At 44.5% G+C, this 141,346-nt stretch overlaps 9 protein-coding genes and 1 long non-coding RNA gene across 23 annotated transcripts in view; 7 read left to right on the forward strand and 3 right to left on the reverse strand.

The window, feature by feature from the left end:
- gal3st1a (galactose-3-O-sulfotransferase 1a) overlaps positions 1-220 on the forward strand; it is a 6,661-nt gene extending 6,441 nt beyond the window's left edge. For both annotated transcript variants that reach the window (XM_064353610.1, XM_064353609.1), the window contains exon 3: positions 1-220. This exon is cut by the window's left edge and continues 1,802 nt beyond it. The gene's annotated coding sequence lies outside the window, so the exon portion shown is untranslated.
- A 1,066-nt stretch (positions 221-1,286) lies between these two features.
- On the forward strand, positions 1,287-14,718 carry lztr1 (leucine zipper like post translational regulator 1). Its single transcript, XM_064297508.1, has 21 exons — positions 1,287-1,871; positions 1,996-2,058; positions 2,142-2,198; positions 2,314-2,393; positions 2,498-2,606; positions 3,046-3,129; positions 3,248-3,305; positions 3,624-3,763; positions 3,999-4,200; positions 4,637-4,681; positions 5,719-5,829; positions 6,110-6,229; positions 6,333-6,401; positions 9,872-10,061; positions 10,431-10,600; positions 10,723-10,879; positions 10,990-11,116; positions 11,268-11,417; positions 12,163-12,268; positions 12,803-12,883; positions 13,596-14,718. The coding sequence occupies exons 1-21, from the start codon at positions 1,702-1,704 to the stop codon at positions 13,710-13,712; spliced, it is 2,406 nt and encodes an 801-aa protein (XP_064153578.1). The 5' UTR covers positions 1,287-1,701; the 3' UTR covers positions 13,713-14,718.
- Positions 14,719-18,599: 3,881 nt separating this feature from the next.
- Positions 18,600-20,061, forward strand: cldn26 (claudin 26). Its single transcript, XM_064353611.1, has one exon. It carries the CDS (start codon positions 18,896-18,898, stop codon positions 19,547-19,549), a length of 654 nt encoding a protein of 217 aa, XP_064209681.1. The 5' UTR covers positions 18,600-18,895; the 3' UTR covers positions 19,550-20,061.
- Positions 20,062-33,282: 13,221 nt separating this feature from the next.
- On the forward strand, positions 33,283-51,115 carry LOC135264773 (apoptosis-inducing factor 3). Its single transcript, XM_064353612.1, has 19 exons — positions 33,283-33,407; positions 36,413-36,629; positions 38,649-38,758; positions 39,748-39,857; positions 39,970-40,014; positions 40,252-40,348; positions 40,760-40,872; positions 41,307-41,393; positions 41,632-41,723; positions 41,909-42,039; positions 42,863-42,978; positions 45,643-45,714; positions 46,053-46,116; positions 46,222-46,298; positions 46,846-46,963; positions 47,111-47,209; positions 47,734-47,809; positions 49,371-49,475; positions 51,006-51,115. Exons 1-19 carry the CDS (start codon positions 33,377-33,379, stop codon positions 51,046-51,048), a joined length of 1,803 nt encoding a protein of 600 aa, XP_064209682.1. The 5' UTR covers positions 33,283-33,376; the 3' UTR covers positions 51,049-51,115.
- Positions 38,760-48,928, reverse strand: LOC135264778 (uncharacterized). Of its 5 annotated transcripts, XR_010332801.1 has the most exons (6): positions 47,701-47,790; positions 46,216-47,616; positions 42,856-42,945; positions 41,958-42,258; positions 40,228-40,378; positions 38,760-39,965 (listed from the first exon to the last, which is right to left on the reverse strand). It is a non-coding gene; the product is annotated as an uncharacterized LOC135264778 (long non-coding RNA). The 5 variants fall into 5 exon arrangements; XR_010332800.1 differs by lacking the exons at positions 38,760-39,965; positions 40,228-40,378 and adding an exon at positions 47,994-48,928 and having other exon boundaries at positions 41,536-42,258; positions 47,701-47,847; XR_010332798.1 differs by lacking the exons at positions 38,760-39,965; positions 40,228-40,378 and having other exon boundaries at positions 41,536-42,258; positions 46,216-46,319; positions 46,724-47,616.
- Positions 49,863-69,205, reverse strand: si:dkey-98f17.5 (uncharacterized protein LOC569123 homolog). Of its 4 annotated transcripts, none has more exons than XR_010332797.1 (13): positions 69,049-69,205; positions 66,888-66,999; positions 65,907-66,000; positions 64,687-64,741; positions 61,617-61,757; positions 60,523-60,683; positions 60,119-60,217; positions 58,475-58,620; positions 57,917-58,088; positions 57,262-57,374; positions 57,077-57,164; positions 56,341-56,464; positions 49,863-50,263 (listed from the first exon to the last, which is right to left on the reverse strand). XR_010332797.1 is itself a non-coding variant. In XM_064353621.1 (12 exons), exons 1-12 carry the CDS (start codon positions 69,161-69,163, stop codon positions 56,411-56,413), a joined length of 1,350 nt encoding a protein of 449 aa, XP_064209691.1. In that variant the 5' UTR covers positions 69,164-69,205; the 3' UTR covers positions 53,572-56,410. The 4 variants fall into 4 exon arrangements, 2 of the variants coding, with proteins under 2 accessions (XP_064209691.1, XP_064209692.1); XR_010332796.1 differs by having other exon boundaries at positions 49,863-50,278; XM_064353621.1 differs by lacking the exon at positions 49,863-50,263 and having other exon boundaries at positions 53,572-56,464.
- slc2a11b (solute carrier family 2 member 11b) lies at positions 67,099-83,178 on the forward strand. 3 transcript variants are annotated; one of them, XM_064353620.1, is made up of 13 exons: positions 67,099-67,750; positions 71,739-71,795; positions 73,714-73,812; positions 74,808-74,968; positions 76,497-76,621; positions 76,885-77,014; positions 77,642-77,790; positions 79,163-79,350; positions 79,895-80,005; positions 80,332-80,433; positions 80,792-80,867; positions 81,364-81,491; positions 81,750-83,178. In XM_064353620.1, the coding sequence occupies exons 2-13, from the start codon at positions 71,748-71,750 to the stop codon at positions 81,951-81,953; spliced, it is 1,521 nt and encodes a 506-aa protein (XP_064209690.1). In that variant the 5' UTR covers positions 67,099-67,750; positions 71,739-71,747; the 3' UTR covers positions 81,954-83,178. The 3 variants fall into 3 exon arrangements, with proteins under 3 accessions (XP_064209690.1, XP_064209689.1, XP_064209688.1); XM_064353619.1 differs by having other exon boundaries at positions 67,099-67,723; XM_064353618.1 differs by lacking the exons at positions 67,099-67,750; positions 71,739-71,795 and adding an exon at positions 71,965-72,306.
- Positions 83,179-83,974: 796 nt separating this feature from the next.
- On the forward strand, positions 83,975-87,923 carry gstt2 (glutathione S-transferase theta 2). The gene is made up of 5 exons (XM_064353623.1): positions 83,975-84,198; positions 84,815-84,902; positions 85,591-85,741; positions 86,253-86,429; positions 86,602-87,923. The coding sequence occupies exons 1-5, from the start codon at positions 84,075-84,077 to the stop codon at positions 86,746-86,748; spliced, it is 687 nt and encodes a 228-aa protein (XP_064209693.1). The 5' UTR covers positions 83,975-84,074; the 3' UTR covers positions 86,749-87,923.
- Positions 87,298-98,855, reverse strand: chek2 (checkpoint kinase 2). 4 transcript variants are annotated; one of them, XM_064353616.1, is made up of 15 exons: positions 98,426-98,550; positions 97,572-97,813; positions 96,653-96,777; positions 96,306-96,438; positions 96,106-96,196; positions 95,893-95,989; positions 95,699-95,752; positions 94,767-94,831; positions 93,549-93,648; positions 93,238-93,324; positions 92,785-92,948; positions 91,378-91,493; positions 90,893-90,978; positions 87,992-88,051; positions 87,298-87,519 (listed from the first exon to the last, which is right to left on the reverse strand). In XM_064353616.1, the coding sequence occupies exons 2-15, from the start codon at positions 97,807-97,809 to the stop codon at positions 87,430-87,432; spliced, it is 1,506 nt and encodes a 501-aa protein (XP_064209686.1). In that variant the 5' UTR covers positions 97,810-97,813; positions 98,426-98,550; the 3' UTR covers positions 87,298-87,429. The 4 variants fall into 4 exon arrangements, with proteins under 4 accessions (XP_064209686.1, XP_064209687.1, XP_064209685.1 ...); XM_064353617.1 differs by lacking the exons at positions 87,298-87,519; positions 98,426-98,550 and adding exons at positions 87,635-87,753; positions 98,592-98,855 and having other exon boundaries at positions 87,933-88,051; XM_064353615.1 differs by lacking the exon at positions 87,298-87,519 and adding an exon at positions 87,635-87,753 and having other exon boundaries at positions 87,933-88,051; positions 90,893-90,973; positions 91,373-91,493; positions 98,426-98,556.
- On the forward strand, positions 98,733-102,349 carry hscb (HscB mitochondrial iron-sulfur cluster cochaperone). The gene is made up of 7 exons (XM_064297509.1): positions 98,733-98,764; positions 98,856-98,894; positions 99,661-99,757; positions 100,873-100,962; positions 101,317-101,461; positions 101,774-101,821; positions 102,028-102,349. The coding sequence occupies exons 1-7, from the start codon at positions 98,733-98,735 to the stop codon at positions 102,123-102,125; spliced, it is 549 nt and encodes a 182-aa protein (XP_064153579.1). The 3' UTR covers positions 102,126-102,349.
- The last annotated feature ends 38,997 nt before the right edge of the window (positions 102,350-141,346 follow it).

A 141,346-nucleotide genomic window follows, 5' to 3' on the forward strand; every position in this document is an offset into this window, starting at 1 on the left:
GATCATTTTTCCTGACCATGAGTTGCCCACTAATCTGTGTGAACAAGTCATGCAGGTCCACCTCTGATACTAAGCAACAAATGTTACCGTTCATAATGAGAATTCACATGCCCCTGATCTGTACTTTCAAAATGAAGGTGCATTTGTGCAAACTGAGCTACTGTGTTGTATTGTTTCAAAAAATCAAAAAGCAAATAAAGAGCATTATTTTGAAGGAGAACGTGTGATTCTTTGTCATTGTTGAACATACTGTATTTCAAGAGAGCTGTCACAAGGAGAATTTGAGAAACCTGGAGTTTCAAGTATAAATATGACAATGGGAATAATATGCAAATAACCATATAAAAATGGTTTCTGTGGTTGGTCAGTAAGGTCTGGTGTAGAAAATAGTGTTACCCCGCACAGTAAAATACTAGTAATATATAACAATGAAGGATAGGTTGTAGTGCATTAAATAAATAAATAAATGCAATTCCGTTTCAACAATGTACTCACTGAATCAGTAGATTGAAGTCACACCCCCTTTTGCCAGTGCTTGAACACTAGAGGGCAGCTCTGAGTAAAATTAACGCAGGGAGAACACTTCCAGGAATTAATAAACGTGGTTTCATCATGAAATAATCTCGCTTGTAAGAATTATGAGTATCTTCATCCCAAACACATACCATTGTTTGGGATATAACTTTAAATACATTTTTGAAAGTTTCTCAAAAGAGATCAAACAATATAATTTTAAATGCACTCTAAAATAGTCTGTGTTTGCGGGAAACCACTCTTCCCGTGCCTATCTGTGACACTTCATGTGAAGCAAAATTTGTGCTTTTCGGTTCCCTTGGAAATAATAATCTTGCCTGGGTGCAAATAAAGTACTAGGCGTGCGCCGCCTAATGGTTTTAATAAATTTCGGAATAGATGTGACAGTGCTGCATTGCACTAAATGTTTCATACCAAATATTCTTTCTATCACTAGCTTTGGTTCATATGCATGTTCGTGTGAAGGAAGCTTCAAAAAGCATATATTCTTGTTTTCCTGACTTTGTAATATAAAGCGTTGAAAGCTAACAGGCTCGTATCATGTCCAATGCCTATCAAAGGCGAGTGCGGGTTAGCTGCGATTAGCAAAACAACCTGTTCAGTCGGAGCAGCGATTGGTTTTGGTTGTAATCCCACAATACAACGCGCTAAACCAATCTTCTTGTTCATGGGAAATGACGTTCTATTTGTACCAAACGAGCTAAAGAACCATTCACAACAACAGACAGTGAACTACAATATCCAGTAACCGTTGGATGACGGGGCGTGTGTGAGGGCAGTGATGGTTTTGTTTTGGCTGAATCGAGCTGCGCAGACTTTTCTTCTACCTGTTTGTAGTATTCACAATCATTAGCGATGTAGATAGTCTGTCCTATAAGTGCTTTTTATTTTTTATTGTAGTTAAAATTTGTAAAATGGGTTTGATATCTGGCTGCTGTAGTTTCTGGTAACTGGTTTCAAACCAACAATTAACTAGCTTGCTTGCTAGCAAGCTAGCGATAGCTAGTTGGCTAAGTTAGCTTACTCTGCCCTAGCTGCCCACACAATTTTGTTTGTTAGACAAGTAAATTAGCTAGCAAGCTTGCTAATTTGCCGACGTTTTCCGTCTTGGCATAGCGTAGCAGAGATATTTATTGTGCATTCCGTATCTTGTTATGCTGCACTTGAATGTCATGGTTTCCGAGAACCATGTCTTGTAAATCCAAAGTTGCCCCGAGTGTTGACTTTGACCACAGCTGTTCGGACAGCGTTGAATACCTAACACTAAACTTTGGTCCTTTCGAAACTGTCCATCGCTGGAGACGACTTCCACCGTGTGACGAATTTGTGGGTGCAAGGTAAAGAGCTAACGCTAACTTGATTGAGTCGTTGTTATAAATGGCTAACCTCTTCGATCTGTGACCTAAATGATGCTCGCTATTGCTGCCACAGAAAACCTGACCCTGTCGTTTAATATTGCAGACGCAGTAAGCACACAGTCGTGGCATATAGGGATGCGATTTATGTGTTCGGGGGAGACAATGGGTGAGTATTTTTCGGGTTCTGTCTTTTTCCTCTGCTCTTCTGTTGGATGGGCATTAATTCGTGTTCGCCGTTGATTCACGCAGGAAGAACATGCTGAATGATTTGCTGCGTTTCGACGTGAAAGACTGCTCTTGGTGCAGGTATGTAATTCTTATTGCAATGACACTGTCCTGATCGTACTCTTAAAGCGGTATGGTACTGTGTGTGCAAACTCGGACCTCACCGTATCTTCTGCCGCATTTGCTTTCCTGTCAGAGCTTTTACAACCGGCACACCCCCTGCACCAAGGTACCACCATTCTGCTGTGGTCTATGGGAGTAGCATGTTCGTTTTTGGTGAGTCTCACACTTTTTTTGTTTTAGAAGTATCCCCTGATATTTTGATTCTCGTTTTCCTTCCCTTCAGCCAGGGTTAGAACTAATATGTTTTGCTCCTCCAGGCGGCTACACAGGGGACATCTACTCCAACTCCAATCTGAAGAACAAAAACGACTTGTTTGAGTACAAATTTGCCACAGGCCAGTGGGCTGAGTGGAAAGTGGAGGGCAGGTACTGTACACAGCATTACTGCACCCAGCAGAAATACCACTTACATTACGTCACATTACAGGCATTTAGCAGACGCTCTTATCCAGAGCGATTTACAAAGTATTTTACATAGCCCTTCTAATCATTGCAAACTTTAGAGCATTTTATGTTTCTTTATATTACATTAGAGGCATTTAGGAGACATAACTTTTATACATAGCATTTACATTGCATCCATTTATACAGCGTAATAAATACTGCAGGCAGGTTAAGTACATTGTTACTTGTGACCTTTAGGTTACATGACCAGTTCCTTACATGTTATACTACACTAATCAACATGAACACTTTGCTCAATAGCATTATAGAAATGTCCATTCTATATCCATCACCTCTGGATGCACAGTCCAGCCTGTCTACTGCAGTTGTTTCTTGAAAATAAATGTACTGTTTGTTCTAGGTTGCCGGTTGCCAGATCAGCACATGGGGCCACAGTCTACAACGATAAGCTCTGGATTTTTGCCGGATATGATGGAAATGCCAGGTGAGTTTCCTAAAAAAAATAAAACTAAAGTCTGCTACAGCTGAAATTCGGATGAACTGCTCAGTGAATGTAGATTTAACAGTGGCTTGTGAGAGGTGACTAATTTGTCCTCCCCCAGGTTAAATGACATGTGGACCATCAGTCTTCAGGATCGGGAGCAAGCGTGCTGGGAGGAGGTTTGACTTCATTATTCATTTTTTTCTAAAAGACGAGGTGAAGTAGCTGCTTGTCTCAGATATGCAGTTACATGATGTGTGTATGTAATAGTTCAAATGCTTATATAACAGCAATATGCATCGTTCTGGGTCAGTGGCCTTGGTTGAAAAGCAGGCCTGCTCTGATTGTGGATTTGCATTGTGTCCATGTAGGTTTGTGCAGCGGGGTTATATAGTTGTCCATGGAAAAAGACCCAGATTTCCTGTATGAGAAGATGTGGCTGTGATGATGAGGGGGGGCATTGTAACTCTGTTTTTCCGTTCCCCCGCCCCCCACAGATTGAGCAGAGCGGGGAGATCCCACCGTCCTGCTGTAACTTCCCCGTGGCTGTATGTCGGGACAAGATGTTCGTGTTCTCCGGACAGAGCGGCGCCAAGATCACCAACAACCTCTTCCAGTTTGAGTTCAAGGGCAACATGTAAGCACAGCACGGGAGCTGAACACTGCCCGCCTATGGCAACTGAACACCGCCTGCCAAGGGCAGCTGAGCATCACCGGCCATATGTTGCAATGTGCTTTTGGGTTCCTTTAATGACATGTAATACGTGAAATATTCTGTTATTTTTTTCAGTGGGGAAGGGCATCTGCTAGCCGTCATTTGAAAACTCCTGCATGAGGGTCTTTATTTTGTACTATCCCCCCCCCCCCCCCAGGTGGACCCGCATCCCTACGGAGCACCTCCTCCGAGGCTCCCCCCCGCCACCCCAGAGGCGCTACGGGCACACCATGGTGGCGTTTGACCGCCACCTCTATGTTTTCGGAGGGGCGGCCGACAACACCCTGCCCAACGAGCTGCACTGCTACGACGTGGACTCCCAGACCTGGGAGGTGATCCAGCCCAGCCTGGACAGCGAGGTACGCGGGCGGGGCCGCGCGAGCAAGGCGCTATACTGGGCCCGGTGTCATTCTCGACAGCTCCCTCTACGGCAGCGTCACGTATGATAGCGGTGGCGGGAAGTCGCGTTAAAAGGGCATCAGATAAAATTGGGCTGGCTTGGAATCTTAGCTGGTTGACATTTCCTGTCCCTGTTGTTACACTGTGTTTGTCACATGTTTGAGCGTGGATACGTTACCCCTTCGGGGCATTTGATACTGATACATCGCCCCCAAGTTGACATTTGGTTTGCGCCATAATTCCTCATTTGGGCATTAAAGGGGGTTGGGAGCGATGGGGAGCTGTTTTTTTCTTCACTGGTTCACAGGGATTGGCTGCTGGGCAGGTTGGGGGCGTGGTTTGAGTGTTTGATTGACGTGTATCTGTTTTTAAGTACTGCTGCTCTCTGCCTTCCAGGATCCCCTTGGCAACGAGATGACTTCATCTCAAGGGTTTATCCTGGTAAAAGAACTTTAATCAACTAGAAACTGACTTTCAAATTCTTTCCTTTTTTTTTTGCTGTCTGCTTGGTGTGTTTTAAAATTAATACCGGAGTCATTTACTGTAACCTTTTGTTGATATTATGAAGTCAATTAGCAGTTGCGTTTCTCCTGCTAACTTTCGGTAAATCATCAATATACTTTCACAAGCACAAACACGGCAAAAAAATTAAGCAGCGAGCAACTTTATTAATCATTAGAAACTTATTCATAGGCAAGTCTGAAACACCTGCTGCAGTTACAAGCTATAAACACTGCAGACATAACAGATGAAGCTTTATGTCCCCCTCTAGTCCAACATGGCCCCTCACAGATGGTGTCTGGTTTGTGAACGTAAATGCAGATTCTCTATGGCATTTCACTGGAGTACTGAAAGTCTATACTATAATAATGCCAAACTACAGCTAGCAGGTGCACATACATTTACTCCCCAAACATTCTGAGTTAATTCATGGATACCTAGTCCCTCACTTGCCTGACATTACCAGGGATGGGTATTGTTTAGATTTAGCCGATACCAATGCTAAAATGCTACTGGCGCCTGAACTGATACTTTTAAAAATGTTTTATTTGATCGCCGGTTTTGGTACCTCACCCTATACACTGCTGATCCCGCCCCCACGCCCCACTCACTCACTCACTTTGCCTTTTTGTTTTTGCCGGAGTGCGAAGGTGTGAGACCGAAGAGGAGTGAAGAATTTCGGTGTCCCCTTCCGCCTGCGCCCGCCCCCCCCCCCCCCCTCGCTCTCACCATCAGTTTTTACTTTTCCTTGCAGTCGTGTTGAAGTGACGGACGGCTAGCTGCCTCTGTGACTTACCGTGACTGGAGCGTAGCCACCTTGGTGATGGACAGTGACGGACAGTGACTGACGGCTAGCCACCATGGTGGTGGACAGTGACGGATGGCTAGCCGCCTCGGTGACGGACGGTGATTGACAGCTAGCCGCGGCGGCGACTTCCCCCGTTGAGCTCCTCCTGTGCGTCTCTCTCTCCCCCCAGATGCCCAGCGGGCGGCTCTTCCACGCCGCGGCGGTGATCCACGACGCCATGTACATCTTCGGCGGGACCGTGGACAACAATGTGCGAAGCGGGGAAATGTACCGCTTCCAGGTGAGCTGCCGCACTTCACACAGGCACAGTACAGTGCATTTAACGTATAAATGAGAATTAATAAAACAAGAAAGTTGTTTTTTTCTCTCATCTCAAGGTAACTTGTAAAACGGATCACATAACTAAACTTTGTAGAGTTTGACCGCAAAGTGCACTGCACTATGCCAAGTGACCAAACGAGCCTTTAACCTTGACCATTGTATGAGTGAAATGTAATGGATGTAAGATAAATAGATTTAATGCTGTACGTATTTTTGATGGGTCTGTATTTTCCCTGTAGTTTTCGTGCTACCCGAAATGTACGCTCCATGAAGACTACGGCAAACTGTGGGAGAACCGGCAGTTCTGTGACGTGGAGTTCATCCTGGGGGAGGTGAGTCTGTCTGGAATTCGGTGTTTTGTACGGTGCATGCATCCTACTTACGCAGTAGTGTCTGTATGGAACATGCCCCAAAAATCCTTGCTTTACCTCTTTGCTTCGTTGCTGTCGTCTTCTCGTCAAGCGCTCGCCTCTGCTGTACTGCCTGCCTGCTGCAAAAAGATCTCTGCATCGTCGGGAGCGGCAGAAGCAGGTCAGCAGAGTGCTGCTTCAAAAACCATGTTCACTGCTTCATAAACTGCCTCTAATGCTTCATAAACCATCTCTACTGCTTCATACTCTGCCTCTAGTGCTTCAAACACTGTTCACTGCTTCATAACGCCTGCTCGCTTCATAAACATCACTGCTTCATGTTACACTGCTTCTATGCTTCATAACATCTCTGTACTGCTTCAAACACTGCTGCTACCTGCTGTTCAAACCTTCTCTACTGCTTCATACACCACTGCCTCTACTGCTTCATAAACCATCTCTACTGCTTCATACTGCCTCTACTGCTTCAAACCACTGCTTCTCTACTGCTTCATACTCATGCTCTATGCTCTACTGCTACTTCATAACTGCCTCTACTGACTTGCCACGTAAACCATCTCTACTGCTTCATACTCTGCCTCTACTGCTTCATACACCACTGCTCTACTGCTTTCATACTACATGCCTCTACTGCTTCATAAACTCTCTCTACTGCTTCATACCCATGCCTCTACTGCTTCATACACCATCTCTACTGCTTCATACACTGCTCTACTGCTTCATAACCATCCTACTGCTTCATACACTGCCTCTACTGCTTCATAAACCTCTACTGCTTCATAAACCATGCTCTACGCTTACCTGCTCTACTTAACCATCCTCTACTGCTTCATAACCTGCTCTACTGCTTCATAACTCTACTGCTTCATACACGCTCTACTGCTTCATAAACCATTCTCTACTGCTTCATACACTGCCTCTACTGCTTCAATACAACTGCTCTCACTGCTCATAACATCTCACTTCTCAACACTGCTTCTACTGCTTCATAAACCATCTCTACTTACTGCCCTTCATACAATGCTCTCTTGCTTCATACCCATGCCTCTACTGCTCATAACCTCTATGCTTCATACACTGCCTCTACTGCTTCATAAACCATCTCTACTGCTTCATACACCACTGCCTCTACTGCTTCATAAACCATCTCTACTGCTTCATACTCTGCCTCTACTGCTTCAAACACTTTCTCTACTGCTTCATACACTGCCTCTACTGCTTCATAAACCATCTCTACTGCTTCAAACACTTTCTCTACTGCTTCATACACTGCCTCTACTGCTTCATAAACCATCTCGACTGCTTCATACTCTACCTCTACTGCTTCATACTCTGCCTCTACTGCTTCATACACCACTGCCTCTTCTGCTTCATACTCTGACTCTACTGCTTCATACACTGCCTCTACTGCTTCATAAACCATCTCGACTGCTTCATACTCTACCTCTACTGCTTCAAACACTGCCTCTACTGCTTCATAAACCATCTCTACTGCTTCATACACTGCCTCTACTGCTTCATAAACCATCCCTACTGCTTCATACACTGCCTCCGATGCTTCATAAACCATCTCTACTGCTTCATACTCTGCCTCTACTGCTTCAAACACTTTCTCTACTGCTTCATACACTGCCTCTACTGCTTCATAAACCATCTCTACTGCTTCATACACTGCCTCTACTGCTTCATACATTGCCTCTACTGCTTTGTTACGTCCCTCTTAGGGTCTAGGGGTAGGAGGCAGTACGTAACATATATATATAAAAATAAAGTGTCCGGGTGAAAAGGTGTTGTGCACGTGAGGTATAAATAATCAGGGCAGACAAAGTTGCAGGTGATTTTAAAGGTGTTATTATTATTATTATAAGTGCAAGTGAGGTGATATTTACATTTGTACAATTACACAAAACAAGACACAACTAGGTCACAAGGCCAAGGGACATGGATGTAGCCAAAGTAATGAAATAAACAAAACCAAACAGCGCTAGAACAAAATATAATCTAACTATCTAAGAAAAATAAGACACTCTAGCTACTCTTACAAACCAAAAATACATAGTTGGCAACCACCCCTTTACTAATGTGTCTATACAAGTTTTCTTCCTGCGTGTGGCACCAATGTATAGAGGCCTCTGTCTTACCTGCCCAGGGCCTTAACCACACACAGACAACCACACATACACAAGCAGGGAAAAACGTTTACGCGCACACTCACAGGTCTCCAATCTCTACAACACACAGCACAAACAACAGAGTCACAACAAGAGAGACCACGAGCTGCAGGAGCCACGTAGCTTTTATATTCCAGAGGAGGGATGTGATTGGTGGAGGCGGGACCAGGTTAATGATGATTGACAGCGGGGACAGCGAATGGAATGATGAATGGCTCTCCTGCAGTATTACAGAGGGGGAAGAAAACACACACGACGTGGAACGTAACACTTCATACACCACTGCCTCTACCTCTACTGCTTCATAAACCATCTCTACTGCTTCATACACCACTGCCTCTTCTGCTTCATACTCTGACTCTACTGCTTCATACTCTGCCTCTACTGCTTCATACACTGCCTCTGCTCATAAACCATCTCTACTGCTTCATACACTGCCTCTACTGCTTCATAAACCATCTCTACTGCTTCATACACTGCCTCTGCTGCTTCATACACTGCCTCTACTGCTTCATAAACCATCTCTACTGCTTCATACACCACTGCCTCTACTGCTTCATAAACCATCTCTACTGCTTCATACACTGCCTCTACTGCTTCATAAACCATCTCTACTGCTTCATACTCTGCCTCTACTGCTTCATAACCTCTACTGCTTCATACTCTGCTCTACTGCTTCATAAACCATCTCTACTGCTTCATACACTGCCTCTACTGCTTCATACATTGCCTCTACTGCTTCATACACCACTGCCTCTACTGCTTCATAAACCATCTCTACTGCTTCATACTCTGCCTCTACTGCTTCATACACTGCCTCTACTGCTTCATAAACCATCTCTACTGCTTCATACTCTGCCTCTACTGCTTCAAACACTTTCTCTACTGCTTCATACACTGCCTCTACTGCTTCATAAACCATCTCTACTGCTTCATACACTGCCTCTACTGCTTCATACACTGCCTCTACTGCTTCATAAACCATCTCTACTGCTTCATACTCTGCCTCTACTGCTTCATACACCACTGCCTCTACTGCTTCATACTCTGACTCTACTGCTTCATACACTTTCTCTACTGCTTCAAACACTTTCTCTACTGCTTCATACTCTGCCTCTACTGCTTCAAAATTCTTTTTAATGTTCTATCTTTACTGCTTCATATTACATCTCTAATGCTTCATACACACAACTGCTCACGCTTCAAACTTTCTATGCTCATAACATGCTCACTGCTTCATAAACTCTCTACTGCTACACTGCCTCTACTGCTTCATAAACCATCTCTACTGCTTCATACACCACTGCCTCTACTGCTTCATACTTTGCCTCTACTGCTTCATACACTGCCTCTACTGCTTCAAACACTTTCTCTACTGCTTCAAATGTAACTGACCTCAGCAGTGGCGTTCAGTGTTGTGAGGTGATGATGTGACGCCTCCCGTCCAATCCCTGTGCAGAGGAGCAGGCCGGAGGGCGGCGAGGAGAGCGAGGAGGGCGCGACGGGCGGTCAGAAGGAGGTTCCCGCGGCGACCAGGCCCTCGGGGTCCCAGCCCATGCTGGAGGTCAGCATTCGCGAGGCGGAGGCCCAGCCCTTCGAGGTGCTGATGCAGTTTCTGTACACGGACAAGATCCAGTACCCCCGCAAAGGTCAGACCCCCGCTTCGCCCTTTTTTTAAAAATTTGCTTTCTTTAAATTTGGCCATAGTAATGTGGAATATGGCCGGCTTGCTGGTTGGTTGAACCCATTGTTCTAGGATTGCACGATTTAGCAGTGACCTCGCCCTATGACACACCACAGGGCGTGCAGATTTAGTTGTAACTCAACGCTTAATCGGTTAATGCAGTAATGTGTCCTATCTGGTTTCTCAGACATGAATTGCTTGCTGATATTTACAGTGAAAAGTGAAACCACCACAATTATATTCAGGCTTTTCTATGGGTAACGGTGAATATCCCAGGATTAGAGTCCTCGGGGAGTGTTGATGAATGCCGCTGCGTGTCTGCGTTGGGGCGCAGGTCACGTTCAGGATGTCCTCCTGATCATGGACGTCTATAAGCTTGCCCTGAGTTTCAAGCTGTCCCGCCTGGAGCAGCTGTGCGTGCAGTACATCGAGGCGTCGGTGGACCTGCAGAACGTTCTGAGCGTGTGTGAGAACGCCAGTAAGCTCCAGCTAGACCAGCTCAAGGTAACACCCCCTGCCCCCCCCCCCCCCTTCCCCAATGAGAAAGCATAGCAGATTGCCCATTTTCCATTTATCCAAAGCTTTTCACACAAACCTTCACGCGCGTCCATCTCTTCGTTCCCTAGGAGCACTGCCTTAACTTCGTGGTGAAGGAGACGCACTTTAACCAGGTGATCATGACCAAGGAGTTTGAGCACCTCTCCACCCCGCTCATCGTGGAAATCGTCCGCCGGAAACAGCAGCCGCCACCGAGGGTGTACTCGGACCAGCCCGTCGACATTGGTAGGCCCGACGCTCTAGCGCCACCTTGTGGCAGTGTGCCCATTGAGCCTTTTCGCTTCCTGTTGCTAAGGGACCCCCCGAGTTCAATCCCCCTCCTCTCTGCCCCTCAGGAACGTCCCTGGTGCAGGATATGAAGGCCTATCTGGAAGGGGCGGGGCTGGAGTTCTGTGACATCACCCTGCTTTTGGACGGACACCCTCGGCCCGCCCACAAAGCCATCCTAGCTGCCCGCTCCAGGTAAGATAGAAATGGGGACCTCCTGGATCTCTGCTTGCTGACTGACATCTTTATTAGAACTCATCCTCTCTCTCCCTCTTCCTCTTTTTTTCTCTATCCTCCCCCTCTCCCTCCCTCTCTCTCTCTCTCTCTCTCTCTCTCTCCCCCACAGCTACTTCGAGGCCATGTTCCGCTCCTTCATGCCCGAGGACGGCCAGGTGAACATCTCCATCGGGGAGATGGTGCCCAGCAAGCAGGCCTTCGAGTCGATGCTACGCTACATCTACTACGGGGACGTCAACATGCCCCCGGAGGACTCTCTGTATCCCCCCTAAAGCAGGCCCTAAAGCTGCCACCCTGAATAGCTGCCTGCCTTCTGCATGTCCTGTGTGCCACACTGTGTCTGTCACAGTCTGTACTCCATGATGGTGGCACGTGCGATGCCGTTCAGTAAAACCCCAGGTTTAGCTGGTATTTTCAAAGGCATACTATGCAGGATTTTTAGCCTCGCTGTGGCCCTGTGTTTACAAGCAAGCAGTCTCATCGTCTGTCCTCAATCACAGCCACTCGCCTCTGTTCTTTTATTTTATGTCTGTTTTTATACCGTGTTTTATTTTATGTCTGTTTTTAAATGGCCGTCACCATCAAGGACAAGCAATGCCACTGTTGACTGGTTTTCGAATGAGCTCAGTCACTGTGCTTGAACCTTCTTCACCTCCACGAGGGGCAATAACTAGCTGGCTACAAACGCTCCTCTGAAATCTGATCCCCCCCGCACCGGCTCTGCAGCCACACCCACCCCTCCCCACACAGAAAAGAGCGTCACGCCCAGAAATATCCCGAACACTTTTTAGAAGAAGAAATGCATGCAAAGGAGCTTGAACTCGCCAAATGTGTGCAAAGATGGAGATGGCCATTGCATTCTACATATGACCGAGTGTGGTTATTTTATAATATTTTCAAAGTAAAAGTCCTGCATAGTGTGCCTTTAACTTTACTTATTATCGATTGGTTGGTTGGTTTAGTTCAGTTTTTGTGGGTTTCAGCTTCCTTGACTCTTGACCCAGTTACCTGTTTGCAGCTCCGTATTACTACGGCTTCTCCAACAACAGGCTGCAGGCCTACTGCAAGCAGAACCTGGAGATGAACGTTACCGTGGAGAACGTCCTGCAGGTACGCCATTGCCGTTTTCACACCTGAGCTCCTAGAGAGAGTCCGCGTGCAGCCATACAGCCGGCGACGAAGTCCATCCGTCCATTCGTCCATCCATTATCTAGCCTGCTTATTCCTGGTCAGGATTGGGGTGTGGGGGGCTTGGGGCTAGAGCCTATCCCAGCATGCATTGGGTGAATAATGTCTTGCTTAAAGTACCTAATGTCACCCTAATATAAAATGCTTTATAGCAGTAGTAACCAACCCTGTTCCTGGAAATCTACCATCCTGTAGGTGTTCATTTCAACCCTAATTCGGCACACCTGACTCTACCAATTAGCAGCTCAGTGCAGCCATTTAGCTGTTGAAAGAGGTGTGCTTTGTTCGGGTTCCAGTGAAAACCTACAGGAAGGTAGATCTCTGGGAACAGGGTTGGGCGCCACCTCTGAATAGCGTGTGTGAGGTTCAGGGTTGGGATCAGTGCAGTTCTGTGTTGAGAGGGAATTGCGGGTTTCTCTGTGTATTTGGCTCATTTTGATTGGCGCCTGGTTGCAGATCCTGGAAGCCGCAGATAAGACCCAGGCCCTGGACATGAAGAAGCACTGCCTGCACATAATCGTCCATCAGTTCATCAAGGTGGGTGGGCTGCTGTCTGGGGCCCTGTCCGTCTGCTGGCCCCTGCGGCACGGCTGAACGTCCCCCGGGGGGGGGGTGGGGGGGTGGGGCACGTGCGCTCAGACATGATAGGACCGGGCCCCCCCTCCCCCTTTCCCCGCTCCCCCAGGGACTCTGTACCCTGAGCCGACCAGAGGGGGATGCGTTTCCCCCTTGAGCTTGGTTCCTTCTGAGGTTTTTTCCCATCTGCCACTGGGAGTTTTTCCTTGCCACTGTTGCTTTAGGCCTGCTCCTGTTGGGGGTCTAGGCCAGGGTTGTCTGTGAAGCGTATTGTGACAACTGTCTGTGAAATGCGCTATATAAATTAATTTTGATTGATTATTGATTGATGGTCTGTGGAGAGGCCTAACTTGCAAAAGTCACGTAAACAGACTTTCTTAGTCACGAGCTCTTCTGTGCCTACACAACACACACACACACACACACATCGTGCACTCGGTCGGTCCAGCTACCAATCAGGGCTTTGGCCTGTTTGAATGCTCCCATTGACTTGGTGCCGCTGTATTTATACGGTAACTGCATGCTGTTCAGTACCGGCCTACGTTTTTTTTGGTGTCCATTTCCATTTTTGGCTTTGGGTTGGGTTGGGTTGGTTTGGATTTGTGTTGCTGGCTGCTTGTTTATGGTTTTTGTTTCTCCCCTCCCCTCCCCTCCCTCCCCCCCCCTTCCCAAGGTGTCCAAGCTCCCCAACCTGAAGTCGCTGAGCCAGCTGCTGCTGCTGGACATCATCGAGTCGCTAGCCGCCCACATTTCGGACAAACAGTGCGCCGAGATGGGTGCCGATATTTAGCAGGTGTCTCCGCCGCCCCCAACCCCCCCACGTCCTCCACAGTCACTCCTCCGGGGCCCCCCCCCCCCACCCCCCATTCCCGGCGCACGCTCCACAACGTTAGCGCCTCCGCAGACCGCCGCGCCGGTGCATGAACGACGCCCCGCCCACTTCCTCCGCCCGCTTCCTCCGCGTTCGCTTGATGTTTGCGCCGATTCTTCATCCACCCGTTTGAACTTTTTGGTCGTATTTTCGTTTTTTTGCTGCCACACGACGTTGGGTATACTGTATGGGTACGTACCACAATGCTAAGACGGCTACACGCTCTCATTTGTCACTTTTACGTTCTGTTACGTTCTGACTCCGTCTGTGACGTTACGGGCGTCTTCAGGTGTACACTACAACAAAAGCAGTCTTAAAATGAGAGCAGGCGTCAGGTTTTTTCTTTTTTTTTTTGTGTTTCCTTATCAGGAATAAAATATCACGTAATTCAAGACTATTTATTTCATGGACCGGATCTTTTTTCTCTGGTGGGAAGACCGATCGCTTGTTTGTGAAAGATGAGAGTCTGGGTTGGCCTTTAATGAGACAAAATCACATTGCAGTGTCTTACGTTTAGATGCGTGTTTTTAACAAACAGTCACTCCTGGACCTATTGCGTTCATGCCAATTATCATTGAAGATGCAAACCTCAAGTGTACCCTGTTACATATCTCATGACCGTGTTCCTTATTTCCTGTCGTCAGGGTTACTGTATCTGCCTTGTCGAGCTTTGACAGTACGGAAAGCTGTTATATATATCGGCATATTGACCTGTCTTTTTTTTTTTTTTCGTCTCGCAAACCTTGTGTCATTGTGATAAAGTAATACAGGTCGACATTAAAGCCTCCGTTTTACGTGCTTTCGCGAGTTGTGTATGACCGTATGTTTGTGTTTGTTTGTGTACACCATACTGTGATGAATGTATGATTACGTTAGCCACTTGTATTACAGTATATGCCTTAATAAATTAGGAATATGGAATTCATAGAGCTGTTCTTGTGTGTTTAATGGCCAATGCGCACACACACACACACACACACATTCACTAAGCCATCTGTGGTTCAATTTTGTGTGTGCAAGTTTCAAATAATCATTATAAAGGCAAACATTCCTCACTCGTGTGTTGTCAGCCATTCAGTGTGTTTGTAGTCATGCGGAAAGTTCCAGTAAACGCGTGGCAATGACACGGATATCTTGGTTCCCGTGCTCAGCTGCTAACGCTCAGCAGGGATTCTTCATAAAGAGAGAGAGAGGATGTCATAACCTCAGCGCTTTAACATTAAATGCTATGTTCCTGCAGTTTAACGGACAGATGCGTCACAGGAACTCAATTGTCCAGCTATGCGGATCTCCTGAGCTGAACCTGGAAGGGCACACAGAGTGTGGGCAGTATCTCGGTAGCTTGATGATCTCTGCGTATACAGCACACTGCAGCGCGGTGCGTACCGTACCGTACCGTACCGTAAAGGCCCGGGCAGGGCAGGGATGCCGAAGCGTGATGCTGCACACCTGCGGCTCGATGCGGGCCTTCATCGGCAGAGCTGGGCGGGCAGGCGGAGCCGATCTCTCGCTCTGGCTCCAAGCCGGGCCTCGCCTCCCGCCGGCGGCGGCGGCGGCGGCGGCGTTGGCCGCCCCGCGCCTGACCCGAAACGCAAGAGCATGAGCGAAGCCTCGCGCCGGGCCCCGGCACAAAGGCCCCCATTCTCCTCGCCTCAGACGGGACCGTAAGCCGACGCCAGCACCTGCAACTGGACCCCTCCAGTGCCCGGGCAGAGCACCGCCGTGCCCTGTGTGAGAGGGGAGGGGGGAGGGGGGCGGGCGGGTCGGCTTGCCCTCACCGCCCTTCCCTCCAAGGTGGCAGTGTAGTGTAATGGCTAAGGAAGTTGGTCTTGTAAGCCTAAAGGTCGCAGGTTCGATTCCCTGGTAGGACGCTGCCGTCGTACCCTTGAGCGAGGTACCCAACCTGCATTGCTCCAGTATATATCCAGCTCTATAATTGGATACGATGTAAGTCGCTCTGGATGAGAGTGTCTAATGCTCTAAATGCCCGTAAAACTAAACTAAAACTAAACTCCACTATACCCTAGTCCGCTTCGCCACGAGTTGGTGTTGAGTGTGTTGGTCCGAAGGGCTCTGTACGGTTGGAACGGAGCAGGGGGGAGCCGGAGGAAGAGACCGGGACGCAGAGAGAGGGTCCCTCGCGTTGGGGCTTTTTGGCCCGGGCCGCCTCGTCGAAAAACGACGGAATCTGAAGCCGGATACGCTTCAGGCCTCCTCCTCCTCCCGCTCAGCTTGACGCGGCCCTTTCTTTATCGTCCGGTGGCCCCTGCCACAGTTTCCACGATTTAAATCGGCCACGTTGGTAATTTTGTACCTGGCCACAAAGTTTATTTCCCGGACTGAATTACCTACTGTTTTTTCTTTTTGGGGGGGGGGGGGGTGGGTGAAGAGTAGGTAATCGAGGTCCTCTGGTAATACCAGTCCCGTGTGAATAATCATCATAGGAATTTAAGAACATTATTTTCTGGGTACTTTTCTTCGCATGTGGAATAACAATGGACTCTTTTGGACTTTTGTGTTTGGAAGCCGTGTCTAGTTGTCTATTGCCGTGAAACGTGCTACGGATTTTTTTTTGTAGCTACAATATCTAATTTCTGGGACGCGGTTTGTAATTGGGGTGGGGTTATTGTTTTTTTTCTTTTTGTTATCCCGTCAGATGTGTCCGGCTGAAATTACCCACATAATAAGTGAAAGATACATTACAGGTCCTCTGTGGATAAAACTTATCCCAGCGGAATAGGGCTTATAAAAATTATCTTCTAAATAGGCTGCTGCTGTATGCAAAAGCTACTCTCGTGCTAGTTCTTTTAACAATATTTAAGATGAATGTATTTAAGCGCAATGACAAGAATGTTCTAGATGGGTAAGCCTTGGGTTTACCTGTATAAAAATGGCATGCATTACATATTCAGAAAAAAAAAATTCCACAATGTACCATGGCACACGTTACATAATCCGCATGGTACCTTGCTCAAGTGCTGCTTTGTTCGTTTGAAGCACATGCACCACATGCCTGACGCAACCAGCTGACCCAATCCACAGTGATCCCACTGCTGCAGAGAACACCGCTTTGTCAATATTATCAGATTCTCTAATCAGCGATTGAGCTCGCCACTTCCTTCCTGAGAGATATGCTATCTGAGTCGAGCTGAAAGTGGGGGTCCCACCGGTCTGAACAGGATACCTAATGGCTCTGGTATCCGAGTGATTGTAAACCCTGATTGAAGGAGACTCCAGAGTCACATGGGATAATGGCGGACCCTATATTAAAACAAAATTAGCAGCCTCTTTCACCGGCCTCAGTTTGCTCAGATATTGGCCAGATAAGGGTTCACAATGTGGCCTTCAAGAAGGAAGAAGGGATCAATGTCAGTTGAAGCACAAGGGTAGAGTTTCCACGGAAACACTTGTTAGAAGTAAAATCATTTTGTTTTAGGAAATCACAGATAATACAAACGAAAAAAAAAACAAAACAAATGATGCTACCTTAATTAAATTAATTAAAACTATATTCCTTTATGTAAAGGACAAAATCAATGTTGGGGGCAACTGCTACCTCCAAGGTTCATTCCAGGCAATAGACTGCTTTTCTGCAGACTTTCATTAAAGCGAGAGAGAGCATACATTCCCTATTCTGAGTCAAGGGGCTAATAAAACCCCTGATAAGGTTTAGGACAGTGTTAACCACCCCCCTGTTCCTGGAGATCTACCATCCTGTAGGTTTTCGTTTCAACCCTAATTTTGCACCATCCTACTCTACTAATTAGCAGCTCGACAAAAATCTCTAGCTGTTAAATGATGTGCGCTTTGTTAGGGTTGGTGTGAAAACCTACAGGATGGTATATCTCCAAGAACAGAATAGGTTTTTGCTTAAATTTTTGCAATGGCTAAATGGTATCACAAAATACTTACTTAAACTAATTTGTCAAAAGTCAAGCGTGATCTTTGAACTGTGGTTACGGTGCAATCAAGGCTAAATGGGGTTATAGTTTGGGCCACAGTACATCGCCTCTATATATCATTAGTCATGACAATTAATTAAGAACAAAGTCAGGGCCAGGTTTGGTGAAGTATTCTGAACTCCTGGTAAGAATTAAATAAATAAAAATGTGAATTCTGAATAATTCACCTTGTAGTAAATCACAGTTTTAGCCCGAGAGTTATGAACAACAAAAATGTACTTTTAAACCATTTTATATACCATGATTTTTTTTGTTGTGTGAACTGCGTACAAACCGCGCTCTGAGTCCAGTTAAGCGGACTACGCACTATGTGTGTGGCAGGTCGGTTTAATCGCTTGCGGTCGGCGATGTAGATCCAGGAACCAGGTGGAGAAACCTCGTCACGTGTCGCGGTCTTTGTGTCTAGAATTGCTCCTCGCACAGACTGCCTATTCACGACGGGGTCACCTGAGACGCTTTGACAAATCGACCGATTTCCTCGAGTTTCTTTTCTGAACCAGAAAACGTGCAACCCAAGCCCAATCTCTTGGAGGGGGGGGCCTTATCGGGTACATCGGCAAAAATGGAAATCCATTGTGAATAATTAGCCACACAAGAGATGCCGGTGTGGCCCGCCTACATGGACGTCACCTTATTGGCCGCTTCCGTGAAATTTCACCGAGGGCTTTGTCCGCCCAACCAACCTCCCCCCGCCCCCTTTTTTTCCCTTTTTTTTCCAGCGTGTTCCTCGAAACTTGATTTGCTCACATTTCATCTCCCCCCCCCCCCCCTTCTTACCACACACCCCCCCCCCCCCCCACCCCCATTGCCAGGTTCTTGTGTTCGCACTCACCCTGAATACCCCGGCTGGATGTATCTGGTTTCACCTGAAAGGCTGGCCATTGTTCGCCGAGATGGTATTTATCGGCGTGACGAAACAGTGCGTCTGTTGTAGTACGCGATCGGGCCCGGGGGCTAGCCGTCGCTTTAAGAGTGCTGACGAGGAGGGCTGGACCGAGCCGACGCTGAGCCGAGCGGAACCAAGCTTCGCCGCCGCTCCTTCGACATTCTCTTAGCGGAGGGAGAGAGGGAGAGAGTTTGAGAGAGAGAGAGCGAGAGAGTTTGAGAGAGAGAGAGAGACGGAGGAAGACGAGGGAGAGGATGGTGCTGCTGACCGTTACGTGGGTGCAGAGGGTGGCGCTCTTCCTCTCGTTCGCGGGCCTGGTCATCACCTTCGTCACCACCCTGGTGCCCCTGTGGAAGTGCCTCAACACGGACCTGAACGAGATGGAGAATTGGTACGAGGGCCTGTGGCACACCTGCATCTTCCAGGACGAGCAGGGCCTGCAGTGCAAGGCGCTGGACTCCTTCCTGGCGCTGCCCACCGACCTGCTGGTGTCCCGCGTCCTCATGCTCGTCTCCGTGGGGACGGGGCTGCTGAGCGTCACCATCGCGTTTTTCGGGCTGGAGGGCGTGGACCTGTGGCCGGGCCGGCACGCCCTGAAGAGGGGCCTCCTCATCGTCGGGGGGCTGCTGTCCCTGGTGTCCGGCGTCACCACCCTGCTGCCCATCTCCATGGTGGCCTACGTGACGGTGGTGGAGTTCTGGGACGAGACGGTGCCCGAGATCGTGCCCCGCTGGGAGTTCGGCGAGGCCCTCTTCTCCGGCTGGTTCTCCGGCCTCTTCCTGTTCGTCGGCGGGACCTTCCTGCTGGTCTCCGTCTGCATGACGGACCGCAGCCACAGGCACACCAGCCTGCCCAGCTCCCTGGAGTCGGGGAGGAAACCGCAGTACCTGAAGACGGTGATTTTATAAGGTTCCTCCTTGAAGTGTCCTTGAAAACGCTCGCTTGAAATGGGTCTGTAAAATTCAGGAGTCTCGGTCTGCGCGTCGAGTGGCCGATGGCTTGGGGACTGTTGTGAAATATTTGAAGTCGCTTTTTAAAAAAATATTTCAAAGCCATATGTGTGTGTCCTTACAATGCTGAACTTCGGATTTGTTCGAGTGTGTCTTATTGTAAAAAAAAGAGTGCAATGAAAGCTTTTTGAAATCTTAAACCCACCCTAGGAAGCAAATGATGGTTATTTTTGTTTTAGTAACTTTGTGTCCTTTGTTGCATGTAAATCCAGTCAACTGGCCTGGAGCATATCATGTACCTGTAATTGCATTTTCACCATTTCTACTGATTTAAAAGCAATGATCCAATCTTCTGTTCTCTCTTTCTCTATTTCTAATACAACTGAAACAAAAATAAACCTGACGTGCACATTTGATGTTTCACAGTGAGCAAATTATGAATAAAATTTTTGATTATTTAAATATTGTAATTACGTTGTCAGAATTGTTCATTCAGTTGCGTCTGTAATTTTTCTTGTGAGGGTTGCAATTGCTACGGAAAGGGGGCAATTATTCACTTAGACACCTCTATTTTTTTTTGCCTAGTCAGATTTGAATCTCTTTGCCAATAGCTGGTGAATTGATTCTCTGTACTGAGGTAATCTGATGCTTGTTGAATACGAAGTTATTTAAACCCGTAGAATAGGTCTCCTCTTCACTTGCAGATTTCTGTGAAGCCGTTGTATGCGTTTAAGCTGCTCCACAGAAATCCCTTTTAAGACCAAAAGCGATACAAGAAATTATTTGCATTCATCCTGTTGTGGCTGGATAGAGTTCTATTGAACTATGCACCGAAGAGCCCAATGATTATCATGCATTCATTTAATTTCAAATAATAGACTTCACAGTCCATGGGATGTTGCACGACTTGGGACATTTTCATTTAGCTGTTGCACTCACTGACATAATAAAATGGATTTGTGCATTTAGCAGTGCGTTGCACATGCAGGTATAAGACTGTAATTATGCAGATCGCTCCACACACAGCTGACATTTCAGGCTGTCTGGCAAAAATGCCCTCCTCACACGTACTGTCGTAATCCAATGAGAAAATTTATAAACCCTCTGTGGTCGGTATCGCGTCACGGTGAATGCTATGCGCTGTATTGGCGGTTATTTTTTTATAACCGCGAATTATGTGCCACTGATCATCGAGCGGTAATTAGATTTATTTGCGCGTAAGTGCGATAACACTTTAAATAGAGAAATCTGCACTTGCGTGCTTCACCTGAGAATGTTACATATTTTTGGACTTGTTCTGTTCGGCATTTGCTACGAATACACCATAATTAAATTGAAAGGAGTTAGCAGGCTTTTCTTGCTGTCTATCCCTAAGTAAATGCAAGGCCTCATTCATCAGGCTTTGGTTTGGCTAATGTAGCCCAACCTGTCAAACTGAGAAACTATATCCTCTCACTACAGTAAAACAAAAGTTCTCATTATTTAAAACCGCTTTTTTGTTGACCTGCTTGTCTCTGAGTATCTGCTTATCTCAGCTTAAATGTGGTTTGGAAATCGTGCTTAAATAGACCCATCTATTTCTTTAAATTGTATAGCCTGCAATATAAATCATATAGCCTAAAGGTGACATTTTCCAGAAATCACAATAAGCTTTTGTTTTTCAATAAAAAAATTAATTATATAATATAGGCTTGCTGATGATAAGTACTGTCAGCAGCACAGTAGAACCCAGCCCAACTAAATAAGAATTTAAAAAATGGTTAAATTAATTATATCAGAAAGATAAATCCAATCTAAACGGACACTCCCATGGTCTGTCATTGTGCTGGCAGAGAGAAGGCAGACACTTTTATTAAATAATTAATTCTGGGCCATAATTCCTCTTTGTTCCATTGCACTCGGGGGTGGGGGTTGAGTGGGTGGAGGGGGGGTCGGCGGCGGTTGAGGGGGGGGCAGACCTGGGCCTGGTTTGGAAGAAAACGGGTTCCTTAATGCACATTTTGGCTCGGTGACACCGATGCAGAGATGTGACCCGACAGGAAAGGAAAGACTTGCTAATGTTTGAACAAACGGGGGGGACGACAGGCCTACCAGAGCGATGGAATGAGCAAATTTCCTCTCTCCCACCTCACAGGTCACACCTGTCCACAAAAACTTCAGTCTTTCCACACCCACCGTTGAGATGTCACTCTTCACATTCTTTCCTAACGTTTTTAACCCTTTAAGATGTAAGATCACAAACACGTAATTAGAATACTCTTAACTGAACATTCCAACGCTGATGCGACAGTGACCACTGGCAACTGAAAGCAATGGAGTTCTAGAACACTGACTAAGATTGCTTGGAGAAAACATTCCAAAAAACCGACTCTTCAAAGGGTCAAACAGTTGGGTTAGCTTAAAGCATTCAGTTGAACCAAGAATATTTATTAAATGAAACTGAGAAGCTAACGTACGGATTAATTACTGGTGTTGGCTGCCTTCCTCCACCTGTCCTGGGAGAGAGGTGATCGGCCGTCTGACTGGCCCTTTCAGCCACATATTCATAGGCCTGCTGTTTCCCCCTCTTCGAACTGCCAAGCAGCTCATCTCAGCCATCTGAAGCACAGTGTAATTCTCATTATGGCCAGCAGGCGGCGCATTGCGCTGAGACACACTTTGGGAGTTCCTGTACACGGGATGGAGTTCTAGTGAAGCGGTCTGGCTTGTCATGAATTCAGGGGCATTTTAATTGCTTTTTTTAAATTTAAATTTTCAAACGGTGTACAAGACAGCAATGTTTTATGTGGTGCCTAACAAGGAACTACTATAGAACTCTATTTACTGTATTGCATTTAATTCACGGTGCAGAGTGGTAAGACTCCGAGAATTGAGGTGAAGCTGTATTTTCAGTTGACCAACAGAGTTCTGCAGTTGCAGGTAGCCAATTCCACCACTAGAGGGCCAGTGAAGAAAAAAAAGACAAGTTGTGGAAGTGTGGCCAGAGATGGGAAGAACTGCAAGATTAACAGGCTGTGGATGTGAGGATCTGATGATGGATGGGTCCAGGGTCATAAATTAGATATAGCTGTGATTAGAATACACCACTGTGGAAACATTTTCACAGAGAAAAGAGACATGGGCTGATTTTCTGAGATTCAAAAACTGAGACTTTTCATTCATTTAAGACATAATCAATATTACAAAAAAAAAAAAAAAACATGCAGATAAAGGTGTTGTCTTAGGCTGACTTTCTCTCATAGAAAACCATGTTATTTTTAGGTCAAACGTGAACTCCAAAATTCAAGAACTATATATTTAAATTGTGGACTTTCATATAGAGAGATGTTAGTTAAAATAATGGACATGCCTAACAATATGAAGTAACAAATAAGAGGTAGGCCATCCTCCAAAAAATTATTACAATTTTATTTAAGCTCCTCTGAAGTTCACCTTCAGAGGAGCTTAAATAAAATTGTAATAATTTTTTTTTCTTCACTTTTTGGAAATGAGACTTATGTATTTTTCTATTTTCCGCTGAAACATATTTTTTGTCATACGTTTCTGAAAAAGGATTTCTATTCATTTATTTTACCGTTGTTTTCACATTAACATGATTTCTGATTCATCTGAATAAAAAAATGACATTTAAAATTTTTTTTGCATTTTTTAAGACATAAGACCATTGTTTTAAATATGCATAATAAAAATGTAACAACTTCAAATACAACAGTTCATATTTACTTGATGATTTTAACCAATTACCTTTTGTTTCTATGGAGATCCTTTCACAGTAACAAACTCTCCAGTCTCTAGTCAAATAATTGCATCTCTTCAGAATAAAACAAATCACAAAACTCATTCAAATCTTTGGGGTTAAGGGCAACTAGCATAACCACTCCAACGCAATAATTTCTGTTTACGGTCACCTCTGGTAGGGATTTTTATTTTCTCAGAGCCTATAAATTTCAACATTTATACACTGCAAACTTGCCAATCTGTACTTGTGAAATGAGTAAGATCTTGCTGGGGGTCAGTTAAGTCAAGGATGAATCTTGACTCTGCGTCCTTAACATTTCACTGTTGTTTAGGATGCACAATCTCTGCTGTAAACAAAGATCTTCTTACTATTTAAAAAGAAAAAAAAATATTTTCACATGAATCAGAAAATTTAAGAAGCATAAGCATTTTAAACAGGTTTGCACTGCAAGTGGCAACACATAACCAATGCATGAATATTATAAATAAACATTCAACACAGAATATCATTGAGTCTCAAAGCAAGTATTGCATAAGCATCACCTTAGCAGCACTCAGAGAATACCAAAAACTGAGACTGCAAATCAGTGACACTGGTTCGCGCTTCTACCTGACTTAATGTGCATCCAGCTATGGACATACACAAAAAATAACTGCCAAGAACAATGCTGAGTGCTTTCATTTAAAAAAAAAAATGTTTGACAGAATGAATTGATGTTTTAATGGAACATGGGCCTAAATCAGTTCATCTCTCATAATTTATGACCCTGGATGCACACTTCAAAACTGCTTATACCATGATCCTGATTTCACTTAAGGACTCTAAACAGAAATGTACATTTTTTGGTGCATAGCGTACCCCCCCCCCCCGAGGGCCCCCATACAAAAATTCTGGAGCGGGTGGGATTGGAGGGGAACACAGTATTAAGCAGTCAGCAGCCTGGGCAGCACATTAAAAGAGAAGCACCATCAGAAACTGCCTTCATGCAAAGTCAGAAGATCTAAAGCAGCTTCCGATCTAATGAGAATGCTCCTGGCAAACACGGAGAATTATACGGAGACGCCTCACAGCAATTACTCTGATGCCAGTTTCTCACTTTCTGTAGTTCGGCCTTTGTTTCGAATTCAAAGAAAGGAACAGCGAGTTGAATTCAAAAAGGGTGAAATACGGAGACAGAATTTTGCGTCAGAGTAATTATTAAAGAAACTCAGCCGGATTATAATTTAAAATGACTATACAACAGTAAAACAAACAAGCAAAAAACATGTCAGCTTTCTTCTCTTAACTGCCACATATTCAATTTCCTTTAACATAATATCAATACTTTGATATTATATTTCAGACGGAGAGTCTTTTTTGCACTCGAAATAAGCCAAGCAAAATGTAATGTATGGCTATTTTATCTTATCTTATTTTATGTCGTTATAGTACTGTAGTGTGATGTAACCAAATTCTGCAAATCTCAAAACCCAACACCAATTTCCCAGAGAAGCCCATTTCTGCAGCACTGCTGAGTCTTCCCCCTAGTGTTGTGTGTTGAGAGCGCTGGAATAATTTGAATAGGGGGAAATATACCAAGCTTTCTGACTTATCCACACCGCAGAAGGCACAGGGCTGACCCACATACCCACAACTCTGTAGTTCTGCACCCCCCCCCTCAAATCCATCCATCCCTCCCTCTTCCCCCCCAAATCTCTCTCCCTCCTGCCGCACACTGCCCCCCTGCAGTGCCGAGCGGGACTGGGGACAGTGCTGCAGCTGGGCTGCAGGGAGAGACGCAGACTTGTCTGCAGTTTGTCTGCAGTGAGAGCAGGGCTGGCTGCGCAGTCGCTCCAGTGCAGGCAGGCTGGATGCGCAGCCACTACAAACAGGCAGGTGGGCGGGCTATGCAGCCGGTGCAGCCAGTGTGGGGGGGGGAGGCAGGGGGAGTGGGAGGGAGGAGGTGGGGGGGGGGCAGGGTCTGAACTGGAAAATGAGTCCTCCGGCATGTGGAGGCGAGGCTGAAAGGAGAGGGAGGGAGAGAGAGAGAGAGAGAGAGAGAGAGGGAGAGAGAGAGAGAGAGAGAGAGAGAGAGAGAGAGGGAGAGAGAGAGCAAGCAAGGAAGAGAGAGAGAGAAAGAGTAGTAGTAGAGAGCAAGTGAGAGAGTGAGAGAGAGAAAGAGAGGGAGAGGTTGTACGAGAGAGCAAGAGAGAGAGAGTGGGAGAGAGCAAGCGAGAGAGAGAGAGAGAGGGGTTGTAGGAGAGAGCAAGTGAGAGAGTGCATGAGAGAGAGAGAGCAAGCGAGAGAGAGAGAGAGAGAGAGAGGGAGCGCTGTGTGAATTCTTGCTGTGTTAGCATCCCCCCAGCAACTCCATCAATACTGCATGCAGCTGGGAAACTGGCAAGGGTCCCTACCGCAACGCTGATACCGGGCAGCACTGAGCGCGCTCCAGCACCGCCTCCTCAGCCACTGCTGCTGCTTGTTGTTTTTGGATTTTTTTTGTTGTTGTTGTTTTTGTTTTTGTTTTTGTGTGTTTTTTCCCCCCCTCTCTTCCTTTTGGAGGCTGCGTCCCTGTCAGCAGCTATGCAGCTCCTGCTGTTTCCTTAACGAGGACAACAGAGCCGATCGGAGGGAGCAGCAGCAGCGGGACGGAGAGGCGCGGGGAACCGGAATACTCAGCCAGGGGAAGCGGTCCCGGCAAAAAGGGGGAGGGAATCCGTGGAGCAGGGGAGGGGGGGGGGCGGGGGGGGAAAATCTGTGCTAGTATGCTATCGATCTCAGCGGGACTGGGTGACCACTGGAAAGCTTGACTGGATCCCTGTGCACCTGCTCCTAAACGACACGGGTAAGCTGCCTCTCTCTCTCTCTCGCTCTCTCATTCCTTAACATGCTGTGTTTTTTAAAAAGAAATTGCTGTGTATTTGAAGTAACAAGAAGCAGGCAGTTGATTTTATGGGTCCTGTGTTTTCTGTAGTGCAGTGCCATACTCACGCACAACTGTACGAAAGTTATTGGCTCTCACAAGAGTTCGGATCAGTACCTTCATACTAATAGAGCTCTGAAGCAGCATAAACACACACACACTTTTTTAGGCACAGTTTCTTAACTACCTTTTATAATATTTAAAATGTATGTTTATTGGGATCTAATGTAACTTAAAAATCGACACCTTGTATTTGCGATTCATTTCCCAATAAATCCATTGATCGGATAGTTTTCCTGTTAAAAGACCCACTGATTTAATGCGAGTTGATGCCTTTCAGTGAAACGTCACTCAATTTTCCGTGACATCAGCTCGCTCCCAATCATCCAATCCAGCCGTTTTACAGGTAGAAAGCACTGGGAAGTGCGACTTTCCGTTTCCTAGATTACCAAGACAAAGCGAGATCAAAGAACTGTTTTCCAATACAGGCACAGAGTACTTTAAAAGGACATTATCTGCAGTTTACCCTGCATTCCTGGTCAGACTGAATGATATATAACTTTGTGGATGTACACACCTGCACATGTAACGTGGGCCACGTGATATTCCTATATGTCCTATCAAGTGCGTCATGGTTTTACAACTGAATTCCACAGCAGGTGCACGCACCTGACCTCCAGTGACCCATAGAAAAAGTTGACGTTTGCGACTTTAATTTCTTGAAGACTAGACGACCTCGGCTGTGTGTTCAAATCGTAAATTAGATCAGGGTCATGGGTCACTTCACTGCTGAGACTCCTTTCCTCATATTTTGTATGTATAAGCCAATATGGCAAAAAAAATAAAACGTTTACACACATAAGAAACAGGTTGCGTAACATGCTTATTGATCGAACCACAAATGTGCCAAGAAACAATAGCAAATTAGTTAACTTTCTCTCCCTCAATTGTATATTTTATGATATATCTTTATAGCTAGCTGCAGTTAGATATAGTTATATCAATTGATATTCATAATTGCCAGCATAGAAATGACAAATGAAAAGATTCAATTGATTTCAACAGTTTTGAGACACGTAGTGACTCACCTGTCGTTAAAATCGTAAACAAGCCAGAAAACACATAAAACCGAACACATTTTCTTCACATTTTTGAGCTTCTTACATTGGCAATCTGATTAGCAGTAATCCAATGTTTATAATAGGTTTGCTCTGTAAGATTGGAAAGCGTTGCAAAATAAAGGAAAGTCACTTAAAAGCCTCATGCAGTCACATAAAATATGACAACTGTTTATATTGAATAGCCTTTTCTCTTGTTTTCATAGATTATATTGTTCATAGATAATATTTAGAAGCCATGCCTCTACCGGTCAAGATTAAAGTAAAGTAGAAAGTAGAGAAAAACTTAAGAGAGAAAAAGTACAGAAAACATCTAATGAAACAAATTCCACTAAACACTGAGGTATGAAGCTAAAAACACAGAAAGAAGAAATTTAATAAAAACTGTGCAACTCAAATGCTGAAACGTAACAGTTGGGCAATGGGACATCTTTGGTTTAAAAAAAAATAAGGACCTACTTAGCAGAGATATTCTTCATATCTCTACATGAAACTTGTTACAGGAGGCATGAGCCTCATTATTTATCGTGCAACAGGAGAGATAAGTGTAGAGCAGAATCTGCTCATCAGAGCTAATCCCAAGGGTAAACTCTGATGTGAAAGTTAAGTCTTGTCTAAACGCAGTTACAACATCCGTTGACTGAGCTGTCTTTTTAAAAAAGTCTGTTTCGCAAGCAGCCATACGATACACTCTCAGGAACCCTTGCCCAGGTTAATCAGTGTTTCAGAGACCCGAAAAAGAAATAGGTGCAAAGTGAACTGTCAAATCATCGGATCCTATCTGTTGGCTTGTCATGAATAATGGTGCCCTTATCGGTTACGGTTCAAAGCAATGGGTGACTGACAGGCTAGCCAATGGTTAACTTTCCTAAAGAACGGCTGTTGGAGGATATGATAGGTCAATACATTGCTTGTGTGAATGCGCATTCCTGCGATAAGGATCAGCCACTCCTAAGTGTGCCCACAGTTTAGGGGAAAGCGATCCAGCTGGCACTGTCCATAGATGACACTGTGCTTAAATGTGATGAATATGGGAAATCATGCGTTGTGCAATATTGCCACTATATTATACCCCGGTGAACTGTCTCTATTTCACAGAGCTCCTGCTTTTTTAAAAAAAAGAGGCCCTATATCTAGATCTTAGGATGTCCTGAACTAATAAATAAAACAAAAAAGCTGCAGATTCTTGCAGGCAACTGCAGGTCTATCAGAGGCAATAAACAGGCTGGAACAGGCATGTGACTGTATGTGGATCGAGAGTCATGTCAGATTGCTATGATTCCAGGAGGTAGTGGAATTTCCCTATCCCCCTTGGGAATGATGGACATTACTCCAGGTCTAGATGTGTCAAATACTTTCTTGGAGATGAGCAGTAGACAAGTGCTGTTTGTTAAAGAGGTTTGTGATTTCAAGAATAGACTCAACCATCATATATTTCTGTGGATGACAGGGATTCACTTAATACATGATGTTTATTTAATAAGGAAAAAATAACAGTTTGCTCCAAAGGACATGTATTCATATCAATGTTCACAAGACTATTATTGGGGAATTTTGGATCATTACAACAGCTACTCTCTAGGAAGCTGGCAGGTAGAAGGGTCTAACTTAAATAAAACTTATTTAAAGGTATTTATTTATTTATTTTTATTTAATTTTCCTTTGGATTTAATTCCCCGTTCCATAAGCATGACTGTGGCCTGTCAAAACCTCAATATGATTTTGTCATAGATCTTTTTGTATTTGAATGGCATTTAATATTGATTTGGGTAAATTATACATTTTGTCAACCTCATAGTTTTTTAATAGGTTATTACCATGCTTAAATAATACTCAAATCTTTGTTCATAATGCACAGTTACATTCACAATACCCATGTCTAGGTAAAGAAGGTCACCGGGCTCACTTGCGCTAAGTGAACACGGGAAGGGCTACAACAGCAGAATCACTTCGAGCGGTAAATTCGTCCCTTATTCCGGGGGAAAGCTTCAGATCCGGGGGGAGGTTAGAGAAAGTGACAGGGCTGTTTAGGGGAAAGATTATCAGCCCTGCTTGGGGGACAGCCCCAATGCTAGGAACCCAAAATCTGCTTATATCCCGCCCCAGACCAAATCTACTTAACCTACTTTAGGGGTAGAAAATGCCCCAGCTCGCAGGAGCCGCTCGAAGGCAGCTTTTGTGATCCAACGTGGCGTTCGTTAAAATTTCATCTGCACCATATGACTAGAATGTGGTCTCACCCGAAGATGAATGGCAGTAAATAAGTAGCAGTGTTGGGCCCTTGTCATAGATGTGTTCACCAGGGCCCATTATTAGACAACTGTGAAAACAGGCTGAGGATAAATGTACAGTCAGATGGCAGGCAGCTTTGCTGCAGCTATTTTTTGAACATCAGACACCTCAATATGAAAATATGGAGAGAAAGGATGGATTTGTGGTTGCTATGGAGATTTTCATACAGAGCCTAGTTCTAAAAAAAAAGACAAAAAAAAAAAAAAAAAACCAAAAACCCAGAAAAACCAAAAAACACAAAGGAAACCATGCCCTGTCTTCACTTGAAGCCAGCTTCCATTTATTTAAAAAAAATTATTTTCCACATTTTCTCAGTTGGCATGTTCCATTGTAAGCTGTCTTTTAATTCTTTCTTTTAGCAGCAGGGACTTCGGTGTTGAGTGAACTCTCTACATTGTTAAGGTTTATTTATAATAAAACCTTTGATTGTCAAACTGGACTCTGAAAGGCTCTGGCTGTGATTTTTATTTTTGAATTTCCACTTGTTGCTGTGCTTAATATTCATACAGAGAGCAGCTATTGTGGTGACAAGGTTCAGAACACCAAAACCATTCTATGTCCCTAAGCTGGGCTGTACATTTCAGCTAAATTGCACAGCAGATTTTGTGTCAGGCAGATTACAAAGGACAACAATTTGAGAGAAACTCATGCTGTCTACTGCATGAATTTACTGAACCTTCAAAAAGAGATTTTTTTTTTCTTCTCACGGGGCAGCAGGAACGCTGTTGACCATGCCTTCAATGAGCTGTAGAACGCATTTCACTCCAAGGGCACTTGACTGTGCTCTGAATATCAATTACCTCTTTTTTTGTTTCCTTTTTAACGAGAGGATGGTTCGCAAATGAGTCGTCACGCTGCGAGTTTTACACACCTGAAACGCCGCAGTCCCCCGTGGCATTGTGCTGGACGATCTGGCCGGAAAAAAAAAAAATCTCAAACTAGCCGCTCGTATCAGCCGTGGAATTACGGAGCGAACGCGCGTGGGTGAAATACCGTGAGGGCTCGAGGGAGCAGTGTAGCGCAGCAACACAACAAGGGTGTTATTGAGGCCCCAAGACCGCAGTTTTCACAGCGACAAGGAAGTCAATGGGTGCCTTAATAATGTTAATGTTTAACTGTTTGCACGACTAGTGTAAGATGAATTTCCATTAATTAACATTAATGAGAGTTGATCGTGTGACTTGCGTTAGTTTCTGGGTTTGTTGCTCATATGGTTAGCATCGCTACTTCAGCTAAACTGATGAATGGTTGCAATTGTTTATTATTATTATTATTATTATTATTATTATTATTATTATTATTATTATTATTATCTTTTTAATTATTATTTTTTTATTTTATTTTAATTAATATTATTATTTTTTTCAGAACTTAATTTCCATACATTTTTTACACAGACACATGCGCGAAAACACACACGCACGCACACACACATTGGACCGTACCCCCATTTTTGAATGGCACTCTAACCCCCTCTCATTTAAGAGCCAATGTACTCCAGGCTAACCCCCGTAAATTCTTGTGCTCAAGCAAAGTTGCACTTAGACAACTCACTGGCTCTAAAATAGTGGGAAGGAAATTTAAAGAAAGCTGTGAATTCTGCAAGCCAGGTGACATTGCCAAGTCTTGCCTCAGAGGACAAGAAGATGCTTTTGGCAAATATATTGAAAACATCTCAATACTGAGCACTAATACCAAGAGCCTTGATGAAAGATAAGTTGGACTGCCTCTCTCTCGCTCTCTCTCTCTCCCTCTCCCCCCTCTCTCTTTCAGTTCTGATTTAAATTGGATTAGACAAAAAAAGTGATTCTTTTCACTGATCAGCCACAGGGTAGAGATGCAAATTTAGTACCTTTGAGGAGAGCCACTTACTGCTGTATTCATAAAAGCACTTCCTGAGTTTGTGAAAGGCACAGTTTTGAATGATTTCCCTTTAAAAAAGCCTTATATGAAAATGGGTGTGTGGGTCGTGGGGGTCTAAGCAATGAACAACATCACTTCTGGCCCTGAACGTAATCACAAGATTGATTTCTGAACTGTCGTTTGCCACAAATCCAGACTGTCCTGTGGCCAGCCTTGCGCATTCATCTTCTGCCTGAACAGGAGCCAAAATATTATTGCAGGTGAAAAACTGAGTAAATTAGTTTTCGTGCGCTGCATACTTTCCCGGTGAATTATATGTTTGCTTTGGGAACTGAAGCAAACATTTTGCCAAGTTTGCCAGGGACTGCACTCTGCACCGCAATGTATAAGTCTCTCTCTCTTGGTTACAGCAGGAATGTAACTGCAGATGATAAATAAGTACTGCAGAGCAAGGTGCTGTAGCTGAGCGGGCCTTTTACATGTCTTTGCTGGTATGAGAATTAACAGTAGCTCTAGATAGCTCCCAACATTGCAGTCGGTTAAGACGCGTGAAACGCGTGTGATTTTAAATTCTGTTGTGTGTGTTGCGTTGTGTATACTATGAGTGTAAGAATCAGATTGCAATGAAGAAGCCTGAATTCACAGGAATAATTTGTTTCAGTTCATCATAGTCTCTTCTTGAGGTATCTGCTTTAACTGGACACATGCAGTGGTCGTGAGGCGGATGTGTATAAAGTCTAGTTATATACTGTGGCCTGTAACTAAAGATAATTAAAATATTATTAGGGATGAATTATGCATCCTGTATTTTGCATTTGTGTATGAATCCAGTTTGAGAATTCAGGACGTGTGTTTTGTCCTAGCTGATATCTAACTTCAGTTTGGGAATGTAGGATGTGTGTTCGGTGCTAGCTCATATCTGCCTCCAGTTTGACGATGAAAGATGGTGTTTGGAAGTTCTCGGTTGCACTGAAAATGTTTTAAATTGTTAATTCAGCTGCAACAGAGCGAGTGAATCCACTTGAGATCACACACACTCTGTCTGAGTCGACTTAACTTTGAACATTTCACTGTGAATGAGTCAGACAGGAGAGGCTGGGAATCACTGATGCTGCTGATAGCGGTACCTATACTTTCAGAAGAGTTCCATTCAAGACTCCTCCGTGTCTCCATAGAGGAACCCTATCTAGTTCACGCATTCTTTATTGGGCAAGATGTTTAAATTTGGAAACTTTCACACCTACCGTACACAGTAAAATGTTCATTGTTAAATTAACACTTACAGAGTACATACGGCCCCAGTTGGACTCATGTACCCCGAGTTGAATTAACAGATTGGGCATTTTACGGTGTCGAGGGTTCCATGAAGAACTAAATAAAAGGAAATATAAACCCAGTTTACTGGGGTCAAAACCCAGTTAATGCTTGCTCTGATTCCAGGAAATAGAAACCCAGTTTTCTGATGTCCAAACCCAGTTCACACTCACTCTGATTCCAGGAAATAGAAACCCAGTTTTCTGATGTCCAAACCCAGTTCACACTCACTCTGATTCCAGGAAATAGAAACCCAGTTTTCTGATGTCCAAACCCAGTTCACACTCGCTCTGATTCCAGGCAATGAGGAGCAGCTGATGTCTGCGATGGCCCGCCTGGACTTGCAGACCTGGACACCACCCCGCAAGCGCTACTGTTGCCTGAGTAACCGACGGCCCGCCAGGAGAGTCTGACCCGCCCCCCTGCCCCCCCTCCTCTTCCTCCTCCCCCCCTTTCCCTCTCCCCCCTCCCCCGCCCCACCCCCGTCCTCCCCCGTCCTCCACCCCGTGTCTCCAGGGCGTCCTTCAGCAGCCTCCTGGCGCAACTCCGGGCCCATCATGGGAGGATGCCTCTCCAAACCCAAACCAGGTGATCGGGCCCCCGCCCCCCAAATCCCCTAATAATCGCCGCCTGTTCGCCGCCCGTATGTGGGTCACACGCCGCTCTCCGACGGCCCTCTGTAGAGTGGCAGGTTTGCCGGGGGCGGGGGAGGGGAAGAATTTTAATGCCCTCGGTTGTGCCGCGTCAAGAGGATTATAAAGTAAAATGTGAGTCGGGTCTCAAAACGCGGTACAATGTATCACTGTTCGGTTCCTGCCTCGGGGAAATAGGAAAGGTGGGTGGCAGGGGTGTGGGTGGGGGGCTGGGGGGGGGGGGTGGTGCATGCGGAAACATGACTTCATCCGTTACATATGCTGCTTCTGGCGGCATCGGCTTCCGAGGGGGCGGGACGGGCGGTTTCGAGCGCCGTAAATCTGCGTCTAAGTGGGGCCGCCCCTTACCATTCGCAACCTGGACCTTCCCCCCAATCGGGGAAACGGCAGAACGGAACATAAAGCAGTGGCTTTTCAGTCAGGAGTTCTAAAAATGTGTGGACAATGCGAAAGTAATCGAATGAGATTTATCTGCAAAATGCTCACATAATGATGATGTCGACTGCTGGAGTCGGCCATTAAGGGAGGTCATGCTTGATAAGCACTGTATAAAATAAACGCATATGTGCAGTTACCTATAACAGCGGCAACGGCTTTTTGATTTATGATATACTGGTACAGAACTAATACTAATACGATAGTTGAGATATAGTTTTCTCAGCAATAATAACACGTGGAAACCACCGTGGATTATGAATCACAGACAGGCACGGAGTGATGCTCTGCTCTCGTGTGTTGGAATCGGCAACGGGGGCAGAGGTCTCTGTGCATAATTTATATAACACTTCACAAACATCTCATATTCCTCCTCTACTGCCAAACAAGAGGAATACAGATACAGATTTAGGCTAATATGCGTCCACGGGAGAGGGGGGTGGTGAAAACCTGAGGCGGGGGAGAGAATGGAAGAATTTATCCGTCTAGCTTACGAGACAAATGAACAAGCAAGGACGCCTCAAACGTGCCCTTATGATATACGATCAAATTATTATTCTTTAGCCACCTGGGACACCGTACAAATTGAAAAAGTGATTTACAGGCTCATAAGCATGTGCGGAATGACAAAATATCAGCGGGAGGAATGATCGATCGAGAGTGATACATAACAATAACTGCCTATAATTGTGTATATTGGATAACTGGATAACTGCATACTGTTTTATTAAGCAGAACACATCTTGTGCCATTTCAACCCCTGATGGATTTATTCACCACTGCAAGGCACATAATTTGGTTAAGTGCACAGTGTCACAGAGGCCTCAAGCTCATGCAGTTATGCTGCGTTGAATGTACTCCTTGAATTTGCGGCTTATCGATGAATGCATTTCACGAGCATATATTTAAAATTCAGAAAAGAGCTATTTGCATAAGGTCATGCTATTGCCAAAAAGCTTTGTAATTTATACTTTAAAAATGTACATTTGCAGGCTATATGTTTCCATCGGTATGATTAATTTAGCAGTATAAATAATTAAGCAGCCATTAAAATTAAGGTCAGTGCTGTTGACTAAGTGAAACGAAGAGATCAACTCAAAAAGTCAACAGTTCCCAGTTTACAGTTCATTAACGCTGAGAGATGTTTGAAGTGACGAACAGCCATTCCAAATCCACACCGACTCTTATTCCAGAACTACTGGTAGCTAAAAAAAAATACAATAAGCTCCCAAGAGCGAGTATTTATTCTGATTCAAGGGATTAGTGTGCCCGTCATATTTGGCAAATTACATAAAAGTGTAATCATAGCTAATATAGCTGAGGTTTGGTGGGCTGAAATAACATACTGAATTAAATGAACCCCTAAACTGATCAGTCTAACTCAGATGTGGCACAGCAATATTGGAAAGAAGATGTTTTAGATCATTGGTAATCACTATACATAACCTCTTGGATCACTGTTTGGATGTGTGCATGTGAGTATGATGGCAGGCATTGTATGTTTCTCAAAAATACGTACAGTAGTAGGTACCTGCTGAAGATACTCTGATAAAAAATATACACAAGCTTATTTTTCTATAATTTCTGTGCAATAGCATGTAGCAAAGTCTTATTAGGGCTTATACCTGTTGCATTTAATTCTGATAGCATTAGTCCATTGATTTTACGCTAAAGGTCATCACTGTATATAGCGTGTCAAACAGCAAATAACACGTCACTGCGCATAATGTCAAGCAAGCCCGGTGATTGGGGGCTGACTGCTTTCTTTCCCTGCGATTGCAGTCGCTCTTATGATTTTCCATTGATTTTAATTAAGAGTCGCTCAGCGGGACAGAATTCCAGACGGCTTACAGTCTAAGAACCGGACGGTCAGCACATTTTTCCGGCCGAAGAGATAAAGCTGGCTCTGTGTTGGCCATGGTAAAAAAAAAGAAAAGAAAAAAAAAGTGTTTCACATTTGCCTTCTCTCATGGAGGAATATCACCGAAATTAAGACATTTTAAAACAAAATGGAGTCTCCTTCAAAGGTCATTCATTCATGTTGCTGTGAAGGAGCTTTACTACATGCAAGCGGCCCGCCATTTTGGAATGCCATTTAATCTGTACTGTACAGATATTGAGGTTAACATAGCAGGACTTGAATAATGATGCCATTTACGCCCAGTGCTCTGATGATTAATCATTTAAGTGATAACATCTTCATAAAACTGTAGATTATTGGAATATTGATTTCCATATATCATGCGCTTAAACAAGAAGTCATATTTTACCATATTATTAGACTGTGTTATTCACAGAGTCTCATGACTGAAGTAAAAAGATACCTGTAAAAATATTAATAATTTCACAGCCAGGACAAAAAAATAAAACAAAATAAATAATATAAAATAAAATGTTAATAATTATTATTATAATTAAGGGGGCCAATTGCTAGCCCTTCATTTATTGTATTGAATGAACCGCTTGAATTGCTCATCGTGTCCTGCGTGTCTGTTGGCCTTCCAGTGGAGGTTAAAGTGGAGCTCACGCTGCTGGAGAAAGAGCGGGAAACGGACGCCATGTCGCCCAACGGCAAGGTCAGCCCCTTCTCGGAGTGCCGGCCCAACGGGGCGCTGGGCCACTGCTCGGACGAGGACTCCTCCGCCGCGCTGCGCCCGTACCAGAAGTCCCGCGACTACGTGGAGGCCTCCGTGTGCCACGTCAAGGACCTGGAGAACGGACAGTAAGACCCACGCTGCTTTGCTGCACGGCGAAGTCCGATCGCTAGAGAGCTGCTGCTCCGCGGAGTCAGACCGCTAGAGAGCTGCTGCTCTCCGCTGCTTTCTGAATATTACTGAGTTTATGAATGAGTCCTACGGCCACATCTCGGCCTGTTGACCTTCACAGGGTCCCAAGCTCTAATTCATTGATCAATGAATGTGATCAATAAATATTTAGTTATTGATAACCAGCGGTGGTTGTCGTGCTGAAAATTGACGGGCCAAAAGATTTTCAATTTAAACTGATAGTTGGTCTCACCCTGTTTCCGTTAATTTTCCTTGATTAACTAGCATGCTAACGAGTTGACTAATCAATTGGCAAGTGAATTAATCGGTGTATTGATAATGAAGGAAAATGACTGAAAAGAAGTTGAGACCAATTAAATCAATTTAAGGGCAAGTTTTATGTCTCATCAATTTTCAGGTCACCAACCATCACTGTTGATAACTAACTATTAGCTATCATATTGTACATTTATTTCAAGGTGCTGTGTGTGGAAGTTTTTGTATGTCATTTAATCAATGATATCTCTTCAACACAACTGAAAATGATTTCATCATGGGTGCAAAAAATATTGCAAAGTTTACTCTGGATATATTGCAGTACTCAACATGCAAGTCTAATTATAGCCTCCTGGCAAAGACCCAGAAAAGACAAAATTGCCACGTTTTGGGAAAAATAAAATTTGTTACAATTTTCAAGATATGTTATTCATTAGCTCTTTCAAAAGTGTGACCCATGTTGAAGGACCGCTTGGTGCATCAAACCCTGCGGAAATTCAACACCTCCCGTCAAGTTACTGTTTGCCGTTCTTCAAAACAAAAGCCGAGGGTCTTGGATGCTCAGGGGTTAAACACACACCCCACACAACGCTGTTTACCGTAGGGCAGAAGGAGTACGCTTCAGTATGTTTGTCCTGCAGGCATGGCTCGACTGAGAGTAATAACGTGTGCTCTCTTCACAGTGGATGCTTATCAGGTGTCGGAATAGGTTTTTTTTTTTTAAACGTTTGTCACAAACAGAGCTTTCGAAAGCCCATTAATTCCACTCTCACTTTCATTGTGAGGTTCAAATATTAACTTATATCCTCAGAAATTCACCAAACACACCCCAGACCAGACCCCCCCCTCCCCCACCTCCCCTCACCCCCTCCTTCCCCATTCCAGAAGAACTTTTTGAAGTTCTTATTTCAGAGCCTTTTCATTCATAAGAGGTTGTGACCCTGCACAATCCCACTCCAAAAAGGTCAACAAGCTATTGGGCAATGGAGTCCAACCCATTGGGCAATGCAGTCAGCTGAGCAGCAGCACAATGAAGAGGTGCTCAGTTCTAACATCTCGTGAGCCCAGATTTCGGTTGGGCGCTCTGTAAGGGCCTGTAGTTACCGGGGCAGCAGTGGGTCATGAAAGCTACCAGAGGTAAAGGAATTAAAAATAAAAAAAAACTGATTCTAGATATTGAATAAAGCACATTGTGGCTGTTCAATCACTCGTTTGTTCCTCTTGCATCCCGGGTGCTGTTTAATTCAGCTGCAGTACGGCTGAATCAGGGCAAACACAGTTAATCGGTATGGTGGGCGGTGTATATTTGAATACATTATTCTGAAGCTCCAGGGGAACTGAACCGCATTTGCGTGTGTGTGTGTGTATGTGTGTCGCATGTGTATGTTTCTGTGTGTGTGTCTGTGTGCATATGTATGTGTGTGTGTATGTGTGCGTGCATGCATATGTGTTTTTTGTGTGTCTGTGTGTGTTCATGTATGTATGTGTGTATGCATGTATATGCACCTGTCTGTGTGTGTGTGTGTGTGTGGGCATATGTGTGTATGCACGTGTGTGTGTGTGTGTGTGTGTGTGTGTGTGTGTGTGTCTGTGTGTGTGTGTGTGTGTGTGTGTGTGTGTGTGTGTGTGTGTGTGTGTGTGTGTGTGTGTGTGTCTGTGTGTGTGTGTGTGTGTGTGTGTGCGCTGTTGTCACCCGGCAGGATGCGCGAAGTTGACCTGGGTGCCGGCAGGGCCCTCCTGATAAAGGAACACGGGGAGTTCTGTGCGATCGGACACAAGTGCCCGCACTACGGTGCACCACTGGTCAAAGGTGAGCGCTCACTATTACACCACAGTTTATTACACACTAATGGGCGTGTCGTCAGGATGCTTCCACACACACACAATAAGGGTCAGCACTTAGAAGGAACATAATCATTGCAAAACACAGTACTGTGTGATTTGGGGCGACATAGCTCAGGAGGTAAGACCGATTGTATGGCAGTCGGAGGGTTGCTGGTTCAAACCCCGCCCGGGGGCGTGTCGAAGTGTCCTTGAGCAAGACACCTAACCCCTAACTGCTCTGGCGAATGAGAGGCATCAATTGTAAAGCGCTTTGGATAAAAGCGCTATATAAATGCAGTCCATTTACCATTTGTCTAATCATGATGATGACAATGAAGATTATTATTAGGAGTAGTGGTAGTAGTAGTAGTAGCAGCAGTAGTAGTAATAGTTGCATTTTAGCAGTAGTTGCCACAGTAGCAGCAGTACACTGCATTGGATTCATTCCAAGCAGACACACTTGTCCAGAGTCACCTACATTACGAGGTCCCGGAAGTGTGTGTGAGCAACAGCGCCACAGAGCTAGCAACATTTCTCAGACCGGCGAGGGTTGTCATAGTCACTGTATTAATCGCAGTAGTTAGTTATTGCTCACCATCCTTACCCAAGGTGCAATGCAGTACAGTGCATGTGTTAATTACAATGTCCATTACGTTTGTGTTTGTACACAAAAAAGCATATAAGACACGCTACACAATACATCAAAACACATTTCAGATGATGGCAATGCAGATCGGATGAAGATGAGGTGGTAAATAATGTAATATAACCTGAGGCAGACGCTGGGTGTGATTCTTGTAGGATGCTGTCCCAGTGAGGGGTGTGATTCTTGTAGGATGCTGTCCCAGTGAGGGGTGTGATTCTTGTAGGATGCTGTCCCAGTGAGGGGTGTGATTCTTGTAGGATGCTGTCCCAGTAAGGGGTGTGATTCTTGTAGGATGCTGTCCCAGTGAGCTCCGCGTCCCTCTTTTGCAGGCGTGTTATCAAAGGGCCACGTGCGCTGTCCCTGGCACGGAGCCTGTTTCAACATCGCCACGGGGGACATCGAGGACTTCCCCGGCCTGGACAGCCTCCCCACCTTCCAGGTGACCTCCTGCGTCCGCGACCGTGACCGTAGGCCCGTGCCCGCCGCGTAGTCCTCCGTGGGCCTTACGGAAGTCTACACACGTCTGACATGTGTGTTTCTGCTTGCTCTAGGTCAGAGTGGAGAAGGACAAGGTGATCATTCGGGCCAACAAGCAGGTAATACGCGATGTCCTTCTGACTCCCAAACTGAAATGCCTGCTTAGGAACACAGGCAGACAGACAGACAGACAGACAGACAGCTTTTATTGCCCAGTTATGTAGGCAATAATAATTTTGCGGCTCAGGTCAACACCTTGCAAACATACACACAAAAAGTCACAGAATAAGAGGCAACTAAAAGTGATGGAATTTTAGCCAGAGCTCTCACACCTTTTCTTCCACGCCCTTCCCCAGGCTCTTCAGTCGCAGAAGAGGACAAAGTCCATGTCCAGGTGTTCTGCGGTCATTAACTCCAGCACGAGCTTCAGCCACGTGCTCATCATCGGGGCAGGTGAGGCCTGGATCGCGCTCAGTGTTCACACTGGAAGGGGGGGGGGGGTATGGGGGGTGGGGGTGGTGAACAGTCTCCCCCCAGCCTGTGTTCACGTTGGAGGTCAACAGTTTGAACAGTTTTTTTTAAGCCTTTACTCTGAATTCACCAGAATTGTGGTGCGTTTTCTTTTTAAGTGGCACTCTGCACTGTAGATCTCTCTCAGATCTTCAGAAAAGTTTTGTTTACATTCCCACAAAAAGACAAAAAAAAATGTATAATAAAATTCAATCACATATGCCTAAGTCTGCAGTGTGCAGGTATTTCTGCAACAGAACAAACCACAAAAAATAAAAACGAAATAAGTTGTTGTTGTTGTAGTTCTTATTCTTCTTCTTCTTACTATTATTATTCTCCTCCTCTTCCTCCCAGGTCCTGCTGGACTGGTGTGCGCAGAGACGCTGAGACAGGAGGGTTTCACCGACAGAATCGTCATGTGCACCATGGACAGACACCTGCCCTATGACAGACCTAAACTGAGTAAGGTTTGTACAGAGACCCAGTCCACACCACAGGAGCGACCGAAGGGTAAAACTCTCACTCCTCGCCGTCACCCCCACTGAGGCACGCTTTCAAATCTCCTTCGAGTCTCTGTTACAGACCTGAGCCTCTACAGCTCTGATAATGATAATCTAGAGGCCTCCTAATGGAGGTTAAGACTCCTATGCCAAGAGAGCCTTGGCTTTGAGGCAGTAGTTATTCCACCAATTCACAAACCTCCTGAAGCGCACATTTACATAGTGCATAAGATGATATGCAGAATGTGATAACCTTCCTCTGCTTTTTGTCATTTTGATCCGTGAGATATTTCCCAGAAGACCTATATACACACGCAGTAAAATAACGAAAGTGGCATTCTGGCACGCTGTTTTCCCGACGATGGCGTCTAACGCTCCTCTCAAAAACGCTCTGCTCGCAGTCCCTCGAAAGCACGGCTGAGCAGCTGAGGCTGCGCTCGGCGGAGTTCTTCCAGACGCACAACGTCGAGCTGCTGATGGAGAAAGAGGTGAGGGGGCGAGCGGGGGGCCCTGTGGGCCTAGCCTTAGGACAACGGCCACTTTTTAACCCTTATAGATATGCAATTAGCATGTCCTGAACTGAACATTCCAATGCTGATGTAACAATCGATACTGGTGGTGGAGTTCTAGAACACCGACTTGGAATTTTGGGGAAAAAAAAAAACATTCCAAGAACCTACTCTTCAAATGGTTAAACGGTCCTCTTTTTTGGCGTTCTGTTCACAGGTTGTCTCGGTGGACGTGAGGACGAAAACCGTCATGTTCCAAGACGGACTGAAGATGGAGTACAGGAAGCTTCTCATTGCAACGGGAAGCACGTAAGGAGGATGTGACAGTTATTTTAATCTCCTCTGTTACCAAATCTGCATATCTTTATTCTGGGAAACTATGCACATTTCAGGTACTCACAAAAAACAACACTTGACAGCTCAACTGAGGGTGATGAGGGGAAATACTGAGAAATTTCATGCTTAAATAACACTAACCCTTTTCTTCTGTCAAGACCCAAGCCTTTGAGCTACAAAGGCAAGGATGTGGAAAACGTGTTTTACCTCAGAACGCCCGAGGACGCCAACAGCATCGCCAGACTCGCCAACAACAAGAACGCGGTGATCGTGGGAACTTCGTTCATCGGTGAGTGTCACGGCAACCGTTCGTACGTTCCGTTCTTTTCAGTCCGCAGTCTCCGGGCTGAGAGAATGTAAGACCGTAAGAATGCACAATGATGAGAATGGGGCATCTACCCAAATCTAGGCCCACCATTTACATACAAACGAGTGCTGTGTTGGATACCCCAAGGGTCTCTGCCTCTGCTGCATGACCAGGAAAGCTGTTCTGTGCATTGGCATCTATCTGTGTAAAAAAAAAAAACAACACTTCCTGACATCCACAGGGAATTTTTATCTGTACATACACTTGTTCTGGCAGAACTGAAAAAATCTCTTTAGATCCCCCCTTACTGTCCCTTTGCTCACCCTGTCTATATCCTCCTAAGGTTTCAGCACTATACTGAAACCTACACTGCGTTAAAAAAAGTATATATGTATGTATTAAAAGCCCGTAATTTCTACATAGTGAAACCAAAATGTATAAAAAATATCCTTTAATAAAAGATGAGAATGTGCACTTTAACCACCATTGTTTGGTTACGAAACTAAAACTGTGGAGTACAGAACATCTGAAAAAAAAGGCTTTGTCCCAAACATGTGGCCCCCCCACCCCCACAGGCAGTGGTGAACGCCCCCCTAATTTCCCCCAAAGCGCTTGTGAACGCCCCCCTTATCTCCCCCAAAGCGCTTGTGAACGCCCCCCTTATCTCCCCCAAAGCGCCTGTGAACACCCTCTTATTTTCCCCAAAGCGCTTGTGAACTCCCCCCTTATCTCCCCCAAAGTGCTTGTGAACACCCTCTTATTTCCCCTGAGCTCAGGTGAACGCCCCCCCTTATTTACCCCACAGGTATGGAGGTGGCCGCCGCGCTCACGGACAAAGCCCACTCCGTCTCCGTCATCGGGATCGACGCCATCCCCTTCCGGAAGTCTCTGGGGGAGAAAGTGGGGAAGACCATGATGAAGGTAAAAACAAAAAAAAAAGAAAAAATTAATGAGATTTCTGGGAAGCCGGCCCAGTGAGGGCTCCTCGGCCAATCACACGCCCTGTTAGTTTTCATTTATATGGCAGAGAGGCTCACTGAGACAGCAATGGTGAGTGGGCAGAATAGAAAATACAGCAGTGCTTACCAAGAATAAAGCATATGGTGCAGTAAACAGAGCTACAGTATGAGGCATTAAATGATTAAAAAAAATACTTGAAATCCTTACAAAATTGCATAGTTTACTGTAAGTGACAGAACACGGCATTAAAGTTATGGAATACACGCTATCGCTAGAGCTAGTTTTATAGAAACGAGCCCATTAAAAATGTATATTATTAACAGACTGTATACAATTACGGTAATGCAATGCAATTGCTTCAGAACAATGCACGCTGCAACCTTGTGAATATTTATTTCTCGTTGTAAGAAAGTGCTGTAGACAATATCATCATTATTAATAATAATAAATACAGAGCATCGGTGACATTACTGAGAGCGTGCACCTGTTCCGTCCTGCCACTGCAGCCAGACAGCAGAAAGCTGTTCTCTGTGTGACAGCAAAGGGCTGAACAGAGCTCATCCGAACAGTGACGGTTGAATTGACCGCAGTGCTTCACTGGAGGTCTCCTGAAGAGGGGGGGGGGGGGGGTACAGCCAAGGCTCTCGACCCATTATAAGCAGCTGCTTGTCAGGTGCAAGATCGCTGATTCGTGTCCTTTTTTTCATCCGCGACTTCACATTCTCTCTGTCCCAATGACAAACGATCCCGGAGCATGGAGGTTAATTTTCGGCACGGTGACCCGCTGTGGGCATCGGGCAACCGTGTGGGCCGGGATCAGGGCACGCTGGCACCAGATAAAGATAATGTGGGCAGCTTTGTGCCCATGCCAGAACAACACAAAGGCAAAAAGAAAAAAAAAAAAGTGGAAAAAACAACAAAAATCCTCACGGAACAAGTTAGACGGTGGCATTTGTAGTAGTGGGCGTTACCCGCCGGACATTTGTCAACTTCAGCCTTGACATTAAAAGGGAAACGGGAGGTTTTCGCCGATTGAGCTGCTGACAGTTGCAAACGGTCCGAGCTGAAATGTCGTTGCTCGACTGTCGGAACTCTTGGCGTCTTTGTTGGGTGCTAGGCAACCACATCCACTGAAATGAGGGAGTAAAAAATTGGCGATGCTGAGGTAGATTTCTGACTGGACAGGCATAGCTGTGTTATGGCAATCACCCTAATCCAAATGGCCTCTTTAAGGCATTTGGCAACATCTACTGTTCTCCTTACCTCAGTGCAAACTGAGACTGTATTGATAATGGTAAGTCAAAGCATAGCCCTACTGCGCACCCTGCAGTGCCCTCCTTGTGTAAATTGTACAGCCATTTAATTCAGGTAACCGTACCAGAACTGAACATCTGGTGCTACTGGCTAGCTAAGTGCAGGTAAAAACAACAGTGATTAGAAACGTGGATTAAAGTGTTAAGTGTTAAACTAACAGGGAATATTTTTAAGATATAAAATGTGCATGGATGAGCTGAGCATCCATTTGAAATTTTCCAGTTTCTCTGGATCTTACGCAGGGATTAACATTACACAGATGTATATGTGCTGGTTTGTGTATCAACTAGTCTTCATTTTCTCAACAGCTGGACATTTAGAATTTAAGAATTTAAGATGAAATCATTTGTTAGGCTAAATAAAAACTGGGATTGAACAATGGACCGTCATCGCACACCCCTGATTTTGGGTTGTATGGTAGTGTTCTCCCTTTTTCAGAGAAGAGTTATTTTTCTCCAACTCAGCTTGTCATCAATTACATTTTACGCACTTGTTTAATAATGAATTGAGGGTAATTTGGGTCACTTCTGCCTCCTGTGTGATTTAGAAATGCGTATTTCCATTCAACTGAATCGGCTGACTGTAGAAGAGAAACAAATGAAGGGAAAGTGAAAGGAACACCCTGTCAGCAGAAAAGCACCTTGCACAAACACATTTCTCTCTTAAGAATACGTATAGCTAGCTGGTAGCAGTAAAGAGCTATTCGTTTCTGGTCCACCATCAATTATCAATTAACTGTAAAATCAAAACTGAACACCGCTAGAATACAAACATCATCCTGACTGATTCAGCGAATACAAATGACACGAGATGCCAGCGGGTCCGGCCCGCGTCAGCACTTTTATGAAACATGGTGCGTTAGGTTTGAATATCACACAAAACAATTCACTACTCGGTGTCAGAAAGTGAAGAATATGAACTGAAGTTGCTGTTCTCTCAGTCTACACCACCCGGCCTCTCAGAATGTTGCCACGTTTCCCTCCCATCCAAGCGATTAAAGGATTATCCTTATTATTGACAGTGTTTAGAACTAGACATGGAAAACTCAGAGAAGGGGCTTACGGAATACCAAACTATACCTCCTATTTGCTTCAGTAACACAGTCTTGCCATGTTCCCTCTTAAATGTTTACCATTTTAACACTTCTGCAAGTTTTGAGATTGTAAGACTCTATTGAGCAACCACTTTAGATACGTCAGACGTGCAGGTTTTACATGTCCACAGGCGTTTCAGGTTTGTGAAATTAATTAAAAAGCCGTCTTGTGAGAAATTCACTGAAATCCCACCTTGGCTTGTCGTCTGCCTTTTCAGATGTTCGAGAACAACCGGGTGAAGTTCTACATGCAGAACGAGGTTTCCGAAATGCGTGGCCATCATGGACAGGTATCCAGAAAGTGAGAGACAAAGCCTTGCGTGACGTAGGGCTGCCTTCAAACCTCAGCAGTGAGAACGTAGAGTCCGAGGCGAACCGCTTTGTCCCGGAGGTGGAGATAACGCGCCTCACGGTGAAACCAAAACAAATGCGCCCCCCCCCCCCCCCCATGCGCCCGCAGCACCAAGCCCCCCCGCGGGGATAATTAATGGGGCATGCTGTGCTTTTGGAAAGGGTTGTTCACTGATTAGGCTTTCGATAATAGTGCTTTCGCTACAGCAACATCACTACATTTACCGTGCTATTGGCCCAAGTGTCACTCTCTCTCCATCTCTGGTTCTTCCTGCAGTTAAAAGAGGTGGTTCTGAAAAGTGGGAAGGTCTTAAGGGCTGATGTGTGCGTCATCGGTACAGGTGAGTCCATTTCGGCCGAACCATGTAAAAATAAAAGCGTTTTTGAGAGTTGCAAAGCATTTTAAAAGGGTAATGCCGGGAATTAATGTCTACTGTTACCTGCAGGCTCTGGCCCCGCCACGTCCTTTTTAAGGCAGAGCGGGATACACGTGGACTCCAAGGGTTTCATCCCAGTCAGCAAGGTATCCACTGTTATGCATGTTCTGCAACATATACCCCATATAGCATCAACAGTCACGGTTAAATAAAAATCTAAAATCAGAATCAAACTGATTTGTACTGCACATTTCGCAAAAACGTTTCGTTTTTGTGACGATACGCTTCACAACAGATCTTGGCTAATCAGTTATTGAAGTGCTTAATTATTAACGGGATTATTTCACTTAAATGAGTGCAATGAGGGCAGAGGTGTCACCTCGGTTCAGTATGTTATAGCCTGTTGCTAGCCAGTGCACTGACCTCTCCCACTGCGTTAGCCTGATTACATTATATTAGATTACAGGCATTTAGGCATCAGATGCTCTTATCTTATGGATAAGATAAGAGCATCTGATGCCTAGAGTATATATAAGATATATAAGATACTGAAGCAATGCAGGTTAAGTACCTTGCTCAAGGGTCGTGTCTTATCCCGGGAGTCAAACCTGTGACCTTCAGCTTACAAGACCAGTTCCTTACCCATTACACTACACTGTCCCCCCCCACAAATGGGATCTGTGTGACCCTCAGACGATGCAGACGAACGCAGAGGGAGTCTTCGCCGGAGGAGACGCGGTCGCCTTTCCCCTCTCTGGCCGCAGCAATAAGAAGGTGAACATCTCGCACTGGCAGATGGCCCACGTGCACGGTAAGCACCCGCCTCCTTTGTGACATCACAAACGAACTACAACTCCCAGGGGGCTTCAAACAAACTCCAACTCCTAGTGGGCCACAAAAAAACTCCAACTCCCAGGGGGCCAGAGTGTCAGGGTCTCCCTGTTGTTGTTGTCCACAGGAAGAGTGGCTGCCCTCAACATGATGGGCACAACCACCGAGATCAAGACGGTGCCTTACTTCTGGACGGCCATGTTTGGGAAAAGCATACGATACGCAGGTAAGCTGAAGGATTGTCTCTAGATTTACACCCAAGAAAGGACGCAATTCCCACCCTGTTAACAACGTGTTACTATGTCAACCACTCAAGGGAACATCTTAGCCAATAAGAGCCCTATGCCCATGGTGTTTAGTCTTTTCTATGGTGGCCATCTAGTGGCAACCCTCCCAGTCTTCTGTTCTGTCTTCTCATTTTATTTGAGATCAGGCACAGGGACATGGATTGAGTAAATCTGAATTCTTTATTAAATGGATGGATTTTAAAAATGTTTTTGGTTCATCTCTAACAGTAAAGATAAACTGTACATTTGCCATATGAATTCTTTGGTGGGAAGCAAGGTTTGTTTGTTCAAATCTTCTAGCCAGTCAATGTAGAAAAAAGGAATGAATTCAGCTACTGCCATCTAGCTGTGGAAAGACAACAAGCCAGGCAGAATGAGATTTCATCTGAAAGTGTATATGGGTATGGTAGTACATATATAATTGACATACCTTATCAAAAGTGGTTTGATCTCCCTTTGCCAGGTCATGGAGAGGGATTCGATGACGTGATTATCCAAGGGGATCTGGACGAGCTGAAGTTTGTGGCCTTTTACACCAAGTGAGTTTAAATTCATGGGTCTGCCACACGACCCATTCCTTCAAACAGATACCATCATGCTGCTTAAGCCTAAAGAAATCACCACTCAATGGACAGAATCTGGCAACCGCACTTGGTAGCTATATTAATTATTCCATCAAACAAAGAACAAAAAACCAGGTAGCATACCTATACCACTCCTTACCATATTGTGAACTGTTTGCAGTGATTACGGGGAGCACTATATTACAGATATCCAGCAAGCTGAACGACTGTCTGGCAATGTCTCTCAAGGACATTAGGAGAATACATTTCCCTTTGTAATCACTGCCAGGGGAACCTTTCATCGTACTCGCCCAGCTATGAAAATGGCCGCTCGTCCTTTTAACGATTTCAGAGAGGAAACCGTGGGCTGATCTTTAGGTGGGGCATATGGAGAGAGTTTCCGGCAAACGTCCGAGGAGATAACAAGAGCCTGACTTTTGACCTTCTCCCGCGAGGTCCTCGCCACTAAGGGAGCGAGGAAACCGAGGGAGTGCGTGCTCACACTTGACTGTGAGGATACAGTTTCATCCCCACAATGCCTCACAAAACAGAGCCCCATCCTGTGTGATAAGAACACACACAGGGAACGGATGCACCGAACCAAGACAAAGCGCATCACTTAAATGTAAAGGAGACAGACACGTCGCTTCCTACTTAGTTCATACACGATAAGGGGGGTGGGTGGGCAGCTTAATGGATGTCCGCATTCATAATTTAGGTAGTTAGAGATTCGTATCATGCCCGTCCTCTCGTACAGAAGCACTAATCCCTCGATAGTTCCGCACGTCTTCCGCACTCCGAGTCGTACCTCGTTGGGGCTTGCAGGAAGAGAGAGAGACACGCAGAGATAGTCATTTATGAGGGATTTGAGCTGAGTCATTGTCCTCAATCACTGCTCTCCCCTGATCTCCTGCTTTGCAGGGGGAGGAACTAGATACTGTACCAGTACAGCGGATGCATTCCTGCCTGTGTTCTTTCTTTCTTTGCTCCAGTTCCTTATTAAATGCAAGGGAGAGAAAAATGGACAGCACTAATGAGAATGCTATAAACTATCGCTTTATTACATTAATGTATGAAGACACGATATGCATAATGCTTCGGCATAAACCTTCTTTAGTGAATGTGCTGAATGTGCCAAAAAAATGATTAAAATAATGAGAAGATCTGAACCCACATTCATCACTAAAATAGATCAGCCATATACCATGTGACACTCACCGACAACATGGGAACAATTGGCATAATTAGGCTGATTAGGTGTACATACCGCATTTTCAAAATTGCTGTTTCAATGATCTATTTTTCTATTTGTATATTATAATTAGGTGTCAGTGAATATCCCGTGCTCTAAGCTATGTCAGCTTATTGTATGCAAAACAAATAAATGTTTTGGTGTATCCTGATGAAAATAAAAAGTTAAGCTGACACACTTGTTAATTGAAAGGATAAGCAAGTGCCTACTGTTTTCAAGACTGCCAGGACTTGTAAAAACTGTGCGCTCTCTCATTAGTTTTGCTTCAATCTCTTTGAACTACAGGAGCGAGGAGGTGATCGCTGTGGCGAGCATGAACTATGACCCCATTGTGTCTCGAGTGGCGGAGGTCTTTGGGTCCGGAAAGTTGATTAAGAAGCGTGACGTGGAGTAAGTGCGTTTCCTAGTTCTCAGTAAAGCTGACCTTCAAACTAGCAGTAACAATGCAGGCGTTATGCATGTTTATTTATTTATTTTTTTTAAGTTTGTGCCGTCAGTTCCAACGTGCGATGCAAAAATGTATTGGGAAATGTCGGCAGGAGATTTGTGACGTAGCAGAAACAAGGAAAGCTTCTATGAAAATTTCGGTCAATCCAAGTTTCCTCCAGGGGTATTTTATAAATGTTTTTTTAACATTTTCTCCACAATTTGTAATGCCCCATCTGTATATATACAGACACAGTCCCTAAGCATTTGGACAGTGACACAATTTTTGTTGTTTTGGCCCTGTACTCCAGCACATGGGATTTGAAATGAAAGACGATGAGGTTAAAAGTGTGAGGTTGACGTAGACCATCAGCTTTAATTTGAGGGTATTTGTGTCCACATTTGGTGAGACGTGTAGGAATTACAGCCCTTTTTATTACACATGTAAAAGTGATGCTTTTTCTCAGTACCGATAACTGTGCTTATTCTCTATTGTACACACACAAAAAGAAGGCTGCTAACAGGGCTTGGCAAGTACAGCAACGCCAGAGCTTCCCTGTACAAAATATCGAAGCCGCGCTTGTCGTATAATGGCTTCTTTGTGGCAGTGGAGATTCAGAGTGCATCTTCTCGCTGGCCCTGTGCCGAAGCTTTGTGTCAGGAGAACAGCAGCCTCCCATAATGGTCCTGTTCTCCCGGCTACGGTTCTGACTCACGGCTGTTAGCAACAGGCCGTTAGCAACAGCCTCTCTCTGACAGACTCAGCGCTGTTGGGTGGAGAGAGAGACAGAGAGAGACAGAGAGAGAGAGAGAGAGAGAGAGAGAGAGAGGAAACTGTCTCAGCCCTCATCTTCTAGAACACCAGAAGTCAACATCTTACGTAAAAATGAACGCAATTACTTTTTTAAAAAAATGCTATTGTCATTTTGCCATTCAGACCATAAGACCAGTCTCTGGGAAATGGCCTCTTTTTCTTATAAATGTCATTTCGCATTTTCTAATAGGAGATTGAAATTGATTTTTTTTTCAGGAAGTCAGCAAGTGTTTGAAAATGAACCTCATTTTTTTGGAAGTGAATTATATCAAAGATTGATATGTCCATCAAAAAAATTCAAAATCTTCTCACAGAGATGCCCTAGGGTCCTAGGAGTGTTGCTGAAATTGTTCCAATACTAAAGTAATTAAAAAAGTAAATTTAAGTAAAAGTTGTTGAATCATGATCTTTTCAAAAAAAGAAAGAAATGAATAAAAACTACCGATGGCTTTGTATTGAACAATCACTCCTGGTCGATTTTTCGAATCCTTATCCTAATCTTTTTTTTGTTTTAAAATATTGCATAATTAAATTCATCTTTTTAATTTGCAGTGATGTAATATTCTGTGTCCTGCTACAGTCCTTATTACGTGTTTTAAGTTTAAAAAAAAAGTATTTTTAAACAGGATTTTGTTTCTATTTTTGTTCCTGTTATAATTTTGTTTCTCTTGAACTGGTAGGACTGGGGACATGTCGTGGCTGATTGAGAAAGGCACACAGTGAGCATCTCGGCCTGCTTCTGCAGCTCCAAAAGCATGCTGGGAGAAAAAAAAAAAAAAAAAAGACTAAACGAGGAACTCGTGGTGCTGTCATGACAACCAACTTTGGGAGCGCGGGGACGTTTGGAAAGAGGCCATGCCTGGATCTGTTTGGGACCCTTAGGCCTATGTCAAGTTATGCAGAGAGCGCTCGCTGTGACAGACTTGTACATATTGTAATAAAATTTACGTGTACATGAGCCATAACAGTTTTAACAACCAGCTCAAACAACGGTAGAGCAGACGTAGTGGACTACTGCTCCTGACTATTTCAGACTCAACTAAAAAAAAAAGCAATACGGTCCAGTCAATATGCAGTGCATGAAGCATCTACCTGTACACATTGTCTATAGGGGTGTATAGGGGTATTGCCATTTTTGTACATGTAACTTTGTAAATAGCTATGACGAACACTGTCGCTATACAGGTCTGTACAGTTTAATGCAGATCTTCAAAATCACACATTGCTTGGTTACATCCAGGGACAAATGGAAACTGGACTTGTATTGAGGCTTTTGTTCAAACGTGTATTGCCACTGACATTTTTCTAGATCCGAAACTGGAAGAAGCAAAGTTGTAGAAGCCATACTAAAATGAAGCTTTGGCTTAGCAAAAGTACAAGAAAAGTACAGGAGATTCGCAACATTTCTTCAAAAGCCATGCAAGATGTTACTGCGATAACCCTTAAAAACAAATGCAAGTAAACGGCAGTTATAGTTGCTACTTAATGCTCCACCTCAACTGATTTGTATGCTCTGAGATGCAAGCATATTGCCTCTTTAATTAAAAAGAATACAGAGTACCTCTTGCTATGAGTAACTTTGGCAGACCTGCTCGTAGATTGCACAAATAAAAAAAAAAATCCTCTTTCTGAATGAATGCAACAAGCAGAATAATGTAGGCTTGTGTTTTCTAACAATCATTGAAATTATTTTCTAGATGGCATGCAATAATTGCTGAATGCCATTTATTATTATTTTATTTTTTTGCTTGGTACGGCTTCTAATAGACAGTCTTTGTTACTAACTCAGGGAGCTGAGCTTTTTGGGGTGGGGAGTGGCGAGTGGGGAGGGGGGGAATCAGGATTTGGTCCTGTTGCAAAAAATAAAATTTTACTGCATTTAACGTTCCTACCAGAAATCTGTTCACAGTGCATTGTAATGGTCTGTCTTTATGAAGAATTCTTTCATTAGAACAGTGAACTAATCATGTAAGGATATTCATATTTTTGCTCAAATGGATAACAAAAACATCACTGCAAAGTGCATACGTTGTACCAAAAGTTGCACCGTAGCTAGATTTTGTTGTGTTTTTATAAACAAAAAAATGCCCGTTTTTGTCTTATTGCTGCTGCCTGACATGGTTACATGAAAACTATTTAATAACGAAAATATTTGGACGTAATAAATGACTGGCAAAAAGCCGTTTCCTGGAATGAAAACTACCAGAGTTAAATATTAGATGCAATGTTGTGATACATTTCAATAAAATGCATAAAAACAAGAAGAAAATTACTGGCTTTAATTCTTTATATTCATATTCATAACTGCCACTGGGAGAATCTTTGCGCCTAATAAAATATGCGCACCAGTTGATTTCAGGTCCAGAAATGTGGTGTGCAAATGCTTGCGGCAGTGGTGTCAACGGCTCCTTATGCTTTATAAACTGTGATCAACAACCAATGAAATTGGACGCATTATTACATAATCGACAGTTATTACAGACGGATTTTGTAAGTAAAAGGGGATTTTTTTTTCAGGGTCAGAATACATGTGATCCACCGACGGGGTTAGAACAATTTCACTCCATCAAACAATCGAGTCACAAAGAAATCTAAATTATCTACCGCCAGAGCTTGTTAATACGTTCTGCCGGTGCAGCTGGCAGGAAAGTCAAATTATTCGGGAATAAAATACGATGGAGCAGCCGCTATTTTTAAACACGTGTTACATAGCAACATGAAAGTAAACTAGAATTTGAGTGCGCGGCGTAATTACGGCTCACCGGAAAAAAGAAGGTACTGGAGAGCAATGAAATTTGAAATTGGGTAGCGTAGGCTACTGCTGCCATACGACCGCACTTCAATCTGCCTGCGGGAAAGTGCATGATTTCACGATGAATCATAAAATAACGGCCATATCCCCTCTGCGTTACACCCCCGGAGGAGCGGGTAACATTATTACCATCCGGTTTCAATTTTATGAATCACAGCGGTTACATTAAAATGCAAAAGGGAGGTAGTTAATGGTATAACAGGTGGTTAACAACCCAGTAGCCAATATATATGAATAGGAAAATTAATATAAATCCAGCATTGGTAAAGGTGTCTAACAACTCACTTTAAAATCCCGACTGCTTGTCCCGACTGCTGTGGAAATGTTGACGGTGATTAAATATCCTTGTTAAAACGTGTAAATATTGTGCTACACGATACATGACAACAAGGTGAAAGAAACAGCGTGTACAACATTAAAAACTGTGCCAGGAGGAGTTATCATAAAATTTTTATTAAGAGCCTGAAAGTTCACGAGGAACACCAAATGACATTGCTTTGACAAGGAGTACAAACACTTGAAGGGCTCTGTTCAGCCAGGTTCTGTAGGAAGACTTTACAGCTTAAGAAGAGGTTACATAGAACAAAGTATAAAGTGCTTCTTTTTTTTTTTTAATAAAAAAAGGAATTATACTTCTGATGAGAAAAATAGATTTGCACAATTTCTTTTTCAAAAATGAAAAGCTTAAAAACAGTTTGACAGAGTCAGAACAGGCATCATATCTGCAAAAATACCTGCATAATCTTGCAGTCAGAGATGGTTAAAAACACAGAGATTGGTGTAAAATACCACTACATGCACAGCTACACAGATTATTTTCACTGAGTCTGCATCCAGAGTAGCAATTAGTTAAGCTAAGAGTATTACAGCCATTAACTGTATTAAAAGTCTTCCTTGGCAGGAGTTTTCTTCATAAAGGAGAACAAAACAAGCTTCTGGAGGCTGTTTTGCTATGGCATATCAACCCCAAAAATTACTTAACTGAAGGCACCATCCACGTTTTACAACCAGCTTCATGGTGTATCAAAGAGAACCCTAAACACTATGCAGGATACACAGTCCATAATGTAGGAGTGCACGACGTCACAGTACATTAGAAATATAAACCTCATTTCCATTTTTCACAGCATATAAGTCAACACATCAAACACAATATATACGTACACTACACATTTTTATCAGGATGAAAAAAACACTGACTATTGAGAGGGCACTCACTGTGTGGGGCCTATTTCCATCTTGCTGCAGTACGAGGATGATGCTTTTCAGCAATGCGAGACCCATCTTCATTCTACAAAATGTCACTGTAGCTCCCTCCCGTACTCAAAACCTACGAGACTGGAGCTGACGGCTAGACTATCGTTCAAGAGAACAGCCAGAGAACTGGACGCCACAACATTTTTGGACGTACATGAGGAGTACCGACGGGACCCGTGTCAGTTACAATCATTTTAAACAGGATATATATCAAGTGCTATGTAGTGCCCATTTCACCAGTGTGTAGGTCTGCAACCCACAAAGCATGCATCGAGGGCCTGGCAGCTGCTATCCAATCACAATGCGCCGACGGGTCATGTGATGATGTGATTCTCACGGCCAGACTCAACATAGGCAATATGTTAACCACTGCACACGCTACTAAATTTACAATAACTGCGATTAAATGAAATTAAAGTGCCTCTCAAACATACGAGGTCATTTTAATATACGACACTAACTTACTCTGCAACATTACTCTGTCCTATTAATAAAATCTCCCTTAAGCCTATGGCAGTGTGTCTACTTCCATTTGTGGTCAGGGCACCTGACACAGCAAGCACCATTCTAGAGCGCTATTCTCTTTCATTCTGCCACACTGGCTAACACTAGCCTGCCACAAAACAGACCGTTACTAAATATACTCATGTCAGAAACAGGTAGATGGATTTCTAGAAGTAAAACACTGAAGCACAAACAACCTTTTTAAGACTAAATGCCATTAGCTACCTAGGTATGTGATTGCTTGCTAGACAACATAAGGTCATATTAGCACAACTGCTTATGTAATATTATATCTATCCAGGCAGTCGTGAAGTGCTGACTCATTCAGACCAGAAAAATAAAATTAAATAAAATCAATACTGCAATATTGATGGTAAAAGGGAAATATTGAAAATGTCCTGAGCATACATCACGCATTGCAGCCCCACTGATTCTGGAGCCTGCGGGGCAGAAATAACTCCCCTGGGCCCAATGGCTGGGCCCGGAATGTTCTTTCTGCTGAGGAAATGGCGTCCTGGCCCTGAACGAATACCGCGCGCGACGTGTACCCCGCCCCTGAACCCCGAACCCCGAACTTCTGTGCTGCAGACCCCTTCGCCGCTAAAATAGCACCCGGCTTAAATACAAATCACGAAAGGACTTCACAAACGCAAAACACAGTCAAAGGGTTACGGATGCACCTGGATGGCGAGCACACATTACTGGAACAATGGGCGGCGATGGCAGGAGATCATGGAGTCGCTGGAAGAAATATTTGAGGAGCATCTAAAAAGCCACCAGTTTACGCTACATCTCAATGTTTTAATTAAAATATAGATAAAATATAACCCTCATCTCTCCTCATCTTGAGTCAAACAGTGTGATGATGGCAGTGAAATGACTTTACTTTTTGCCAGTCGCCGGTGGCTTACCAAGTGAAATTTGCTTGCCATGTGAAATGGACTTTTGTATGTTGCTTTGATGAAAGCATCCACAAAATGAAATGTACTGTAAATTGTAAAGTGGTTTTAAGATATATTAACAGCTCCTTACTGTGTTTCATGATTTAAAAAAAAAAAAAAAAAAAACAGAAAAAAGTTAGCTGCTGATTTATCATCATTGATAACCCACCACAAAGACTTTCATCTCCATATTTCACTGACGTATATAAGGCACTTAGGTGTCCCCCCCCCCCCCACCCCCACCGCTGTGAAACAATCCCAGGTAAACTGTGATCTTTGTAAGAAAACAAAAGTAAAAAGGAGAATCGAGACATACCATCAGGAGTTAAGTCACAATATGACGGTTGTCTTTACAATCAATCCAGTAGAGTCCAGTAGAGCAGAAGCTTTCCAAAGAATGCCCTCTGACCGTATGACCACATACACTGTGTGACCAAAAGCATCTGTATTTGGCCATACAGTGTACCAGCACATACCAGCGAACAGGTAAAGTTTCCTAACCCATAAACAGAAGCAGGCACTGGTCAGTTCGGCCGCGAGAGACTCCTCCGTGTGATTGGCCGGTCAGCTCTCAGAAGTCGTACTCAGCCGCGCACTGTTGGAGGTATTCTTCGTACAGTTCCCCCTGCGGAAGTGAGAGAGAGAGAGAGAGAGAAAGAGAGAGAGAGAGAGAGATGGGAGGGGAAAAAGAAAAGACCCACGAATGAAAAACAGAAACACATCAGGAGGCACTGCACAGATGTGCTCTAAACCTGCAGCAGACTGAATCACTGTAATCATCATCATTACACGTCATCACAGTGGCCATCGGTATAATGCACTGTACACTCCTGTTCCTCAATGAGAACCAGGGCCTACTGAGAAGCTCCGGAGGCAGGAACAGAGCCATAATAACCAGACCTGCGTCAACAACACATTTATAATACTCTTTATAAGGGAGAGGGAGATTCTCTGGTGGCTACAGCATACGTAAGGCCCACAGGTCCTGGAGGGTCGCACACGCTACACATCCAAGGTTTTTGGATCAAAAGTTTGATCTGAAGCCTAAGAGTCTGAAAGGAAAACCACTTAGAACCTCCATCAGATAGGCGCCATTAAGTCTAACGATGGAGGAAAAACCAGGACATCTCCGGCACTCTAGGACCACAGGGTTGCCTAACCCGGGTCTGGAGGGCTACAGATTTTCCAGTTGATGAGTCGAGGCCGGTCTGCTAACAGCCTGGGCGGTCAGCCTTACCTTTCTGGGTCTGACCACGTCCTGGATGTAGTCGTTGAACTTCGCCAGGCTCCTCTTCTCCTTCTTGGTGAGGGTTCTGTTGCCCCGGCTGAGGAAGGAACCAGACCAGACAGACCGATCAGTTTCCAAAAGACATTACTGATCAGGCGAAAACCTCCAGTGCACGCGAACACAACCCAGCGTACCTTGCGAAATATTTGGCGAGAAATACCAAGAGGTAGCAGAAGGCTCCGAAAAAGATCACGAACAAAATTTGGCTGTCTTCCGGTATCCACTCCCAGACGATCACCACCGCCGCCTGCTGGGACACAAGAACACCGTTTAGAGAGTACCCAACGCGCATAGCACGGCACGACCCAGAAGTCATTCATGAAAAGAGCAATTAATCGTACTGCACTCAATGGACACAGCATAAGAGTCCAACTCAACCTTTGAGATCCAGTCATATTAGCCAAAAAAGTGGCACCAGATGCGCTTCAGCAACCGATGACAGGAAGAGCATAGAGCTCCGAGCTTTTGAGGTCATGACCTCATTTAGCAGCGTGGTCGTTGAATTTTTGTCCTGTTCATTAAACGTGTGGATCGGCTCAAAAGCTCGGCGTCCTTCAGTCACCTCATTCTTTTTAAAATACACCCAAGTGAGTATCCCTTTAATTCTGATCCAAGAGGCCTAATTAAACAGACAGCAAGTTCTCTCGTCTCATTTGCATGTGCTTTCTTTGCTGCAGTACAGCCAGCAGAACACATTTGACTGATCCGGGCAGCGAGGGCACCAGGTGTGAGGCTAGTCGCACTTCCAAACACGCCGAACGGAGGCGAGTCATTTTCTCCGGAACGTACCGCAGACAGAGAGAAGGCCCGGGCCAGCCCCTCCCCCACCAGCCCCTCCAGCTCCTCCTGAGCGAGGGCGTTCACCACGAAGCTGAGGATGATGAGGGTGGGCAGCAGGACGCCCAGCGTGCCGAAGAGGAAGGAGCGCATGCGGGCCGTCCTATTGTAGCTCACGTCCACCCTGCCGGGACGAGAGAGAGAACGAGAGCGTGTGTGAGAGAGAGAGAGAGAGAGGGGAGTGGGTGTGTGTGTGTGAGAGAGAGAGAGAGAGAGAGAGAGAGGGGAGTGGGTGTGTGTGAGAGAGAGAGAGATGGAGAGAGCGGGGAGTGTGTGTGAGAGAGAGAGAGAGAGAGAGAGAGAGAGAGGGGAGTGGGTGTGTGTGAGAGAGAGAGATAGAGAGAGAGAGAGAGAGAGAGAGAGAGAGACAATAGCCCCGCCCCACCCCAACCTGCCCCGCCCTGTCCTGCCCCATTCGACCCCAACCCACCCCGCCCTGTCCTGCCCCAACCCACCCCAACCCGCCCTGCTCCAACCCGCCCTGCTCCACCCCGCCCCACGCCATCCCACCTGTCCTGGGCCAGTTTGCTGCTGACGGTGGAGCAGATGAGGTCGCAGTCCTTCTCCAGCTGGTCCAGGGTTTTCTGGACGGCCTGGTTGATGGTCTTCTCGATGGTCTGACAGACTCCCTCGATCTGGTTCTCGCACCGGCTGGGCTGCTCCGGGGCACAAGAACGACGGCGCGCGTCACCCGGCTGCCACGGCAACAGGCCGCCAGCGGTGCGCACGCGCGCGTCGCGTTTCGCCCGCGCGATACGCGATTAAACGAAAGGGAGTGCAGGACGTACACGGTTGATGTATTACTTGAGCGCGCGTGTTGGCAGGTCAAACGGTCTGCCGCCAGCCCGGGGCGCATCACGTGACCTCATGCTCGGAGTGCGGCAAAGCAAAGCCAGCTCTTTCCTCGATTAAATTCATCACGTGTTCAATTTCATACGTCAATAATGCCATCAAGATTTTTCTCTGCAATGTGAGTGGCAGCTGGCTAATTGATGCAATTATTATTATTTTTTTTTAGTTCTATCAACTTCCATTCTCAAATGTGACCAATCGTCCACATTCAGAACGACTTCAGAGCTGCTCGAATCTACCTCCTGCATATGAATTTTGCATTGCTGTGGGCATTTCTCATATCCATTTCGCCGAACGCCAGTATATGCTTTGTGTTCCGTTAGCCGTATCGACCGGGCGCTTATCGATGAAGACGACACGCTCTCAATAACCCGACCCGGTTAAATAAAGATTAAAATAAACGAGTAAACAAACAGCTAAAACACAGAAGCCCCGCGGCAGGAAACGCATCAAACCGCACGCCGTTTCCCGCTGAGGTTTCGACGCCGCCCGGCGCGCGGATTTTCCCGCTAGAGCTGGAGAGGGAGTGATTTAGCGGGAAGGCTGTATTCCCGTGATGCTGGTTATTTAGCGGGGGGGGGGGGGGTTTAACTGCACGTCTCTCCACTCCGCTGGGAGGGGGTCCGGCGCTCGCTCTGGGAAAATTAACTGCCCCCCGGGAGGCCTGTAAATCGAGCCGCCGCCTCACCGCACCATCCATCACGGGTTGAGGGTGCGATTAGTTTGGTCTGGGCGAGGCGGCTAGGACAGCTGGGCTCTGGTTGGCTGTGGCAGAGGCGGTGATGTTTCCTACGGTTTGTGGTGCCGCTCAAACCATAATTCTAACATACGGGCACGAGAACCTCTTATGCTGAACCTTCAGGGTCTCTTGGGATCGGAAAGAAGTGATAAAGGACACACAAAAAAGGAAAAAGGACATTACGCACAGGAAGGAGGAACTAAGGAAGAATGATCTGCCCTGCTGGTTTAGGTTTAAAATCCCTGCGAGGCAAGGAGACTGGGCTGTAGTGTAGCTGTCACACTGACAGCCAGTGAGCTGCAATGAAAACGACCATGGGCTATAAGCGATGCAGTGTGTGCAGAGAGGCCAGGAAGGAAGGGATTCTGAAAGGAGCTACTGTTGAGAGGCTCCACGTCACAGCAATTCATCCTGAGAAAAAGGTCAACTCAGAGGTGCCTACAGATAGCGAATACTCAGTACACAGAATATATACAATACCTGCTAAATACCACACTCACTCACTCAGACATACACTCACACTCATCCACGCACATGCACGCACACATAACAAAACACCTCACCTTTTGTGGGTTAGGGATGTATATGGTGGGCATCTCAAAACCACATTTGTTCAGGCCTGGCCTCCGACACAGCTCTTGAACAATCTGCATCATCACTCTCTGTTGAGGGGAAGACAATAATAATAATAACGATGATGATGATACTAATAATAATAGTAATAATAATAATAATAATCCAGTTAGCAGGAGCCAGGGCCTTCTCATTGTGGTTGTAGGCCTGGTGAGCGATCTCTCACCTAAAGCCAATGTGTTTAATAATGAGCAAACACACACACAGCGAGGCTACGTCTTAACTCTGGCTGCACTGCCATTTAAAACTACTGGCAGAATAACAGGCTCTGTGAGGGCAGGGCCTAAGGGGGGAGGGGGTGGGGCCTGAGGAGGGGGGCGGGGCCTGGCCGCACCTGCCTGTCCGTCTCCCGGCCGGCCTCGTCCGCCTTGCTGAGGTAGAAGAAGAGCTTGTCCCCGCACTTCTCGCTCAGCTTCTCCACGATGTTGAGCGTGCGCTTGCACAGGGCCTGGCCCATGGGGTCGAAGAAGACGAAGATCAGGTCCGCCTGCTCACCTGGAGGCCCGGCACAGGGTATTACACACTTCAGCAGAGCAGGCAGTCCAACCTCCATTTACAGCTTCACACGGAATTCAGACAGAGAGGATTACAGACAGAGGGAGGATCACAGCACAGAAAGTGCAGTAGGGGGGAGAATTGATCTCTCGGCTGCATGGGGGGGGGGGGGGGGTCCAACTGGCTCGGTTAGCTAATTGGCACCAGGCACCAAAGGCAGGACACACACAGATCGGACCGCAGTAGAAATGCTTCACACAGAGACACGGTTGTGTCGTCTGAGATTCCGAAGACGATAAATATATATGCTGCGATCGCTCCCGTGACTACGCGGCGTGATCCATGGGGCGGAGGACGTGACATGGCGTCTCCCTGCCAGCCGATCAAGTTGAATCACGAAGAGCGCGGCCCGCCACGAAATCCAGAAAAGCCGCAGCCCTGCTTTGCTCACACCGGTTCTGGAGTATTTACATACAGCACAGACCGGCGGAGAGCCTGGGTGATACAGAAAGCCAAGCAGGAGGCGTAAGAGTACATCAGGGAATGACGCCAAGCACCACCGCGTAGCATCCGGCTGCTGTGATACCATCACATCACGTAACATTACAGGCATTGAGCAGACGCTCTCATCCAGAGCGACTTGCACAATTTTTACACAGCAGTTACATTGCATCCATCTGTACAGCTGGATATATGTACTGAAGCAATGCAGGTTAAGTACCTTGCTCAAGGGTACAATGACAGTGTCCTACCCGGGAATCAAACCTGCGACCTTTAGGTTACAAGACCAGCTCCTCACCCATTATGCTACACTGCTGCCCTGCCAAGCACCACTGCACAGAATCTGGCTGCCCTGACCAAGCAGCACCACCACACACAATCTATGCACAAAAGCACTCATGAACAGGATTGAAAGGAGTTGTGCGACCTTACCGAACCAGATGATGGCGCTGTTCACATCAAAGGGGTAGACCATGTCACCGTCGACCAGGCCCGGCGTGTCCACGAACGTCACCAGGCTGAACTTCTTCTGCTTGGAGGTGGAGATCTCAGCGGAGACGTAGTCGGTGACACCTGCGGAAATACACAAACTGCGTGCGTACGTAAATCCGATTGGCCGGGGTCCACTCGCTGTGTCGTGAAGCGAGGTGTCAAGTCTGCCGGCGTCAATGTTCATTAAATTAGTTTCAAAAACTCTGCCGCAGTGCGATCAATCTTTGGGGCTCGGAGGCCACGGGGATCAATCCTCGACTTCCGCGCCCGCCGCGATTTCGACAAATTTTGGTCACAACGGTCGGGTTGTCCTGACCGCACTGGTCCCTGCTGTCCCCACCCGACACGACAAACTCCCAGAATTCCCCTACGCCCGACGCCCGCTACCAGAAGATGCGGCCACCCAACCAGCCGGGAGTTCGGTTGTCATGGTCACCCACAACAGCTCTTCAACTGGCAGCTTTACAGTAGGAGGGGGGAGACATAAAGCTAGCCAGTGAAGAACGACTGTGAAGTAACTCTCCGTCACGCGCCGCGACCGCTAGACCGCCGTAGACTAACGCCGCGCGATGCCCGGCTCATCGACGGCCGAAAAATGTTTCTCGCGAGGAGCGGCGCCTTCTCCTACGCCGTGCGCGCGTGCGACAGGTTCCTTGATCGAGAACCTCCGCGTCGCTCCTCCCGAGCATTAGCATTCGCTACAGGTAGTGCTGTGTCAAGATGGAAGCCCTGCTAAAGACATCAATATCCCCCCCCCCCCGCCCGCCCGCCCGCCCGCCTCCAACCCCTTTGCAACAGGAGCTTCCGTCTTCGGTTTCTACAGGCAATCTCGGAGTCTACGGGGCGGGGGGAGGTAACTTCGTCGTCTCCCCCGCACCAACAAGGTCGGCTTACGAAATGTAATTTCCTCCCGGGCGTCTCTCTCTCTCCCTCTCTCTCTCAGATTTACAGTCTGGGCCCGTCTCCGTCGGCTGTCAGTCTGGGCCGGTTAGCGTCCTGCGGCTCGCGGGGTAGGGGCGAGGTTCGGCGCCGGGAACCCAGAAGGACGGCAGGCACGCACGCAGGGTTCTACGCCGCGCCAATACGGAAAACCCGAAAAGGTCCGACGGCAGGGATTAATCTGAGACGCGCCCTTTCCGGAGTAATGCGCTCCCTAATCGCCGACGGGTCGAATAATCCTCCGGAAAGTCGGAGAGGCGACGAGCGGCTTTCTCTTCCTGTTGTTGGCACCGGGCCCTCCAGACGGGGCACAGACACGCAAGGTGTGTCCGGTGCATCGGGGGGGGGCGGGGGGTAGTGATGCTACGTATGCGTGGGGCGGGTCCAACAGCTGTTCTACCTCACTTCAGATCATCATGCACCACGCTCCTGCGCAGGTTTATGCCGACGCGCATTCGAGACAAAGACACCCTTTCTTTTTTTCCCGAGAACGATGCCAAGAAAATGCCAAAGGTTCTAGAGGCTCCCGGAATTTTCCGGGAAGCAGTCATTTGGACCCGCTCGACCCATGCGCCCAATAATCCTCTGAGCGACGCAAGGCGGCTCGTCCGGTGTGTCTCTGGGAGAGAGGTCCTGCTAATGCCCGCCTCCATCCTGAGTGACGTTTCAATGACAGCAAGCAGGTAACGAGCAAACAAAGTCCAGCCTATCACCGCATGATAAACTCACCGCTCGCATCAGCGACTAACTCACTGAAACAGAGGTAGAGCAGTGCAACAAATCATTCGGTTGTTTTATATGCCGTGTGGTGGGTCATCACCGTAGCCCGTTAAAAAGACGTAGGCTACGCTTGTAACGTTGAGCGCCCCCCCCCCCAACCACGATATAATAGAGCCGTTATGAAATATGTGACATTATCCAGACCATGTCGAGGCTGCTCCATGTGACTCAACCGTACTGCAATCAGCGGGTGTCACCCTCCCCAGCAGAACATCCACGACACGGTCTTCAATTCACTTTTTGATCTCACAGATCTCGGAAATCTGCTTCGTCAAGTGAATAATTCTGCCGCAAATCTCTCTTCTGCTACAAAACACCCCCGTGGGGGATATGTGGGGGGGAGGATGGTGCTCGTACCGAAGGAGAATTGCGTCTCCCGGTCACAGGACGACATTTGAATATTTCAGTGCTTTGTCGCGGCCCGCGGACGAACGATGACATTCTACCCGTCTCTCCGTCCGGTCAGAACCGGGCGTGAATGAGCCGCGGGTGGCAGCCGTCCGAAAAACCGAAAAAGAGCCCAGGAAATCTTTATCCACGTCCGTGTACTAGCTGATGCTGTAACCAGTACACCTGGCATAAAATTCATTACGTGTGTGTGTGTGTGGCGGGGGAGGGGGGGTGGGGTGGCGGGGGGAATTTGGTTAGCAACCGCTGCTAGTGGCCCTACAATGAAACGATAACCCTGATATATTCAGCTACCTATGAGTCAGAGACGAGCATTAGTCACAGGACCGAACCATCTGAGCTCTAAAATAAATCAGACGGACGAGCAGAAGAAGGGAACGCCACAGCCGATTCAATACACGCAGTACATCCAGAACACGCTTCAAATTTACAATCACATTACTGATAAGGCCCGCTGTAAAGATTGTGCACATTGCCAAGATGCAGAGCACAATTTACACTCTTCTACCAAGATTTACCTTTTTCGGCATCTTAAACTGTCAGATGTTTACTGCAGCTGTACGACGTGCTAACGCCTTTGAAACACAAACTGAACCAAACGAACAGCACGGCAAGCTGCGAAGGACCTACAAATGAAATACCGGAACACGACAAACACAAATTAACACATTTATAAATGCGTGTGAAAGACAGAAGTAACAATAGCCTTAACGCGCACAGCGCAAACATGCCTGCACGATCGCGCTGAATTATTTTCCATCTGTTGCTGAACATTAGTAGAGTGAGGAAAAGAGAGAGAGAGAGAGAGGGAGAGAGACGGACGGAGACGGCGGAGAACACATCCTGCAAACTGAGTGACACGGAGCAGCCGGCTCGCCCCTACCTTTAAACTCCAAAAGGGGACGGAAATGGGGGTACAGGTGCAGCGTCGCATTGCCCTGGAGAGAGAGACAGAGAGAGATGAGGGGAGGGAGAGCGATAAGAGAGACAGAGAGAGATAAGGAGAGAGATATAGAGAGATGAAAGAGACAGAGAGAGGGACAGAGATAAGAGGAGAGGGAGAGAAAGGGACATAGAGAGAGAGAGACAGAGAGATAAGGGGAAAGAGAGAAAGACATGGCAAGAGAGAGAGAGATAGCAAAGGCAGAAAGAGATGGAGTAGGGAGAAGAAAAAAAAAAAAAGACGAGTTGAGAGAGATGAAGCAGGCCGACGTCGGGACCGAGCCGCCCCTCCTCTCCGCAGCCCCCGGGCTCAATGGCGCCGTCCCGTCCCGTGCAGTCCTGTCCCGTCCTGCTTGGTCCCGTCCCCCCCCGTGTTCTGCCACGTTCTGCAGCGCGTCTGCTCGAGCCTTCCTAATCTCCCCCCCCTTCCCCCCCGCCGAGCGCCTGGCGGTAATGACATTACTCATCTTCCTCCCTCCGCGCGTGCTGTGCTGTGTGCTGTGTGCGGCGGCGGCGGCGGGCTAGCAGCCTGGGCTCCGCTGCAGACACACACAGCGGCCAACGCCTCGCTCCCCGGCTATAAAGCTGCCCTACGTGATGCAAGCTTAGCAACAGCCACTCACAGGCGCTGCCATTAGAATAGTTGGGCTGTGTTGCCTCTACCAGCCATAAAAAAAAGAAAAAAAAAAAAGGAAAAAAAGAGTGGAGGTGGCAGAGGCCGGCTGCCGATCGGACCTGGGAAGCGGTTCTGAGTGACTACCGCTGCATCACAGTCTGGGCTGTCGGTTCTGGTTCATAAACAGAAATTATGTACTTTTCTTAAAATGTATTTTTTATTTGCTGCTTCGAAACTGCCAGGTGCTGTCCCTGGATGCTGTCGTTTAACAGACTGATCCAGCACAGTCATAATGATAATCACAAGGAACGACATCACAAACAATGCAATAATCTTAACAGAGACTATTATCACTAGTGACACAATACCATTTGCATCTAATACTGTTGAATATATTACTGAAAAAGTTTACTTTGCATGACGGTAAAAGCTAAATTAACAGACGGAGGTTTCATTAAAGTTTGTTACTGGCCAGATATAAGGTTCGATTTTAAAACACGAATTAGTTCAAAAGAGCAAATCGCTCGCAAAAAATGAGCCCTTACCGTCAACGACTCCCTTTTTCTCCCGCTGGTCACGAAGGTGAAGCCTTGCGTCTCGATGGCCACTCCCGTTTTCTGAATGTGCTCTTCCACGTACCTGAAACGAAGCATCCCGACCCCTGAAACACCTGGATCTGGGGCTGTTACCCTGAAACACCTGGATCTGGGGCTGTTGCGGTCACAGCCGGGACTCTACGTCTGAACCCCTTCGCCCGCAGAAATGAGAGAACTCGACCCCCGGGGTGTACAACCACTCGCACCTCGGTTGCCGTTGAGGAAGCCCAAGGAAACGCGCTTCGACTGGGCCGCTCTTTATTTAAAATGCCTTCGGACCGACTCCGTAATCCGCATTTGTAATCAGCTGCCAAGCCACCTGTCATTACAGGTGATTTTTTTCTTCGTGTTTCTCCTTGGCTTAGCCAGCTGGCCGGAAATCTACTGAACTTAGCTGCCCTCAAATTTTATAACTTTAAAATAAAACTGCTCGAAATGAACTGAAGGCAACCAGAGACCAGGGCACCTTCCAGCGCCTACAGAAACTGAATATATTAAAAATATACTGAAATAAAACACATTCACACCACGCACAATCAAAATAATCTCATTTTAATAGTCCTATTATAAATAAAGACCCCCCCCCCAAAAAACACTGATATTAAACATTTGCCATTTTTTCATCCTGAAAGTTATTTTTATTGTTTGTAGTAAATTTCTGACACCCACAAGTGTTGAAATACATATTTGTGAAAAATTCTTGAAGAAGTCCACACATTTACAGCAGGTCACACTTCAGACCAACGCAGGGGGAGGCACATTGTTTGAAAACTCCCACAGACTTAAAGACTTACTCGTTCTGTATGGGGTTGGGGTGGGTGGGATTACCAGCTATTGTGCATGGGGGTGGGTGGGGTGGGGGGTGGGTGTGTGTGATTACTAGATCACCAGTTATTGTGCATGTGGATGGGGGGGGGGGGGTGATATTACCAGTTAATGAAGGAGCTCTTCCCTGCAGAGTGGTTCCCCATTATCATCACAATGATTTTCTTCCGAGGAGGAAGGAGCCGGAGGCCCAGGCTGCTGGCTATCTTCACCAGGCCTGAAACCAAGCAACGACAGCGCGCATGACTCAGGGATAGGGAGAGAGACATAGAGGAAGTAGAGAGAGAGAGAGAAAAGACACTTTCGGTATCTCTAATCTTAATTTATCTGAGATTAGCCGTGTCCCTAACAAGTGCCAACTACCGTCCGAAAGTGCCAGTCCAAACACAGCACCTGAATTCCAGCTAAGTGTTTCCGCCTAGCTTACAACTAAAGTATCTCATTACGGGACTATACATAGCATGGAGACAGCCAGGACTCCCAGAGGGGGAATCAACTGGCTTTAGGCAAATTTGGATTCAACTGAAGACCAGGTGATGCAATGAACTACAAATAACAAAGTAATCCAGGTGAATGTGTGGAAGTATGCTTCTCCTATAGGCTTTTAATGTTCTTAAATTTCTTCTAATTAAAGATTGTATTGATCAAGAATATAATTAAATGTATGTGATTATGTGAAGGTTGATGAAGAACAGCAGGTGTTCTGTGTTATGTCTAAGAATCTGTAACTAAGGAAAGACTGTGGCCTCTTCGTTCACTGATGCATACGACCTAGAGAATCTTTGAACCCGAGCTGCAGGAGGAAAATTGTAAAAATTTACTTATTGGAATTTTGCAAGTAACTTATGTTGGGGAACAGTCATGTGCAGAAGACCTTTGAGTTGCAAGAGAAGAGAAAGGACACACCAACCTAGGCGAATTTGGATTCAACTGAAGACCAGGTGATGCAATGAACTACAAATAACAAAGTAATCCGGTTGAATGCCACATTATTTCAACACTTTTTTTGTCCATTTGAGTTTTTAGTCAACTAAGCAGGCATAAAGAAAAAAGAGCCTTTTTTATTTTTTACGTGTTCAGTGGTATGTACCGTTACTTAACACAAAGTAACAATAAGCTGAACTTGCAACCTGCAAAAGCCAGCTAAACTAATGCAACTGCACTGTTAATTGCAAAGATCAAGTCAAATTTTCTATTGCAGAATGGTAGTTAGCATTCATTTCAATCAGACCAAGAAAGCTATTTTACGATTGCTGTGTTTATACTGGAAGAAGGGGGCGGGGCGGGGAGTGCCTTCATACAGAAATTCAATTATGTACAGAACATGCTTTGGGACAACACTAAGGCGACTGAGTTATGTTCCACGGGCCCACAAGTTCCAGTGTGGAAAAACATCGCTCTAATGATTCTATTTCTGAGCAAGTTTATCTTTACACGTATTTAACGTTAGTTAACTTTAAAAAAATAATCGTTTTCAAGAACTGAACGGAACTTTTTAAATACAGCTAGCTAGCTGGCAGTGAGTGGAACTCCATCACATTGGGAGAAGTTCACTGCAGTCATTATGAATGAAATATTAAGAATGAATGAAAGTTAGCATTGATCTAGCTAACGAATTGCATAACAGCTGGTGCTCCCGTTCAAAGGTTGGGCATGTCATTTTGCTACTAGCGAAAAGTCAAATCAACAACATCAGAGAAAGTTTTGCATGTCTGCAAACCTTATAGCTACGGGTAGTTTTAACACAAATCAAAACGTTATACTTGTATGGGGAAGTTAGCTACGCATCTAGCTACCAACAAACAGCCTACTTCGAACAGACTTAGTTATTATAAGCCAGGGTTCATGCGACATGGCTGTTCATTGGAAGTTAAAATACAGTATGAAATGAAGCAAATTTAGTTCGCGTAGCAAGAGTACCCAAGTACATATATGGCGCTGGTACTCCAGAAGATACCATATAGTCGATCCGGTTAGCAAATCTATAATCGGTAATGATTTCTGACCCCGCACGCTGGACAGCCAACTAGCAAATTATAACACGACGAGATAGTTAGCATGCTAACAGCTTTGGAAGCTAGCTCCAAAGTTTCCTCTGACGTGAGATAGTGTATTCCTGGCGACAACTAGGAGGAGGCTGTCTTCACTAACGTCGGATAACGATATCACCTTTCATAACCAGTACATGTAACGTCAGCTACTGCAGCTAGCAACGGTTTATATTTGTCGAGCGTCCAAAATATCCCACACAACATTTTTATGTTACCGTTGTCGCTGTCGATATACAGATTGTGGCATTCTCTCAATATTCGTTCGCTTGGTGTAGTGATAGCCGAATCCAAAGGGTTTGCCACCGACCTGGGCTTCCTACTGCCAGACATTATGAAAGTAACTCCCGTTAAAGAAGAACCACACACAAACTCACGAGCTAGGGGGACTGGTTATGATGTTACACCAAACAACCCATTTTTTTTCTGAGTTGGAGCGCCGCTTATGGGCAAGACTACGAAACGACATTTTTAATACAACAGTCCTTTTCTCAAAACGGGCAACCACGTGTTTACCTATATATTAGCTATAGCCATATATTGCCTATATATTGTTAAACTGGAACGATTGCTTTGAATGTCCCTTATTCCAATGTTGAGATATTATATTAAATGTATGTATAAATTGGGTTTTTGTCTACAGGAACAAAAGCTGTTGCAAAGGGCCTCCAGATTAGAAATTGTACAAGCAACATTTTAATCTGTGTTGGATTACGCTAATGCAATTTATACACATTCAAATGCCAGTAGCCTCAAACCACCTGATGCAGTGTATCATAGTGCACTCAGGTTTATTACTGGTGATAGCTTTCAGACACAACACTGCACACTGTATGAGAAAGTCAGTTTGACCTCACTTAGTACTCAAAGAGAATACGACTGCCTCATGTTCATTTACAAAGCAGTGTTAGATAAGCTGCCATCTTCTATCCGTTCGCCTTTTCAGTTTAGATTTATTGAACTTTTTCCAGAGATACTTGCTCTCAGGAATATTTTACTGTCTGTTCGTATAAATACTGAACTAGGGAAGCATTTACCTTCATTGCACCTTTTAAATGGAATGATCTAGCTACAGGTTACCCTCAAATTGGATGGTCTGAAATGCTTTGAGGGTTTCAGGCTTCTTTCAAATGATGTTTTTCAGGAAAATTGTACTTGCTTTTCATAATGTGTTTGTAAGTTTTATTTGTATGTTTTCATCGTTATTACTCAATTTTTGTGTTATTCGAATTGATTGTCTGTTGTATGTGTACATTGTTGCATTCTCAGATTACCTTTGACAAAGAGAGCTTTGCTCTCACCTGGCCCTTCCCTGGTTAAATAAAGGTCTCTATCTAATTTCTAAAAGCTGTTTAATAGTTTTTGACCAGGTACTTTGGCGGACGTGCAGGGTAGCACCAATTAGAAATTTCCACACATTTTTCCCAGTGATATCCCTTAAACCAATGTTGACTCTTGAAATGCCTACTAGCAATGCAGTTCACTGAATTAAAATCTGCTGTAAGGTTCAAGAATATTATCCAGAAAAAAAGTAAACTGGAACAGTGGACATAATTTTGTAGTCTTACACTGAACAACAGAAGTACATACTTCATAGATGTAATGCAAGTTAATATCTTATCTAAAGTTTGAACAAGTAAAAAACTGCACTTTGCCTTTAAAGCAAGCATGCCTATTGGACTGTCAAACAAAAGAGGCTTATAGACCAAGACTGGTCATTTGACTCCGTGAAAAAAATGTAATCTCCAAGGCAAGTACCAAAAGTGATGAAGGTCAGAAATACTATTTAATTGCTTCTTGTCCACAACCATATTTTAACAGGCAGAATTAATTAAAACTCTCATTTTTTTGTTCAGAAATACTAAAAAAATTGGTTGGATGAATTTAAAAATATATATTTTAATAAGTACATCAATAAACCAGCTAAAAATAAATATTCATGTTTGGATTTCTTTAGAAACAAGCAATATTTTTTACCTCACAATAAAAGAATCAATTTAAGCAACATTCCTTTCAGATTTGGACTGTGGTAAGTGTGTTCACAATCTTTTGTTTTATTTACAGTACTGTCAGAAAGGACTGAGAAAGAGCAATTAAAGAAATCACTTAGTACCTTGATTGACAATTTACAGAGAACATTTTAAACTACATAAACTGATTTCTCTCAGTAAGTTCAAACACATGTAGGCAGTATTTTGTGAAAGATTGCACATGTTTCTGAGATGTTTCTCACCATAAATGTAATATTTTAGTGTCTGTATTGCATTTACTGTATGTTTTGTGCTGTACAAACTACACTACCTCATAGGGTTCTCTTGAAAAACATATTTGATTCTTAATTAGATTAATGTGGTTAAATAAAGATGAAATGAAACAAATTAAGATTTACTCCAGGTTCCTTAAAACCATACATGGCATGCTTTTTCATCTTGAATTTCAGTGAAGCATATTGATGAAATCTGTCATTTTTTGCAACAATCTCTTGTATTTAAGCAAACAAAAAGTACATCAACTATTTGTGTGTTTAAACTCCAATGATTTTCAATAGTTAGTACAGACTTTCACTTGCAACTGCAGCAGACAGCAGGGTACTTTCAATTGGTGCTGGAATTTATATTGATATTTATCATCTACCTTTAATGCATGCACAACACACACAGTGTTAATTCAACACTAACAGATAACATTTTTTTCCCCATTGGGAATTAACACTGTTAGAGTTGAACTAACACAGGACATTTTACCATGCACACACACAGCCCTTGTATGAGACATATCAAACTATAATCATACCTTTCACATGCAACAGATCTGTCAACTAGGACCTGCAAGAATGGAAATTCTAAAACTCGAACCTAATCTGAAACCAAGTATGTTAAATACTTCACTATATTTTATGCATTTACAGACCTGGAAAATGGACAGTCCTTCAAGAGCTGACGAATCTGTACAGTTAAATAAACAGGTAATGCATCCTTTTCCGTTTGAATTTTCCTTGAAATCACTTACATTTGTTGCACGAGGAGTGACTACCCCACCCGTTTCAAGCCGGGTGGTTGCCTAGTCCTTACTTGTCCGCGTATCTGATGATAAAAGATTTGCTCTGGAAAAGTAACGGTTTCTAATGAGATTTTATGCATTACCACGCGGTCGGGTCATCTCTTACACAACTCACTGATTGTGTTCCTCCACGGTATATGAAGCTTTTGCACATCCCAGTTCTTGGTCGAGCGACAGGACGGTTGAGGATGAACAGAGCGCGGATAGAGACATTATTCGCCAAATCTGGGTGCTAATAGTAATTTTCGTGCGCACTTTGGTTATGAAACAGATGGAACTTGGATCATTCTGAGGCAAAATAAAAAAACAAATTGAAAACAATAATATTTGCAGTCAGAATGCCCAAAGAAAAAGGGGACATGACGGAATACCAACCGCTGCTCAAAGACTTTAAAGATATCGACCGGCCCAGTCGGGTAAGTATAATAATAATAATAATAATAATAATAATAATAATAATAGTTTGAAATGGAAAGTCGTTTTTGTTACGCTTTTTTAGACGAAAAACTTCTACAAAGCTGTATACTTCACAGGGCTTCTTCCGTCCTACGCGACTAAACTGTAATTCAAGTTTTGCATTTATGTCCATGGCGGACTATTAACGAAATCAGGGCAGGCCCAGCAGCATTTCACACATACTGCACTTACAGACGACTTATGTCAGCTCTCGCGCGTTTTTTTGTTTAACATTGCTCAAATGATTGTTGCTGGTAGGGGGCGTATCAATATCATGTTGATAGGAGTATTGGTATATCAATATTGGTTTCCTTCTTGATAATAATAATAAAGCATTCAAACATTTATCTGGCCCTAACCCAAGAACCATTTAATCAGTTTGCTGAATATCTATCACTTTTTATGACCAGGTGGAAGGAACATCTGAAATCTGGAGAAAAACATAGAAGATAGTCATTAATGGGGCCGAGCTAAGAATTCTCAGGCCTGGGACTGGGAAAATATATTGCGAGGACCCCCAAATATATATATATATATATAATTTTTACAAAGAGACACTCGTATCTTGCCTCCCCCACAAAGTGTCCCAGCAGTCCTCCTTAATCTGTGGCCCTTTTAGGCTTTTTAATAATAATAATAAAACATAACTATAATCAATAGCAAATTGACATTTAGGTATATGTTTACACCTGGAATGTAATTTTCAAATGTCTGCAGAATAATTTCTACATTTATTGTAAAATTCCTTCAAAAGGTCTAATACCTTGTTCTACATACTTCCCATGTCAGAAAATAGCATAACTTTTTCATCACATGCACTTCTAGATATTTGAATTTCCTTTCTAATTAAAGAGAGAGAGAGAGAGAGAGAGATAGAGATAGAGAGAAAACCCTAACATAAATCCTATTTAAACTGAAAGGACAAATGGTTGTCGTAACTCAACAGATTTATGGAATTATAGCATAAAATTCAATTCACTTGATTCAATTCAAGATGTCTGATATGATAACTGTTGGTTCCATCAAAGTGACCACTCGGCCTGTCATTGTTGTCTTGCACCTGAATATATTTAACCATTGATAATACCATTGGTGTTTTTAATATGCTTTTAATATAGGTTTTTTTAAACATAATTTTAATGTGCCAAGTCAGCATTTTAAACAAGATTTCCAAACATACTTGGAATTGTTTTAACCCTTTGAAGAATGTTTTTACTTTCAGAAATGTAAGTTTGTTGTTCTAGAACTCCATTGCTTTCAATTGCCGGTGGCGATTGTTACATCAGCATTAGAATATTCAGTTAGGAACATTCTAATCACATATCAGACCATAAAGGGTTAATAAAAGATGTTATCATTGCTTGCAGTTCCCCAACAAGTCGCTTCTCCTGGCTGTCTGTGCTGCATGCATTGGAGGAACTTTTCAGTATGGCTACAATGTGTCCATCATCAATGCTCCCACCCAGGTACTGTATGAAGTGTGCGTGTGTGTGTGTGTGTGTGTTACAAGCAGAGGTTGGTCCGTGTTGAAAACAGGGAAAAATGACATCGCAGTATCTTGCAGAGTTTCTGGAATGTCTTTGGAATGCTGCTGCATTAGCACGGTACAGCAACCCTAGGAATGCTATGTGCTTGCTGTCCAGCCAGAAGACCTTCGGTGCCCAATAGCTGCCCTCCAGTGGTGCACAGTCGGGGCAGCTGTCGGCCTGCTAGTGTTTGCGAATCGGCACCACTGTGGCCCCCTAGCTGGGGGGAAGGGGGTGTTCTAGTTGCTTAAAGAATACAAAACAGTTGATGATTGGTTGCTTCTGTCGCTGGCAGCCCCCTAATTTGCAAAATGCTGGTGGAGTGGCAGCTGGAATTGATGTCAGACAGGGACAGAGTTAGGATGATTTTTAGGACCCTGGCAGACTACCCCAAAATATGACATTCTAATCTGAACCATTCTGAGCCAAAGTTTGTCACAACGAATGGAAAGTTTCTAGGTGCGCCGTAAATACACAGAATTTCATAGAATTGGATTTATTTATCTCAACTCAAGCTTGAGAAGAGACACAGGCCTGGTATATTCAAGCAGACTTACTGTATAGCGAGGTTACATACTAGCGCTAGTAAATACTAATACTATTACTGGTCATTACTATTATCAGCTGCAGCATGTAGCTGTCACATGATACACTTGGTCAAGGAAGTAAATTATTCTGCGGACATCATGGAGTTTGGCTCTGTTGCACGTGAAAAGCATGAATGATTTCTACTTGAGATACTGTAACCCTGCACTGTACAAAATCAATCTGGCAGCTTGACATTGCTGTATGGTCGCAGCTTGGCAAGAATGTGTCCCACGGTATGTTCTGATGCTGCAATATATTAATTAGCCTAAATTATTCAGCTTGTTTTGTATCATCTGATGTGCCCCAATCACATTTCACCTGTGTAAAGTCTTTCTCTGGTGATGCAGTCCGTGCAGAACTTCATCAACCAAACCTGGATCTATCGATATGACGCTCAGATCACAGAGGAACTGCTCACCTTGCTTTGGTCCACAATCGTGTCCATCTTCACCATTGGCGGGCTTGTTGGATCTTTAGTTGGAGGAACGCTGGCTATGAGGTTTGGGAGGTATGCGGTTTAATGTGATTTATGTCATTTTGAAAAAGTGTGGGAATGATTTTTAACAACATGGCATTATTATTATTATTATTATTATACAGGAAAAGGTTTTCAGGTCATCATTGCTATGTGCTAGGTGAATTGTCGCACATCTTCAATTGACTCCCATGCAATTTTGAAGACTCTACCCCATATCTCAGTTTAAAATCCCCCACCACCTTTCTATTATTGGTTTGCTTTGAAAATCGATGTTCCAAAATTCCAAATATTTGAGGTGGGGTTGGGGGGGGGGCGGCAACCCTGTTCCTGGTTATGGAGGATATCTAGCAGAGTGATTTACAAGGAGAAGCAAAAGGACAGCAGGTCACAAATGTTGCAAGCCCCTTCAGTGATACATAAATATACATTGAGAAAGAAGATGTAGTCACTATTTAGTTTCCATGATTTCATTAATATAAAAAATATTAATGCATGAATATCACATAAATAAATCTAATGGGGTCTCAGGCACTCTACGCACCCTGTAACACATGGGGAAGTACATACCATGTCTGAAAAATCCATTTCAGCGACAACTTGCCAGCCAGTCAGTGCTTACTCAGTACATGCTCATGCCAAAAGGTCAATGTTATCAGATCAGCTCGTCTGCAAAAACAAGCAAAATAATCGCAATACAGTACAGTAGTACAGTACCAAGAACAGCAGACTGCAAACGTCTGGCCAAGTCTAATGCTCCAGGGCTACATGGAGACCATGTGAGCCTCGTCTCATGAAAGGAGAAACACAAACTTCAATCACATGATTCTCGCTTGTGATCCCTCATACTGTGATGATTTTTACAAGAATATTTATAAAGGTCAGGGTTGGAAAGTATATGATTATTTATTTTATAGAACAGCCTAATATACAAAATGATCGCTTTAAGGTAATGCTGATTTTTTCCATAAAACAACCATGTGTGAAATTCTAAGATTAAGGGAAGCTACTGCTGATTTGTTTAATCTTATAATTTTAGACAATTGTTTGTTTTTTGAAATAAGTCAGCAGTAACTTTCTTTAAAGTTATCATTTACACAAGAAACAGTTTCCAGTTTGACTTTAACATTAGACCAAAGGTACCTTGGTTATATTTATATTTAAATTATTTTGTTAAGCGTTTTAATTTAATGCTAGGATTAAAAAATGATTGACGATCTGCATGAAGCGATCCTGCATGTAGTTTATAAATCTGCCGTATGCCATTCTCCAATGCATTCATCCCACAGTTCTGTGCAATAATTATTTATTCAGTGGCCTTATTCAATGGCCTTTAAAGAATGTGAGTCGCATGCCTACTCTTTCCAAGCCGTGTTTTTTTCCTCAGTTATGTAAACGACGGCCGCATTCCCTGTGAGTCTGCGAGGTTTGTGAGACTGATTGGCAGCTTTTGACCATGAATTTTTATAAGCATGCAGAAGCTGGGAAAAATAATTGGTATATTAAAAAAAAAAAAAAAAAAAACCAAAAAAAACAAACAAACATTTTGTCTGTATTTCAGAAAAGGGGCACTGCTATTAAACAACACATTTGCTCTGCTGGCTGCCCTGATGATGGGCATTAGCCATCTGACCGGCTACTATGAGCTGCTGGTCATTGGGAGGTTTTTGTCCGGTGTAAATGCAGGTAAGTCCGGTGTGAAATAACGCACAAGTATTGAGTAATATTAAACTAGCGGTTTTCAAACTTGGTCTTGGGGACCCCGGTGTATGCTGGGTTTTGTTGCAACCACAGCTGCAATCCCAGAATGTGAATAAACTGTTAATTTTTCATAAGCACACTTTTCATGTTTTGAGGGATCATTTGCCCTCTTTAGCATTAGACAGTCGCCCGAGTGACTTCTGGGTATTATGGAATGATAATGATCTGTTTTGATTTTGGACTTAAAGGTGTGGGTATGTGCGTTCAGCCACTCTACCTGGGGGAAATCGCCCCCAGGGCACTGCGTGGGGGGATGTCCATGGGAACGTCCATCTTCCTCACCGGCGGACTCTTGATAGGACAGGTGATTGGGCTGCAGTAAGTAATGACTACATTACCCACAATGCTCAAGGTCACAATTTCTCCAACAACAGTGGAGTGACTGTGACTGTGACTGTCGGGCCTATAGGGTGATGTACAGTTGGCTACAGCATTGCCCGGTGAGGGAAGCATGTTTACATGACGTCACACAAAATTTACAGACTGCACATCTGCATCAACCTGAACAGGAAATACCTTCCTGCAGTGACTGTGCAGTTCAGCTGGCGAACGGTGAAGTTAATTAGCGGCTGCCAGCGAATATTCTAGAGAATTTTTCTCACACTAACACATTTTGTGCACACGTTAATAAGCGAGTGCACCGTGAAATGAAGTAAATCAGAATTTACTTCATTGCGAGTGTAAAATTAAGATAATCAGAAGAGTGAACACGTGGATAAAAATAAAAAAACTACATCAAAGCAAAAGTTCAAAGCGGTGCAAAAAAAAAAAAAAGAGTATGTAGAAGAATGAAATGTACAGGAACACAGTGTTCCCCTCAGAACCGGAGACTGCAGGTTCTGAGCAGCGGGGGGGGTTGGCGGTGTTGCTAATTGGGCCGGTGGGTGGTGACCTGCGTGCGCCGCGGCAGCGGGGGAGGTCTGACGCGGTGCCTTTCCGTTCCAGTGAGCTGCTCGGCAAAGCGGAGCACTGGCCCATCCTGCTGTCCACCACCTGCATCCCCGCCGTCCTGCAGCTCCTCATTCTGCCCTGGTTCCCCGAGAGCCCGCGGTTCCTGCTCCTGGACCGGGGGGACGAGGCGGCGTGCACCAAGGGTAAATGAGCTAATGGACTGCATTTATATAGCGCTTTTATCCAAAGCGCTTTACAATTGATGCCTCTCATTCACCAGAGCAGTTAGGGGTTAGGTGTCTTGCTCAGGGACACATGCTCAGGGACATGCCCAAGGCGGGGATCTAACCAGCAACCCTCCGACTGCCAGACAACCGCTCTTACCTCCTGAGCTATGTCGCCCCTCCTGAGCTATGTTGGGTACGTTTCCCAAAAGCGGCGGCGTCCACTCCTCAGTGGCCTATCAGTGCCTGTGCTGCGGATTAGCAGGAAGGACCATTCCCATTTCAATCTCTGTTCAGAGGAATTGCTTTCCATTAAGTACTTCCCCAATGGAAGAGGAACTGTACTGCTATGTAAGAGTTGTTTCTGTGATAATTGGTAGATGGTTTTGGAAGACGGTGGAGGCATATTTTGGAATGAGTAGGGAAGAAAAGAAGTTGTTTAAATTCAGTTCTGTTTCCTTTGATTACAATTTACATTCTTTATCCTGGAGGCTTTAAAAAAAAAAAAAAAAAATCCAATTTCAATTCACAAATTGAATTGATGTAGGATGTTATCGCAGCGGAACAGGTTTTCACTTACAACTTGACATTTTGAATGGGGTGGAAAAGGGCAATGAAACGTTGTTAAAAGAGGGAGAGGTCGTGATATCAAGGCCCGTATTTACTAACCGAAATTAAAGCCGTTTAATTTCCGCATAATCCCACAAAAAAATCACTCGAGCTTCTGGTTCCATACAGTACAGCGCACAATACCATTCGTTTTCTTCCCAGTGCTCATGGCTCGGGGAAGTTATAAAGCACAGGTGCCTCAAAATGGTTCTCGACTCGATGGGCACGGTTGAGCATTGGGTCATAATGTATCCACGGCTGGGCGGTCGACGTTCGCGAGCAATTAGCGCAGTAGCAGTGATTCTCTACGCTCTGGCCTAAAAAAGCCATTTCATGCCTGAGTGCAGTCCCCCCCCCCCCAATGCTCGACAGCACTCACCAGCATCAGGTAGGCCATGGGGCGGGGGGGTCTCTGGAAGAACAGAACAGCAGCTAATTGGTTGCCGTGAGTTTATACACCCGGTCCCTCCGTGAACCCAGCTTAGCGAGTGGTCGCGAGCAGCGATTAACGAGCCAAACGGAGGCGGGGGGTTCGACCAAAGGGTTGCAGGTTCCATTCCCATTTGATACCCGCTGCCACCGTGCCCTTGACCAAGGTACTTAATGTTCAGCATACAGTATATTTAGCTGCATAAATGGACACTGTGTAATGTGAAAGCTGTCTGAGTCGCTCTGGATAACAGGTACTCTGCTAAACACCTGAAATAAAATGCGATGTAAAATGTGTCCTGCCTTAACACAGCGCTGAAACAGCTGCACGGTGGGGACGGCTACCGCAGGGAGATGGAGGACATGGAGAAGGAGAGGATCAGCTCCCTGGGGGTCAAGGCCAAGAAGCCCTGGGAGGTTTTCAGCGACCGCAGCATCCGCTGGCAGCTCATTACCGTGATTCTCATCAACAGCGCCCAGCAGCTGAACGGCATCAACGCCGTATGTGTGATCTCAACAAAAACACGTTTTCAGTGTTCAAAAATCAACGCCCAGCTACTCACGCATGCAGCACTGTTCGTAAGCCGTTAATCGAAACTCGTGAAATCCAGGCCAGCCGTTAAAAATATTGATATCACAACGAGGCCAAGATACAACAAACGATATTGGCTATTGTAGCGCACACAAATTGAAGAAGCTCTATTCCAAAGCAATGCCACCCAATGTTTCCTAAATTATTTCATGTAACTTGGCCGCATGTTTTTTCATTTGGTAGGATGGCATACCTGCCATGCCGATATCCTAATATAGTGTTAACGCTGAAGTGTATATTTTTGAAACCAATGTGAGTTGTGCCTCACTTACAAAGAGACAGACTTCAGATTGAAGGGGCTGCAGTACGTATTTGTTTAAGTCAGAAACATTTCTGTCGTGAGGGCAATTCCTGAGTGCTCAAAGCAGAACTGCACACATTCTTTACTGTACTGTTAGTGCCGTGGGAGTATGGATGGATGAATTCTTCTTCCCCCCCCCCCTTCTTTTGCAGATTTACTTCTATGCCAGCTACATCTTTAGGCAAGCGGGGATCCCGGAAGATAAGATTCTCTACGTCACAGTGGGAACGGGAGCTTGTGAATGTCTTACCGCCCTCACATGCGTAAATTACCCACTTCTTGGTTTCTCTTTTTGGTTTTTCTCATTGGTCGCCGTTAGACTCTTAGCCCCACCCCTTATCTCCAGACATCTTCCTGTGCTTCTGTGACATATTTGTTGCCCATTTCTCTCAAAAGGCCAAAGATAACATTTTTTTTTTTTGGTAACCGATTAAAAAAAATTTTTCCTGTGGCATTTAGATTTGTTTTAAAACTACTGATTAATGGTAGAAAATCGACAGGCTCGTATGCTAATGGGATTGGGCATGCTCATGAGCTGGTCTCCACAGCTGGTCTAGCAGACTGTCATGTGAGACTCTGTGTCCTCCAGGGCATGCTAATCGATTCTCTCGGACGAAGAGCACTGATCATCGGGGGATACACTCTCATGGCAGTCTGGTGCATTTGTGTCACGATAACTGTCACCTTACAGGTAACGTTTCTTTTCCCCGCTATTCATTTTGGCCTTAGGAAGAAGTCAACATTCTTTTGAAGAGTCAAATTTTAGTGACCTAGTGAGTAGAAACTGTGCCCTGTTAGTTCTACGATTTCACTCAAAAATGGATACGGTTCGTGGTGTAGAGTGGTCATTTTAATGTAAGTCTCCTGTGTGAATATTCAAAGGAATTCAACTACTGTATGCCATCGTTTCCTTAAAAATAAACTTTTTTTTTTTAATATAAAAATTCACTGGAGTGATTTTGTTTTATTTAAATGGTGAATATTTTTGCATATTACCTGCGTAAATTAAAATTGTAGTAAACCAATCTTGTATTCTTTCTTTACTACAGGAACTGAGTCCATGGGTTCCATATATCAGCATGGCCTGTGTGTTTGCCTTCATTTTGAGCTTTGGCCTGGGACCAGGTAAATATGCATAAATAATAAAGCAAGTAACTATTATTGTACAACCTGTGGTTGCAACCCCCTCTATCTCCACCTTTTAAGCAGTGTAGAATTTTGTGAACTAACCTCTTTAAAAAAAAAAAATAATTTTAATTCACGAATGGAATCATTTAGTGTTCTTTTTACAAAGTTGTGAGCTTTCTCCTTGGATTCCATCTTTAACCAGTGTTGCTTTTTATTAACTCAGTCCTTTTTTTCCTTTTTCCTCCCTGAATTTTTAGTCTTTAGAAAAATAAATAAATAGAAGATTGCTGATGTCACCAAGGAAATAAACAGTCATTTAAAGTATGCATATATAAATATTAGCAGCACAAGGTTCCACAAAGCAAATAGAACTCCTTAGGAGTTTACAGATGCCTTGCCAGAGAAGCCTGATTTCCACCCAGCTCACCAGGAAGGAGCCAACAGACCCTGAGGCCTATGACGGACGTCAGCTCACGTGCCGTGTCGTCCGCAGGTGGAGTGACCAACATCCTGACCATAGAGCTGTTCACGCAGGCGACACGGCCCGCCGCCTTCATGATAGGAGGATCAGTCAACTGGCTGAGCTTCTTCTTCATCGGCATGGTGTTCCCGTTCATTGTGGTGAGCACGTACAGTATGTCGCTCTTCCGTTGTCCAGTGCGGTGTGGCGTAATAAATGTGCAAATCAGCAGAACGCAAACTGGGTGATTAATGTTGTTACTCAGTTCATCGACGTCTGCTGTGCCAACCTGGAGTCGCACTTAGGCCGTTATGATTGTAATGATCGGCGCATAACCTTGCGGTCAGCACCTTGACCTGTGTGTGTGTGTGTGTGTGTGTGTGTGTGTGTACGTGTGTGTGTCATCCTCTCTTCAACAGAATGGGCTGCAGCAGTACTGCTTCCTCGTCTTCCTGGCCATCTGCAGCCTGGTGGTGATATACATATTCTTCATCGTCCCGGAGACGAAGAACAAAACCTTCCTGGAAATCCAAGAGGAGTTCCTGTCCAGGGACTTGATCAAGAAGCGCAAGTCTGAAGGCAGCAACGGCCACGGGGTGAACTTGCTGTCGATGCCTCTGTGAACGTCGCGTGTGTCTGTTCCTTCGTGTTACGCTTTATTTGGCTACGTGCCATCTTACTGCACAGAACAAGGTTATATTTTGTGGCTGCATCACGATAGCAGGCAGGGGACCCACCAGGGATTTTGGGCCCCCGTGAAAAGATTTCATGTTGGGCCCCACCACCTCAGGCCACTCCATCCCTGCACCATCACAGGCAAAATTTTTTGAGGGCCCCTGTCAGTCTCGACCCTTGTAATGATCCTAAGCTGCCCACTCCCCTCCCTCGATATGGCACACCCAATTAGTGGGAACCTAAGGTATAACAAAAAGACAACATGAAATTTACAAAGGTTGACTAGCTATGTCTGGTTTGGGTTTTGTTGTTGAACTGAAAACTCATCTCTTCAAGCAATACTTTAAGTTACTAGAAGATATTACAGAAGTTTAATTGTTAAACTGAAATACTTAACGGTTCTTAAGCCAGAGCACCTGACATAGTCCATCCTAACCTACACACTGATCGCTTGCCCACTATATACTTACACTTGGACCCTAGTGTCATGATACTATGATGCACTACTACCGCTTGCTTTGTATTAGTTGGATGTAGACTTCACCTTTTTCTTTGTACTAAGTATAGATGTATGTTCTGTGGTCTACTCCGGACTATCAATGCACTTATTGTTTTTATGGCACTTGGAGGTTAATTGACCCTGCCAGTGTTGAATGTTCACTCCTGATATTGTACTACTTTGTTTGTCGCTCTGGATAAGAGCATCTGCTAAATGCTAAATTGTAAACTGTAATTGAAAATTGGTGTTGGGCGGATAAATTGGAATCAACTTGATGACCGTGTAGCATCAATAGTAATATCAAGGCATGAACTCATGAGTAGCCTACTGGTGTCTAGAACAACTGTAATTTATTATTTAATTGCTATGACTGGTGAAATGTGAAAAGATGTCCTCCACGTACTTGTTGTGTACCAGGCTTCAGTTATTTAACATACCAATTATAACAGAATAGAAGGGGAACCTTCACATAAGTAATAATTACTAGGCAATAGTATAACACTTTAAAAAAATTTTTTTTTCCATTTTTATTATTTCAATTTGAATTTTTTTGTGACCACGTGCATTACAAAATAATCTGCCTTAATAGGTACTGTATACAGATTAATCAGTACATTTTTAAAGGGAGAAGTATTCTGTGGAAAATGGCAATAAAGATGAATATCATAATATCAGATAGATTTTTGGTCATTTATGAAGTGTACTCAAGGCATTTACAATTAAGTTATGAAAATGTATCAGTCACATGGTTTTGGGGGATGACAAAACTATTTGTGTGGTATGACCACTCATTTCTGAATTTATTTTACCAAACTGGTGTCATGAAAAGCTAAAAACAAAACCATCTTTCGCATTAAAATTGGATAAGTTTACATGGAAAAAAAGTGGTAGACCAACTGTAAACCGTCATCAGATCATTATCATCCTTCTCGAGCTATTATTTCTATTTTCTACTTCTATTTTCACTGCTTTATCCAGTTCAGAAGTATTCTGCAATATCTGGTTGAAGTTTCTCAAAGGATGATTGTTGCTGGGGTTTTGAAAAAAAAAAAGAAAAAAGAAAAAAGGAATAGGATTCTCCTTCATTGCATCCAAGCCATGACCCAGGCATGTGATCTATAAGAGTATATACGGCACAAAGGGGCCATTCATGGTAAGAAAAAAAGAGACGTGTGTGGCACTGTAGGAATACAGTGTTTTCAGTTATTACTTTGGAATAATAACGGAGCAGGGCCAACATCGGAGCAAAATATGCTGCTCCTTTGAAGAAGACAAGCCCAAGATGTTACGTAGGCAAAATAAAAAGATACATCTCCGGCTTTGTCTCTCCCGAGTGACAAAATCCTGGAAAGCAGATGCACTCGTGTTCTTTTTTACAGTCTCTGGTTACGGCTTATCCTTTTAATAGCAAGGGCTGCAAGAGACATCGTTCCATCTTGATTTCTGAGTGTGATTAAACGTACTAGCAAACGCTCTCTTTCACTTTAGATACCCATATCATAGAGCTCAGCTCTAAGGTTCAGCACAGATACCCAATCGTGTCTATCACCAAAAACAACCGTAAGCAGACATGGTCGACAGAACGGCGCTGGAAGTTTATTTGGATTTGCTATCACAGCCGTGCAGAGCAGTGCATATTTTTCTGAATCACAATAAAATACCACATACGGTGAAACTGGTAGCCTTACGAAAAGGTATGCAAACTTCCTACAAGGTGAATTGTTGATTCATAGCTATGTAGGCTAAAGGTTGCTAAAAGCTATCAAATATTTTGATTCAAAGTTGTGAATGCAATGAATAAATAGAAGGCTTACTTTACAGTTTCCGTCGCTTGCTCGTTACGTCTAAAAGGAAAAAAACTATATTGTTTAGGTAGGCCTTCCAGAGAAAACGTGCGGGTCCTGCCATGAACTTAAACACATTGAACCTTGCCCTACTTTGACCGCAACTCTTAGTTAGTCACGATTGTTGCGTTCCACTTATTGCCTGGTGTAGATATAGATCCATATCCCATATTAGAGATTGCTTAGCCCTAGAGCTGTGTCTCCTCTGACCAAAATGTGCCTGATTTAGACTGAGTTAGCATACTGTTTCAGAAATGCCGTTGACACCAGTAGTTGATGCTTGCATTAATAAACAAAAATATTGATTTGCGAATAGAAATTGTCCATTTTGGTAACCTCATATCACAATCTTGTGGCAAAAAAGTAATCTGGACACGCAATGAAATGGTCACCTCCTGTAAACGTGCTTTACCTCAATTGAATATAATGACAGATACTAGTTACAGTGCGACTGTGCCCCATTTAGGTGAGCATAAAACGCCAGAGTTTACCAGGCTGAATCCTATGCAGAAGGTACCTGTAATGGTGGACAAGGGCTTTGTTCTGACAGAAAGGTAAGCGCCTGAACACACATTTCATATGGGCTACCAGATATATAAATGGCTAGCTCTTTGTTTTAAATAGAAATATCACGTATATTTTTCTTTGTAATAAAAAAACGTGATTGAAATATATTACGTGAAGAGTAGCCTATGAATTAATGATTTGCTCTTGAATATTAGACTTAATTGATTCATCAAATCAAACTCATTTTTCACTTCATTGATTCGTCTTAACGTGTGCATACTTAATTTGACGGCTGTAATGAATATATTTCAGCAGGCTGTTTTAAATTTTAAGAAGATATTCATAATTTGTAGGAATATTATTTACAACTTATTTCTATTTGTTTGCATCATTTCAATATATTTAGCTCTTAGTGATTTTAATTGTTTTCATGTTTTTAACAGTGTTCCTTTGATACAGAAATGGTTAAAATTATTAAATTAAAATACGATTTACAATTCACACAAGGTGTCCATGTACCATGATGTCAATATACCTGTTACAAATACACACTTACATGTTATGTTAAACACTTTGTCCAAGTGATTACCTGCCGTTACCCAGTCTAGTTAAAAGCCCGGTTGTATAAACACTGAATGTGATCTGCTCCATGCAGCACCCAGTGTGCTCCTCCCGTCATGGATTGGTTGCTATTGCACATTCGTATGCACTTTGACCTCAACCCTATGGTTACAGCGATGCCATACTGAAGTATCTGGCCACCAACTACGACGTCCCTGAGCACTGGTACCCACGGCAACCCGAGAAAAGGGCGCGAGTCGACGAGTACACTGCCTGGCACCACACCAACACGCGGCCGCATGCTGCCAAGGTCTTCCTTATGGAGGTAGGGATACTCACACCTCACCTGGCACCATCTGGTACATAGACTGCATTTATATAGCGCTTTTATCCAAAGTGCTTTACAATTGATGCCTCTCAATCGCCAGAGCAGTTAGGGGTTAGGTGTCTTGCTCAAGGACACTTCGAAATGCCCAGGGCGGGGTTTGAACCGGCAACCCTCCGACTGCCAGACAATCGGTCTTACCTCCTGAGCTATGTCGCCCCTATCTGTGCCATCTGTGCCTCTAGAGCAGGGGTCCTCATTCTCATCCAGAAAGGGCTGGTGTGGGTGCAGGCTTTCGCTCCAACCAAGCAGTAACACTACTGATTCTACATTAGAGTAGTCTTTGCTAAGGACACCCAGTCTAACTCATACCAGCTCGCCCATTCAGATTTAGAGAATAGTGACAGCATGGGAGATGTTAAAGACTGTACCTGTCCACGTGGCAGACGGCAGTAGGAACAGCTGGTGACAGACGCGCAGGTGAGCTGACGGGGTGGCTTCTGCTGCTCAGGTGTTGCTGGCCCGGATGACCGGGGAGCCCCCAGACCCCGTGAGGCTGAGGAAAGCTCTGGCGCAGCTCGGCCAGACTCTGGACAAGCTGGAGGACATGTTCCTGAAGAGACAGCCCTTCCTCTGCGGCGATGACGTCTCCCTGGCCGATCTCCTGGCCGTATGCGAGCTCATGCAGGTAAAAGGCGACACCTGTGCCCTCCGCTCCGCGGACCCGCCGCAGAAGCTGCTCCTTATTCATAACATTGTCATCTTTCATGTCTGAACTACTGTGTGTGATTTGCACAAGGAGATGTTGCACCTGCCCACTGCTCCTGGGCTGCCACACTTAACTGCAACTCGTCTATCAGCCCCTAGGTGGCGGCAGAGACATCCTGACAGAGCGGCCCAAGCTCGTCGCTTGGAGGAGCAGGGTGCAGTCGGCGCTGAAGGATTCGTTTGACGAGGCGCACGGGGTGCTTTACCGTCTCCGGGACAAATCCAGAGCGAAGCTTTGAGAGAAACCGGGCCTAAGCGAGAACCGGAATTTACTTCCGGTTGGTTTTTTTTTTTTGACTGGCAGTTGTGTGATCTATGTGGTCACTCCTGGCACTACGATCTTTACTTCACTCTAATGTGTTTCTTTTGCACCTCTGCACCTTGAACTAATGCACTTGGTGTACGTCGCTCTGGATAAGAGCGTCTGCTAAATGCCTGCAATGTGTGAGATAAATGAACTGGAGTGTGTGTGCACTTGGGAATACTCTGGTTGTGACAGTTCTAATTATGGAATTTTATCTACTGAGCATCAGTGTCTATGAGGAATTTCAGTGTCACGCAATTCCAAACTCTGCCAAGCTGGTTATTTAACCTTGTTTGATAAAATGGCATAAAATAAACACCACATTTTAAATTGAGCAAAATCACACTTTCAGTTATCCAATTGGCACCAAGCTGTAATACTGGAATGTAAGCAGAGAACAAGATGCGTGGATGTACATCCTAATACATTTGTAACCACTGAATGAATATATATTTATACTGTAGTTTTATAAAAAACAGCAAACTTTATACAAAAGGTATAATTTATTAAACAAATCAAACCGTAATATAAGCGACAGTAATTTGTGAATGATTCGGCAGACAAAGGATGAAAAAAAAACAATTTAAAAAAGGTTAAATGGTCGGAGGTAGTGTTCTCATTCAGCTGCGGCTGAAGGTGGACCTGGCCTTCTCTTCCCTGGCTGTTCTTCCTGGTCTTCCAGAGGCCTTTTGCGACTGGTGGAGGGCTATGAATACAGGTAATCTGCAATTAGCCTTTTAAGGTGCAAGATCACAAACATGCAATTAGAATGTTCTCAACCGAACATTCTAATGCTGATGTAACAATCACTACTGGTAACTGAAAAGAATAGAGTTCTAGAACACACTGGCCTAGAATTTTGAGAAGAAAAAAAATATTCCAGAAGAACTAGAACCAACAGAAATGCAGGTCAGCTAAGAAAATATACAGGCATTTCCCCCTTGAGCCTGGTTCCTTCCAAGGTTTCTCCCCATCTGCCACAGGGAGTCTTTCCTTGCCACTGTTGCCTTAGGCTTGCTCCTGTGGGGGTTTAGGCTAGGGTTGTCTGTAAAGCGTATTGTGACAACTGTTGTAAAATACGCTATATAAATAAAATTTGATTGATTGATTGATTTACACAGAACAGCAGAAGCATTACATGCAAGGGGACGGCAGCATTTAGTAAAGAAGCGCTTTACCCTGGGACCTCCTCCATCCGGGTACATCACCTCAAAGGCAGTGGCCTTCATCTGCTCATCCTGTGGAGACAAAGCCGATATAAAAGCATGTTACTGGTGTCCGGTCAGCAGGAACTGGGTTCGTAACCTGAGGGTTGCTGGTTCAAATCCCAGAGAGAGCACTGCCAATGTACTCGTAAGCAAGTTACCTGGTCGCAGTGAAATGGAAGTTAGAGCAGCACTAGCTTCTGCGCTATGCTAAGCAAATCTTTCGGGGGGGAATTTCTGAAGGGTGGGGAGTCAATACGATTGACTTGAAATGAGGAGGGGGAGGAATGACATTTCATAGACAAAATTCACGCCTCCTGGTACTCGATGACTTAAAATCTAAATGAAGTTTTCCAGGAAGGGGGGGGGGGGGGGGGGATGCTGCTGAGTGAAAATATATAAGTATTAGAATTTAATATGTTTTTTTGTTATGTGTACTTTTAGACATGTTTGTGTGGTTAATGAGAATCGGCTATTTTGATTTCACTGTGACTTTAACCTCAATTGCTTCAGCAGAGGTGCAGCTGTATAAACGGATGCTAACATAATTCAATTCTGTTGCTCTGGAAAAGAACATCTGCTAAATGCCAGTAATGTAATTTCTTCCTATTATTTACTCAGGTCCCTTGTAATAATAACATAAGAATAATATTAAATCCATTACCATGGAAAACCTGGTAAAGGTGACAGCAACAAAATAAAATGCGTTAAACTCGCAAATAAAAATCAGCTGAAGACGTGTACTAAAACAATTACTTAAGCCTACAGAATATAATATCCTACAGTAGTTTTTCAAAAAGTGTTTCTGTGCAGAAAAATGGCTGCACTCACAGTAAGACTTTTTCCCAATACGCTTCTTCTATTTAATGTTTATTTCATTTCAATGGATGTGCTTTAATGAATGTGTCTGCACTTCTCTTCAAAGCAGCCGTGACACTAACAGGTTATACTATCAAGCACCCACATACACAGAACAGATGGACTCGGTCTGTTCAGTGCATTTTTATTACTGTTAAACTGTTGCCAAAATCCACTTTTCTGTTATAGTTAATATGTAACAGCCACAAGGGAAGCTTCATCACACCGTTTAGAATTCAGAGCTGGTCCCCCACACCATTTTAAGCATTTCAAAACGCCGTTTATTGTCAGCCAATTCATTACGAGACCGATGCTAACCAAATAAACCAGACAAAAGAGTTATGGTTTAATAAAAATAAATTAGGTTACGTGAAACTAATCTTTATATTGCACCTGTAATAATCATGCTTCTTTAGCAGAAATGCTACACATAATACAGCATAGAGAATTCCAAGCGATTCCTAGAGTTTGCAGGTAGAGTTAAGAGTCTGAAATGATCCAAGGGATAATATGGGCCCAGTTCATATTTTTATAGAGCTACATATGGTATGTGATCTATTAACATGCAAGACACATCCCTAGCAAAACAGGTTACAGGAAGCAATTTAACATTGGCTATTAGGTGAACACTATTCAGTAACCTAATACCACCGCATACAGACATTTTGAATGTGTTCTGTAAAGGCTGTTTAGGAATCTATAGACTGAAGGACTTTTCTGAAACTGCCTTCTCCTTGGAACCATGTTTTTAAAACTTTGAGGTCAAACTGCATTTTCTGGTGTTAAATTGTGTTTACCATCAACATGACCTCTGAGGTTTTGGACCTGGATCCAATCAGCATTTGTGCTTAACATTTCACTCACAATGACTCTCGTGTTTTTTTTCCAGATCACCAACGGAGCTTGACAAGTTCAGCCATCTCCAAAGTAAAAAAAAAAAGAAAGAAAAGAAAACATGCTTGCTTTGAAAATCCATTTCTTTCTGAAGTTAAGTGTAAATATTTGGTTGAATCCAGGTCTTGAGCTTTCACCATTTGTTGTGCAAAGCAATCATGGGTTATAGAATATTCTTCTGATACAACAAAAGAAAAAAAAAAAAAACTTGAGCAGCCAGAAAATTCAGTGATTTGTTAGGGAATATCAAGACCCTATAAACACATCAAGGTTTTCATGGTCTTCCTGAACTGTCATTATCTTGGATAGTAGCTTGAACAAAAATCTTCAGATAACAGAAGTTTCACTCAATGCAATCCAGCTTATCCCAAATCTCTCCTTCAGACCAAGCATTACATTTCTGCTGTTCTTTGGACACAAATGAGCCGGTGGTCTATAATCATTTACACACATTTTTATAAACAACCATATCTCATGGCGGTTCATGCAGGAATCTACTGAGTGTAATTAAAATCCAGACTCACTGCCACGATGCGCGTTATTGGGTAGTGGGGCCTGGCAGTCCAGATAAGAGTGAAAGAAGGAGGTTTTAGCTCCCATTAATAGCACAAAATGGGTATTTGTGACTCAGTACAACATGTACTGTAGCTTAAACAACTAATCACTGGCACTGGTACACAGGCATTAATGCACACCATTTTTACTCGTTTAGGGCATTTCAGGGTGCAGATTGCAGATACAATAAAGATATTTCTTCAGTCCATTTGATAATGGGATGACAATATTTAAGATAACAGGCTAAATGGCAAATTAACTTTTTTTATTGCTTGATGATGGAGATCTGCTAGTTGTGGCCAATTATTTGACTGTCTGTGAGCTTGCAGGATTTTTCTTTACCAAATTGGTTGCTGAAGAAAGATAATTTAACCCCAGCAACAAAGCATGCTGCAAGATTGTACAGTGTAAAAATTGTACAGTCAAAAGGAGTTACGATAAGAACTCTTTGAAAAACGTATCCTTTGGAAATGCAGCAGATCCACTCTGTTTCAAGGAGCACTGTATTTGTGCACGTCCGTGTGAAACGCACAGTTCTGCCTGGGCTCCGGAGCGCAAGACACTTGCCTGCATCCACGGGTGCTGGAGTGCCTCCTCAATGGTCAGTCGCTTTTTGGGGTCGACCACCAGGAGCTTCTTGACAAGATCCTTGGCTTTAAAAAAAAAAAAAAGTAAGAATACCAGGGATTTTCTGTGGATCTCCAAATTCATGTTTCAAGCAGAAACATGTGTCTGAGTGGCTAGCCACAGAGCCTCAAAGTAATTCAGTAAATGCTTCGCAGGTGTGAATTGGGAAATTTTGTGTGGAAACCCCCCCCGCCGCCTTTGCCACAAAAAAAACCTCTCATAATGAGTGCAACATGGAAATTCTGACATCTGCTTAACCATTTCTGCCGTGTAGGGTGGTACTATAACACACAGAGAAGGTGCAACCCCATCCTAATTAAGGTGTTCCCATTGGAACTAGGCAATCTCTAAAAAAACAATTTGAAAAGTATATGAATAAATAATCACACATGCAGCTGATTGCAGAGCGAACGCATTGACCTTACCTTGCTCGGACACCTTGGCCCAAATTGATGGGATGAACCTGTAGCATCCCTTTGTGATCTGGTCCCGCACGGACATTCCGATCTCTTCCGTGTGGAATGGGGGATACCCGGATAAACTGTGTAAACGGGTCAAAGGTCACCAAAAAATGAGCAGACCGAAGGGCCGGGGGTGAGGACCTACACACTCCAGTGAAATACACACTCCAGCCAAGGATGCCTAATTCAGGTTATGGCACCAAAACAATCCCATTAAGAGGGTACCACTTACAACCCGGCTAAATCCCAGATCTGGCTCTCGCAAACTGCCACCAAAACCATCCCCGGATTTAATTGGCTAAAATATGTTCTCTCCCTCTCCACCTTCGCTAATGTGCGGTGAGCTATCTGGCGCAAAATGGCTGCCGTGCATCACCCAGGTGGGTGCCACACGTTGGTGGTGGGTGAGGTGAGTTCCCCCTGACTGTAAAGCACTTTGAGCATTCGGAAAGGTGCTATATAAATGCAAGGATATACTAACTAAAATCAGACTGAAAATGTCAGACTGAAATTTTTTACAGTGAAGCTGCATAGATGAATTCCATATTTATAATGATTTGTTTGTGCAAGCAAGGCTTAGCAGAACTGCAGCAAGTTCGAAGGTGCATTTGAGAAGGGACTCTGTGAGAACGCTTATTCTGGCTCATGTTTATTTCAGCTCAGAAGAACATCAATAAGTGCATAATGTGCAAAGGACATGTATTCACACTGCATGCAAAATATTTGAGAAGCGTATGAAGATTTTTTTTTTTTCCTTAGTAGAGGTGGCAGTGTAGTATAATGGTCGGGTAACCTACAGGTTGCAGTTTCAAATCCGTGTGGAGCACTGCTGTTGTGCCCTTGCCAATTAACTTGAATTGCTTCAGTACTATCCAGCATGTATAAACAAACAGTCTGTGTATAAATTCAAAACCTGTGTAAGCTGGTCTGGGTAAAAGCTTCTGCTAAAGGCCTATAAAAAATAAATTAGTACAGATTTTTTTTTAAAACGAACAGAAACTTTTATTTTGATATTGATTACTTCATGGACGTAATTGGAGGAGTCATTAATAAGTGTTGTTTCTAGTGGGGGGGTGGGGGTGGAGTGGGTGTATAGCGTAGGTTGGGGCCCCAGAGGGCCCCTGGTCAGGCTGTCAGGATGTGATTTTTCCTGTAATAATATATCTGTGGTTTTACCGTCTTACTGCGAACTTCTCCAACAGCTGTTAAAAAGTGCGAAATACTCCGGATGTGTGCACATTAATGGCAGCCCCAAGATCTCACCTCTGACGGATGCTTCTGACGAATGTTCCAAATGGAACTGTTCGTCTGCTGTTCGAGAGGCGGGGGGGTGGGGGTGCGGAGGGGGGGGGGTCACGCCGTGAACCTCACCAAACGAACAGGAGGACCCCCAGGCTCCAGCAGTCCACCGCCCGGCCGTAGCCCACCGTCACGGCGTCGGTGAACACCTCCGGCGCCAGGTAGGTGGGCGTGCCGCACAGGGTCCTCATCAGCGCCGTCTCCTCCAGGATCTTGGACTGATTGAAGTCCGTGATCTGGGAAGCGGGACAGAGCGGGCGGTGATGTCACGGTGATGTCACGGTGATGTCACGCAGTTCACTTCCTGGACGTTCTGAAGGTCACCGGCTTTTTCTGTTGGGATCTGCTATTCTAATGACCGACAAGCAAAAGTGCGAATAGGCGAATACTGCCTGGAAAACACTGCTCGCGTAAAAGGGTTTTGCTGAAGTCATTTACCGCCAACTGGCAAACTATAAATAACGAAGGAAGAGGAAGAGAACAACAAAAACAGGAATGATAGGGAAAAACAGCACTTTAGCACACCTTGATGAGACAGACATCATTGTTTGAGGCGAGGAGGACATTCTCGGGTTTCAGGTCTCTGTGAATGATTCCCTGACTGTGGAGGTACTGTGAAATGAGAGACAGTGCAGGATTGTTAAAAACAGTTATTCTTCAGTATTAAAAAGGATTGATATCAACACTTCGAATTCAGTCACGCAAATTAAGATGGCAACGTATACACTGCAGAGATGTATAAAAAAATCCAGAATGAAACAATTTAGCTGAAAATGGGGAAAAATCACGGTTTGGTACATTAACTGCGTTTCAGAACACAATATTGATCCACTCACTTCGACTGCCAGCAGCATCTGATAAAAATACATCTTGGCAATGGGCTCGGGGAGCTGTTTTTTAGCTTTGACTCTGTCAAAGAGCTCTCCGCCTTCCATGCTGAAAGAAAAAACATCAACAAAAAGTAAAATGTGCTGCAAGGAAGCAGTTTTGGACAGTTAAGAAAGCGTACATGCATATTTTTTTACAGAACTAAAATCCAGAGGTGAAGAACACAGGTTCAGAAAGTCCGCCCTCCTAGTATTTTGTTCCAAACACCTGGATTTGCTAATTAGCACAATGTGTCAGCCTGGTGGTAGTAAAATGAGTCAAATCAACTTGATGAGTTAAGGGGCGGACGGAAGGAACACAAGGCAGGACTTTCACTTTGAGTTTGCGGACTTTCCACCCTTGCTAAAATCAACCAGTATTCCCTTGGTCTGGTTCACAGACTGCGGTCACCAAATTGCTCCAGGCAAGATTGCGCTTTAGATGGGCATTTTCAGAATTGGTTTGTCCATTTCTAGAAGAAAATGATTTCATTTCAGATCAAAGGGTGGCGACCATTCTAAGGATGCCCAAGCTTAAATTGACCGTTCGGAAGCGTCTGTCGGAATTGTGTAAATTTACCACGCAGTAACAAAGCATCAACTCAGTGACCTTGTTACCGCAAAAGTTACCAGACAGATAAAAAAAGGAACATGGCCCTTATCTCTTCACAAAAGAGACTGAGGAAATCGGGAGGTGCACAGATGAATGCCTAATCCCTCTGCGTTCCAGAGCGTTCCCTGGGAAGCACTTCAGGTGCCAGAGGCTCGCATTTGTAATAATTTCATTATCCGTTTGAGTTCGGCTCTTTGCAAAGCTTGTTTTGCTTCACCTGTGGCAATGCACCATGGGTATAGAATCCGTCTGCCATCTTTTTGAGTACCTCGTTTGCATTTTTGCACAAAACGTTTCAACGTGCAAAGGAATACAGAGACAGGCAACAAGAATGGCTGCTATAAGACCAACTTTAATTATTGTTTTCATTGCGTCAGCCCTTTTTACAATTCAATTATTATTATTATTATTTTATTTATTTAAACTAACACTGATTGTGTGCTTCTGTTTTGACCAAGAGTACTTCTGAATACAGATGATACATTTAGCGATTTCTTGGCTTGCTCACACGTGAGGAACATGTCTAAGCAAGAGCCTTCACTCAAGAACAAGGAACGTTAACATGATGTACTTACAGCTCTAATACAATGTAGTATGATTCATCTGTTTGGAAGAAGTCCTCTGTCTTTATTAAACAAGGCTTCAGAATGGGAGGGAGAGAGAGGAAGAAAGACGTAAGGCAGATTTGTAAAAAGCTAAAAAACACACTTAACCATGACAAATAACCACACTTAACTAAGACAAATTACCAACAGCTGAATTGCATGACTGTGTGTGTGTGTGTCACCATAAAAACAAAGAACAGAGGACTGAAATGTATATTTCCAGAAAAATACATCAAGTAGGAGTTTTCAATGCCAAAAAGTTAAAGTGAAAAAAAAATCAAAAACAGCCCTCAAGCAAGTGTACTGTTTTCAAAGAAAAGCATGGCTTCGTATCAACACAACACACGTCTGCATACAGACAAGACATGCTAAACTTCAACCCAATTGGCCCATGCTACTGTGCCCATATATTACACTGAATACAACCACGAGAAATACCTATTCACTACTGTAGGTCTGAGCCACTGGTGCTGCATTCCATAATCAATCTGCAGGAGAGAATACTAGCACACGAGTAACGTGGTGGTAGAGGAGAGCTTCCCCCCTAACCACAGTAAAGCGCTCTGAGTGTAATAAAAGCACTATATAAACGCAATCCATTATTTATTTATTTAATATTATTATTATTATTAATGTGGTCAGACAGTCACAGCTTATTTTAATACTCAAACTCCCCCCCCCAAAATGCTCATAAATAATGCTGGCTTTCCGTAAATAAACGGATATGCCTTAAAACTCCTGGCCACAGGTAAAGATCAGGATTTGATTCTAGGCTGTGGGCACATCATTGCACCGAAAGCTAGCGCTTTAGCTATATACAGCACCCATGAGCCTAGTTACGAAGCCGGCTATGACTTCTCCAGTTTTACTTGTGCAATTCAAAAAAATACATACTTACGTACATGGTCTATTTTTTTCAGGATTTCGATCTCCCTCTCCGCATTTCGCGAGGCAGTCTTGTTTGGAAAGTAAAACAAATTGTGATTACTTACGGCCATCACATCGTTACCGAGGAAACCTGGTTAATAAATAATCCATTCCAACACACTGCATCCCCAATAAAGGAGAAGATAACATTAACGCCCCTCATACTTACTCCGACGGACGGAAAATCCTTTTTGCTAATCGTCTTGACCGCCACTTTCTTGCACGTAGCCCTTTCAAATGCTAGCTTCACTTCTCCGCACACTCCTCTGCAATGACACACAATAACTAAAGACGGACACTGAATCATGCGCAGAGAAATGGCTCAAAATGCAGGAAGGCCTCAATAAAAAAAAACAGCACGTCGTGGCGCTAGTGTACTCACACTCCAATCTTTCTAGAAAGCAAGTACTTTTCCGTGAACTCTTTAGGGAGGTTCGACTGTTCGTCCACCATGAGGTCGATAAACACAAACACTGCAAGACAGAAAAAAAAAAATCAGTATGTGACTAATATCTGTGGACGTACATACTGCAAAGTAACCGAGACTATGACGCGCTAGTGAATGTAAAGAGAGGTCACGACCTTTGTGGCGGGGCTGACTAAGTGCCAGCTCGGCGTTGTTGGCGAGGGGAAGCCGCTTTCCCTTCCCAACGAGTATTCCATCCACAAAGGTCCCGTTCCCGCTAGTGTCCTCAATGTAGACAATATCATCCTCCTATAAAAAGAGGGGCAATGCCTCAGTGTCCCATCTTCAACTTTATGCAATGCTTGGACAAATTATCTCTCCCTCCCCACCTTGTCCCCTGCAATTAATCATCAGCTAGAACCGAATGTTTTGCAGATTGGGTAAAATCCTCCATAAATGTCATATGTACCATAATTGCTTCTTCAGGATCTGTGATATTGATATACATTGAAATGCCACGTACCCTGAAAATCCTGAAGTGTTTCTTACTGTAAGTTGTATACTTCTCAGTCATTTTTAAAACTGGGTCATCGAAGCAGTAGTGGCAGCCCCTGTCGCGTCCAAACCAGTACTGATCCTCTATGCAATCTGGAAAAATAAAAATGAAAAAATAAATCACTGCGCTTCTCGCACTGTTTAAAACATGGGTGCACAACTGAGATCCTGGAGGGTCAGCCTGCATAGTGGTTTTTATTCCAACCGATTACCTTAGATTTAATTTTCTGACAGGTCTCTAAAGTACGCTAGTTCAATCCTGTTCTTCAGCACAGTAAAATCTTTAGGATGCACATGCAGTGTGCTGTAGCTGGTGCTTATACAAATCCCGAAGCAAGATATGATTGAGCTAATTATACAATTAAGAGCAGAACTTGGAACAAAATCCTAAAATGTATCAGCCCTTGTTGTGCACCCCTGGTTTAAAGGCTGAAGATTCCTGCCTGTCCTACTCAGCTACGTTGGTCCCTGGTTAAACCTCACTACCAAAAAATAAACCCAGTCCGTTTATTCTGGCTAAACCAGAGCTACAAAAGCAATCTACTCCCCCAGCATGCTCTACACCCATTTCTCAAATCCCGATCCTCGAAGGCCAAGGACTGTTGATTTTCCACCCTCCCTTTTACCTGGGAGTCAGGTGTGAAGACAGTCCGGCCAATCAGTAGCACTAACTGTTCAGTTAATAACCTGGGTGAAAAGAAAACCGGGGCCGGATTTAGATTTGAGAACCCATAGCCCTACACTCTCCTCCCTTGCACGGCCCAGCGATTCTGGCCTACCTCCACGCAAACACCCTCAACCTTCACACACTGCTGACTCAACCACAGTCCAATCCCCACTCTTCCAGTAGTCCTCTTGGGGTGGGGGGGGTGGGGGGCAGCACTCACTGTGCACTTTAAAACCTCTCTCCATGGGGAGCAGACGACCCCAGGGCTGGGGCTCCGGTTCCTCCGGAATGGACGGCAGGTCCTTCACCGGCGCGGTGTCCACCGAGCTCAGTGTGCCCGAGGATGACGAGGACTGGCTGGCGGACGGCGGGCCCGAGGAAGAGCTGGAGCCGCTCTGGGACTGCGTCTGAGGCTGGGACTGCGTCTGGGACTGGCTGGAGCCCGCGTCTTCGGACATGGTGCTGAGAAGGGGCACAACACACAACGGGTGGCCAAACTCGTATTAGGTTTGGGGGCCAACTGGACCATCGTTTGCTCCCTAACCTCTTTTATCTTTCGCCAATTACTAATGGTGCCACACCAGGAAACACGTGCCTGCACACAAGTGAAGTAGGCTGGCTTCACCTTATCTTGCTTACACACTTAATCAAATGCTATTTGATTTTACAAGCGATGGCATTTCCTGTATGCGTCACTTTTGCACTTCAAAGCGACACATCAGTAAATCGATTTGAAGGACAAGCAGGAAGCTTGCCGCAAATACCAGTAGGGGTGCTCTCATTCAAATCCAGACCATGTGCATGTTGTCTTGCTGTATTTCAGCCAGCGTAGCTAGGCAAATGTTAAACAACAGATCATTATGTATAAACAAAACCAACGAACAAAAGGTATATTATATAGATCGGGAGGGCTATGCAATGCAATAACAGATCAATCAATATTTTAATCAATCTTACTTCGATATTAAATTTAGAAATGCATCAGGTCAGAAACATAAATCACGTTCCGTGTAATCGAAAGCAAGCAAGAAGCCGGAGGTAGCTGGTTGGCTAGCTTCCCAGTCAGCGAGCTACCTTAGAAAACCCGCGACTGGTCTAAACTTGATCCCTTGTGCACAAGATGAGCCTCTTTGGCCATTCAAGATTTCGCTCGATTTCCAGCCACCTTTCTCGAAACACTGGGAATGCACGGCACGGTCACGTTTAGATACATATTTCATGTTGCTGCTTCGAAACTCACCTGGAATTTGGGAAGCCGCTTTCAAACACACGTGCCAAAACACGGATTTTCCTCCCTATCACAGCAGCCTACGGACTGGCACCACGCATATAAACAACATCACAAAACGTATTACAAATTCGGCCAATCGCAATCCCCAGAATGAAAGCCGCTCAAATTGCCTTCTGGGAAATGTAGTTTGTGTGTGGGTTGACGCTACCTCGGGCTACCATTTATTTCATAGTTTTAAATGTAACGTTGATATGCAACGCTGAAAATACCGAGCAACCTAGCTCGCTGTGAAGGATACTTTAAAAGACGAGTGTAAGTGGTGTTTATACAAGCACTTTTTAACGAGCCAGTGGAACAACCCGGTAATGTTAGCAAAACTTCCTGTTTCTTTGATATCGTCATAAGCCAACCTCTTCCAGCAACGCACTAGGAAGTATCGTATTTATCGAGTTTTTAATTGTCCAGGAAGAGCCTGATACTGTACATTATGCAGACGCTGAACACGTTCCGGTGGTGTTGCACTTATCGCCGTTATCAGAATGCAAACGTATTTAGAAAGTGCATTGTGAAGACTCTGCCCACTTCCTCAAATGCAGTGCTTAATTCTGATTTCACCTTAAACAATACAAACGTAACGGGCATCAGAGGATTGTGCAACAGGACATCAAAACTTTTGGGACGTTTCAACGTTAACCAGGCGGCTGTTTATCCAAATCAACTGAGGACTTTCTGTACGGTTTCAAAAAGGTGCTGGAAGTGCAAGTCTGCCATTCAAGCAGCTCTTGCATTCTTTTGCCCTGCCTGCAAAGTTATACAAGCTCCGGACGAACATGCGAACTACTTCGATATAATGGACTGGTGAGAGTTTAAGGTCGTCATATTATATGCCATCTTGCCAACAATCCTTAAAGTTTCAGAATAAAACTAGTCCAGATTGTCATCTCGCGCAACAAGACTTAAATCGGAAAAGAAAATGTATATGCGTCATCCAAATGTGCCATTTCAGCAAGTTGGCACCCAGTGACCGATGGCTTAGGTCAACTGCTGATGTTAAGAATTTGTCTTCGCATCTTTTCAGTGACAAGACGTTTACTTTGGATACCCAGAAGTTACAACGCAGGTACCTGCACCTTCAACGCTCTCTTCACCCTGACAACTTCAGTCAGAAAACTCAGGTAACTGAGATTTATATTAAAGTCTACAGTTTAAACGTGGCAGATGCTTTTAGCCCAAGTGAATTGAAAAGACGCATTCAACATGCGTATAGTTTGCTTAAATCTATACGCAGTATCACAATCAAATCAGTGCCGTTAGGTGCAGTAATCGTGAATTAGGAGTACAAGTTCAATGACAGCTATATAATAATAATAAAGAGATTGTGTAATCCAATAATAAAGACATTGTGTAATCCATGAAAATGGCACGACGAAAGAAGGAGTAGAACGATCTACGACTGTAGCCGTCTCCTTCACTACCACAGCTTATTACACAGTAAATTGTTGTACGAATCTCAATTTACTCTTCAAACAAGTAGGCCTACAGTTAAAAGATCATGAACGTTTAAGCCTAATAACCTGAGAAACATACTATTAGTTGGTGCCTTTGGACATTCCGATCTCCGGAGCTTCAATTAGCTTTTAGGGAAGGGTGTAGGGGGACCATCTCCTAAATAATTAAACTGGGCCAAGAACTTTACCCATGAAAGGGGTAGTTTGATTCAGGGACTGAATACAAAGTAATTTCCCTCAGAAAATCCCATTTGGCCTCCGCTGTGGTTTATAGGTCCCATCTGACTGTGTAGGCCTGAGAAATGGGAATTATCTGCCCGTAAACCATCTCCAAACCACCCCCCCCCCCGCTTATCCAATTTTATGTATTTCACACACACATCTGTGTCCCCTGATGGATTTGAGCCATCCCACCATTAAAGAGTGGTGAGAGAAAAAAAAAAAAATCCAATCACCAGCGTAAGGCAGGTTTCGCCACTTGTGAAACGAGGCGCCTTCCGGCGTAATCAAAACACAAGAGTTGCGGACTAGCAAGGCGGCACGTGACTCCGTCATTGTAGATTTGAAAGAACGGAATTACGTTGTTTCCCCCCCAGCGTTCAGCATTCAAGAAGTAATTATTTTATACCTTACGTATCGACATTGCTTTTTTCCCCATTCATGATTATGCTGTTTTGGTGTGCGTCGCATGAACTTATTAGCATGGGAACACTTGCGCAAAGTAAGCAAAACAAGGAGGGTGACCTTTATGAAACATCAATTTTCCATTTGCAATTTTACAGAAAGAACAGGAGTATTCGGAAACCCATTCAGCGCTGGTGAACAAGGCCTACAGGACTCTGCTAAAGCCTTTGAGCCGTGGTCTTTATATGGTAAGCTCTGCCCCGTATATACACCTTTAATTTGCTTTTGCTTAAAATAGCTGTGAATTCATGCTGCGCAGGGTATCAAAATAATTTAGTGTCCTTTTCATTTTCTACTGGTCAAGCCAAGCATTTAGACTTTCATTAGCACCTGGCAGGTAATTCATACCTCTTCGTCCTGCTTAGTGAGCTGGATTTAAAATACACCGCACTCGTTCCAGGTTCACCTGGGCTGCGTTGAACCTGTTGAACTGAAATAAACAAAGTTCTTTCTTCTTCTCTATCCCTGCTTGTTCGGTGTTTTAAAATGGAGCTCTTAAGATTCGAGTCTGTTGGTTACTTAACTTCGTTCATCTGCTTCAGCTGGAGCTCGGGGGGGTCCCTGTGGAGGAAGGGACTGACATTGGGGCCGATCAACAGCTTCTCCTGGAAATATTGGAGATCAATGAAAGGTTGCAAGAGACGCAAATCAAGGAGGAGACTGACAGCATTGGGGTTTTCATTGAAGGTAAAAAGGCTTCAACCCCCCAACAGTACTACCAGATTTACCACTTTGTAACGTGGGAATTTTTACAAAAAAGTTTGATTCCTCGTTATTTACATGAATCGTAAATATAGGTGCAAAAAAAAAAAAAAAACATGTTATTATTGACATTAAAATAACTGTACTCTCTTATTGTGGAATGCGGTTCTTTCCATACCACCGCAGAATCCGAAAGTGCATTGCCTTCGCTTTCATTTCTGTGACAGAATGACTGCCGTTTGAAAACGTAATAACAGGAAAAAAAAGCTAAAAAAAACAATCGCTTTTTTTCTTCAGGTCGACTGCAGGACCTCACGGAGAAAATAGATGTATCCTTCCATCAAGGTATATTTCTCAGGCTCTGTAGTGTATTTTTCTCCATCCTTTTCCTGGTGGTTATAGTGTAACATATTTGTGGGGTCAGGAGGCTAGTATGGGTACAAAGACGTGTTAGAAATCAGCTTCAGCAATTATTCTGGGAAAGGGCGGGGGGTTGTGTGGCATTACTGTTTATAATAACACTTCATTACATAACTGTTCTTTATTTTCAGGGGATATTCAGTCAGCGAAAGTGCTGATTGCTCAAATGAAGTACTTTGCGAATATTCAGGAGAAGGTGAAGGAGAAGCTGTCGGCCATGTTGGTCTGAGGGTCTGCTCCGGTGCCTCCTGCCAAGCTATCCCTGTTCACAAACCCTCACACTTTTCATGTACATTTTTAGACAGTATATATTTAATGATCCATGTTTTCACAACCAGTGCAATAACTTATTTAACTTAAAGCAAAGAAAACAATGTGACCTTCAGAATGAAACACTGGATTTTTAAAGTCCTGCGTTGTTAAAATTCTTTATTAAATGACAATTCAACAAGACCTTGTGTTTCTGTGCTTGTATGCTGGTTATAAACTGCTTTATGGCGTCTCACGCGTTTGTTTTACAGTTCCAAATCTCTTGTAGTCCATCTTGTCAAATACGACAACCTGCATGTTGTCTGTGCACAGAATTGAGCAAAGTCTCTGGTGCGGAAAGAAGTGTATTACACCTCCCCCCCCCCCCCCAAAAAAAAAGAAAAACAGTTATTTATTTCCTTTTTCAGTTTTCGTTCCGTGTAGCAATGCGCCTTCACATTCTGCCAACCCAACACCTCCTGCTGTGGTCCCCTCCTTTGTGGCAATAGCTGTCCTATAGCTGTCTGCTTTTTAATGAAAGCCTCCTTTCCCGCATTAATGGGCATTTTTTCCCTCAAAGCTTAATATACTTATGCGATGGCACCTTCGTCCCCTCCGAGTCTTCCTTCTGGGTTGTGTGAAGTCAGTTGCTGCATTTTACTTTGTTATTGTCTAGATCATAATATGAGTAAAAAAATAACGTGCTTGTTGGAGACGACTGGGCTCCCAATGTATTTTACAAAGCTGGCCACTGAATATTTTAGTTACCACTGAATCGATGTGGGTGGATGGGGATATGGGAAACTGCCAATGAGGAAGTCCATTCTAACAAGAGATGGCAGAAACCTGATCTATATACAAATGGGTGATCATACAGCACACAAAAAAAATCACTGTTTCCCTATTTTTGCCTTTCTCCATTATCTCCACTATTTGATGTCAGAGAATGGTGCAATTACTGATCGTCCGCTCGGTTGTGGTGTGCTTTTTCTGTGTGCTGGTAATGAGCCTTCTCTTCGGTCTTCCTTATGAATGCAAGATGTAGTATCGATCATAAAAACACCGGTTGGGGCGACAGCAGGTGGAGCATCTTAATTCTTTCTTGGGCTGCTCCAGCTTTTGGCTAATACGTCCCCCCGAAGGGAAGGATATAAAAATGAGATCTTAAAGATGTACAGGAAAGACAACAGTTCATAAATTTAAAAAAAAATGCTTTACTGTGGAAATTTGGCAAAAAAAAACTAGGTTTCTGCCCACAAAAAACAAGCAATTGTGGTTAAAAACCAAAAAAAAAAAAATTAAAAACTCCCCAGAGGGATGAAAACACTCAGAGAGCAGCGAGAAAAACTCAAACTGGCAAGAACTCTCAGGAGGAACCCATCTATAGAGGGGGAGCCCATCCTCTGCTGGCCAGCCTGGCGTAATAATAAAGACAGAATGAATGATAACAGAAATGCAATGGAGGGCCTAACAGAGCAGACCGTAAAATAGATTTGGCAGTTTACAGTCCGAGGTAGGTGAACTAGCTGGCACAATGGGCAGTCGAACAGGGAGACGTGTAGTAAAATATCAAAGAGCATTGATATCTTTGCAAATATTTCTGGTGCCAATATTTACTGTTCGGGACTACTCCAAGCTTACTTTGACACGATTTATAAATTGGAAGCATTTTAGCTGATACTCCAGTGGAAAAAGAAAAAAAAAAAAACGAAATATCAACTAAATATATTTGATCTTTTGAAATCTATGCAGTGGCAAAACAATCACCATGTTGAAGTTTTTTCCTTTTTGGTAAAAAAAAAAAAAAAAAAATCGATTTTGAGTTAAGCATCTTGCTTCCTATAATGGTTATGGTAAGTCAACCTAATACTATAATCAGAGAATAGTTCCCCTCACTTTCACAAAGCTTATCTCTTCGTGGCAGAGGAAAAATGTATTTCGCATTACATTTTAGAGGACAGTCTTATCTGGAGTGACTAACGGCTTAAATTAAATTATTATTTTATGCCAGCCATTTATACAGCTGGATAGTCACTGAAGCAATTTGGGTTAAATACCTTATTTTACAGCAGTGCTTCACTTGAGAACTGAGCCTGAAACCTTGGAGTTGCAAGGCTAGTTTCTCTAAGAATTATGCCTGCACACTGCCTGTGAGACTAGTATAGAATTATATAAATATGAAAAACCTCTAACTGGGTTTGACAAAGCTTCTATGTAGCTTTATCAAATTGAATGATAAAGATATAGTTTTTTTTTTGTTGCCATTCATAGTATTCAAAATGAAAAAAGTGATACGAACGCAATGGGTGGGAGGAAAAACTAGCTGTAATTCAGAACAATGCAGTGTTCTACTGTAGGCCTGTGATTTCATTCAGTGAATAGATGATGCACAAATCTGTCTGACTTAATAACTTTCTCTCTTCTTAACCCAAGTATCAACTGTTCTTATGGTGTGACCCAGACGGCATGAAGTCCCATTTGTAATAGTCATCTTAATTTCTTAATTCACTAGTTTCAGTATATGTTCTCATGGTGTTGGAGCGAGAGAAGCCAAACTAATAAGAAGATCATCCATTTCTGACTAATGAGATGAGTGTGATTGCCTCATTACAGAACACACCGCTCCACACATATTGTAACAACTTAAAATACGACCGAAGATCTGCAGTGGAACCAAGTAATTAAACGTGACTAAGACTGAAAAATTGTCAGCCGTCGCTTCTGATGGAGGTGCCCCTGGGAATGAGGTTAAAAATTCAATTACGCGCTTATGCCTCTTATCTAAGCAGGATTTCAGAGCTTATTATGTTCTGCTAGGTCCCTTCTACATGAATGCCGGAGCCGTACCAGGGCTAGACTGCAGAGGGAACTATATTACCTCGGAAGTTCTGCACGGACGGGAAAAGCGAAGGTAAAGTATGTCTTTGGGGTGATTATTTATTTATTTGTTTAAAATGCGGAGTTGGAAATAGGTTTATGAAATTATTCATTCGGTGATTATTTTCGCAGCGTGTAATTGACTTGGTAATCAAGCGCGGTCTATTTAGATGGAGATTAAGGAGAAGCCCTCAATCTGTTTGATCAATCAAAATGCTTGGCACTGCGGCAAGCCTGAAGGACGCGGGGTTCAAATAGCAAAAAAGTAAAGAGAAGTCGAGACTCAGAGAAAAACAACCCGTGCTCCCTGTCTCTGTAACTACCGGGAGGGATGGGTTTGCAATACAATAGATTTTTATCTTCTGAAGTGAAGGTGGAATGAACGTCTCGTGTAGCTTTAGCACGGTTGCGTGCGCTGGTTTTTACAGGGTTTAAATATAGAACGCGTCAGGAATCTCTGCTCCCTCGTCTCACGCCAGGCTTAATCAGCTCGGGGCTCGCATCTCATACTAATTTGAAAGGGCTGCACTTTAAGCACGTTCGGAGAGCGTGAGGACATTCTCATTCTCTCGTGCGAGGTTTTCTTTTGTGAAATTCAAGAGGGTGACGTGAGGGGAAAGGAACGGATAAATATGACCAGATGAAGTAAGTTCAGGAAAAATTAAAAACAAAAAAACAAAACCAGGGGTGATGGTATATTGTAATTAAGATTCATTGTAATGCATAGTCAGAACTATCCCTAGACTTTTGGGAGCCCTACACAAATAAATCATTTGGCGACCCCTCCAACACATTGGTACCTTCTGATTCTTCTGGTTCGAAAACCAATGTGAGAAGGTGGGGCCCTAGGCAAGAAGGCAGGGCCTAAGTCAAAAGGTGGGGCCCTAGGTGAGATGACAAGGTCCTAGGCAAGAAGGCGGGGCGCTAGGTGAAAAGGTGGGGCTGAAGGCGGGGGCCCTGGGCGAGAAGGTGGGGCCCCAGGCAAGAACGCAAGGGTCTAGGTGAAAAGGTGGGGTCCTAAGTGAGAAGGCAAGGCCGTGGCTGAGAAGGCGGGGCCCTGGGCAAGAAGTCGGGGCCGTAGGCGAGAAGACAGGGCCCCAGGCGCCGTGCCTGATCTGCCTGGCGGGAGGGACCGCTCTGGGCATAGTATAAAGGTGATCCTCTTCAGTCATGCATTAACGGCGGTGATTGGCCGGGCGCCACTCTTGGAATAACAATGTCGAGAAAGCAGGGTCCGCTGCCCGGAAGCCATTTCCCCAACACACGCAGACGGACAATGAATTTAACAGAGCCCAGCTGCTGCAGGTAGGACTGCAGCCTAATTTATCATTCAGCGCATAATCAGAAGACTTTCATCAGAGGATCTTTCTGTGGCATTTCAAAATTAATGAGAGCGAGAAAAAAAGAAAGAAAAAACAAGCGTGAATCCGCAATAGCTGCGACCGCACACGCGCATGCGTCCATGTGTGCATGCATCCACGCACACACCCTCACACTAACGCGTGACCTCTTCTTTGGCTCATGAGCAACCTTTCCACAAAATCTTGTGCAAATCTGTGAATCCATTCGGGAGTTATGCACCTTTTTGTGATAGGCCACGCCCATCGCCATGCCCCCTCTTGGTCAGTCGGCCTGAAAGTTACTCAGCTGTACCTTGCGGTCATGGCGAACGTCCATGCCAAATTTCAGCCTCCTGGGGCGAAAACTGTGGCCGCTACGGGGCGGGACACTTTTGTGGACCAACCGACCAACCGACCGACCGACTGACAGACAGACAGAGCTATAGAGCTGCCGGTCGCAGCTAAAAAAAAAGAGATTGGCCAGCTCCAAAGGCTCTTTGAAAAGATGAATTGAGAAAATTCACATCAGCGGGGCAAACAGACCTGGACTGGAGAGGCGGAGCTAAAGGAACTGGTGAGCAACGTGTCCGTGGATAAACGAAGGTGGGCGGTGTCTGTTTCGCAGGCGGACGTGACGCAAGATTTTTTCATCGTTTCTGTAAGTGCCGTGAGGACGGGAGTGGACTCTCCGTCGCCTTGTAGCCCCTCCCACCCGAGTAAAGGGATCACGGAGCTCCTCCACCCTAGCTCCCCAGTGGTGGGACGAACTCCCTGTCCCTCTTCGTACCTCTCCCTCACTACCCATCTTCCGCCGTGGTCTGAAGACTCATCTCTTCAGACTATACCTGGACTAATTACCACCATTCTGTATATCATTTCATGACACTCGTTACATGTACCCGCATTCCAGCACTTTTTGGTAATTTGTATTTGTCCTAATATTGTAGCTTGTTCTTCTGCCTAGTTGGCTTGGCAGAGGTTAGGTCAGAATAGTGTTCACTGTGTGAACTAAACTGCGTTCTTGGCTAGAAATAGCTGTACGAAATAAGTATTGTATCATGAACCTGTATGTTGTAGTTGTCCATGACCATGAAATGCACTTTTGTACGTTGCTTTGGATAAAAGCGTCTGCCAAATAAATGTAATGGAATGTAATGTAATGTAATGGACTTATTCAGGGGCCCGGGCGGTTCTGAGCATTAGACCCTCCTTCTCGAGTACAACGCTGGCAAATTTATTTGCCGCTTGATAAGATCTTTACATTCATCTGGCTGAATTTTTGGCTCGTCCAAAATCAAAAAAGAACCAATGTCCTAACCTTTCTTTAACCTGCTGAACACAGCCGTAAACTTGCCTCGACCCTCAGACTTATCGTTTTCATAACCCTAACCCTAAGTTGAGCCCTAAAACGTAATTGAAGCCATAGGAACTTTTGAAAACATGTGATTACTCATTTAAAATTGTGGAAAAATTAAGTCAAGACTGTGAGTTCCATAGTACAAATGCTAAAAAATATACTTGAGGCCTTAAAAAAAAAATGTTTTCCCTGAAAAAATATGTATATTTTCCATATCTTGTTATGGTCATAGGTACCTATAGTAGTATATACAAAATTTTTGGCTCGTCCAAAATCAAAAAAGAACCAATGTCCTACCCTTTCTTTAACCTGCTGAACACAGCCGTAAACTTGCCTCGACCCTCAGACTTATCGTTTTCATAACCCTAACCCTAAGTTGAGCCCTAAAACGCAATTGAAGCCATAGGAACTTTTGAAAACATGTGATTACTCATTTAAAATTGTGGAAAAACTAAGTCAAGACTGTGAATTCCATAGTACAAATGCTAAAAAATATATTTGAGGCCTTAAAAAAAAAATGTTTTCCCTGAAAAATATGTATATATTCCATATCTTGTTATGGTCATAGGTACCTATACTAGTATATACAAAATTTTTGGCTAGTCCAAAATCAAAAAAGAACCAATGTCCTAACCTTTCTTTAACCTGCTGAACACAGCCGTAAACTTGCCTCGACCCTCAGACTTATCGTTTTCATAACCCTAACCCTAAGTTGAGCCCTAAAACGTAATTGAAGCCATAGGAACTTTTGAAAACATGTGATTACTCATTTAAAATTGTGGAAAAACTAAGTCAAGACTGTGAGTTCCATAGTACAAATGCTAAAAAATATATTTGAGGCCTTAAAAAAAAAAATGTTTTCCCTGAAAAAATATGTATATATTCCATTTCTTGTTATGGTCATAGGTACCTATACTAGTATATACAAAATTTTTGGCTCGTCCAAAATCAAAAAAGAAACAATGTCCTAACCTTTCTATAACCTGCTGAACACAGCCGTAAACTTGCCTCGACCCTCAGACTTATCGTTTTCATAACCCTAACCCTAAGTTGAGCCCTAAAACGTAATTGAAGCCATAGGAACTTTTGAAAACATGTGATTACTCATTTAAAATTGTGGAAAAACTAAGTCAAGACTGTGAGTTCCATAGTACAAATGCTAAAAAATATATAGGAGGCCTAAAAAAAAAAATGTTTTCCCTGAAAAAATATGTATATTTTCCATATTTTGTTATGGTCATAGGTACCTATAGTAGTATATACAAAATTTTTGGCTCGTCCAAAATCAAAAAAGAACCAATGTCCTAACCTTTCTTTAACCTGCTGAACACAGCCGTAAACTTGCCTCGACCCTCAGACTTATCGTTTTCATAACCCTAACCCTAAGTTGAGCCCTAAAACGTAATTGAAGCCATAGGAACTTTTGAAAACATGTGATTACTCATTTAAAATTGAGGAAAAATTAAGTCAAGACTGTGAGTTCCATAGTACAAATGCTAAAAAATATACTTGAGGCCTTAAAAAAAAAAATGTTTTCCCTGAAAAAATATGTATATTTTCCATATCTTGTTATGGTCATAGGTACCTATAGTAGTATATACAAAATTTTTGGCTCGTCCAAAATCAAAAAAGAACCAATGTCCTACCCTTTCTTTAACATGCTGAACACAGCCGTAAACTTGCCTCGACCCTCAGACTTATCGTTTTCATAACCCTAACCCTAAGTTGAGCCCTAAAACGTAATTGAAGCCATAGGAACTTTTGAAAACATGTGATTACTCATTTAAAATTGTGGAAAAACTAAGTCAAGACTGTGAATTCCATAGTACAAATGCTGAAATATATATTTGAGGCCTTAAAAAAAAAAGGTTTTCCCTGAAAAAATATGTATATATTCCATATCTTGTTATGGTCATAGGTACCTATACTAGTATATACAAAATTTTTGGCTCGTCCAAAATCAAAAAAGAACCAATGTCCCAACCTTTCTTTAACCTGCTGAACACAGCCGTAAACTTGCCTCGACCCTCAGACTTATCGTTTTCATAACCCTAACCCTAAGTTGAGCCCTAAAACGTAATTGAAGCCATAGGAACTTTTGAAAACATGTGATTACTCATTTAAAATTGTGGAAAAACTAAGTCAAGACTGTGAATTCCATAGTACAAATGCTAAAAAATATATTTGAGGCCTTAAAAAAAAAAATGTTTTCCCTGAAAAAATATGTATATATTCCATATCTTGTTATGGTCATAGGTAACTATACTAGTATATACAAAATTTTTGGCTCGTCCAAAATCAAAAAAGAACCAATGTCCTAACCTTTCTTTAACCTGCTGAACACAGCCGTAAACTTGCCTCGACCCTCAGACTTATCGTTTTCATAACCCTAACCCTAAGTTGAGCCCTAAAACGTAATTGAAGCCATAGGAACTTTGGAAAACATGTGATTACTCATTTAAAATTGTGGAAAAACTAAGTCAAGACTGTGAGTTCCATAGTACAAATGCTAAAAAATATATTTGAGGCCTTAAAAAAAAAAATGTTTTCCCTGAAAAAATATGTATATATTCCATTTCTTGTTATGGTCATAGGTACCTATACTAGTATATACAAAATTTTTGGCTTGTCCAAAATCAAAAAAGAACCAATGTCCTACCCTTTCTTTAACCTGCTGAACACAGCCGTAAACTTGCCTCGACCCTCAGACTTATCGTTTTCATAACCCTAACCCTAAGTTGAGCCCTAAAACGTAATTGAAGCCATAGGAACTTTTGAAAACATGTGATTACTCATTTAAAATTGTGGAAAAACTAAGTCAAGACTGTGAATTCCATAGTACAAATGCTAAAAAATATATTTGAGGCCTTAAAAAAAAAATGTTTTCCCTGAAAAAATATGTATATATTCCATATCTTGTTATGGTCATAGGTACCTATACTATTATGGCCAGGCACTGCATGGTACATGAAATTTATGTATGTTTATCTTACAAATATATTTTATTAGAATGTTATCGATAAACACCAGGCTTGCTTGCAGGTTGAAGATTACCCATGTTGAGGAGAGAAGTACTTATTTTGTAGGTTCTGGCTGACAGTGTACAGCCAGTGTGACAACAATTGCATTCATTTAAGACTATCCAAATTTATCCAAATGAATATTCAATGTCTCCCCCCCTGCCATCTTAACATCCTGCACACCTTGGGATCTTTTTTTTCTTTCGTGTTGGTGGAGACAGTCATCTCACTGTTTGCATTTCAACGCATTGTCATGCTGCCGGTGATTTGTGCAGGTCTGTTGCCTGAGTCAAGATTAAATTCGATAGATGTTCTAGAACATTGTACTGGCTGAAGATGAATGTGTCAAAATGGGTAGAAGGCGATGTACGCCCTGCCGTTAATAATCGGTTACTGTATGTGCCCAGGGAGAAGGACCATTAATTACCTGTCAGAAAACCAAAGCTGGCGAAGCACGTGCAGGTTCGTTTTTTTATTGATGTAGTTAAAAATGACTTTTTATATAGGCCCCCTTCTTCTCTATTAAAATCTTCACCTGATGTGCATTTGAGGCAGCCATGGCTACACAGTTGTTTGAGTAAGCAAGCGAGGGGTTTGAGTGGCACTGTGGGAAAAAAGAACTATGTTTAGAATCTAATGAAAGCTGACAGAGTTGTGAATGCCTTACAACGGGTGTGAAGATCTAATTAAAATGGAAGGTAGTGCATTGTCTTCTGCTTGAACGGTTTCCTGACCAGAAATGGAATTTACTGATCAATCTTACTGTAGGTTGCAAAGTTTGAATTGAAGATACGGTCAGTGAATATTCACACAGATGAGAACACTTGTCAGCTAAATGCTGTCAAAACCTTCAATATCAATATAAATTCAATGATTCATAACTTTTGAATTTGATTAAGTCTTTGCATTGGTTGAAATGGCATCTGAGCTGTCTGGTCTGGCCTGGTTCTACGCATAGGTGACCAGGGGAGTTGCGTAGGCTGGCATCTGTCTGGGGGGTGGCGGGGGGCGGGGGGCATAGAAATGTATGTGTTGTGTCCATCATAGTCGGCAGCCACCCTCAATGGCCCAACTGCTCTCCCCCGCAATCACCATTCACCCACCCCCACGCCCCCAGATCCCTCCCCCTGCCCCCCCCCCCCCCCCCCCCCCTCAGCTGAAAGGCTAAAGCTGTGCCAGCATTAGGTCATCTCAACTGCTGCAGCTGCGATACAACGGTTTCCTTAAATCCCCCTTCCAACACCTTCCGGCACATTCCGTACGCGCGGCGAATCCCGAATCCTGGCACGTCCGCTGGTCTCGGCTCAGCCCGAATCCCACCAGTCTCGCCATCCTCCTTGCCGCGGCCGGATTTAAGGGGCGGCGTGCACAGAATATCACTATGAACCTTGCTCAAAAACGAATCCCACAAAAGGAGTCTTTGAGTGGGGGATCGGACCACAGCGACGACAGAGGCCTGATTGGGCATTCATAACGACCAGTCACGCCTCAACTGGCAGCACTTAGAGCCCCAACTTGCCCCCCCCCCTCCCCCCTTCTTATAACAGAACTTAAAAGAGCTGGATAGCACATCACATTTTAAACTCTGTCTTTGTAAAACCCCTGGGGCTCCAGTTATTGTTGCAGCGGCTGAAATCTCTTGTTACAGCTGTTCATTTCACGGCCCCCGCTTGTGAACCAGGCTATACCGCTAAAATTAATCTGCCATAGTGTGACATTGTGTTTTTAATGAAAAAAAAAAAAATTGATTATGCTGTCTGAAATTCACTTTCTCATCCCTCCTTAACAGCTTCTGAAGGTCAAGTTAGTGATTTAGGCTTAATCGTGTGAGCGGGGCATTTTTTCCTCCCTCTCTCCATTTCAAGTCCATGTTTGAATCAATTTCTCGCCTTGCTTCTGAATATTACACGAGAGCAAATATTCTACTGAACAATGTACCGATTTTTCACACTCTCACCTGTAATCCTGTGACTGCATTGACTATGGCCTGCTGAAGCCTGACAACGCTTTTTGAAATCAGAAAAATATGTTTATCAGGCAACTGTACGTACGAACACATGAGAATTAAGCATTTTTCAAACTGATAACTCCTTCGCCCAGAGGTGACAAACACATACAGTCGCGTGAAATACATTTCCCTGTTTTGAATAAACGCCCAAAATGAGCGATTTCAGAGGGGGTAAATTTGAGCTGAAGGAATAGCACCCCAGGCTCTGGAGAACCATCCCTCCATCCGAATGACATCATCACATCTTACATAAATGATTGGTCATCACGCATGGTGTTCCCTAGGCGTGGGGCACCACGCTCTGTGGCTCAGACTAATTGACACATCACTAATCCCCCGTGTGGCCAGACAGCATAAATCCATCCCAGCTCTTGTAAAGGCAGGCACCCAAACTTATTTACCCCTGCCTTGCCAGCGTGATGATTTGTAGTCTTCTGGAGACCTTGCAACCAAGTTGTTAAAAAAAAGTGAAAAAAAAAGGCATTCATGTTATTTATCACCTCAGGAAAGCCAGAAAACAATTTTTTGGAAAGATCTCCAGCCCCATCCTACTAAAAAAAAAGCATCTTTTGGAGGGTGATACAATGACTTTCATCTGAACGCACACACACACACACACACAGGCACAGGCACACATGCACACACAAACACACACTCAGACACACAAAGACACACACACACAAAGTATGATTGCGTGTATCAATAATATTATCTTCCTTCTGGATCAGAAAAAAAAGAAAAAGAAAAAAACACTATGACTAATTCCCTCCTTACAATTTCACGGGCTTTTTTTCACGAATTCATTTCCTTGTTACCTGATTCGTTTTATTGGATATTATCAACACAGAAATCGCCAACCCTGAGCAAACCTTAAATTAAAGCCAAATCAATACAAAGCCCCAGATGCAATTCAAAAATAAGTGGGTAAAATAACAAAAAAATGGATCGCAAATAAGACTGTTAGTGAATGCAGTTTAAAAAAAAAAAAAAATTGCAGAACGAAACAGCTGAATATATTATATAAATGATTCTCCGTAGGATTCGCTCCCTGGTGGGAACCGTTTCTCAGACCTTAATTAAGCCTTCACGATACAGCTGGCTCCTGGCTGATTTCCACCAATCACAGGGGCCACTGCTGTCAGCCGTTGGCTCGATCCCTTAGGGTGCCTTGGTTAAAAAAAATAAAATAAATAAATAAATAAAAAAAACGTTTTTCTTGCTTCACGTCAGGTCTCGTATGAAATGCCAGTTTCTGTTTATAGAAATTGGATTTAGGGAAAGATTTGGGTTTTTTTTCTCCACTTCAGCGCATCGATGCACTGTTGTTATTTTTCACAGGCACCAGATTATCAGCTGAGAGTCTCCCAGAGGTAGGTGCTCTCTTCGTTGCTTGTTGACCTGAGAGACCAATTTCTGGACCCACTGAAGCTCCATTTAAAGCTGCAATTCAGAGAGAATCCTACTTATCAAGGCGACATTCAGTTTCATTTTGTGGCTTTAGGGTTGTGATCGTGGCCCATAAAGTTTGACACCTAGTGCTGTTTGACACGTTGGGCCCGTGATGGTCTAATGGAATGTACTATCTGCAAATTGTATAACCTTGCAAGTTAAACGCTCACCAATTTCCAGGAGAATGACCATAACTTTTTTTTTTTTTTCTTTTTTTTAATCGCTGTTTAAATTGTTCCCCTAGAATTAATATCTGGATGAGACAGCATGCAACAGGGTTCTTTAAAAGATAGAGAATTACTGTTATACCGAGAGAGCTGGTGAAATTTCCCCAAGCATTGTTATACGCTATCTCCTCTCCTCATTATTGATTTAATAAAATTGTGAATGGCCCCACCGGGGGTGGGGGGTGGGGGGTTGGGGGGGGGGTACGCGGGGGTGTATTGCGGGTGAAAGTACTATGGAGCACATTATTTTGCACAGACACTAATTTGAACATTAATTTCATTAGATGAACGGCAGATCGAAAACAAAGTCAATATATTTAAATATCTGTGTCTAGGCGTATGTCTTTCCATCATATCACTGAAGAAGTTTTATACGAAGAACATTCATATTATTATTATTAATGTCACTGATGTTAAAGCAAATGAGTGGCTACGATATAAATCCAATGCAACAGCCTCCATACCTCGCAGGAAGGAATTATGAATCTGTTATTTATTTTTTTTTTACCCACGGCTCCCTCGACCAGCTTAATTTCGGTAGGAACAAATCGTTCTGCTTAAAATTCCACACGGACCACACGTTCTTCGGCCACTTCCATTCCCGAATAAACAAACAGCACGTGCCCTTCGCCATCCTTCGGACGATGACTCCAGGGGTAACGACGTTCATAATTTTCGCGTGCGCCTCTCACAACAGGGTTCAACAGGGGCAGCAACCTTCCTTTTTTTCCCAACAACATTCGCAGTTGCCATGGCAACGCTAGACCTCCCCCCCCGTAACGTTACAGCGCACAACAGACACAAGAGGCCGATTATGGATTTTCATATGCACGGCATTGATCTTCCCGTTCGCCGGACAAACTACGCCTGCTGGTTCTGAATGCATAACAAATCCGAAAGCGACCTTAACATTTTTTTTTTTTTTCAGTTTTCAGAGAAATAAATAATAAATACATAATTGCACCTGCAGTGTTGATACGCCGTGCTTTTCCATGGGCCATTATCTAACTCTCCCGCAGCACACGGGAAGGTAATTCTGATCATAACCTGTTTTTGTTTGCAAATGAGGAACCACAAACTGCTCATGCTGCTTTGATCCTACTCATTTCACAGGTGGGTAGATATTTCATCGCACAGACACACACATTTTTTTGTCTATGCTAATGCTGTAATAACGCAGTTTCCAGCGATGTGTTTTAACAGGCTGCACAGAAAGCATGACTTCCTCGACTACAGGAAAAAGGAAAGGAAACTGAGAGAGACAAAGAGAGAGAGAGCAAACGAGAGAGAGCATGAGTGGGAGAGAGAGAGAGAGCGAGAGAGAAAGAGAGGGTGAGAGAGAGAGAGTGCCAGAGACAGAGAGAGAGAGAGAGTGAGACAGAGACAGAGAGAGAGAGAGAGAGAGTAGGGTAAAAGCTTTTTGTCTGCCTGACTGTGGTTATTGCATTTGACAGGACGGTGACCACATAACTCAATCCTGTCAACACTCAAATTGAACTCCCCCTCGAAAGAAGCATTTTGCCATTGACCCGGAGTTTTCTAGGCCCCGCAGCTTATAGAACAATATTATCTTCAAACGTGCGTTACGCACCTTTGCATTTTGATGCCGTAAGTTCAGCGTTAAGTTGAGCGTTAAGTTGAACGATGAAGAAATGTCAGACAGTATGGTCCTTAGCTTTAGTTTTCTGCCAATCATAAAGTACAAAATGAAATACTCCCACCACTGTGGGTTAATGTCAGGGAGGAACCATCCGTCTTTTGACTGGAGATTTTGTTGTTTGGCAAGAACTGTTTATTTGATTAATTTAGTGGTATACAACACCATAGGTCATGATGAATGAATCCTTGAGCTCATACTCAGTCACAGTGCAAGAACTGAACTGCAAACAGCCCATTCAGATCAAGAAAATTCATTAAATGCAAATGCTGTTCCATTTTCCAAGTCATGATATACGTTTCCTCAAATACCACAATACTGTGGCTTTGCTGCAAGGTGGGTCTGAGCTCTACTTTGGTAATATTACATAAAATAATGTCACAAGGCAGTATGCAAATGAAAAATCAATGTTTGGACGACACTGTAATTTAACATGACTATTATATATGCGGGTTAAGGTATATCAATGGGTTAAGGTGTATCAGTGAGTTAAGGTATATCAGCGGTGTAAGCTATAACAGCAAGTTAAGTTTAGTGAGGTAAATTACTGTGCTTTCATCACACGCTGCTTATATTGCTGTTGTTATGCCTTTGTGCAAGTGCTCACTAATTCTGGGCCATTAAAACAAACAGCTCTGTGAGGAGCGTTGCATCAGTTATCGCGGTCCGCCTGCAGGTTGGAAGACTGTAATGCTCCATCATGGGCTCGAGCGTGGATTAGACGGAGATCATTATTGCCGGCACCCCGAGGATTTGCTCGCCGATTGCTCGATATGAGGCCGCTTCGCGGTCCGGACTCGTTTTGGCTAGATTTATGGCTACTCCATCTCCCGCTGCTTCTCTTTCCCTGTCCAAGTCTGCCGCCATTTTGATTGGTTAACGAGGGACGCCCACGAAGTGACCATTCAGCACGTCCATACATGCACACCATGAAAGTGTGTTAAATTGCTTCCCTTAGCAGTGCTGAGTATTAATATGCGCCTCCTTTGTTTCAAAACAGTGCTGTCCATGCTAACTGCTAGGGTGGTATGGACTGCTACATTACCCACTGCTAATGTTTGTGGTAAGGGGAGGGGGGTGGGGGATACGGTATGCTAAATGTACCATACAGTGCATCCTAATGTGTACTTATGATCTACTATAAGAGGTTGAAATTAACAAGGCAAAACACAAATTTACCTTCTAACAGATGTATATAGCCTTGTGAAGGCTATTGAGCACATAAAGCTAACAGTCCCTTGCAAGGCCATATTTCCACATAGCCTCCTGTCATACTAAACCTTCTCCCTGGGAGCTTGCCTTGAAGTACTCGTTGAATTTTCTTTTTGAGAAAAATGAACATCGTTTGCAAGCTTCAGCTAGAAATGCGTTTTTCACAGTTTACGTTATAGCACTGAAAACCACATATCTAGCTGAAGGTGAAAGCTACAGTTTAAAGTTCACCTATAACATTCACCTTAAACGAGATACTTGTGGCAACTTTTATCAGGAAAGCCCCTCACCACCTCCACCCCTCCCCATTTAATTTTTACACTTGCCTGGTCTCTTTTACAGCGAAATCAGTTTGCATTTTGTTGCTGACTGACAGACAACTGCATCAGGATTTAACTCTAAAGTAATTTTTAATGCTTTCCATCTGCAGCGTATTACGGGACTAAAATGCACTAGATATGCAGAGAGATTTGAACACGATCACGGCATTGAAGCAAAAAAAATAAAAAAGCCTTTGTCCAATGTGGTTTGAACGAATCACGCGTCACACAATCGGTGATTCTGTGAAGCTTTTCCCACAATGCCTCTGTGACACCCGCCCCCCCCCCCACCCCCACCCCCACCCCCACCCACACCCCCACCAATGTTCCGCATGTTGCTCTGTCACACTCCCATGAACTCGTGAAATTGCAATTGTGTTTATAATCAGACCCCCTCCGCCTCCCACCGCCCCCCCCAACGACTGATACAAATCTGATGAGAGGACGATCAGCCGTGATTAGCTGTGTTGCAGGTAGAGCGTGACAGCATCTCCCCCCACTCAGACCTACGTGAGCACCACTCTTAATCTGCTCTGAGCGCTGTGCCTTCCAAGGCCTTCTGCTACTCCGTCCAACATGGCGTCAAAGGGGAAGGTGACCAGGGGTCAGAAGGTAAAAGTCCTGCCCTGTGTTTCTTCCACCCATGAACTCACGTCAGCTGATTTCACCACTTCGTTCACTACCTCCTGGCTGAAGAATTGTGATAATTAGCGAATCCAGGTGATTGGGACAAAATACTGGGGAGAGGACTTTCATTTTCTGAACCTGGATTTCCTATCTCTGGGAAGAGACACTCAGCCCTCTCGCTCGGTCCCGACTCCCTGAAAGGCAGGGTGTGCAAGCGTGTTGTTTGTAAGAAACGCAAACAGCCCCGCCCCCGCCTGGTGCCAGGGGGGAACGTTTCGAACTACTGCTCGCCCTCACAATGCTCTGCAGCCTGGGAAGCTCTCTTCAGAAATCAGTTTGACCAACACCCCTCCCCCCTCCGCCCTCCCCCTCCCTGCTCCCCCCCCCCCAAGAAAAAAAAGGAAAAAAAAGAAAGAAAGAAAACAACCGCACACCACCTCTCAGGCCAGGGGGGGCGATTTATGTGTGTCTGGAGGACGTGAGTCACAGCCAAAGCAAACTGAGGGGTTTTTTGCAGTTGACTCAGCAGTTTAGGTGGGGATTGGCCTGTGTGTCTTTGAGGTTCCCTCTCATCTGTGGCGGGACGTGAGGGGCGTCCCGATGAGGAAGGGCGACGGGAAACTCTCACCGGCCTCCTCCTCCTCCTCCTCCTCCTCCTCCTCCGCCTCGATCCCTCAGGGGGGAGAACGAGCACCGTTGCGGACTTTCTGTTGATTTTGCTCCACTCAAAGAGTCAAAAACATCTCAGTCTACTGTTTTCATTACAGCTTGCCTAAACCCCCCACCCGTTCACGTGAGACACCCCAACAACCAACCCTCGCATTCCCTAAAAAGATAATAATAATAATTAAAATGTACTAAATAAAATAAAAAATTTGCTGAAATGACACCATTTACCAAACGTCTACAAGTTGGCCATCAGCTGGGCCTTTAGCAGTGGGACCAACAGAGGAATATCAGGTATCCTGAGGCTAGAAGTATCTAATCTACAGTACCTGCTTCACAAACAGCCCTGAAAGTCCTTGGTTCCCTCCGAAGGCAACTATGGTCGCCCATTCCTATGTTAATAATGCTTTGTGCCGCTCATCCTCTGCCGCATGCTCCGTTTTTGTGTCTGCCTTGCTTCTCCATCAAGGGGGATTATTGAATTTCGGAAAGTCTCCGGTCTTCAGGAAGATGGCGGTCGTTTTCGCCTCCGGCCAGGCGCTGACGTTTCCCACGATGCAACGAGGCGTTTCGATGCGCGATCAGAAGCACGGAGGCCCGGGCTCCAAGTGCAGCTGGAGAAAAAGGCGACCCCATCGAGTGGCGTGCGGCGTGCTGCATTCACGCAGACCTCCCCGGGCTGTTTGTCACACTGGGGTGACATAGCTCAGGAGGTACATTACATTACATTACAGGCATTTAGCAGACACTCTTATCCAGAGCGACTTTAACTTTCAAGCATTTTACATTGAGATCTCTTTTAACGCTGGTCTGACGTCCAATCGGTGATGCTACCTCTGCTCGAAGAGCAATGGCGGAAGTGTCACCGGAGAAAGTCGACACCTGCGAGTGCTTGCGGATTACAAACGCAGACTTCCCGTGTTTGCACACTCCGTCAGGAGGTAAGAGCGGTTGTCTGGCAGTCGGAGGGTTGTCGGTTCGATCCCCGCCCTGGGCGCGTCGAAGTGTCCCTGAGCAAGACGCCTAACCCCTAACTGCTCTGGCGAATGAGAGGCATCAATTGTAAAGCGCTTTGGATAAAAGCGCTATATAAATGCAGTCCATTTACACAGGCGTTTAGCAGCTCTCCCGATGAACACCCGTCAGCTCCACTGAACGCGGCATCATCGGTACCTCGACGCGGCCGCCGGTACAAAAAAAACAAAAACGCGTTCCCACCTGCCGGTCCCATCTCTCTCCCCTGGCCAGATTTAGGGAGGATTTGGGAATGGCCGGTTCAGCCGAGGACCGGGCCGTCCCCCCGTCCCGCCCCCCTCGCCGCACGGCCGATAAAGGGAGGTGCTCGCGCTCCCGACTGGAGGCGTAAGATTGTCGAAAAGCTACATTAACTCCGCGGGGACGAGTTAAGGGGCAGAGGCGCGGTCCGGCGCGGCCTGGCGACAAACGCATTTCCCGCGCGGCGCCTCTCCCGAGCCCGCCTCTCCTGAGATGCGCGGCTGTGCGGAAAGTGGCGTTCGCCACTTCCTCTTCTTCTTCTTCTTCTTCTTCTTCTAGTTTATTCGGTGGGGACAATGCAAGTTAACACAGTACCACTTCGACTCGTCACAAACGAGTTGACCTAGCTGATGTACCGCATACAGGGATTACAGCTATTGCTGGTTTCCAACTTAAGCCAATGGGCTGCTGTCTCTCTCTCCTGCGCTCAAACACGGTTGGAGACACGGTTCAGCGGGTCGTGTGCGGCGGCACAGAGTGACGGCGGTCAATATTTGCCGTCGCGCCCCACGAGGCAGCCATTTTCTTTTTTTTTTTTGTGTGTGTGAAAGTGGAAAGTTGGAATAGAACTTAAACCAGACCCCCCCCCCTCCCCCTTTTTTTTTTAAAAGGGCCCTGCAGAAGGAGACTACTGTTGGCACATTTTAAATGCCACTAAATTAATTTTAAAAGTACAGCAATTAAAAAGCAGATGTTAAGGCCGTTACGTTGCCATTAGAATTCAGCGGTGATCAGAGGAGTCTGTGGCGAGACGGGCTATCCTTATTATTGCATGAACTGCAACCTGATTTCAGGGTTCCTTCGGCAGTAATGGATAAATTATTGTCCGGGGCAGGGAGAGATGTCTGCTTGTCCTTGGCTACTTCTCAAGATGAATCTGCAAGGAATTCTGGGCTAACTGCACAGAGTGAAGGACTTATTTTTGGATACATGGCTGACTTTCACTCAGCGAGAGATTTAGTATAATCGTACATCAAGTCCGGGAGTGGCGGGGAATAGAAAAATTAAATATTAATCAAGAGTGGGTTATAGTTTTAATGCAGAAACCACAGTGATTATGATAAGAGGGAAAAAATACATGCTTACTGCAGATTTGTTGCTGGAACAAAACACCAAACAAGGCCGTACACCCTTCTTTTCACCTCTAAATATCCATTTTCCTGTAGCAACAGCATCACAGGAAGTTCCATTCGTTACATCCCAAAATCCACCTGTGTTATAATTACTGGGGAACGACTATATCGACATAACAAGCAAACCCAAATCTGTATGCAAAAAACAAAACCCCTGAAAATGTGCTAAACCACTAATATAATCAAAACAAAAAACTACATATATAGGAGAAAAGGTACATGCAAAGTACACATAAAATACTTGGACAGAGCAGCACCCAGGCCAGAGTAGTCACTCAGTCAGTCAGTCAGTCAGTCAGTCAGTCACTCACTCTGGAAAAAAACAGTTAGGGCATAAATTCGTGTTTCATGGCTGTTGAAGCCAAACCTTTTCCACCTCACCCTTAGTGGACTGGATTCTGGAAACTATAGTCAGGTTTGAAGAGAATGGTGCAACTTATTCAGTTACAAGTTCTTCTGTGCTCCCTGTCTTCATTTTAGTGTTAGAGTTGGTCCTTTTAAATGTACGACCATTAGTATTCTGTCTCTGAAATCTGTGCGTAGCCAGGTGGCACATACAGTACATTTTGAGACTAATCCAACTTTTTATGACAACACTTTCAACCGGGGGGGAATGCACTGTTTACATGCAGAGCACAAGCGTGCAGGCTGTCACACTCATTTCATGGAATGGCAATTTCCAGACACGGCGCACCTGTCACGGCTGCGGAGTCAGTAAAACCCGCCCTCCTCCCAACAGAAACCTGCCGACGCGCACCGAGACGCTCCGCGTCGGAGACGTCTCGTCCCCGCGTACCGCGGGACATCACCGGAGGCGCTGCGATAGCAACGGAGGCCGAATTGACGATTCACGTGTCACACAATTGAACGTACAAAATGGAAGCCACTGTAGTCACTGATTGCAGTCAACGTAATAGAATGTACGTAAACCACCTGCGCCCTTGCACCCTGAACGCGAAATTGGTCCGTAACCCTCCTTGCCGTGAGAAATTTCAACAAATCTCCTTCCATGAAATGCTCGCCTTTGTTCCAGAACGCCGTAAATTTCAAAACGGAAAACAAACATTTTGCGCTATTTTCTTCTCCCGTTCCTCCGTAATCTATCGGCGAAGCATGAATCATTCACCAGCAAAAAAATGCTTGTAATTTTAATTCTGCCCGCCTGTCAGCGTCGGCATCTGATTACCATGCGTCAGTGAAAGCTGCCACCCCCCCCCCACCCACCCCCCCGTGACCTTACTCATTGTTAACTGAATTCATCTGGTGGGGTGGGTTGGCTGTCCTGAGGGCATCCTCTTGGACTTCAACACGACGTTAACAACGCATCGAGTTGGAAATATCAGTCGTGCTTTCTGTAGGCTATATTCTAACGATCTGCTGAATAAACCATCGCCAGTGGATGTTTAGAGATGTAGGCTTGGTGCAGGGGGAACGGCGTGGCTTTTGGATTGTAATTTAGTGGATTACCCTTGAGGTGGTGTATGTAGCCTCTGTAAACAATTGCATTTCACCGAAGAGATTGTATGCATTAGAAAAATATATTCCTCTCTACTCACTCATGAATACACAAGCACACGTACACAAAGTCAAACACTGCATATATATTGACACACAGTGACACACACGCGCACACACACACACTCACTCACCCTCTCTCTCTCTCTCACACACACACACGCACACAAATAAAAGGACGAACATTCCTTTATTGAGGTGAGCGGGTTCACTTTTGGCTGTGTTGTCATGCAGAGTCAATAATCGATATGCAATCATTTATAAGCCTGACACCTGGATTGTTTTCATAGCACTTTGCGCCCACAGAGATCCACAAATGGCCCCAAGCGAAAAAAAAAAAAAAAAAAAAAAAGCTTGAGTGGTCAGCCCGTAATGACCAGGGAGGAGACCGTATCACTTTCAAGGGGGAGCTAAAACCCCGAAACGAATGGCGAAGAGCGCCATTATCGTCTCCACTTAGGCAAAAGAAATCCGCCCAAAGTGCCCTGCGGTTCGTCATTTTGCCTCGCCCGTTGATGGTTCTCAACCTTCCGTCCTACACCCCATGTGGTTTGTTTTTTTTTTTCCTCCATAGCAGTTTGGCGGATATTGCTAGTGTCAGTGTGTCTCTGGCTAAGTCTGTTCCTCAAGCCCGGCTGAGCTCATTCGAAAAAAAGAATATACTTCTCCAATTTGCGAAAAACGTGCCTTGCAGCCAAAAGGGCATCGCCGCTCCTTTTCTCCTGTTTGAAAAAGAACGCGGAATGTCCATGAGGAGCAGCCATTTTGATTTCACGAGGCTTAATGCAACGCGAAGCGAAGGCTCATTTTGGGCAGCCCGAGCGCGTTCGACACGGGGAAACCCGAGCCTGTGGCACGATGCGCGCAACGGCACGGATTGGGCCTTTGCGGACGGGACGGGCTTTTCCCGTGTTTGCCAAAAAAAAAAAAAAGGGGGAGCGGAGCCAGGAAGGGAGGCGAGAAAAATCCTGATGCAATATTTAAACTTTACGGGAGATCATCCAGCAATGATCCCGCAGCAATAACTTAATTGGCCTGTCATTTTTCATTTCATTTAGCACCGCGCTCGCATGCTAATGACTTCAGAGGGCTCTTTTTTTTTCGGAGCATTTAGTTATTCAAAGCTGCAAACTGCAGAGGGCGAGAGGCAGGGTGAAAACACAAAAAAAAAAAGAAAAAAAAAAAGGAAAAAGAATATATTTACGGTGGCGTGACGTCCAGCCCTTCCTTTCATTAACTCTGCCTGTGGAGGATTACGTTATATTGCGGGTTTGAGGCCTTTCTTGCTGAGGGACGACGGTTTCTCCCCTGAACGGCTTAATTAGCACTGTGAGCGCGCGCGCTACAAACAGAGAGCCGACGGCGGCGTCGGAGACCGGCGCCGACCGCCCCGGAGGACGTGTTTTTTTCCCCCCGATGCAATTTCCTCCTTTCTGCCGCCTCCCCCTTCCTCGGAAGATTTACACTGGGATTCGGAGACGACGTATTGATGTTTGCTGGAGCGTATGGCGTGTTGGAAGTACGGTGGTCTTTTCAGCCGCGGTGCGCGCGCACAGAAAAGGAAAAGGAAAAGAGTAAAGCGTAGCCGAAGGATAGTCCTGGGCGCAGCCGGACTCGTAAGTCGACGACACGGAGAGGCCTCCTTTTACCGGGAAAAAATTCCCCCGCCCCGCTCTGCTCCTGCTATCCTGCCGAACGGTTGTGACCGCCAAAATAAACGGAATCAAAGAAGCTCAAAGCCGCACAATACAAGGTTGGAAAACACAACAAAGGACTGTTTTTTTTGTTTTGTTTTGTTTTGTTTTGTTTTGTTTTGGGTGGACAGGAATCAGCTTGGTGACATTTTTTTCAACTCTGGCCACGATGGGATGTCAGCTGCCCCTGGGTGGGGTGAAAAAGAACTTCAAAACTCACAGATAAATAAAACACCTTCCTCCTCCCCACCCACCTACCCCCCCCCAAAGAAAAACAAAAAAAAGCCAGAACCATATGGGGAGGATAATTTCCAGGCAGGGAGAAGGACACGTGTGAGTGCATACGGGGACTGAGGCACTGACGGCCACTCCTGGAGCTGAGAGGCTGACTGTCAGGGTGTCAGAGGCCAGGAATGGCGGGAGGAGACGGGGGCGAAGGTGTGAGCGGGTACGACGGGGGGGGGGGAGAAATCAATCTGCGCGGCCTCCCCGGGCCTCACGGGGATAATCGCGTGGCCCTGTGGACAGGGCTACAGAAACCTCACACGCGGCTCCTCGCATTGTCAGGGCTGACGGGACGGACCGGGCCAGGGCTGCAGAAACCTCGTACACGGCTTCTCGCATTGTCAGTGCGGACGGGACGGACCGGGCCGGGAAGGGAGGGGAGGGGCGGGGCGGGGCGGGCGATGAGCGCTCTCTCTCTCTCTCTCTCTCTCTCTCTCTCTCTCATTATTCGGGAGACCATCTGGAGGCTCCGCAGCTGCCAAACCTGGCGGCGGCCCTGGGCAGTGCCGTTCCGCGGGGCGGGCGCTGCCAGCTACACCCCGCCGTTTCATTGGAGGAAACCGGGGCGTGCTGGTGCGCAGTCTCCACCAATCCTGGGCCGGGCTGCAACCCCTAAGAACGCGTTAAAATCCTGTTCACAAACCAATGAGGCGAGTGATTTAAAAATGTTTCAGTACCCAGCGACGCCTCTAGATGGTGTCAGAGATTCAGAAGAAGCGCAAATCATTGTTTGAGCTCAGATTCAATTATTCATCCATTTTAGTCAAAAAAATAAAATGTATTCATTATTTATTTTTCTGGTGCACACAGTCTAAGGTATAGTGGAGAGTTAGGTAACAGTAACATACATTTGTGTGGGTGTGATAACTGTTTTCAGTTCAGACTGCTTAGAAAGGTGTCACCAGTTAGGCAAAACTAACAGAAGAACTGATGCATTTGTTCTTTCCTTTGCTAAATGAAGGGAAATATATAATCTTGCCTTTCATTGTTTTTTTAAAACTCTCTGAGTACATGAACAGACTGTCAGATATAGCCTGCCTGGAACCCATTCAGAAATCAAGAGCTTCTGTTTTTCGTTTAAGAAAACATTCAAGAGAACCCATCTTGCAAATGACAGGCAAAGAAACAAGAAACATGTTCTGCTGTTTCCCATGAAAAGACAGGTAGCTGCAGCCACCATTTTCTGTCCTTTAGACAATCCATTACTGAGTTGCACTGGAACTTCAATGCCAATTATGCAATAATATTGTTTCTTTCCGTGGTGGGGGGTGAGGGTAGGATTGGGGGGGGGGGGGGCGTTTTGTATTTTTCCATTGAAATAAATAAATAAATGGGCCTTAGTCATACGATCATCTTCATTTTTTATAAAAAAAAGGCCGTCAATCTTGTTGAAAGATACATGTGGATATGCATGAGACCCCCGCACCTTTGGAAAAAAAACTGCATACAATTAATGGCAAATGTCAGCGGGACAGATGATAACTCACAGCTATCAATCAGACGCTTTCCGGCTGAACGCAGAGAACGACAGAATGTTCAGTGACAGATCGAAGGCGAGCCCACGTCCCACGACCTGCACCTCCAGGAGAGCGCTCAGTCAAGCGAGGGCTCTACCCGAACGTTTTGGATTGCGGTTAAGTCCGTGTTAGGAAATGGCGTTTTCGCGCCCAGGAAATATTTAGTGAATGAAACGAAAAAATGTGCAAAAATAAATGAATAAGTAAAGAAAACTTTCACGGGAAGCTTATAACAGAACGGCCTCGGAAACAGTAACCGGAAGGCCCTGACCCCCCCGTGCCTTTCGCACGGAACCCTGGGAGCTAGACGCTGGTGTTTTCTTTTTTTTTTTTTTTAAATATGGGATTTGCCTCTCCGCTGCATACCAGATACCTGACACAAACTAAGCCTGGGAGGGGGGGGTGGGGGGGGGGACGGGGGGGGGGGGGGGGGGGGGGGCAGACTGTTTATTGCACGGTCGGGACTGCTACATGGAGACAGGCGATAAGAGGGAGCCAGCAGAACTCCGATTAACAAAAAAAAAAAAAAAACGAGGCGGAGAGACAGAGGAGGAGTGGCGCTCGCGGCCGGAACGGCGTTGGCTCGGGGCTGAGCGCGCGGCGGTCGAGAGATCACGGGCGCGCCGGCGAAACTAAGCGGGCTTCGGAGGGAGATAAAGCCGCTTCGCACCGCGAACCTCGCGCAAGTGGAGCCCCCCCCCCCACTCCCCACCCCCAGCGGTTATCTCGCACGCGGCGCACAGCCGGTGAGGGCAATGGACCCCGTCGCGAAAAAAAAAAGAGAAAAGACGGCGCGACTCGGAAACGAGATTCTGTGGGTTTTTAAAATTTTTTTTTTCTTTACGCGGGCGCCGAGCCGCTTACGCCATTTAAACCGCGACGGGGAAAATGGCGACGCCGCGATAGCGTGGGCCCGAGGCCGCACGTTACCGAAAGATTACCGCCAAAAACGGCCGCGCCGATGTCGCCCGTCGAGTGTCTGAGGGTGGCAGAGACCCTTCGCCATTCCTTACGCGTGCGTCGAGCGAGAGAGAAGACGGAGATGGAGATGGAGGAGAACAGAAATCCCGAAGATTTCCAGAGTTTCGACGTTAATTGTCTTCGGGTCGGCAGACAGCTTGCCAAACCCACCACAGACGTATCCCCTCTTTTAGACAATTACGAAAAAAATTACACATTTTGATTTTCAATTTCCTGTGAAACTCACCGTTCAGTCAGTCTATTCACATATCAGGGAGCAGCTGTTCCAATACTTACAGTTAATTCAGCTGTTTCAGAGGGGCATTTTCTGAATGACTGCTTTACACAATAAACCATTAGTTTCAACACCTCCGAAATCACACACGGAAACACCGCAGCACACCGAAGCAGATGTTGGATCACCTGCAATGAATTTTAAATAAATCCCGTGCATTATTTATAGAATTTAGAATGGCCATTTTGGCCCCCACAAGTCACCTCTGTCCCACCACTGTTCCAACAGTACGGCTGAAGGCGCTTACATGAATACAAACATTCCAGTGTTAACCGGGCTATTCAAATATTCCAACAATAACATAAGCCGTGGACACACCTTATTCCTATAACCGTTACCCATACCCAGAGCGACTGGTATCAAACATGGAATATTCCCCTGTCAAACAGAATATTGAATAATATGGGCACTTAATTTGGAATATACCTCCTACGTGGAAATACATCAGACACACTGAAAGCCTGCATGTCTTATCTTTTGCAAAATTATGTGTCATAATGCGTTCACTAAGCTTGTGCTTGTTGTCACTGTGAAGCCAAGAAGCTTTCATTTTTGGAGTGACTGGGAGACCAATTTTTGTCTCTCAGTTCCAAAAGGCGTGACCGAAATGCAATTTACGGATTGAATTAAACATGCCAAAGCAACGTTTGAAAGGCTGTCCACGAAAATGTAAGTTAAAAAACAACACAATGTGATGCAAAACTGAGCGTCTCTTCCGAACAGGAAGTCCACGCATATCTTTTGCACACGGCCCAACTGAGACACACTGGGCCCCAATGTATTCAGGAATATCAGTGGCCATCATTTCATGGCGAATTTAAACTGCTTGTTCATAAATATATCCATAACCATAATAATGACCATTACAAATACCTAAGTGAGTTGAGGCATCCAACCAATGTAATGCAGTAGATTAAAAGAGCTAAAAAGAATTTATGAGATTTACATAAATATTTATAGTTACATAAATACAGTGGTAAATGGGAAAACGACATGTTTATAAGAAGAACGTGCTGTAATGTTAATCGAATCAGTCATCTTAATGCATGCAATGCAAAGCAATGCATAGCAATGTGGGAGAATACTGTAGGGTAGACCAAGGTGTAAAACGCTACAACATTATCCGACTGAAATTTGTCCACGTACTTTATTAAATGCATTTAAATGGATTTCTGCACCCGGCAATTCCAATAGTGCCAAAAGTGGTTTACCTACACATATCTCATCCGGGGCGCGATTGGGGCTGGGGGGGGGGATGCCTTTTTGGTTATGACTGGGTTGTTTGACTTAAGGGTACATCATCTTGAGTGCACGATGCCATTCCCTTATCCCGATGTTAGGTGGGGGGGAAGTGGGGGGGGGTAAATAAATCGTCGTAACGCTAAAGTAAATATCGCACGTGACGCCCCTTGCCGTTGCGTGCCTGCGCAGAAGCACGCCACACACCACGAAGCCGCATGCAGTGTCATGCATTATGCGCGTCTGTTCAAAGAAACGCCACCAGAAGTGCAATCACCGCGCGAGGCGTTGGCGTGGCGCGCAATTGGCGGGCAATACCGCCGCTAGCCGCGAGCTCGCGCTTTCAGCGCCGCGGCACGGGGCCCAGATGGGGAGCTGCAGTGCCTGTAATCATCGGGGTGGGTGAGCGGTGGGTGGTGGGAGGGTGGGAGGGGCTGAGGAGGAAAGGGAGCTTGGGTGGGGAGGCTGGGGGAAGGATCTTCTCTGCCCCACCAAGAACCAAAGGGGCTGTTCTTGACTCCTTGGGTGCGAGGGGACGCAGTGGCTGTCGATTGCTGCTGGAGCAGATTCCTACCTGCAGGCCGCCTGCCCAGAGGTTAGGTAGCTATTTACCACTGGGACCACCAGCGCCAGGATAACCCCCGTCCCCCCCCCGTCCCCCTCTCCCCCCCCGCCACTGAAGAACAGATGGAGGGGCGAGACTGTGTAGATGGCTCTGGCTCACTAGGCCGGCGGCTGAAGTGCGCTCCCCCCCACCCCCCCCCCCCTTGCCTGCCGTGTGGTCTCCCAGCTACGGGGCACACGGGAGGATCTCCCGGGAGGCTGCTTGGTAAACTGTGTAATGAGCGAGCCGCGTGGAGAGAGAGAGAGAGAGAGAGAGAGAGGAGGGGGGGAGAGAGAGCAAACGAGAGAGAGAGAGAGAAGGGAGAGAGAGGAGGGGGGGAGAGAGAGAGGGGGAGAGAGAGAGACAGAGAGAGAGAGAGAGAGAGCGAGAGATGGAGAGAGAGAGGAGGGAGAGAGAGAGAGCGTGGCTGGGCTCCACAGGAAAAGGAAACGCTCACTAATTGACAGGCCAGCAAGGCTAGGCCCGGCTCTCTCTGAGCAATTTAAATTGTGTGTGTGTGTGTGCACGCGTGTGCTGGTGTGTGTGTGTGTGTGTATGTGTGAGAGAGACTGCTGACAGCTTGTGTTTTCAATTGAAATGCTGACTAGTTACTCCCCAAGTAATGAGGAGTCTGAGGAGCCAGTGCCATAGAGTTTGAGGGGATCCTGCGATTTCCCAACAGTGTTCTTTATGCACAAGGTAAAAATGTCTCCTCTTTACTTCATCCAACATAATAATAATAATAATAATAATAATAATAATAATAATAATACGTGCAAGTGAAAGAAAGGTGATGTTTTTAAATGTATTTGTTGTAAAATGCAACCACACAGGTCTCGAAATATGTTGTTGATACATTAAAAAATCCTGGCCCCCACAGCCATTACAACCAGCCCACTTCCCCCCCCCCCCACTTTATCCAGAATGACTTGACCTATTTCAGCATAATATGAGCAATGCAACAAACAATCACTATACAATGGAACTCCTGGTATTATAGAGGATGCCATGAACAGATCATAGCCTTTGCTTTTATTTAACTAGATTTTTTTGCATTCATGTCTTTGTTTTTAAAATAAATAAAAAAAACGTTTTGCTGACACTATTTGTTCAGTGAATGACCATGCCTCCAAAATGTCCATTTCATATTTATTTTCATTCAGTGCTGATCCTGTAATCCATTTAGTGGCAAATAAGTTGGAGGGAAGACATAATCATATTATTTCACAAACGGTTTGCCTTCAGAATGGCCAATTAGGAAAATAAATGACAAAGAAAGGAGAAACGGTTCTTATGATGTCCAAAGGAAGGGGCATGAAAGGGATGTTTAAGTATTGAACATAACGCAGAATGAGGTGCGGATCTCAACGACTTGTTTCACAGTACAACCCACGAGAGATTGAGAAAGTTAATCTTAATTAAGACATGCGCTAGACGTATTGCAAATGCAGTTATAAGGTGATTGGTGTTTTTTTAAAAAAAAGAAAGCTCTCTCTCTCTCCACTTTGGAAACAATTATGTGTTCATGATTCATTCATTACAGTACAGTACAGGTAAGATTCTTTCCCCGCAGGAAGAAATTTTAGATGAGAAGGAAGCCGCCAATTCAGTGATCTTGAGAGACCGGTGCTTTGTTTCGGTGTTTTCTTTGATTCCGCAGACCCGGCCGTGATCAAGGTGTTTTCCGTGGCCTCCTGGATGGCCCTACAACAAATGCAGTCATTCTTGGGCCTCAGAAGTCCAGGGAGCAGGAAACCTTTTTTTTTTTTTTTTTTTTTTGGGGGTGGGGGGTCTTATAGAGGGAGGGGTACAGGTGGTGCTGAAAGTTCAAAGCAGATTCAGCCTTCACCTACCTTTGTTAGATTTGCCTTTGTCTTTGATCTCCATGTTAGTGGACCTATTAGTGAAGACTGAAATTTAATCATACTTTTTTTCCAACCATGCACCACCTTTGCTGTATATCCTGCACCGACTACCATCTACATTAATATATATATATATATATTTTTTTTTTACATAATTCAAAACACACCCCTCTTTAAGGGGGTTGTGTATGGGGAAAATTGGAAGCACATGATCTGTACGCTGAAAGGTCGTGCAAAAATGGCTTTGCATAGCCAAGCTTAACCAATGTGCCAATCCTTATTCTGCTTACCAAACCTGACTGGGTTGTGTCCTGTAATTGTGTGCACATTATTATCTGTTGTCTTCTACTACTACTGCTGCTGCTGCTGCTACTGCTGCTGCTGCTACTGCTGCTACTGCTGCTACTACTACTACTACTACTACTAATAATAATAATACTAATTTATATACACTAAGGGCCAGTTACATAAAATGTAGATTATATTTGCCCATACATGGCATTAGATACAAATTACAGAACGATACAAATAAAGTGCACAAGGGGTCACACATTATGCATGCATCTCCACGGTTTCTGGTGACCTTTTAAAATGAGGAATTATGGAAATCATCATAGACGGCAATAAGGCGGACAAGAAAGGAGCAGTGTGGATCTCAGGTTTCTGTCCAGTGAAATCAGGCTTACTAATAATAATAAATGAAGTTGCCATTGGTAAGAATAGCCAGCCAACAGCATGGACCGGGTATAACTGCACTCGGTGATGAAACGATTGTGGCAGGCATTTCCTACTCAAGCTAATGCAGTAAAACTTACCATTTTTTCAGCAGGGCAGCCCAAACCTACCATCCCGTAGGTTTTCATTTCAACCCCAATTTGGCACACCGGGTTCTACTAATGAGCAGCTCAACAAGATCTCTAGCTGTTGAATGAGGTGTGCTTTGTTAGGCTTGGAGTGAACACCTACAGGACAGTAAATCTCCAACAACAGCAGTTATCTCCATAGTTACAGATTTGAACGTAATCTATGTCATTAGCTGCCTTTGACCTCAGATCAACAGCGAAAAGGACACGGGTTTAAGGAGAGATAAAGTAATCTCAGGCCTGCATGTGCATGCATTGGAGGGGTGCACAGGCTTAATCTACAACAATCCCTGTACAGGTGTGGGTGGACCCCTAGGGGCCCAACCTGAGGTTAAAAACAGGAGAGAAGGTGTGAAAGGCAGGGAAGCCAGATGAAGACACAGGCAGGGAGCATGCGGCGAAACGTTCAGCGCTAACGCACCGCTACCGGAGTCCGGTAGGGGGCGCCATAAGACGACGACGATGATTTTTCAAAAGCTGAACTTTTCGCTGTGCGTACTGGGGAAGGGTGAGAACAACAGGATGGGGCTCACGGGGGAGCGTTGGCGCACGGACGGCGGGAACTGCGGTGTTCCTCCAGGCCCGTCCGCGTCACAAGCCCAGGATGGGGCGGGAGGTGTAATAAGAAATCAAGCCGGCCCGGCTGGATGCCGGCTGACAGCTCCCGGTACCCCCTGGGGAGGGGAAGGGGGGGGGGGGGGGCGCACCGGGGGAGAGAGAGGAAGGAAGACTGGGACCGGGGGCACAATAATTGTTTAAAAACAGGCTGGGGTGTAGTGTGAGAAATGGAGTAGTGGCCATGTCACACACTGCAGGCTGAGATGATTATTGGAGCACAGCCAGTGACAGAGGAGGGGTCGGGAGTGTGGTGTGAAAGTCCAGGGCTTGTTTCCTGAGGGCTGTAGTTGAGTATATGGTGAATCAAAAAAAATAAAAATAAATAATAATAATAATAATATTGTTGTACAAAAATAATCACAGAGTAACTTAGACACAGCCAAGGGCTGGTTACCCCTGACCAAAATTTTAATTGCAAAGAACCAAAAGGCACCCCCCACCTCGTACTCTGTCAGCTTAGTTCAGAATTTTGAATGCCCCCACCTTCCCCCCCCTCACCCCCTGGTGATTTCACAGCCCCCCGCCCCAGAGCCGCAGTGTGCCTTCTCTTCCTGGACGTGTTTGTGGTGCCGCACAGAGATGCCATCTCAGCGGCACGCTCCACACGCAATCCCTTCGCCTCACAAAAAGTACCTAAATACACCATTTCTCTGAACACATTAACCAATTACGAATGAAAGCGCAATTATATTACTGTACATGCCAACAGTAACCACGGTAGCTAAATACAATTATGCCTCATAACCTGGCCCAGTCAGACAAAGATTCTGCTCAGGCTCGTTGCGAAAGCACAGAAGGTTTTATTTTTCCACCGCACGTAATTTCAAATGGCACCCTGCCCGGCTATTAGTCTGTACATTTGTTATCGCTGGAAGTCAAACGTTTCTGATAAGCCCCCCCCAGAACAAACTCAAAGCAAGCTGGGAAAGATGGGAAGTAACCTTTTTGAAATATCACTGCGGCCATCTGAGTCCTGAACTGATCTTTTCAAAAGACAGGAAGACTGAGGGGTACATTAGTTACACACAGACATCCCTTTTAGTCTCTGCCTCTTTCTTCGCCCTCTGAACATGAAAGCAAATTTAAAAACAGACACACGCGGCTTTCCGTACCTCACTATTTCATGGTGTTTTTTATTTGATCTATTTTCTTTTGGGGGGGAAAAAAACATTTGGCATGCAGAAAGCTAGGACAACAAAGAAATCCAAAGGAGTCCAAGTTCACAATGCAAAAACATTTCCATCTCTCAACATGGTGCAACGCAGTTTGTTCTTTAAATGCATTGAAAGTATAATAATACTTCAGCCTGGTAGTATCATACAAAGAATAAAAGCAAAGGGTTCTTTTTGATATTGAAGCATATATTGCATTGAAACAGAGGTCTCTTTCAAGAGCATTTTTGAAACATTTGAAATATCTTCCTAGGTCAGAAGATCAAATTATTCTCTGGAACCTTCAGCTTTATGAGCATGCTTTTTACTCACTGACATATAGCTAATTAACCTAGATAGCCATCTATGTTCATGCCGTAAGCTATGTTTGTTGACAGATATTGCTCACAGGACCATAGTTTGGGGACCTCCAGTTTAAATTAAAAAAGGACTTTATTACTCATTATTTATATGCATGTGCACTTGTAGTTGGTCACCCCAACCAAATATTCCATTTAAAGGCACCTCATAGGCTACTGGAGCACCAAGTCAATGTAGTCTCGCTGTGTAAGGATCACAGGGGCACTGTAAGAGATAAAATATTTAAACTGAAACAATAATCACCATTTTGTGACCTTAATGACGGAGAGATATGCTGACATATTGCAAAGGCAACATAGCCTCAAAATCAGGCTTGGTCTGACTTTCATTGGTCTTATGTACATTACTTTCTATTGATTTGTTCTAACCGTAGTTCCAATTTAATAGCTTGACAGACATCATGCAGGCAAACAAACAAAATGTTCAAAGCGAAACAAAAAAGCTGTCCAGAATCGCAAAACGGATGAAATATTTCTCATAATGACATGCCACTGCTGCTTATTGCATGGTAGATTTATTCTGTTTGTGCCTGCGTATCTCTGGGAGTGAATATTGACCTAGTAAAACGAGGGGGAAAAAAAGCTGGGCACAGAGTGGCAAGACCGTCTCGTCGTTAAGTTTAGATTTCCAGTCATTACGTTTTTATCACATTAGCTGTGCTATCTATATATAACTACGGCTGTATGTCTGCACATTCTATATCAGGAAAGAAAATTACCCCATGGCAATATTTCACTCTCAAATTTGGCTCCTGAAAACTGTATTCAACCTTTGTTCCCTCTCTTACAAAAATTACAACTGAACAGTACAGTAGATACTGTAGGTAGAATACCAAAGTGGATTTTCCAGGAATTCCTTCTTGCTTAAAAGTCACTTGCATTTATATGCTCTTCTAATGTTTACTAATTACTAGATTCAGGTTGCAAGTTATTTATCGAGATGATATTTCTTCTAGACTGAGATACCCCATAGTTTCAACATTGTCTCGTTCTGTCCTGTCTATACCATTATTTTAAATTTGTAATCACATGGTTCACATGTCAAAAAATCCAAGATGCTTCTCAACACAATGACCAAAAATGTAAAAAAAATAAACAAGGCAGCAGACCTGCAAGGCTAGTGCTCACTTTTAATTTGTGGATGCTCATGCCCATGTTCTGGGCAGGCTGGCCAGATAATCAGCACACACATATTGTAACAAGATATTTGCAAATGTCAGGGGTGCTGACCTCCGCAGGAAAGGTGACTGCTGTGAAAGATTTCACGAGAAGTTGACCCTGCCATTTTTCATCGTAGTAGCCATAATCACAGAGTCAAAGGTTAACGACGTTGTCGCAATGTTTACAGGACAAAAAATTGACCCCGGAAAGCTGCGTGGAAAACGCAGGAAAACCAAGAGGAAAAAGAAGAAAACAAAGGGCAATGGTTCAAACTTCTTTACTTTAATAAAAAAGCTTGGAAGATGCTACTGGGAAGCCATGGCTCAAAATTTGGTTCCATTGTGCTAATGATCCAAAGCATGAATGAATGTGCGCATGTGTGCGTGTGTGCTCGTGTGCATGTGTGTATGCGTCTGTGAGTGTGTGTATGTGTGTGTGTGTGTGCTAGTAGGCATGTGTGTATGCGTCTGTGATCGTGTGTATATGTGTGTGTGTGTGTGTGTGCTTGTAGGCATGTGTGTATGCGTCTGTGAATGTGTGTATATGTGTGTGTGTGTGTGTGTGTGTGTGTGTGCGTCTGTGAGTGTGTGCTAGTAGGCATGTGTGTATGCGTCTGTGATCGTGTGTATATGTGTGTGTGTGTGTGCTTGTAGGCATGTGTGTATGCGTCTGTGAATGTGTGTATATGTGTGTGTGTGTGTGCGCGTCTGTGAGCGTGTGTATATGTGTGTGTGTGTGCTTGTAGGCATGTGTGTATGCGTCTGTGAGCGTGTGTATGTGTGTGTGTGTGTGCTGGTAGGCATGTGTGTATGCGTCTGTGAGCGTGTGTATATGTGTGTGTGTGTGTGTGCTTGTAGGCATGTGTGTATGCGTCTGTGAGCGTGTGTACATGTGTGTGTGTGTGTGTGCGCTTGTAGGCATGTGTGTATGCGTCTGTGAGCGTGTGTATATGTGTGTGTTTGCTTGTGGGCATGTGCGTATGCGTCTGTGAGTGTGTGTATATGTGTGTGTGTGTGTGTACACACACTAGATGGAGAACTTCTAGTCCTGAAGTATATGATAAGCACAAAGTGATAATTACTCGGAAACAAAGCTGATTAAAGGCATAATTAAATTCTAAAGGCCTGTTCGCTTGCCAGTTACTCATTTCAAACCACTTTTGTCTGCCAGGGGCTTTTCGCTTTTATGGGAAACCTGCCATCAATCAAAGCGTGTGTAATTCCTCATTTCTGTGTGGGCTGATATTTGAATTCTGTCAGTCATTGAATCTGACTTTTTTTTTTCTCTTGTAAAACACTACAGAAAAAGTGACAAGAGCAGACTGATAGAGAACTGAATATAAATAATGAATTAGGGTGATCACTATCTTCTGCTAAATTATTTGTCAGTTTGCTGAGAACATCAGGACTGTGCCACTTTCCCTCTAACCAGAGACCTTATCAGTTAGATGAAAGGTATCGGTAAACTCTAAACTGTCTTTCATGGTACTTGGGTAAATCTTATTCTAAAAGATATCAAAGCAGGTCTTCTTGGCCATCCAATAAACTCCCTGTCCTTGCGTAGGAAAGGCCAGGATTGATTCCCAGAATTGGTTGGTAGTGGTGGGTTATTAATTTATTCCCCCCCCCCAGAAGCTATTAATTTAATAAGATGCAAAAACTACGAAATTACCGCGGGAGCACAGAGAGACGGGTGCAGTCAGGATTCCCGCTAATTCAAAAAGACGTCAAATCAGCACCCTGCTGGGGCTACCGGGGTGTAGCGAAGTTCACCGAGACAGCGGGCAATGGGTGGGACTATCTGCTTTGCGCCCTCTCCTTTAAATCAGTCCCGTCCCCTGTCCCGTCTTTTTTGTTTTCCAACAAAGCAAAAAATTTATATGACGCAGCAGGCCAGCAGCCCCCCCCCCCCCCCCCCCATCAGGCGGATCGCACACGCATTTAGCTGCGCTTTCGCATTAAAGGAAACCTCGATTTGCGGCCGGAAACCCTATCACAAGAACACAGCGCGAGGCAATTTCAGACTTTTTAGGACACTATGAGGAAAGACAACGGTGATTAGAAGAGCATATAAATGAGAAATTGGGGAAGAAGGGCCACTTTCCTATAGGAAATTGAATCCATATATTGCAGCATACACTTAACAAGATGCCACTTAAAATAAATAACCTCTACAAAGATTTTTATGGAATTTCTAATGTATTGAAGGCATAAACACTCGCAGACAAATGCACAGACACACACACACACACACACACACACACACACGCACACCCACACAGAGTTTTGTGATACTGCATTAAATATTTTACCATGATAAAATATTAAGTGCAGTCTTTAAAAAATGCTGCTTTTATAAAGACTGAATTAATTGCGGTGCTCAGTCTCCTTGTGACCCACTCAGCATTGCAGTGCAACGTGATGGAATTGAATTTTGAAACTGTAGCCGACCCTTTTAGATCCAGACATATATCTTTCATTCGGCTATTGACTTCAGACTCTTAAATTTCGCTGTAGGTATAAGTAGCAGCAATATCCACACTGGTTATATCCATACTTAAAAAAAAAATAAATAAAAATAGGTATTTGACCTTGAGACCTATTCATAAGGTCATGTTTTCATAAACAAGTCCCCTGACCTGGCCTTTCTGGTGATGTCAGCAACCGCCAGAGATAATAAAGAGATCAGGGTCTCTAGACTCTTGCCGAGCCTGCCAGTGAGGAAGACATGCTGCACCTGCCGCACAGAGAAATTTCAGGGCTTCAAAACAATGCCCCCCCCCCCCCAAAAAAAAACAAAAACAAAAAAAAAGATGAATAGCACTACAACGGTAGTAGGCCTAACAGCAAAGCCTGGCACTCTTGGCTTCACTGAGGTTTTTTTTTTTTTAAAAAGGAGAACCTATTTCGTCTAATCTCACAGGTCCGTTTTTATACGGGCGTTTCGTTTGGTTACCGTCAAACCCGCAGGTGGGAACAAAATGGGGGGAGCCGTGATGCGGGGGGGGGTGATGCGGCGGAGTCACGCCTGTGCCCTCACACCGGCCGGGGAGAGAGAGAGACGAGATTCGGCAGTCAGTCTTGCCCACACACACACACACACACACACGCAGGCAGCGCAATATCTTTGCAGTCGAAAACCTTCGAGCGCACACAGAGGCTTAAGAGGCTCGTGTCCGTGTCAGTCAGACGTCCGCGCTCTCATTATGTGGACGCCCCCGGTTTCCACGGCTGCAGTCCGCCGCCTTGAATCCTAAAACAATTTGGAGGAGGGAGAGAAACGGATTCGAAAACCGGCGGGGGGGGGGAGAGGTGGCGGCATGTCTTCTCTTCTCATTCGGCTGCAGCCAGACTCTGTGAAGTCAAATGTTAAAGAGAGAGTGGGGGTGAAAAAAAAAAAAAAAGAAGAAGACGACGAAGGGTGAAACAGAACAAAGGATAAAAACGTAATTAACGGCTGGTGTTTTGAGAGACAGAGATGGAGACACGCCGGCGCACATCGCTATCGTGTCTGCCGGCTCAGCGGTTAGCGTTAGCACGTTGCGCGGCTTGTTATGCACTTCTCTCCCCATTAAGAGCCCCCAGCGGCCTCCGGTTGCCTCGCCCATTATCTTTAAATAATAAATAAAACAATATAAATAAATAACTGATCACTCTCTCTCTGCCTCCCCCCCTCCCTCTCTCCACCCTCTCTCTCTCTTTCTCTCTTCTCACTCTCTCAGTCTTTCCCTTTCTCTCTCTCCCCCTCACTCTCTCCCTCTCTCTCCATCTCTCTCTCTTTCCTCCTCTCTCTCTCTCTCTCAAAATGGAAGGCATTTTTCATTTCCAGCCTTTCGACAAGAGGACGAGAGAGCAAAACAGGGGAGGGAGAGCGAGAGAGAAATAGAGAGCGTGCGAGCGACGGCGAGAAAGGGAGAGAAAGGGAGAGAGAGTTTGGCAAGAGAGCGGCCGTCAGTGTGGTCGGCGCTTAATGGAGGAGACATGGCGGGTCAGGGTGGAACGGTAGCGCAGGACGCCTCATTACCGCTAAGAGGAAGGCTAACCTCAGACCGCCGCGCGACCCCTCGACGGGGCGCGGCGCGCACCAACTGACGTTTTCCACAACAGCACGCTGACCCGTAAAACCCAAAGCGGCTCGCGCCGTACGGCAAGCTACGTCACAAAAAAATAAATAAAATAAAAACAATAACCCGGGGAATGACAGAAGGCCTAAAAAAAACGTGAGTGATTAAATTAACGGAAGCTAAAAACAAACGGGAAAAAAAAAACCGTCTTCGCGAAGTGACAGATGTGATGGATGAGTGTATGAAAGTCGACGGGGCGTGGAAATGCAAAATGGCAGACTTTCGGGAAATCACGGTGAAGCCGCCTGAGAAGGCAACGAGCCGTGACAACTCTTAGGTGAACGCGGCCTTGAAATTAGCGACGGTGATTCAATAAAGACGTGAAAATGTTTTTGTCTTTAGGACATGAACAGCCAAAGTGGGTGGAAAGGAACCTTCTGCTCGGAGATCTGTTGCAACAGATGCGTCATTGTTGAGAGGAAATTGGGGAAAAAAAAAAAAAAAACTAAAACATTTTCCTTGTCATTAGCACAAAATAGAATACTTTACCCCTGGGTAACATCTGGGGTTTTTTGTTCCGTCTGAATTTATTATTGCATAATTTTGAAAATTAGTAACATGATGAATGCCAGTGACTCAAGGCAGTATTGGTCAGAGACCAAAAGTAAAATTTTTTTAATGCTGCTGTAAAAACAATGTTATGCTACGTTCAAATGGTGATTTGTTTTAAGCTTGAGACAGTTTTGGGGTGTATCATGCACTCAGCAGTGTAGCTGAAGGGGATGGGGGATGGGGGATGGGGGTGGGGGTGGGGGGGCAGCCTCAGGGGAAGCGCCAGATCATTTTGTTCAACTCTGATTTGTTTCAACAATCACGTTTTACTCACGGTTCATTCAGAAAATCAGGGAGAGCCATGGGGAGTTCAACTCCCCTCGGTCAGCAATCTCACCCCCCCCCCACCCCCCCCACACCCCCAAGTTTGTAATCACACTGACACCTACCACCTCTACCCTCCCCTCTCCCCCAACCCCCAGTTCACACACACAATGTCCCCCTACTGACACCACCCCTCCAAATGAAAACAAGCAATAAAACACAAGTCAACACGAGGGCTCCTTTGAGACGCGATGGCTTCCGGTGAACAGCACGCTCCACTGAAGCACCGCCTGAACCTCCTTTCCTCTTGCATTAGTGCCCTTTGCTAAGATGCACTCAAAGGGTGTGGTGGCCATTTTAAACCTCCTTGTTTGACTGGTGGAAAACCCTTACAGTACATATCAACTTCTTGTGAAGCATCCGACTGAAATTGTTGCCTCATGCATAACCTTTGTAATGATATTAATTGGAACTGTGGCAACAGCCAGGAAGCAATAAAATGGCTTTTGTCATTTAATTCATGTAGATGAGTTTGTTTTGTTTTAAAGGGCAACACTTAACAATTCATTAAAGTTTTTTTTTATTTGTTTACTATTGATATAACAATATATTAACCATATTTTGAGTGACTTTCTCTTTAGTCAGAAGGTTTATGGTCTGGTTAGATCTGAAAACAATTTTACCTGTTGACGTAAAATTTGGTGATATGCCTTTCCATATGCCCGGCTCAGAAAAAAAAAAAAACATCAAACCAAATCCTTCTTGCATACAAAAATTTATTAAAAAACACATTATCATTATGAAGAGCAAAATGAGGTCACATTTTGATAAGAACGTAACAATACATAACAAAAAGAACAGACTAGTAAGCCCATTTTGGCTTTCCATTTACCACAATATTATCCTAATATAATTACGTCAGTGTTGCATTATTTTAAACAAAAAAA

Source organism: Anguilla rostrata, chromosome 10, assembly GCF_018555375.3.
Source record: "Anguilla rostrata isolate EN2019 chromosome 10, ASM1855537v3, whole genome shotgun sequence".
In the NCBI taxonomy this organism is placed as follows: Eukaryota; Metazoa; Chordata; class Actinopteri; order Anguilliformes; family Anguillidae; genus Anguilla; species Anguilla rostrata.

Excerpts from the sequence above, each read along its gene's own strand:
- gstt2 (XM_064353623.1), top strand. The coding sequence starts at position 84,075 with ATGGTCGACAGAACGGCGCTGGAAGTTTATTTGGATTTGCTATCACAG. Across the intron at positions 84,199-84,814 it reads ACTGGTAGCCTTACGAAAAG|GTGAGCATAAAACGCCAGAG; the intron begins GTATGCAAACTT and ends TGCCCCATTTAG. Across the intron at positions 86,430-86,601 it reads CCGTATGCGAGCTCATGCAG|CCCCTAGGTGGCGGCAGAGA; the intron begins GTAAAAGGCGAC and ends CTCGTCTATCAG.
- slc2a11b (XM_064353618.1), top strand. The coding sequence starts at position 72,229 with ATGCCCAAAGAAAAAGGGGACATGACGGAATACCAACCGCTGCTCAAA. Across the intron at positions 73,813-74,807 it reads TCATCAATGCTCCCACCCAG|TCCGTGCAGAACTTCATCAA; the intron begins GTACTGTATGAA and ends CTGGTGATGCAG. Across the intron at positions 80,434-80,791 it reads CGATAACTGTCACCTTACAG|GAACTGAGTCCATGGGTTCC; the intron begins GTAACGTTTCTT and ends TCTTTACTACAG.
- si:dkey-98f17.5 (XM_064353621.1), bottom strand. The coding sequence starts at position 69,163 with ATGTCTGGCAGTAGGAAGCCCAGGTCGGTGGCAAACCCTTTGGATTCG. Across the intron at positions 60,684-61,616 it reads CAGCGCCATCATCTGGTTCG|GTGAGCAGGCGGACCTGATC; the intron begins GTAAGGTCGCAC and ends CCGGGCCTCCAG. Across the intron at positions 58,621-60,118 it reads ACATCCCTAACCCACAAAAG|CCCAGCCGGTGCGAGAACCA; the intron begins GTGAGGTGTTTT and ends GCCCCGGAGCAG.
- hscb (XM_064297509.1), top strand. The coding sequence starts at position 98,733 with ATGAAAGCCGCTCAAATTGCCTTCTGGGAAAT. Across the intron at positions 100,963-101,316 it reads TGAGCCGTGGTCTTTATATG|CTGGAGCTCGGGGGGGTCCC; the intron begins GTAAGCTCTGCC and ends CATCTGCTTCAG. Across the intron at positions 101,462-101,773 it reads CATTGGGGTTTTCATTGAAG|GTCGACTGCAGGACCTCACG; the intron begins GTAAAAAGGCTT and ends TTTTTTCTTCAG.
- LOC135264773 (XM_064353612.1), top strand. The coding sequence starts at position 33,377 with ATGGGAGGATGCCTCTCCAAACCCAAACCAG. Across the intron at positions 38,759-39,747 it reads CGGTGCACCACTGGTCAAAG|GCGTGTTATCAAAGGGCCAC; the intron begins GTGAGCGCTCAC and ends CCTCTTTTGCAG. Across the intron at positions 45,715-46,052 it reads TGCGTGGCCATCATGGACAG|TTAAAAGAGGTGGTTCTGAA; the intron begins GTATCCAGAAAG and ends TTCTTCCTGCAG.
- cldn26 (XM_064353611.1), top strand. The coding sequence starts at position 18,896 with ATGGTGCTGCTGACCGTTACGTGGGTGCAGAGGGTGGCGCTCTTCCTC.
- lztr1 (XM_064297508.1), top strand. The coding sequence starts at position 1,702 with ATGTCATGGTTTCCGAGAACCATGTCTTGTAAATCCAAAGTTGCCCCG. Across the intron at positions 2,394-2,497 it reads GAGTAGCATGTTCGTTTTTG|GCGGCTACACAGGGGACATC; the intron begins GTGAGTCTCACA and ends TTGCTCCTCCAG. Across the intron at positions 10,601-10,722 it reads TCCAGCTAGACCAGCTCAAG|GAGCACTGCCTTAACTTCGT; the intron begins GTAACACCCCCT and ends TTCGTTCCCTAG.
- chek2 (XM_064353617.1), bottom strand. The coding sequence starts at position 97,809 with ATGTCCGAAGACGCGGGCTCCAGCCAGTCCCAGACGCAGTCCCAGCCT. Across the intron at positions 96,778-97,571 it reads GAGAGGTTTTAAAGTGCACA|ATTGCATAGAGGATCAGTAC; the intron begins GTGAGTGCTGCC and ends TTATTTTTCCAG. Across the intron at positions 87,754-87,932 it reads TGTAATGCTTCTGCTGTTCT|GGGGAAATGCCTGTATATTT; the intron begins GTGTAAATCAAT and ends ACCAGGCTCAAG.